General features: G+C 45.2%; 1 protein-coding gene across 2 annotated transcripts; it reads left to right on the top strand.

Annotated features, from left to right (window-relative positions):
• Positions 1–24,767: 24,767 nt before the first annotated feature.
• LOC120918431 (proton channel OTOP2-like) lies at positions 24,768–71,575 on the top strand. Of its 2 annotated transcripts, XM_040329994.1 has the most exons (7): positions 24,768–25,108; positions 25,145–25,442; positions 41,108–41,244; positions 45,069–45,127; positions 53,479–53,621; positions 62,471–63,333; positions 70,532–71,575. In XM_040329994.1, the coding sequence occupies exons 1-7, from the start codon at positions 25,076–25,078 to the stop codon at positions 70,700–70,702; spliced, it is 1,704 nt and encodes a 567-aa protein (XP_040185928.1). In that variant the 5' UTR covers positions 24,768–25,075; the 3' UTR covers positions 70,703–71,575. The 2 variants fall into 2 exon arrangements, with proteins under 2 accessions (XP_040185928.1, XP_040185927.1); XM_040329993.1 differs by having other exon boundaries at positions 24,768–25,442.
• Positions 71,576–114,404: the final 42,829 nt, after the last annotated feature.

The following is a 114,404-nucleotide window of genomic DNA, read 5'->3' as shown; positions in this document are numbered from 1 at the left end:
TTCCGAAAACTGGGCAAGCTCATAGGGCCAGATTTACGTAGAATCGAGGCGGCGTAACGTATCGTAGATACGTTACACCGCCGCAATTTTTCATCGCAAGTGCCTGATTCACCAAACACTTGCGTGAAAAATTACGCCGGCGGCCTCCGGCGTAAGCCCGCGTAATTTAAAGGGGCGTGTGCAATTTAACTAAGGCGCGCTCCCGCGCCGGACCTACTGCGCATGCTCCGTTTCGAAATTCCCGCTGTGCTTTGCGCGAAGTGACGTCATTTTTTCGAACGGCGACGTGCGTAGCGTACTTCCGTATTCCCGGACGTCTTGTGCAAACTACGTTGATTTTTAAATTTCGACGCGGGAACAACGGCCATACTTTATACAGCACATACGTGTGCTGTGTAAAGTTAAGGCACCAAAAACGACGACTAACTTGGCCCATAGAGACTTATCCAAAGTGACTTGGAGCTGTGATAGCTGCAAAAAGTGGCTCTACAAAGTATTGACTTCAGGGGGGTGAATTGTTATGCACATTTACTTTTTCGGCTATTGTGTACTATTTGTTGTTTGCTTCACAATAAAAAAAAACATCTTCAAAGTTGTGGGCATGTTCTGTAATTGAAATGATGCAAAGCCTCAAACAATCTGTGTTAATTCCAGGTTGTGAGGCAACAAAACACAAAAAATGCCAAGGGGGTGAGTACTTTTGCAAGTTACTGTATATTACATTTTTATTTTTGGGTTTAGGGACACTTTAGTTAAGGGGTGTGAAACTCAATTTCATTGCGGGCTGCATCAGCATTATGGAGGCCCTCAAAGGGCCAGTTGTATCTGTAAGACTAGATGTCCAGAGCAACCCACTCCCCCTTGTCAAGGGCCCCCCCACCTCTATCAGAAGCCAAGAATCCCCCATCATCCCTTACATCTCAGTGCACCCCTTTACCTTGTGCTGCTGCCAGGAAGAAGCTGGGGGTGGAGCTGGGAAGCAGAAAGTGCAGAGTCTGGAGGAGGACTGGAGTCACCTGCTGGAGTCTGCTGAATGCTGAGACCAGGGGAGGTGGAGATGAGGGGGTGCTGCACAGAAAAGCACAGTATCTGGTGAAGGGGTGTTGTCCTCCTCTTTGCTGCCGACTGCTAAGACAAGGTGTGGATGGAGATGAGGAGGATGCCACAGCTGCAGGTGAGATGTGAGGGCCACATGAAATTGCGGCTAAATTCAGCCTGCGGGCCTTGTATTTGACACATGTGGTCTAGTTCTGTAATATTCATTGGCTGAATGTTAGAAACATTATCGCAAGGTGGCCGAAACATCCTTGTATTTTTTTTCTACAATATGTATGTAAAGCACTGCATAAATTGTTGGCGCTATAATAGTACCTGTAATAAATAAAACATAAATACATTTCTATACCATCAGCTCTATCTGGTGGCCAAAATTTTGTATAGGGTTTTAAAACACCTCAAATCGAAATTATACTGTATTTTGGCCACTAGATGGAGCTGACGATACAAGAAACAATTTATTAACCACTTCCATACCGGGCACTTACGACCCTTCCTGCCCAAGCCAATTTTTAGCTTTCAGCACTGTCGCACTTTGAATGACAATTGCGCGGTCGTGCTACACTGTACCTAAACAATTTTTTTATCATTTTGTTCCCACAAATAGAGCTTTCTTTTGGTGGTATTTGATCACATCTGCGGTTTTTATTTTTTGCGCTATAAACAAAAGAAGAGTGACAATTTAAAAAAAAAAACACAATTTTTTACTTTTTTATTTAATAAATATCACAATTTAAAAAAAAAAAAAAACGTTTTTTTTTCCTCAGTTTAGGCCGATATGTATTCTTCTACATATTTTTGGTAAAAAAAATCGCAATGATCATATATTGATTGGTTTGCGCAAAAGTTATAGCGTTTACAAAATAGCTGATAGATTTATGGCATTTTTAGTTTATTAATTTTTTTTACTAGTATTGGCGGCTATTTGCGATTTTTTTACTGTCACCGTGACATTGCGGCGAACACATCGGACACTTTTGACACGTTTTTGGCGCCATTCACATTTATACAGCGATTAATGCGATAAAAATGCACTAATTACTGTATAAATGTGACTGGCATTCAAGGGGTTAACACTAGGGGGTGAGGGAGGGGTTAATATGTATACCTAAACTGTGTTCTAACTGTGGGGGAAGGGGGGTGACTGGGGGAGGTGACCGATCTGTGTCCCTATGTACAAGGGACACAGATCGGTCTCCTCTCTCCCCTGACAGGACGTGGAGCTCTGTGTTTACACACAGAGCTCCACGTCTTGTCCCTGTAGCCGCCGATCGCGAGTGCCTGGCGGACATCGCGACTGCCAGGCACGCGCATCGGCATCTCTGGGACGCGCCGGGCGCGCGCGCGCCCCCCAGTGGCCGCAAGAATACAGGACGTCAATTGACGTCCTGTTGAATTTTCAGAGTCACCATGGAGCCGTCATTTGACGATGGCCCGGTGCTCTAGTGGTTAAAAGAAGTATGTGGAAATTTTGGCCCGCTTGCATGAATGTTTCAGACATTTGGCCAAAGAATATTTTTATTTTATAAATAGACCCCTTAAGGTGTTCTTACTTATTGGGTGTTGTCGGTGTATTTTCATATATGTTAATAAAGATGTCATGACTTTCATGTGTCTTATGGCTATTGATTCATTATAGGGTATTCTGTTTTTTTACCCTAAAGATAATATGAGTTGAAATGCCAGGACACATTTGTGCACTTTCTTCCTCATCATGTTACATTGGATTCCAATAGAGACTACAGATGGTCCTTTCAACATACCTTACACAGGCATCGTCCATAGTTGCTACTAGAGGTGAGCTTGGGCTTCCTCTACCTGAAAATGAAAGTTGTGTTTTTTTTTTTTTTTGTTCCTAATCAGCTGTGGGCCAGGTCATTCTCTACCCAACAACAAAGGGGAAGGATGCTGTTTGTTGTTTGTGTCCTTGTATGGACATACAGTGGGTACGGAAAGTATTCAGACCCCCTTAAATTTTTCACTCTGTTATATTGCAGACATTTGCTAAAATCATTTAAGTACATTTTTTTCCTCATTAACCACTCGCCGCCTGCCAATGACAAATTGACTTAGGCAAAGTGGTTTCAATATCCTGAGTGGACGTCATAAGACGTCCTCAGGATATTGAGCCGCTGCACGCCCCCGGGGGAGCGCATCGCGGCGATCGTTGCTGCAGGGTGTCAGTCTGACACCCCGCAACACCGATCTAGGTAAAGAGTCTCTCACGGAGACTCTTTACCACGTGATCAGCCGTGTCCAATCACGGCTGATCACGATGTAAACAGGAAAAGCCGGTAATCGATTATCAGCACAGCCCCCCCCGAGGATGCCCACTGGACCACCAGGAATGCCCACTGGACCACCAGGGATGCCCACTGGACCACCAGGGATGCAAAAAAAAAAGGTATGCCACCCTAGACCACCAGGGATGACAATGACACAAAAAATGGATGCCAATCAGTGCCCGCAATGGATGCCAATCAGTGCCCACAATGGGCATCACTGATTGGCAGGCATTGTTTGGCACTGTTGGCATCCATTAGTACAGCACATATGATAGTGCCACCTATCAGTGCCCATCTATGCCCATCCGTGCCACCTATCAGTGCCCATCCATGCTGCCTATCTGTGCCCATCCATGCTGCCTATCTGTGCCCATCCATGCCGCCTATCTGTGCCCATCGATGCCGCCTATCTGTGCCCATCCATGCCGCCTATCCATGCCCATCCATGCCGCCTATCCGTGCCGCCTATCAGTGCCCATCAGTGCCGCCTTATCAGTGCAGTACCATCAGTGAAGGAGAAAACGTACTTATTTACAATGTTTTATAACAGAAACAAAAAAAATACATTTTTTTCCCTAAATTTTTGGTCATTTTTTTTGAAGAAAATAAAAATCCCAGAGGTGATCAAATACCACCAGAAGAAAGCTCTATTTGTGGGTACAAAATTATAAATATTTTGTTTGGGTACAGTGTAGCATGACCGCGCAATTGTCATTCAAAGTGCAACAGCGCTGAAAGCTAAAAATTGGTCTGGGTGGGAAGGTGTATAAGTGCCCGGTATGGAAGTGGTTAATGTACATACAGCAGCCCATATTGACAGAAAAACACAGCATTGTTGATTTTTGCAAATTTAATAAAAAAGAAAAACTGAAATATCACACGGTCCTAAGTATTCAGACCCTTTGCTCAGTATTTAGTAGAAGCCCCTTTGATCTAATACAGCCATGAGGAGAAAGATGCAACAAGTTTTTCACACCTGGATTTGGGGATCCTCTGCCATTCCTCCTTGCAGATCCTCTCCAGTTCTGTCAGGTTGGATGGTAAACGTTGGTGGACGTCCATTTTTAGGTCTCTCCATAGATGCTTCATTTGGGTTTAAAGCGGAGGTTCCGCGACCAATCGTTTTTTTTCTCTTTGTGTTTAATCAGTGGTGTTATTTATCTGAATTGAGTACTCACTTTTTCAGTGTCTTGCAACATCACCCATCCGTTTTGATAGTAAAGATAAACTTATATTTTTCGTTCTCGGCATTTGCCATTTTGCTTGTGGGCATTGTGAACCCCACAAGCAATTACTTCCTGGAAGTGGTGAATCGGCTCCCGGCATCCACCGTTCTTTCCCAGGCATGTCCACTCTTTACGGCCACCTGCGCCGCAAACATCCTGGTTGTCATCACAACGGGCGGCGTCATTGAAAGTACACGCCCCTGTTGTGATGCCATTCACAGCTTGAGAAACATGAGCCTGCGCTCCCAGTATACACTGCGGTGCGGCGGAGACGCCTATTCCCGTGGGAGTGAGATTAATGAAAACGATAATTCTAAAAAAGGTATCTACATAAAAAAAATAAAACCGGCCAATTTTATATCCTACATCTCCACTGATGCGGTGGAGACAGTGTTTTGCTTTAGGTGAACCTCTGCTTTAAGTCAGGGCTCTGGCTGGGCCATTCAAGAACAGTCACGGAGTTGTTGTGAAGCCACTCCTTCATTATTTTAGCTGTGTGCTTAGGGTCATTGTCTTGTTGGAAGGAAAACCTTCGGCCCAGTCTGAGGTCCTGAGCACTCTGGAGAAGGTTTTTGTCCAGGATATCCCTGTACTTGGCCGCATTCATCTTTCCCTCGATTGCAACCAGTTGTCCTGTCCCTGCAGCTGAAAAACACCCCACAGCATGATGCTGCCACCACCATGCTTCACTGTTGGGACTGTATTGGACAGGTGATGAGCAGTGCCTGGTTTTCTCCATACATACCGCTTAGAATTAAGGCTAAAAAGTTCTATCTTGGTCTCATCAGACCAGAGAATCTTATTTCTCACCATCTTGGAGTCCTTCAGGTGTTTTTTTTTAGCAAACTCCATGCAGGCTTTCATGTGTCCTTCACTGAGGAGAGGCTTCCATCGGGCCACTCTGCCATAAAGCCCCGACTGGTGGAGGGCTGCAGTGATGGTTGACTTTCTACAACTATCTCCCATCTCCCGACTGCATCTCTGGAGCTCAGCCACAGTGATCTTTGGGTTCTTCTTTACCTCTCTCACCAAGGCTCTTCTACCCCGATAGCTCAGTTTGGCCAGACGGCCAGCTTTAGGAAGGGTTCTGTTCGTCCCAAACGTCTTCTATTTAAGGATTATGGAGGCCACTGTGCTCTTAGGAACCTTAAGTGCAGCAGAAATGTTTTTGTACCCTTGGCCAGATCTGTGCCTTGCCACAATTCTGTCTCTGAGCTCCTCAGGCAGTTCCTTTGACCTTATGAATCTCATTTGCTCCGACATGCACTGTGAGCTGTAAGGTCTTATATAGACAGGTGTGTGGCTTTCCTAATCAAGTCCAATCAGTGTAATCAAACACAGCTGGACTCCAATGAAGGTGTAGAACCATCTCAGGGATGATCAGAAGAAATGGACAGCACCTGAGTTATATGAGAGTCCCAGCAAAGGGTCTGAATACTTAGGACCGTGTGAGATTTCAGTTTTTCTTTTTTAACCACTTAAGACCCGGACCAAAATGCAGGTAAAGGACCTGGCCAGTTTTTGCGATTCGGAACTGCGTCAATTTAACTGACAATTGCGCGGTCGTGCGACGTGGCTCCCAAACAAAATTGGCGTCCTTTTTTTCCCACAAATAGAGCTTTCTTTTGGTGGTATTTGATCACCTCTGCGGTTCTTATTTTTTGCGCTATAAACAAAAATTAGCGACAATTTTGAAAAAAATTCAATATTTTTTTCCTTTTTGCTATAATAAATATCCCCCAAAAATATATAAAAAATCTATTTTTTTTCCTCAGTTTAGGCCGATACGTATTCTTCTACCTATTTTTAGTAAAAAAAAATCGCAATAGGCGTTTATCGATTGGTTTGCACAACATTTATAGTGTTTACAAAATAGGGGATAGTTTTATTGCATTTTTATTAATAATTTTTTTTTACTACTAATGGTGGCGATCAGCGATTTTTTTCGTGACCGCGACATTATGGCGGACACATCGGACAATTTTGACACATTTTTGGGACAATTGTCATTTTCTCAGCAAAAAATGCATTGTTTACTGTGAAAATGACAATTGCAGTTTGGGAGCTAACCACTAGGGGGCTCTGAAGGCGTTAAGTGTGACCTCATATGTGTTTCTAACTGTAGGGGGGCAGGGCTGAACGTGTGACGTCATTGATCGTGCTTCCCTATATCAGGGAACACACGATCAATGACAGCGCCACAGTGAAGAACTGGGAAGCTGTGTTTACACACAGCTCTTCTCGTTCTTCAGCTCTGGGTACCGATCGCGGGACTCCAGCGCCGATCGGGTCCGCGGGTCTCTGCGGCCGCGGTCATGGAACTTCGGCCCGCGACCCACGGCTGGGAACTTACAGGTACGTGCTTGTGCCCAGCCTTGCCATTCTGCCGACGTATATGTGCAGGAGGCGGTCCTTAAAGCGGTGGTTCACCCTACTTAACAACATTATAGCATTACATTCGGCATCGTAGCGCGAGCTACAGTATGCCGGTCTTACATTTTTTATCCCCGTACTCACTGTGCTATTGATCATTGAAGATTCCGACTCCCGCGGGGAATGGGCGTGCCTATGGAGAGGGAGGATGATTGACGGCCGGCTCTGGCACGTCACGCTCCCCGAAGACAGCCGGAGTAGGTCTCGGCTCTTCACGGCGCCTGTGCACAGGCTATGCGCAGGCGCCGTGAAGAGCCAAGCCTATTTCGGCTATTTCCGGAGAAGCGTGACGTGCCAGGGCCGGCCGTCAATCACCTTCTCTCACCATAGGAACGCCCATTCCCCGGAATCTTCAATGTGGAATAGCACAGTGAGTACGGGGATAAAAAATGTAAGACCGGCATACTGTAGCTCGCGCTACGATGCCGAATGTAATGGTAAAATAAAAACATTTTTTTTTTTTTTTTTTAATAGGGTGAACCCCCGCTTTAAGTGGTTATTAAATCTGCAAAAATTTCAACAATTCTGTGTTTTCTGTCAATATGGGGTGCTGTGTGTGCATTAATGAGGAAAAAATTAACTTAAATGATCTTAACAAATGGCTGCAGAGTGAAAGAGTGAAAAATTTAAGGAGGTATGAATACTTTCCGTACCCACTGTATGTCCTATTTAGTGAATGCCATTGGCTAAATATGGGCATTTGTCCATAGAAGGGCACTAATGTCACCAGTATTCCCTTTCTTTGTTACGTGTGCTGCAGACCATGTACCAGTAATGATCTGTCCTGCTGCAGCTGATTGAAATAAAAAAAAAGATTGTGAGTAGGATGTTGGGAGAGAGATGAGCTCAGAAGATGCCCAAGATCATCTCTAGTTGGCCTCTTTCAGGAACCCTGTCCTGATAAATGTTTAAGGCCTGAATCACACTAGTGCGTTGCGTTTTGGAGCTCCGTTGTCTTTGCGAATTTCTCTATAAGGTGTTCTGCAGATCAACTGCGTTTTAGCTGCGGATCAGGTGCGAATTTGGAGACCTGGGAGAGGGGAGGGGGAGGGGGGTAGTGTATTGAGTTGAATGAGACAAATACTGAAGAGAAATGAACACATCTGCGAATTCAGCTGCGTACCCATAGAAGATAATGGGACTGAATTCGCACCTGAGCCGCACCGCAAGACATAAAAAACGCACACGGTTTGGAGGCAATGCGCAGTGCGAATGCATCGCACATATGTGAACCAGCCTCATTGAAAACAATGTATTTTTAAATGTCCTGCGAATTGGATGCGGTTTAAGCCGCACTTAATTCGCATAGGTGTGAACCTGGCCTAAATGTTATGCTCTCCGTTCTGTGGGCTGTGTGCAGGTGCTGTGAATTTTCTTATCAGACTGCTGCTGGGATGTAGGCTACAAGTTCCTATGAAGTGTAAAGCCTCATACACACGATTGGATTTTTATCAGGCGTAGGATTTTTGTCCGAAAGGCGTTGGCCATGAACTTGTATTGCATACAAATGGCAAAGAATTATCAGCCAACAAACACAAAACGATGTGGGTTTTTCAGCTCTTTAGCGCCACCCTTTGGGCAATTTCTGTGAATGTTGTGTTATGATGAGCATTGCTTCTGAGCATGCGTGTTTGTACTTTGGAATTTTTTCCGATAGACTTCTGTACACACGATCGGATAATCCGACACGACACATTTGTTGTCTGAATTTTTTTTTAATGCATGCTATCCAACATTTGTTGTCGGAAATCCGACAATTGTCCGATGAAGCATACAAGCGGTTGGAATTTCTGACAACAGCCTTCCATCACACAATTCCTGACGGAAAATCCGATCGCGTGTACGAGGGACCCGGTGCGCGTGCCCGGCGGCCGCGATGTTCGCCGGGCACCCGCGATTGCCCGCAAACACGGCAGGACCATGGATCTGTGTGTGTATACACACAAATCCATGTCCTGTCAGCGGTGAGGAGACAGATGTGTGTTCCCAGTATAGAGAAACACACATCGATCTCCTCCCCTTCTGAGTCCCCCTCCCCCTACAGTTAGAACACACTTTAGGGAACATATTTAACCCCTTTAGCACCCCCTAGTGTTAACCCCTTCCCTGCCAGTCACATTTACACAGTAATCAGTGCAGTTTTATAGCACTAATCGCTGTGTAAATGTGAATGGTCCCAAAAATGTGTCAAAAGTGTCCGATATGTCCGCCGCAATGTCACGGTCACTATAAAAATCGCAGATCGCCGCCATTATTAGTAAAAAAATTGAAATAAATACAAATTCCATAATTCTATTCCCTATAGAATACATATTGGTCTAAACTGAGGAAACATAAAAAAAATAAAAAAATTATGATATTTAATAAATCAAAAAGTAAAAAGATATTGGCCCAGATTCACGTAGAGCGGCGCATCTTTAGACCGGCGTAGCGCATCTCATCTGCGCTACGCCAACATAAATCAGTGAGGCAAGAACAGTATTCACAAAGCACTCGCTCCCAACGTTGCGCCGGCGTAACGTAAATTGGCCGGTGTAAGCCCGCCTAATTCAAAGTAGGAAGGAAGTGGGCGTGATCTATTTAAATGAAGCTTGACCCCATGCAAATGATGGGCCGAACGAACGGCGCATGCGCGCGCATGCTCAGAATCACGTTGAATTTACTCCCTAAGATACTACGGCTCAATGCCTACGACATGAATGTAACCTACGCCCAGCCCCATTCACGTACGACTTACGTAAACAACGTAAAATACAACGGCTGTTCCGAACTCCATACCTTTGCATGGGATGCGCCTCCTTATATGTGGAATAACTTTACGTCGGACGTACGCCTTGCGTAAACAGCGTAGATTACTGCGACGGGCGCAAGTACGTTTGTGAATCGGTGTATCTAGGTAATTTACATATTTGATGCGTAAATCAATGGAAGCGCCCCTTGCGGCCAGCGTAAATATGCGCCCAAGATACGACGGCGTAGGAAACCTACGTCGGTCGGAGGAAGCCAAATTTCAGGCGTATCTTACTTGCAGAATCAGGCGTAGAGATACAACGGCGCATCCGTGCACTTACGCGGCGTATCAGTAGATACGTCGGCGTAAGTCTTTTTGAATCCGGGCCATTGTGTTTTTTTCAAAATTGTCGCTCTTCTTTTGTTTATAGCGCAAAAAATAAAAACCTGCAGAGGTGATCAAATACCACCAAAAGAAAGCTCTATTTGTGAGGGAAAAAAAGAACGTAAATTTTGTTTGGGAGCCACGTCGCACGACCGCGCAATTGTCATTCAAAGTGCGACAGCGCTGAAAACTAAAAATTGGTCTGGGCAGGAAGGGGCAGAAAATGCCCTGTATGGAAGTGGTTAAACAAAAAATAAAAAAACTGCAAGTTTTCTCTCCTACAACATGAATCAATAGTGAACAAAATCATTGACTGTATAAAGGATATAAAAACAATGTAATTCTCTGTTAAACCTTTTGAGAAGGAAGAAATAATATCTTTTGACATTATGTCATGAGTGGAAGGTGGTGTAAGGGTCACAATGAATCATTTGTTTCCCAACTTTTAATGAATCACATATATCCTGAAATACTATAAACCAACTATTTCCAAAGCAAGAACCATAGATATGCACATTTTTGGGTTGTTAAGACCTGATAACACCAAGATGAGTCACACGATAAACAGTTGAATAATTGTTCTCCAGATGAAACCTGTCTGTGAATAGAACCTATTGTGAAGACTTGTTTATCCAGCTCAACTCTAAAATATAATCTAAATATTAATGGAGTCTGTCCAAAGTTCATTTCAATCACTTAAAGCAAACCTATAAACTCATTCTACCCAGTAGTATTTCAGAAAATATATGACATTCAAATAATATAAATTATATTCCATCTCACAGATATAATCGTGATCTCAATATCTACTAGTGCAATAGTTATTCTGTAGAACATAAAAATATATTTAGGTAGATTCAGGTAGAGTTAGGCCGGCGTATCAGTAGATACGCCGACCTAACTCAGAATCTTCACCGACCTATGTTTAAGTGTATTCTCAAACAGAGATACGCTTAAACATATCTAAGATACGACGGCTTGCGCCGTCCTATCTTAGGTTGCAATATTTCTGCTGGCCGCTAGGTGGTGCTTCCATTGCGGTCGGCGTAGAATATGCAAATCACTAGATACGCCTATTCATGAACGTACGCCCGGCCGCCGCAGTACATTTACGCCGTTTACGTAAGAGATAGGCCGCCTAAAGTTAAAGCTGGGCCCTAGGTGGCCTAGCCAATGTTAAAGTATGGCCGCCGTTCCCGCGTCGAAATTCGAAATTTTTACGTCATTTGCGTAAGTCGTCCGTGAATAGGGATTTACGTCGTTTACGTCCACGTCGAAATCAATAGGCCCGTGCGGCGTACTTAGCCGCAATGCACACTGGGAAATGTAGGCGCCCGGCGCATGCGCAGTTGAAGAAAAACGTCAAAAACGTCAGGTCAAGCTCCATTAACATAAAACACGCCCCCTTAGACAAATTTGAATTAGGCGCCCTTACGCCCGCCCACTTTAGGCTACGCCGCCGTAACTTAGCAGGCAAGTATATTGTGAATCATGTACTTGCCTCGCTAACTTACGGCGGCGTAGCTTAAATGCCTTAAGCTACGCCGCCTTAAAGCTGCGGCCAGGTATGTGAATCTACCTAATATTATTTAGACTTGGAGCATATTGGAAGTAAGAATTGTTTGTAGTATACCTATCATGTTTGTGAATGACATATATACAGTATATCGTGACCATGTCTACAAAAAAATAATATATATATAAGCATTTGTTTTTACCTAGATAAATCTCGGTAAGATAGATAGATAGATACTCATAGTACATATATACAAGAGTAATACATTTATTCATATACAATAATTAAATGTTATCCCGTACACATGTGCAGGATTTCCGACGGGAAAAGTCAGAAATCCTGAGGGGAAAGCCGAGAACCTGCTCAGTCAGTCTTTCCCCCTACACACGGCCAGTTTTCCCGACAAGAAAACTGCGATGGAGCTTTGGTCGGGAATCCCGGCCGTGTGTATGCTCCATGGCAGTTTTTCCCATAGGACCTGATTTCTTTTTATGAAGAGGTAAGTAAAACCTTGGACAGAGGCCTGGCTGTGGACGTGGTATACTTGGATTTTGCAAAAGCGTTTGATACAGTTCCGCACACACGGCTCATGTGTAAGGTAAAGTCTACAGGATTGGAAATATCAGTTTGTAAATGGATAGAAAACTGGCTGAAAGACAGAATTCAGAGAGTCGTGGTTAATGATTCTTACTCTGAATGGTCTAAGGCAGTGGTCCCCAACCTTTTTGGCACCGGGGACCAGCTGCTTGGAAGATAATTTTTCCAATGCCCGGTTGGGGATGGCATGCGGGGGGTAAGCGATTTTTCGCAGGCAATTTGTCAGCACATTATTTCTATTTATTACATTGTAGTAATAAATAAAGTTAAACCCACCATAATGCAGAATCAGTGGGAGCTTTGAGCGTGTCACTTGCCACGCTGCCTTCCACCAGATGCGGATTGTCACTTGCCATGCTGCCTGCCACCAGATGCGGATTGTCACTTGCCATGCTGCCTGCCACCAGATGTGGATTGTCACTTGCCATGCTGCCTGCCACCAGATGCGGATTGTCACTTGCCATGCTGCCTGCCACCAGATGTGGTAAGGCCCCAACAGATGAAGCTAGTGCCCCCACTAAGCCCTGATCACACTCACCCTGTCACTGGTAGGGTTGTCATACTCTGGGCTCCCCCATTAACCTCCCTGGCGGTATGATTCTTTCAGAAAAAACATGCTGAAAGCGGTACCATTATTTGCAAGGAAATTTGGCGTTTTATATTGTAGGCCTGTAATTTTTAGAAATAACTCACTTAAATCTGACCAAACAAGATTCTAATAGGCATCCCTGGTATGACATTTTTTTAAAAACAAAATTATAAATTATAATATAATAAATAACTATAAATAATTATAACAAATAATATAATTATAATAAAAATTATTCAATAATGTAATCAAATCAAAATCACTGAAATTTGCTCAGTTGCAGAATTGTCGTTGTCATTATTTTTTTTTTTTATGACGAATTTCCCCACAAATCGCTATCGCACAATTCTGCAAGTGATTATAATTTATTATCGCTGTTTTCTAGCTGATCTAAAACTATTTTTGACATAAAGGGACACTTTTGGTTGCTATGGACAATCTACAGTTTGCAGGGAGAAAAAAAGGTTTTTATTATATAAAATGACATGCAGGACACTGGGCAGACCACTAGGGACAAGGGGGGTGTGTTTTTTTTTTACATACAGTACTGTAATCTATAAGATTACAGTATACTGTATGTAATGTGTTTGTTTACTTTTTTGAATTTGGCGCCGTTCTCCGTCCCCGTGCGTCGTAACGTCGCAGGGAACGGAGATCGGCGGCACAGGAGGACGCTGTGTGAATCGAGCGAGGTCCCGCTCGCTCACACAGCGCGGTGGCATCGCTGGATCCAGGGACAAGGTAAGTAAACACTCCCTGTACATCCAGCGAGGCGAGCCCGAGTCTGACTCGGGGTTACCGATCCTAGCACAAAAATCGAACCCCGAGTCAGACTCGGGAACACCGCTCAGGAGGTTAACAGTACTGTCGTCTGCCCCTATTTATATCATAACCCCACATTACAGTCCTCAGTCCCCCCCACACATTACAGTCCTCAGTCTTCCCCCCCCCACACACATTACAGTCCTCAGCCTCCCCCCCCCCAAACATTACAGTCCTCAGTCCCCCCCACACATTACAGTCCTCAGCCTTCCCCCCCAAACATTACAGTCCTCAGTCTTCCCCCACACACATTACAGTCCTCAGCCTCCCCCCCCCCCCCACACATTACAGTCCTCAGCTTTCCCCCTCACACATTACAGTCCTCAGCCTTCCCCCCCACACATTACAGTCCTCAGCCTTCCCCCCCCACACATTACAGTGCTCAGCCTTCCCTCCCCCACACATTACAGTCCTCAGCCTCCCCCCCCCACACATTACAGTCCTCAGTTCCGTCCCCCACACATTACAGTCCTCAGTTCCGTCCCCCACACATTACAGTCCTCAGTTCCGTCCCCCACACTCAGAGACAGATCGGAGGGAGGCACAGCATGAGTAGAAAAGTTGCAGGGAGGGAGACGGGACAATTCTGGATGGAGGGCCGAGTTAACAAACAGGTGATTGGCTGCTAGGATGAAGGACAGTCCTAGCAGCCAATCGCCTGTTTGATAACCTCGGGCAGCTCTGCCCTCCACCCAGAATTGTTCCGCCTTCCGCTGTCGGCTCTATGAGGATTACAGAGCGACGCAGGAGGAAGAAAAGTCTCCTCGCGGTCCGAATGGCAGAGTGCCGCGGTCCGCATGTGGGGCTCTCTCATGCCGCCTGGTCGCGGCCCGGCTGCAGAAGTGCCGCGGCCAAGTAGTGGGCCGCGGACCGGGGGTTGACAACCCCTGGTCTAAGGTTATCAGTGGTTCACCCCAAGGTTCAGTGCTGGGACCCTTACTTTTTAATATCTTCATAAATGATATTGGGTCTGAGATCAAAAAGTAACATTTCTGTCTTTGCAGATGACACCAAGCTATGCAGTGAAATATCGTCTTTACAGGATGTCGCCAATTTACAAGCCGACCTCAATGCTCTAATTGGGCGACTAAGTGGCAGATGAGGTTTAATGTTGATAAATGTAAAGTTATGCACTTGGGGGCTAAGAATATGCATGCATCATAACAGTGGCGGCTGGTGCTGCAAATTTTTGGGTGGGCGGGGCCTTAAGGACTGGACCAATATGCTGCTAAATGACCCAAGGGGTTTTTACAATTCGGCACTGCGTCGCTTTAACAGACAATTGCACGGTCGTGCGACGTGGCTCCCAAACAAAATTGGCGTCCTTTTTTCCCCACAAATAGAGCTTTCTTTTGGTGGTATTTGATCACCTCTGCTGTTTTTATTTTTTGCGCTATAAGCAAAAATAGAGCGACAATTTTGAAAAAAAAATCAATATTTTTTACTTTTTGCTATAATAAATATCCCCCAAAAACATATATACATTTTTTTTCCCTCAGTTTAGGCCGATACGTATTCTTCTACCTATTTTTGGTAAAAAAAATCGCAATAAGCGTTTATCGATTGGTTTGCGCAAAATTTATAGCGTTTACAAAATAGGGGATAGTTTTATTATTTTTTTTTTTTACTACTAATGGCGGCGATCAGTGATTTTTTTCGTGACTGCGACATTATGGCGGACAATTTTGACACATTTTTGGGACCATTGTCATTTTCACAGCCAAAAATGCATTTAAATTGCATTGTTTATTGTGAAAATGACAGTTGCAGTTTGGGAGTTAACCACAGGGGGCGCTGTAGGAGTTAGGGTTTACCTAGTGTGTGTTTACAACTGTAGGGGGGTGTGGCTGTAGGACTGACGTCATCGATCGAGTCTCCCTATAAAAGGGATCACTCGATCGATGCAGCTGCCACAGTGAAGCACGGGGAAGCCGTGTTTACATACGGCTCTTCCCGTTCTTCAGCTCCAGGGAGCGATCGCGACGGCGCGGCTATAAACGGATAGCCGCGCCGTCTTCCCGGATCGCTCCCCGCGGGAATCCGACTGCCGCATGTAGCGGGGGGGGGTCCCGATCGGACCCCCGACCCACGTCTAGGCAGGGACGTACAGGTACGCCCATGTGCCTGTACGTGCCATTCTGCCGACGTATATCTACATGCGGCGGTCGGGAAGTGGTTAAGAGAGGTATGGACTCCAGAGAGAGAGAGAGAGAGATCATTTTGCCCCTGTACAAATCATTAGTAAGACCTCATCTGGAATATGCAGTTCAGTTTTGGGCACCAGTTCTCAAAAAGCATATCGGGGAACTGGAGAAAGTGCAGAGAAGGGCAACCAAACTGATAAGAGGCATGGAGGAGCTCAGCTATGAAGAAAGATTAGAGGAACTGAATTTATTAACTCTTAAGAGGAGAATAAGGGGAGATATGATCCACGTGTACAAATATATAAAGGGTCCATATAGTGAACTTGGTGTTGTTGTTCACTTTACGGTCAACACTGAGGACAAGGGGGCACTCTTTACATCTAGAAGAAAGGAGATTTCATCTTCAAATATGGAAAGGTTTCTTCACAGTAAGAGCTGTGAAAATGTGGAACAGACTCCCTCCAGAGGTGGTTCTGGCCAGCTCAGTAGATTGCTTTAAAAAAGGCCTGGATTCTTTCATAAATTTACATAATATAACTGAGTACTAAGATTTGTAGGTAAAGTTGATCCAGGGTAAATCCATGGCCTCACAATCTCCTGACCTCAACATAATTGAAAATCTATGGATAGACCTTAAAAGAGCAGTGCGTGACAGACAGCCCAAAAATCTCAAAGAACTGGAAGACTTTTGTAAGGAAGAATGGGCAAAGATGCCTCAAACAAGAATTGAAAGACTCTTGGCTGGCTACAAAAAGCATTTACAAGCTATGATACTTGCCAAAGGGGGCAGTACAAGATATTAACTCTGCAGAGTGCCCAAACTTTTGCAGACGCCATTTTTTTGTTTTCTGTCATTTTGAAAGTGTAAATGATGGAAATAAAATCTAACTTTTTTTGACATATAAGAATGTCTAATCTGTAATTTGATGCCTTTTGGAGATTTTTCCATCTTTCCTTGGCTTCGTTATGCACATTAATATTTTTTTTTTACCTGGGGTGCCCAAACTTTCGATCCCCACTGTATATGCCGAAGCATGGGGGCATCCTCCCGCAAAAACATTATGCCACATACACACGGTCTGACTTTTCCACAGGCAAGCCTCCGTCGGAATGTCTACCGTATGTACGCGGCATTAGGAGCAAAATCGCTCCTCCGCCCCTAATGCCCCCATGCTTCGGCATATATGCTCTTTTTTTTAACTGTGGTGGTGAAATCACCTCCTACAGCACTGGAGTCACGGCTTTAGATATCGTGGGAGCAAACGCTGTTGCTGTCAAGATAAATAAATCCGTGCAACAGCTGAAAGTCGTACCTGAAAACAGTAAAGTAAATTACATACCTGAAAAGCAAGCATGATAAAACATAATAACAATAAAACATTGCAGAATAGAATACAGTAAAAAAAGAGCACAACAATAGAGAGAGAATAGAGAGGGAGAGAACAATAAAACAACTATTTTTTTATTTTTTTTTATATATTTTTTTGTGTTTTTATTTTTTACTTTTTTTTTACACTTTTTTTTGTAACTGTTCAACATTTCGGTTCCAGGTTTGGGTCTCTGTGAGGGGTTAGCTCGGTAGCGGGGTGTGTGACCCCTTGGATGGGTTCACCACACACTGAATTTTTTACAGACTGGCAGTCGAAGGCGGTTGAAAACAACGTTTCTGGTTTATTTTTCCACTGCTGGGTAGACAGTGCTGGTCATACAGCACAAAACAATAGTCTTTTGATTTTTGATTTTTATCACACAGAAAAATCAATCCTCTTCACAGAAGACTTTCTGGCACTGCTCTCCTACTCACACAAACTCAGGATGTTGCAGCCAATTAGTGGTAATCCTCTAGGCTACTTTATAGAGGCCTTTAATTGCCTCACTCTGAACAGCTGGAGCCTTCCAACGGCCCTTAGCCTTCCTGGCCACATTTGTAGCCGACGCCCGATAACCATCTGTGTATCGTCTAAACAAGGCAGAAATGTATGTCCCGTTTGTGACAACACCCACAGATTTACCTGATTTCCTGTCACAGTCTCTCAAAATGCTATGGCATCTTGGGAGACCCTGTGTAAGTGTGCCTAGCCTGTGAAATGCTGTACCCTACGCTAAAACTTCACTCGTGTGTGTAAGCGTAAAAAACACATGCCAATGCAGAGACCAGGATTGCCAGGACAGGCGGGACAATAATGGGTGTCACACCTATATCCCTGCTTGCTACAGACACAACATCTTCTTTGGGGGGCTCGTTGGGTAGGGGTACTCTCGAGGACAAAAGGAAAATGCCTCTCATGCAGTCGGCTTACTGCATTTGGTTGGGAATGGTGAGGTGCAGAACCGCCTGCATACAGGAGTTCTAAGATGATCTCATCCTGGAATTTAAGAAAGGATCCAGTCTGTCCTGAAGCTATATGACATGAGCATTCAGTAATGCCAATTGAAATAAGTACAGAGACACTTTTTTGTACCAGCGACTCGCCTTACGGGCAATATGATACAGCGCCAACAACTGGTCGTTGTGGTCCACCCCTCCCATATTTTTGGTATATTGGTGGACACAGAGGGGTTTCTTCACAACACCAGCCGCTGTACGAATTTGTACTGTCGTGTCTGCGTGAAGGGTGGTAAGAACAAAAACATTCTTATTGTCCCGCCACTTCACAGCGAGCAAATTTTTACACCTTGAGCAGGCTCTCTCCCCCAGCCTAAGACGGGAATCTACAAGCCACTGGGAAAAGCCCCGGCAAATAGGTCGCACGGTGCCACATGCTCCAATCTGATGATCAAATAAGTGAATAAAAGTGGCACGCTCGTGTAATAATTGTCCACATACAAGTGGTACCCCTTTCCGAATAAGGGTGACACCAAGTCCCAAACAATCTTGCCAGTGCTCCCTATGTAATCTGGGCAGTCCTCCGGCTCTACCTGACTATCTTTTCCCTCATAAACCATAAAGCTTCATGTATAGCCTGTTGCCCTGTCACAGAGCTTATAGAGCTTGACCCCGTATCTGGCAGGCTTGCTGGGAAGGTACTGCTTGAAAGACAAGCGCCCAGAAAATTTAATTAGGGACTCATCAACACAGACAACTTGATGGGGAGTATTCAAGGCTGCAAAATGTTTGTTGAAGTGGTTTATGAGGGACCGAATTTTGTAGAGTCGGTCGTACTCAGGGTCTATTGAAATGCAAGAACCGCAGGATCGCCTCGTATCGTTTCCTGGACATGGAAGCAGAGACCACAGGCATATGGTCATGTGGACTTGTGGACCAATAAGTCCGCAACTTAGGAAATTGGTGTATGCCCATGTTGAGGCAAAGGCCCAGAAAGGTTTTAAATTCGAAAACCGTAAGTGGTTTCCATTCTCTGGCAAGGACGGACTGGGGATTAACGGCAATGTAATTTTTTAAATCAGAAAAGGTGTTTATTGAAAAAAGAACGATACAATATTACAAACATACACGTAACATTGTGCAGCAGAAAGAATACCGGGTACAGGCTTTATCCTAACACATTTCTCTTCTCATACAAAAGGTTACTGAACAAGGTATTCTGTACCCATACAAAATTATTGACATTGTCATACATAGTGATGTACCATATCACAACCAATTCTTTCTCCCTTTTCCTCAACTCAGGGGAGCTTATTGAGAAGAAACTAAGTAAAAAAAATACAAAACAGAAAGTCGGAACATATAAGAAATAAAAAAAGGAACATGAAAAAAGGAAAAAACTTATACTGCAGGGAAAATAGAAAAGAGGGAAGTTTCACAGCTCCTATACAGGTCACACATGCAGTCAGTCAACGCAATCTGCATTGCAAGAGGGATACAGTGTCAGTACTGCTAGCACCTATCACCACATAGAAAACAAAAATTCAGGTCTCACTTTTACCGGGGATATTCATTGCATAAGCCCGCACCACAATAAGTCACATACACCACAAGAAGGTCACCTTCTCTGCTCACCCAGTGCTTACATCACTCACCCACCCTCTACCTCAACAGTCGATCCATTACCAGATCAACCGGGGACAGGCCGGGGGTATCTAGCCAAGGTGCCCACAGTCTGTCAAACTTCCCCGACCGACCCCTATGCTGATATATACATTTCACCAAGCGAATGGTGTCACCCATTTGGGTAATCCATTCCCTCACCGTTGATGGCTCCGTAGCCTTCCAATGCCTCAGAATAAGCTTGCGGGCCTGAAACAGGGCCCTAGTTATGGCCTGTTTAGAATTATCGTCCATGGGGATGTCATCCAAGATTCCTAATATGCATGGTTTCGGGTCTGTAGGTATGGTAGTCTGAAACACTCTGTTAACTGTGGCTAAAACCCCTGTCCAGTATAGGTGTAACTTGGGGCACCTCCACAACAGATGGATTAGGTCCCCATGATCTCTCGCGCATCAGGGGCAATTAGAATCCGATCTCACCCCTATTTTAAACAACCTATTGGGCGTATAATGTACTCTAAGAATAATGTAGAGTTGTGAGAGCCGCTGGGCCACATTTAAGGAACAAAGTTTTACCCCCTGGAGCGCCTCCTCCCACTGCTCATCCTCAAACACTCCTACATAGACATGTGCAATTCGTTTAGTTTCTAATTCGTTTTTTAACGAAAATTCGGAAATTCGTTAATTTCGAATTTTCGTTTTAACAAATTTTTTATTTTCGGACTTCTTAAAATTTTTAATTTTCGGATTTCCGAATATTCTGAATTTCCGAATTTTCGTATTTCCGAATTTTTCAATTTCCGAATTTTCGGACTTCCGAAATTTCGAATTTCCGAATTTTTTAATTTCCGAATTTCTGAATTTTTAATTTTCCGAATTTTCGTATTTCTGAATTTTTAAATTTCCGAATTTATGTATTTCGGAAATTCGGATTTTCGGAAATACGAACATTTTTAGATTTTTTTTATTTTAAAAATCCTGAATTTTCAGAAATACGAAAATTTTCGAAATTTCGAATTTTTCAATTTTTTTTAATTTTCGAATTTTTCATTTTCTATTTTCAAAATTTTGAATTTTCGAATTTTTCATTTTCAAATTTTGAATTTTTCAATTTTCGAAATTTCGAATTTTCGATTTTTTTTCTCGAATTTTCGAATTTTTCAATTTCGAATTTTCGAATTTTTCAAATTCGAAATAAAAAAAAACGAATAAAACGGAAAAAAAATGTTTTTGATTTTCCCGAATTTACGAAAAAATAAAAAAAACGAATGAAACATAAACTACATTTTTTTTTCTGATTTTCCCGAATTTCTGAAAAAATAAAAAAAACGAAAATAACATAAACGAAAAAAAGTTTTTTTGGGCAGTGCACATGTCTACTTCTACAGTACATCTCTCTCCCACCTACTTGAAGCCACAAGGGGGAATCCCTCCAGGTATATAGTAAGAATCATGGAATAAGCTCTAGAAATGAATCCCCCAAACTGGCATACTCCAGCCATATATTTAAATATTGGCGTCTGTGAGAGAATCCAATGGTCCCCCCCTGACTGCGCCCTCATTGCATGTTGCAACGGTCTATAATAGAAGAGCATTGACTGCGGGAGGTGAAATCGCTCTCTCAGCTCCGGGAAGGGAATGAGTCTACCCGCCATAAATATGTGTCTCAAGTGTGACTCCGCACCTCCTCCACCGCGCACCGCAATCCAACGAGAGCAACTCCTCGTAATACCCATTGAACCAGATCGGACTGTACTCAGTGAATCCTTCCTGTAGTTGTCTAAGTTTATTCCAATTTTTTTGCATTAGAACATAAGTGGGGAAACGGCTATTGGATTTCGCATACGCCAGAGCTTCCATACCCGTGGACACACTATCGAGGCCGGTGACATGGCACATTAGGGCCCTAATGGGGTCTGACTGCACTCCACCCTACCCCAGTCCCAATCCCTCCAGTATCGCCCGGGCAATATGCTGTGGGAGGGCACGGCCCCCCTCTGACTTCGGTTTCTGTAGCTGCTCCAGTCTAACCCTGGGGGTTTATTCAGCCAAATAAAGGACCTAAAAAGAGAGTTGATAATCCTGAACATTTTTAGAGGGATAACCATGGGTGTATTGTGAAGAAAATATAAGACCTGAGGCATAAAAATCTTTTTTATGAGATTAACCCTGCCTACCAGGGACATCTTAAGATGCGACCATACTTTGACTCTATCTCTAATTCTATTTAAAAATGGGGTCAGGTTGAGCATCAAAAAATCTCGTGGCTCCGGAGTAATCTGGACCACTAGATATTTGATACAAGTAGACACTGGCACCCTGTGTATCGACCGCTCCCCGCCGCTCTGAGCCGCATCTAACAGCAGAAGTGAGGACTTAGTCCAGGTAATGACGAGACCTGAGTAGGTCCCAAACCTGCCGACCACTGCCATCGCCTCCTTCAGGGAGTCTTCTGTGTCTCCCAGAAGCAGCATGGTGTCATCAGCGTAGAGCATAAGCTTCTCCTGAATCCCATAGTTGAAACCCCTCACACTTTGGTTTGCCCTAATCAAGGCCGTCATAGGCTCAATGGTGATGGCGAAAAGGAGCGGGGACAGCGGGCACCCTTGGCGAGTGCCCCTATGCAGGGCAAAAGATTCAGAAATGTGTCCCGCCTCTCTAATGACCGCCCTGGGCGAACAGTATAGCAGCCGCACCCATGACAGAAACTTTTCGCCAAAGCCAAATATGCCCATGACAGCCCAGAGGTACCCCCATTCTATACTGTCAAATGCTTTGTGGGCATCTAGAGACAGTAAGGCCCTATTCCCCCATGGTTTCCGACTGCATCTGGAGATTTAAGGCCGTGGACTTTTGGGGCGTAAAGCCTGACTGATCTGAGTGAATAATAGAGGAGATTACCCTGTTGAGTCGCAGAGCCAGGACCTTTGCTAGGATTTTAATATCGCCCTGTAAGAGCGATATCGGTCTGTAGGAACCTGGGTCCAGTGGATCCATACCAGGTTTTAAAAGGAGTACGATACTAGCTCTAGTCATAGAGTCAGGCATTGGTGTTTTCTAGCATAGTTATGGACCTTCAGCAGGTCTTTTTACGTTTTTTAACGAAAATTCTTTATTTCCGAATTTTCGTATTAACAATTTTTTTTCTGGAATTTTCGAATTTCCGAAAATGTTGAATTTCTGAATATTCAAATTTTCAAATTTTCGTATTTCCGAATTTTCGTATTTCCGAATTTTCGGACTTCCGTAATGTCGATTTCCGAATTTTTTAATTTTCGAATTTCCGAATTTTCGTATTTTCAAATTTTTTAATTTTCGTATTTCTGAATTTCGGAAATTCTGATTTTTGGAAATTTGGAAATATGAAAATCTTTCGTTTTTTTTATTTTCAAATTTTAGAAATTCAGAATTTTAGAAATTTCGAATTTTTCTTTTTTTTCGAATATTCAAATTTTCAAATTTCGAATATTCAAATTTTCAAATTTAGAATTTTCAAATTTCGAATATTCAAATTTTTTATTTTTCGAATTTTTTATTTTTCGAATTTTTCAATTTTCGAATTTTTCATTTTCGAATTGTCGAATTTCGAATATTCGAAATTGAAAAATTCTAAAATTCGAATTTGCGAAAGTTCGAAATTTCGAAAATGAAAAATTCGAAAATACAAATTTTTTATTTTTCTAATATATGAATTTTTCATTTTCGAATGTTCCAAAATGACAAATTCTAAAATTGGAAAAATTCTAAAATTGGAAAAATAAAGAATTCTAAAATTCGAAATTTTCGAAAATTCAAAAATTCAAAAATTCGAAAATTATAAAAACCTGAATTTTTTAAATTCGGAATTTAAGAAATTCAAAAATCTAAAGTTCGAAAATCTAAAATTCTAAAATGTGAAATTTCCGAATTTTTAGAATTTCCGAATTTGCGAAAAAAAATATTCATTTGTTTCATTTATTTTTTTCTGAAATTTTTTCCCTTTTATTTGTTTTTTGCTTTTTCGGAAATCCGAAAATTCGGAATTCCGAATTTTTGAATTTCCGTATTCCGAATTTACGAATTTATGAATTTACGAATTTATGAATTTCCGAAAAAAGCAAAAAAACGAAAACGATCAGAAAAACGATCGCTTAGTGACACTGGCGATAGGGGGTGAAAGGGTTAACTGGGGGGGGGGGGGGGCGATCAAGGTGTTAAACCTTTATTAGGGGGGTAGGGGGGCTACCCTGGACCTAAAAGGGCCTAAAGCTAATGTCCCTAACACTTTTTACAGTCACAAATGACACTAAATGCAGTGATCAGTATATAAATGACACTGTGACTGGGGGCTGGGGGGGGGGGGTGATCGGTGGTTGATCTGGCGGTGACTGGGGGGTAAAAAGTGTGTCTATGTGTACTGTGTCAGTGTGCTGTTTGGTGCAACTCGCGTTAGATGTCTTCTCTCCACGAGCTCTGGTCAAAAAGACCGCCTTGTGGAGCGTGACATCACTTCCTCTGCCTGTGTTTACATTACATAGGAAGAGGAAGCATCTGATTCGCTGGGAGCGATCGTGAGGGGGTGGCCAGAAACCAATGGCCGCCCCCTCATCTCGGATCTCTCTTACAGCAAACCGGACCCCCGACCCGCGGGAAGGCAGCCACGTACAGGTACGTGATTGTGCCTGTACGTGCCATTCTGCCGATGTATATGTACATTCAACGGTCCCTAAGTGGTCGAGACAATAAAGGGCATATTTATAAAGTACTGAATATGACATTCAACCAATATTCACTGCAGGTTATTATTCCTGTAACGTGTTAAAAAAAAAATCCCCAAAAAATGCGCTTTTAAGACCACTGTGCAAATACAGTGTGACAAAAAGTATTGCAACGGCCGCCATTTTATTCTCTAGGGTGTTAGAAAAAAAATATGAAATACAAAAAAACATCTGGAACAACTTAACCAGATTAAGGGAATGAAAGTCCCCGGGAATCAGTGGTTAAAAAATACGTACCTAGGTGGATATTGGAGCATAAATGGACCACACCTAGGCCTCACTCAAGCTCTGTCATCTGGTTGCACAGATGCTTTATAGTTTGCCTCCTCCTTTCTCCTTTGTGGAAATTCCTGTCACACTGCCTTGTGATGTTAAAAATGGTATAGAACGACCAATTTTACTATGATGTCAAATTAACACGGACCAGAGCAAGTCGAGACAGAGGAAGAGCAAATGAACAGCAGCCCAAGGAAAGGACTTTACATTCCTGCTTTGTAGGAATGTGGTTTCTCTGTACCATGAGTTTTTAGTGATTGTGATCAATTAGATTGCGCACACTTGAAGATTGACTCCTCTTGAAGCTATAATGGAGGATACTCTTGAGTTGAATACCACCGATGATCCACTACAGAACAGAACACCGGTAATACCGGAGGATCCACTACAGAACAGAACACCGGTAATACCGGAGGAAGAAGAGAAGAGGGACTGGAAGAAAGGAAGTCGTCTACTCTCTGGATTGGTGGGCTGCAATGTCTTGTTCTTCAGCTGTGCTTTGCTAACCTGTGTGTTCACTGAGGACGTTGACATCTTCGAGAAAGATTTTTTTATATTCCTCACTCTCATGATGGTCCTCTGCATCTCCTGGATGCTTTTCCAAATGTTCTTCACCTGGAGGAACAAGAATGCAGTTCTGTATAAAGATTGCCAGGCAGGTCCAATATGGATGAGAGGTGAGTTAATTTCTCCTGCTAATCAACCTAATATTAATTGCTAATTACTTTGCTTTCTTGCTTAAAATTGTGTCTAAAAGTTTTACTTCAAATACTACATCTATCAGCTAAATTGCCAGTTTTTTTTTAAATGTATGCATTTTTATTATTCTATGTACTAATGTGAAAAGATATATTTAAGATGACATGGATGTCTACACAGGCATCCAATACTGGTTAACAGATCAGTGGGCTGCACTAAGGAAAATAGGCACAGAGATAAGTGAAAAAAAATCTGTATCTATTTAAGATTAAGGCACACGTGTAAAACAGAAAACCCACAAGACAAGCAAGCATACTATAAACACAGCAACCGTCAACGCCACCTTAACTAACAAATATATACAAGAAATAAGAGCATATATAGCAAGTCAGGCAGGGATGTGAGACAAGGGGGAAACAGAGTCCAGGACAGGGCAGGGAGCATATCAGGAACAAACTGGCTACAGGTATCTGGTCAGGCAGGAATAAGGCTGACAGGAAAATACTGAAGCCCTGAACTGCAGAGAAGGGCGGGCTTATACACCTGTAGCAGTTCACTTAAGTGAACCTTAATTAGAGAGGTGTCCATCCCATGGGAGACACCAGCTGGTGGATACTAGAACTGCACCCCTGTTACTGGGAGGAACAGTGCCACCAGCAGGTGACCAAAGCCATAACACAGATCATGACAGCAGAGGTGTAATTCACAACATTTTGAACATTTGAGTTGCTAACCCCATTTCATCCATGTTTATTAGCTTATTCTAAATAAAAAAATTGATCTAAAGCCATCATATTTTTTTTTTTTAATAAAGTATTGGAAGTTTTCGAACCCCTGTCAGGATGTTTCTATTGGTAGATGTGTTGCCATTGGGAAAAGCAGGAAAATCTTTCAATTTGATCTAATGACATCTAAGGCCTGATTCACACCTATGCGGTTTGCATATTCCAGGTGTATTTTGATCCATTGAAGTCTATGGAACCAAAAACCAGGAAAAAGTTCCTGGCCCTTTCCATAAAATGCATAGATGTGAACGTGACCCATAAGAAACCATGATAAATGGACTGTATTGTGTTTCTACAAAAATGCATAGATTTGAAACGGGTCAAAGGCTCGGTTCACACCAATGCGTTTTTTCATGCTCTTTTCAGAAACGCAGGACATTATTTTAACATGGGCTCCTAATGAAACACATTCATATCAATGCATTTTTGTGCCTCTGCGTTTTTGGAATGGGTCAGGGACTTTTTTTTCCCCGCAGAAAGCAGCGTTTTGCATGTAAAAGACTTCAATGGACCCGCATCCAAAGCGCAAGTGCTACGTTTTTGCCACAATTTGCTATTTGTTTTTTGGGCTTTACATTCACTGTATATAGCTGGTTGCTAAGGAGTGGGCTGGGAAGCCAGCCGCCAGTGCCTTAACAACCGATGAGTCATCAGCTGTCAACAGGGTTCCCCACTGTCAGCTAAATGTAAAAAAAAATAGGATTTGCAGACAAAAAAATATATGGTGTTGGGGCCCTCACCAAAATCCATACCAGACCCTTATCTGAGCACGCAGCCTGGCAGGCAAGGTAAGTGGTCCCAGGTCCTGTCCCCCCCATTTGAAGAGAATAGGGAAACATTGTACCCCTACCCATTCACCCCCAAAAAAATGTATACACAAAGAATACATTTTTAATACAGGACTTGTCAAAAACTGTCCCTTGTATTTTGTCACACTACACTACTTTGTTTTGCTGAATGGGTGGGGGTACAATGTACCCATACTCTTTCACATAAGAGGGGCTGGAATCTGGGGGCAGCCTTGTCAAAGGGGGCTTTCAAATTCTGATAAGCCCCCCGCCTGCAGACCCCCACAACCTTCGGGCAGGGTTGTGGGGAAGAGGAACATATCCCCCTGGTTGAGGGCATGTGGCCTGGTATGGATAGATGACTCGTCGGTTTCCCAGCCCACTCCTTAGCAACCAGCTATACAGTGAATGTAAAGCAAAAGAAAGGCCCACGCAAAGCACAAATTGCAGCAAAATCACAGTAAAAAAAACAGCAAAAAGCACTGCAGAAACGCTCAAAAGCAACATGCATAGATGTGGATCGAGCCTAAAAGAGGATATCCCCTTCCATAAAGTTAAAGGAGAAGTCCTGCCTGAGCTCGTTTGGCTGAGCTTCTCCTAAGGGTCACAGGAGTGCAATTCGTTTTTGCACTCCTGTGACCCGTTTTCAGCAAAGAGCGGTCTGAAATCCTCTCTGCTGACATCACAGGAATCAGTCCAGGTGAGTCACTGAGAGCCAGAGACGGCAGTTCCCGCCCCTCCACAGCTCAGCTCTCCAGTGAGCATGGAGGAGCAGAGAGGAGAGCTGTTTACTGACAGGCAGCAGCTCTCCGCTTGGATCTGTGAGAACCAAGCCATCGGCCGTGTTTGATCACTCGGTTCTCAGTGCAGAGACACCGGGGTGACTGCTGCAGCATCGGGCCGATGCATCCACCTAGGTAAGTATGAATGGACGAAAAAAAACATATTTTTCTCTTAAAGAAAACCTTGATGGGTTTTACTTCCTCTTTGTTCCCTGCAAAGTAAAAGCATAATGGGCTAGTATGCATCACAAACTAGCCCATTATGTGCCACTTACCTGCAGAAGGAGCCTGTGATGTCATCGATGTCCCCTCTCTCTAATCGCGTCCATCTTCAACCCCTCTTTCTTCCGGGGCTGTGGACTCCAGCTCTGCTATTGGCCGGAGTCATGTGATGTCACTCCCGCAAATGTGCGTGGGAGTCGATGGTCACGGCACGGGCACTATAGAAACGTCACGGATCATGCCCTTTCTTTAGTGCGCATGCGCTGATTATGTCGGCCCCGGCTTCTATGGTGCATATCTCCTAAACCGTAGAGGTTTAGGAGATACTTCTAGTACCTACAGGTAACCCTTATTATAGGCTTACCTGTACGGAAAGGTGGTTGTACAAGGTGTACAACCACTTTAAGCTATGCTTTTCAATTGGGTGCTGACAACACCAACCACTAGCTGACATGAACTACAACGTGTAATTAAACAATACCTTCAACTATGAACACAACACAAATTTTTGGCAAAACTTTATAGAGTTGAGGCCACCAGCATGGATGAAGTCTCCCCAACAGGGATACAGACAGCAATAAAAACACAAGAGGTCATAACCCTTAGCCACTCTATCCAAAGCTGAAAATAATTCCATAGTCCAGTTTACGGATGCTGCAATCAACCTATCCCTAGCTTCAAATATCCACTTATGTAAAATAAGAGAATACACTTAGTTACACTGACAACAATTGCCTTGGTTCATATTGCATTATTCTTTTTAAATGAGATAGTTCTGCATTAACATATTTAGGAAAGTGATTATTCTTTTTGAATGTCCCTAGTCGGGATGGGCAAATGGTTTGGCCCAAGCAGTTTGGGCCAAACATTTGGCTGTTCGGCTGTTAGCCAAACTCCCACCAAACTGATCACTGCAGTGCATTCTGTTCCCTGGTTGAGCAAAGCTTTGTCGAGTCGGGGCGCAGTCTAAGCTGGTTGCTAAGGAGTGGGCCGGGAAGCTGGCCATGGCATCCTTAACAATTGATGAGTCATCAGCTGTCAATGGGTTTCCTCGCTGACAGCTGAATAAACAAAAGTGCAGGTGAAAAAATAAACAAAAACGGCATGGGGTCCCCCCCAAAATCTATACCAGGCCCTTTGGGTCTGGTATGGATTTTAAGGGGAACCCCATGCCAAAATGTAAAAAAAAAAATTGCCGCGCCCCCCCCCCCAAATCCATACCAGACTCTTATCTGAGCATGCAGCCCGGCAGGTGGGAAAAGGGGAGGGGACGAGCAAGCACCCCACCTCCTAAAACCATACCAGGACACATGTCCTCAACATGGGGGGGGGGGGATGTGTGGCTCTTCCCCCCCTGCCCCAAAACATCTTGTCCCTGTGTTGATGTCCCTGGGCTGTGGTCGTCTCTTATCATAATCTGGAAGCCACCTTTAACTAATCACATCACGGCAGAAGGAGGCAGTGCCACCGGGTGACATAGCTGGGTGGCCCAACCCCTTGTCTATATAAGAACTGTCAAAGAGCAGAGCGGTCAGTCGGTGAGAAGCCTCTCAGGAGCCGGAGTATTTTTTTCATTTTTTTGGGGTCCGGTGGGCTTCGTGATTGACAATGGATTTACATAAAGGGACACAATTTTTTTTTATGTTTTAATAAAGGAGTTGTCAATAACCACAAGAAAATAATCATTTCTTGTGGTTATTTCTTTTTTATACTTTTTTTTGGTGAATGGGTAGGGGTACGATGTACTCAATACCCATTCACATAGGGGGGGGCAGGATCTGGGGGCCTGCTTGTTACCCTTGTTAAAGGGGGCTTCCAGATTTCGATTAGCCCCCTCATCCACAGACTCCAACAACCACAGCCAAGGGTTGCGGAAAGAGGCCCTTGTCCCCATCAATATGGGGACAAGGTGCTTTGGGGTGGGGAAAACCCCCGTCCCAAATCACCCACCCCCCCATGTTGAGAGCACATGGGCTGGTATGTTTCAGGAGGTGGGGGGCAATCTCTTGCCCACCCTTTCCTGAACTGCTGGGCTGCATGTTCGGATAGGGGTCTGGTATGGATTTGGGGGGGGGGGGGGCCATGCCGTGTGTGTATTTTTTGTTTTTGTTTTCCTTATTCTTTCAATAGCCATGTGCCAGCAATTGTAACTACGAGTTATTTTAAATGGGATTTTACTTTTTTTTCTCTTTAGAAATGTAATTTTTGCAGTAGCATGTTCTACAGATGTGCCACTTTACAGGCACATTAAGGGGACCCCCCAGGCACGATATTATTTTGTTGCACTGTAAGCATAATTAAAATCACTGCTCCTAAAAAAAATGATTGTCTAAAAAAAATATATAAAATTGATGCATGTCCCTCAGGGCAGTACCCTGACCCCCATACCCCTTTTATGGCCAATTACTTTCATATACGCCTTCAAAATGAGCACTTTTGTTTTTACCTGTTCTGCTCCCATAGACTTCAATGGAGTTCGCCGTTCAGGTTAGAATATTTCCCCTGTTGGGGGGTGTTTTTCCCATCCCTAGTCCCTAGTTGCCACATAACTCTACGAAATGTCCCCTGGGGCAGTACCGGGTCCCCATATACTTTTTATGGCAATAACTTGCATATAAGCCTTTAAAATTAGGACTTTTGACTTTTAATGTTCGTGTGCCATAGGACGTAATTGAGTTTGCATGTTCAGAACAGATAATTTTTTTGACCTTCAGCTCTTGCTGAATGGGCTAAAAGTTTGTCCTTCAGACAAATGCTTGTACAAGCAATGTTTGGTTTGAACCTGTGTTTGGACCGATTCCAAAAAGCTCATCCCCAGATGGGAAAAACAATAATTAGGAAATTAGGACAGGGCGGAAATTGGGACAGTGGGGGACATTTATTAATTCTGTTCCACCGCAAAGAAATGCTAAACCGGGCCATTGAAACTGATTATGGGGCAAATGTATTATCAGTTTATGACTTGGCTGCTTGAAAGTAGCATTGTAATACAAAAACACCTGCGACACTGCAAAAAGATTTTAAAAATGATTTGAGGTACATGATGAGTAATGGATGGGCTTGGGGTTTTCGGATCGTATCCACCAGGAAGCCGTCACTGCACACCGCCAATCATAGGCAGTGAGAAATTTCCCGGCCCGCAGCTGTACATACATACGATGCCTGTGATTGGCGGTGTGCAGTGACGGCTTCCTGGTGGGTACCATCCGAACATGCCCGAGCCCATCATTTAATGAGTTTAAGGTGTTGATTTGGCCTAAAGCTGGCCATACATGATATCATTTTCTTATTCAATTTCCTTTAGATTTACATTCAGCTATGTAGTGCAAGGGCCTGCTTGATTGCATAAAAATGGAAAGTGTTTAGGTTTGACCTCAATATTATATGGTTTTAGTAAATCCAAGCAAGAAAATTGTATCAAGTATGCCAGCCTTAGAATTCTCCAGATGTCAATCCACTTGAGATCTATGAAGGCCCTCACCTCGCAATTTACAGGCCTTGCTATAGACAACTTGAATCCAAATGTCACAGCATACCTTCAGAGGCCTAGTGGAGTCCATGCCTCGACAGTTCTGGGCCAATTTGGTAGAAAAAAAGTGACTCTACCAAAATTAGGTGGGTAGTCCTAAAGTTCTGGCTGATTGTCTGTGTGAGTCAAAGGCTAATGCCGCGTACACACGATCGGAAATTCCGACAACAAAACCGTGGATTTTTTTTTTTTTCAACGGAATGTTGGCTCAAGCTTGTGTTGCATACACACGGTCACACAAATGTTGTCGAAAATTCTGAACGTCAAGAAAGTGGTCACGTACAAATGAAGTTCAATGATTCCAAGCATGCGTCAAATTGATTGAATTGCATACAGATGATTGGAATTTCCAACAATGTCGGAAAATTTGAGAACCAGCTCTCAACTTTTTGTTGTCGGAAAATCCGACAGCAAATGTCCAATATGGAGCCTACACACGGTCGGAATTTCCACCAAAAAGCTCACATCGAACATTTGTTATCGGAATTTCCGATCGTGTGTACGCGGCATCAGTCCGCCTAAAAAAGAAAAAAAAAGTGCCTTTTCCTCCACCTTTTTACAGAGCTGGAGGAGGTATCAATAGACAATGAATTGCCACACTTGTGTTGAGTACTACGAGTCCATCTGCAGTGGTGGCAGATGGGACTTTAGTTTGCTCATTCACAGATCTCAGTGAATGACGCGACCGTGCGTGCAGAACCCTGCACAGACTCATCAATTTCAAATCTGACAGCTGCTGTGGGGGGAGAAGAACCATGTCAAAGGGCGGGTGGAGGTCTGCTTGGCACCATGTTACACCCTAAATATGGGTGTAACATGGTTTTAAAGATTGATTTAGCCAAAAATGGTCCACTGAATGTGGATTAAAGTAATCCTGAGTGATTGGCTCGAATGCAGTTGTCTACGTAATATCAGAGAAACTCAGGTAAATCAGGTTTATACAGCTGCACACCTAATGAGTCACATTTCATCACAGAATTGGGTCAATGTAATCCTGAGTAAATCCCACACAACTTCAAGTCCTGTTGCGGTATCCTGTTCCCTGTATGGGAGAGACTCCTATAAGCCAGGCTAATATAATTTGGCTTGCCCCTTGAGCTACAGTTCATTACATGTGTAAAATACGGATGACCCCTGTACATACATTTTCTGAGGATTAATTGCACTTTTTATTGTGAAATAATCACAATTTATAGGATGGCCTATATTTACTTATTAAAGTGGTTGTAAACCCTTAAGCCGCACCCTTATCGTACACACGATCAGTCCATCCGATGAGAACGAACCGATGGACCGTTTTCATCGGTTAACCGATGAAGCTGACTGATGGTCCGTAGCGCCCACACACCATCAGTTAAAAAAACGATTGTGTCATAACGCGGTGACGTAAAACACAACGTTGTGCTGAAAAAAACGAAGTTTAATGCTTCCAAGCATGCGTTGACTTGATTCTGAGCATGCGTGAATTTTTAACCGATGGTTGGGCCTACTAACGATAGTTTTTTTTATATCGGTTAGGTATCCATCGGTTAAATTTAAAACAAGATTGCTTTTTTTTAACCTATGGATAAATAACCGATGGTGCCCACACACGATTGGTTTTGACCGATGAAAACGGTCCATCAGACCGTTGTCCTCTGTTTAACCTATCGTGTGTACGAGGCCTTACAGACCACTTTAACCCACATATAAACCTAGATTAAGGCTTACATGTAGGTGTAACAAATATCTCCTAAACCTACACGTTTAGGAGATATTTGCAAAAGAAAGGCACTGATGTCTACGGCGCACTGAGTGTGCTACTTCAAACGGTGATCATGCTGGCATGCGCGGGAGTGACATCATCGCGACTCCAGCCAGTCATAGCACAGAATATGCGGAAGTCACTCTTGAAGAGATGGCACCGACGGAGGAGGGCAACGAGCACCAATTCAGGGGCTTCGATCTCAGGTAAGTACTTCATAATGAGCTAGTATGCTATGCATTTCATCGGTCAAAACCGATCGTGTGTGGGCCCCATCGGTTATTTATCCATAGGTTAAAAAAAAGCAATCTTGTTTTAAATTTAACCGATGGATACCTAACCGATAGAAAAAAAAGGTTAAAAATTCACGCATGCTCAGAATCAAGTCGACGCATGCTTGGAAGCATTGAACTTTGTTTTTTTCAGCACGACGTTGTGTTTTACGTCACCCCGTTATGACACGATCGTTTTTTTAACTGATGGTGTGTGGGCGCTACGGACCATCAGTCAGCTTCACAAATCCCAGCAATAGTACATTATATACAACGCAATGCAGAATACCAGCAGTTACAGAGGGCTAAAAATCCCAGCAATAGTACATTATACAGCGCAATGCAGAATAACGATATCTATGCTATCTTTCTCTGTAAAAGATAAATAAGTTAAACGATCACTTTAAGCATCATAGCCATTAAAGCTTAATGGAGCACAGATATAGGCCCGGATTCACAAAGTACTTACGCTGACGTATCTTTAGATACGCCGCGTAAGTGTAAGTATGCGCCAGTGTATCTATGCGCCAGGCCCATAAACTGAGATACGCCTGAAAATAGGCTTCATCCGACCAACGTAACTTTCCTACGCCGGCGTATTGTGGTCGCATATTTACGCTGGGCCGATTCACGAATGTAGTTGCGCCCGGCGCATAATATACGCGGTTTGCGTAAGTTGTATGTCCGGCGTAAAGTTATTCCCCATATAGGAGGCGCAACTCAAAGGTATGGACCTGGGAACACAAGCCGTAGTATCTTTTGTCGTTTACGTAGTACGTGAATAGGGCTGGGTGTAGGTTACGTTCACGTCGTAGGCAGTGATCCGTCGTAACTTAGGGAGTAGTTCCGACGTGATTCTGCGCATGCGCACTGGGATGCGTCCACGGGACGGCGCATGGGCCGTACGTTTTTCGTATCTTTATGACGCTCAATCCATCATTTGCATGGGGTCACGCCTAATTAGCATGGCTCACGCCCACTTCCACCTACGCTGGCTTACGCCGAGGAAACCCAGCGTATCTTTAAGAGCGAGTGGGAGCGAGTGCTTTGTGAATCCAGTACTTGCCTCTGTGCGCTGCGTCGGCGTAGTGTATATTAGATACGCTACGCCCGCATAAATATGTATGTGAATCCGGGCCATAATGTATGGTGTGTGTGCGCGCCGGGCGACAAAATGCACCTTCGCCTTAGTTGGCAAAAATCCTTGCACCAGCCCTGACTACCAAGGTATGCAGATAACCATCTCTGAACACACAACACATCGAACCTTGAAGTGGATGGGCTACAGCAGCAGAAGACAACACCATGTGCCGTTCTTGCCAGCTAAGAACAGGAAACTGATGATACAATTTGCACAGGTTTACTAAAATTGAACAATAGAAGGTTGGAAAAACGTTGCCTGGTCTGATGAGTCTCGATTTCAGCTGCGACATTCAGATGGTAGAATCAGAGTTTTTCGTAAACATGAAAGCATCAATCCATCCTGCCTTGTATTAACGTTTTAGGCTGGTTGTGGTGTAATGTTGTGGGGAATATTTTCTTGGCACACTTTGGGCCCCTTCGTACCAATTGAGCATTGTTCAAACACCACGGCCTACCTGAGTTTTGTTGCTGACCATGTCCTTCCCTTTATAACTACCGTGTACCCATCTTCTGATGGCTCCTTCCAGCAGGATAATGCCCCATGTCACAAAGATCAAATTATCTCACCACTGATTTCTTGAACATGACAATGAGGTCACTGTACTCCAATGGCCTCCACAGTCATCAGATCTCAATCCAATAGAGCACCTTTGGTAAGTGGTGGAATGGAAGATTTGCATCATGAATGTTCAGTCGACAAATCTGCAGCAACTGTGTGATGCTATCATGTCACTATGAACCCAAACCTCTGAGGAATGTTTTCTAATTAGAATTTATGTATTTAGGCAGTTCTGGAGGCAAAAGAGGGTCCAACCCAGTGTACCTAAAAAAAAGTGGCCGGTGAGTGTACATTGGTGACAATCTGGATTTTACACACACTCCCAGCAGTTGCAGCCACCAGGAAGTTGACTGTCAGGTGGAATCAACCCAGCAGCTGTGCACTGCTTCCAAACACCTCCTTTAACGCCCTTTGTCCCATATGTGATGGCAAAAAGTTATGTAAAAAATATGAAAAAATTGAAAAAATTAGGGCACTTTCACACTGGGGCCGCACCACGTTAGTGCTAAAGCAGCGCTAGTTTTAGCGGCACTTTACCATTGTTTTAGCAGTGCTTTTCGGCCACTAGAGGGGTGCTTTTAACCCCGCTAGTGACCGAAGAAAGGGTTAAAAATGCCCGTGTTGCGGTTCTCAGGGGCAGATCCAGAGTCTAGTCTCGGGAGGGGCACTACCAGAAAATTTGTTTTGTTTTTTACGGGCATTTTTTCTGGGAAATGGCTGGTGTTGGAACTTCAATCATCCCGGCACCATGGTTGTTATGGTGTTAGAATGTTTGAAGCGCATTATTTCTATTATTACATTGTAATATAAAATTAAATGGTTCAACTCACCATAATGCAGAATCAGTGGGAGCCCCGAGTGTGTCACTTGCCACACGTTGCGGATTGTCACTTGCCATAAATTGCAGATTGTCACTTGCTACATCACCTGTCACACATTGCAAATTGTCACTTGCAATTGTCACCTGTCATACGTTGGATTGTCACTTGCCACGTCACCTGCCACATGTTGCAGATTGTCACTTGCCTGCTCCAATTGTCCCTTGCTGTATCCCAGAGTCAGGCAGCAGAGAGATGATGTAATCTCTCTGCTGCCCGTGGCTGCCTGCACAGTGAGGGAGGAACTGCAGGGATGCAGAATGGTCCCCTGCTCACTCTCTGATTGGCCAGCCGCTCATTCAGACACAGACATTTACTAAGCTGCCCAGCTGCCTGGCCCGAACACTCTCTCACTCACCAGCATAACTGCCGCTCTCTAAGCTGCCCGCACGCTCATGGAGTCATCTGCTGACCCGCCCGCTGAGCGATCTCTCACCAGCCCACTCACTTAACACCAAATCTCAGGGGGGGGGGGGAAATTGCCCCGTTGTCCCCCCTGACTCTTCTAAAGCACTTTTGAGGTGCTTCGGAAGTGCTGCCCGTGCATTCCAATAAACAGGGGCAGTGCAGGAGCGGTGTATACAGCGCTCCCGAACCGCCCCAAAGATGCTGTTTGCAGGACTTAATAAAACGTCCCATAAGCGCACCACCCCGGTGTGAAAGCACTCAGGCTTTCACATAGGAGGCTTTTTTTTAGATGCTTTACAGGAGCTATTTTAAGCACTAAAACGCCTGAAAAACGCCTTCAGTGTGAAAGTAGCCTTAAATTATCACGACTTTTTGGAAATCAGTCCATGATCTCATTGTGTCCATTACCACCTACACCCCGGACTTTACAGCTGGACAGTACCTATTACACCTCTCCTCTCTACCCAATTCAGTCTACAAGAAATCTATTATTGTGTTTCTTATCAACGCGGCAAAGCTGTGTATTCCGGTTAAATGGTCGCAAGCAACCCCTCCAAAAATTTCAGAGTGGATACGCAAAGTGGATCACATTGCATATATGGAGGAATTGATATCCCATTCTAGAGATTCTTCTAGGAATTTCCGAGATAAATGGGCATGCTGGCACCACTTTGCGGATTCTTCTGAATACCGTACTTTGTTGGATTCCTGATGAGTCCCGGAATCTGATTAATCTCCTCTGTTGTTCCTATTTTCAATAACTTTGTCAATTTGAATCACACCGCTTATAATAGGACGGTTTCCTCAACCCTCCCTCTACCTTGCCTTCCCCTACCCCTTCCTTTCCCCCCTAAATACTCTAATTTTATCTTGTATGCTTTGTTGTGACTATGATGGATCACTAACTTTAAATATTGATCCTTGTTTTATGTTCTTGAATGTAATGTCACTTATTCGACTTATTGCATACATTGTAACAAGATCGCTTTGTATACTCTTACATGTTTTAAAAACCCAATAAACATATTTGAAAAAAAAAAGAAAGTAGCCTTAAATTTACATCCATACACTTAGCCTGCCCTGCAAAAAATCTTTGAGGCACCCACATGCATGTATGAATGAAGATGCACATGTCAGGGATATTTACACATGAAAACCTTGTTGCATATCGCTGCACATGCCAGATTGAGAGCAATATTTCTAGCACCAAAGCTCATGGGTAACACTAAACTGCTGAGCTGTTTTTTTTTTAACCTCCTTACACCTGCACTATAGCTGAAAGATGAAAAGCCGAATTACGGCCCCTTACCACGTGATCAGCTGTCAATGAATGACAAAGTTATTTTTTATTTAACTTTCTAAAATAATTTATTTTTTTCAGTTTTTACATGCTTAAAGGGGTTGTAAAGGAAAAAAAAATTCCCTAAATATCTTCATTTACCTTAGTGCAGTCCTCCTTCACTTACCTCATCCTTCCATTTTGCTTTTAAATGTCCTTATTTCTTCTGAGAAATGCTCACTTCCTGTTCTTCTGTCTGTAACTCAACACCGTAATGCAAGGCTTTCTTCCTGGTGTGGAGAAAGCCTCATGAGGGTGGAAGGGGCAAGCAGGCAAGTCAGAACACTCTCTACTTTGCAGATAGAGAAAAGAGCTGTGTGTTAGTGGGCATCCTGACACTCCCTCTCGCCCCCTCCCCCATCAAGAGGCTTTCTCCACACCAGGGAGAAAGCCTTGCATTACGGTGTTGAGTTACAGACAGAAGAGCAGGAAGTGAGGATTTATCAGAAGAAATAAGGACATTTAAAAGCAAAATCGAAAGATGAGGTAGGTGAAGGAGGACTGTACTAAGGTAAAGGAAGCTATTTAGGGAAAAAAAATGTTTCCTTTACAACCCCTTTAATTTTTGTGATGTAGGGGGCTGGGGCAGTGGACAGTGCCATTTGTTTTTTATTTGTATTTTTTTACAATGTTATTTTTTTTTACAAATTATTTTATATTTATTTTTACAATGCTTTTTTTTTGGGGGGGGGGGGGGGGAGTCAGAATTTGTTTTTTTTTCTTCATTTTACAATAATTTTTGATAGTATTTTTTTATTTTTTACTTTTTTTAACAGTGCTTCTGATAGAGTGTCAGTAGAGCAGTGGATGGTGTCAGTGTGGTGCCACATTATTTTTTTTTTGGGGGGGGGGTGTCAGTATGAGGACACAGATTCCCCAGTCTTTTTCTCTGTAGCCTCAGATGTGCGATGCTCAGTTATGACTGGACAGTCAGTGATCAGTGACTCTGCTCATTCAGAAAGGCAAGGGGCCAGTAAATGACTTGTTTTCCGGCCCATCCTCTGCTCTCCGGGCCAGTTCACACCATAGAAACGCAGCCCGGATGCGTATTGGATGCTTTTCTGCATGCGCATTTTTGACAAGTTTTTGTTGCGTTTTTGGCTTTCCAGTTCCAGAAAAAAAGTAGAACATGCTGCATTTTTCCTGCACTGGACTGTACTGGAATGCAGTAAAACGCATCTGAAATGCACTGGAACACCTCAAAAACGCATCACAAACGCACTGGACCCTAGTATAAGTGAAAAAAAATCAGGAAAAAAAGAAAGAAAAAAGCACCTGAAATGCATGTACATTCTTTTTTTTTCTGAACTGGAATGCACTGGAACTACAAGCACTGGTGTGAACTATGCCATTGAAAACCATATAGCCTATTATCCCAGAAGCGATTCAGTTTGCATGCGCCGCGCTTTATAAGTTTTTCATTCATTCATTCATCCATGCGTTTTTGATGCAGAAAACGCACTAGAATGCATGTGGTGTGAACTGGCCGTCCATCCTGATGCACCCCCCCCCCCCCCCCCACAGCAGCCGGTGGGAGAGGAGAGGAAGGAAGCACTGCAGGGGGACCAGGGGGGCTGGAGCAGTACATGGGGGAAATGCTTTGGGGGGGGGGGAATGAACAGTGTCAGTAAAGCTGTGGATAGTTTGAGTAGTCTTTTGTTTTTATTTTATTTTTTTATAATTTTTTACAATTTAATTTTTATTACAATTTTTGTTTTTATATTTAAATAATTTTTTGGGGGATTTTTTTACAGTCATTTTTTTTTATTTGTTTCACGATGCTTTGGGGGGGGGGGGTGTCAATGAACAGTGTCAGTAGGGCAGTAAACAGGGTTATTTTCTATTATTTTTTTACAATTTTATTTTTATAATTAGCTATTTTTTTCCCCTCATGCTGACAGCGTTAGGAGGAAAAAAAAAAAAAGCAGATTACTGGCTTCTGTCAGGGGGACTTTAGTCCTGCACACTGACATCCACTGATTTTAAGCAGTGCCCACCAGTACCACCCATCATTGCCACCTCATCAGCGCACATCAATGAAGGAGGAAAAAATTACGTGTTTGCAAAATTTAAAAACAAACTATGAAACTGTTTTTTTTTTTTTTTTTAATAAAAGTTTAAAAACCAAGTGGTGAATTAATACCACCAAAAGAAAGCTTTATTTGTGTGGAATTTTTTTAATATAAAAATTTCAAATGGGTACAGCGCTGAAAATTGGCCTGGGCAGAAAGGGGGTTTAAGTGCCCAGTAAGAAAATATATCGTAATTAAGTTTTTCACCATTTCACATGTTGGTTACCCATTTGTTTGATGCAACCTCACCGTTTTATGTTTTTATAAAAATAAAAAAAGTTGGTTAATTTATTGCTTTTGTGCGCCCTAAAATTAACTTGAGTGTATTTTTTTACTAACATTTTGCGTTTCATAAACCGTTACACCAATATTTGTAAATAATAATAAGAACTACCACTATTTTATGATATACTCTAGGGTGTCTGCTTTTAGAAAATATATAATTTTGGGGTGCTTTTATGCAATCTTTAGGCCTAAAAATACTTTAATTATCAAAAAAAGCAAAAACGGTGCTGGCAGCGAATGGGTTAGTGCACCTAAGGCCCCTTTCAGACTGGGGCGGGAGCTGCGGTGGTGCTATAACGCCGCTAAAAATAGCGGCGCTATACCGCCGGAATTGCCGCGGGTATCAGCCGCTAGCGGTGCGGTATTAACCCCCGCTAGCGGCCGATAAAGAGTTAATACCGCCCGCAATGCGCCTCTATAGAGGCGCATTGCGGGCGGTATTGCCGCGGTTCCCATTGTTTTCAATGGGAAGGAGCGGTGAAGGAGCGGTATACATGCCGCTCCTCTCACCGCTCCAAAGATGCTGCTGACAGGAGATTTTTTTGTCTCCCGCCAGCGCATCGCCTCAGTGTGAAAGCCCTCGGGCTTATACATTGAGTCTGCAGTGCAGGAGTTTTTCAGGCGGGATAGCAGCGCTATTTTTAGCGCTTTACCGCCTGAAAAACTCCTCAATGTGAAAGGGGCCTTAATAAATTTAAAAATATAAATTGCACCATATGCATTTTGAACTTTTCATATGATGAATACTTCAAGGAATATTAAATCTATACTGTGTGTAATATAAATACATTTCTTTGCACATAAAATTTGTTTATTAAAGATTCATTATCCTTGCAGCTGGAATCATTCTCTTTGGCATTGGTTCACTTATTATGACCTCTTTAAAGATTGCATACACAGCTGAGTCCACAGATTGCATCACGCCCATGAAAATTACGCAACCTGTCATACAAGCCCTCTTCGTCATTGTTCAGGTATGAGAAATGCATAAAAAAAACTCTGTTTTCACTTTGCTGAATCAGTTCAATTTGCAAAAGCATGACTAATGTAGTTTCATTGCCCAGACTAGTTTAAACTATCAAAATTTCATAAATAAAAAGCATTATAAAGTATCTATAGCCCAATCCTATTTTTTTGGGCAATGCATAAAGTAGAGAATAGTCAGAATCCATTTTTACATTTTTTTTTTTTTTTTTTGCTGTCTGTATCCAATTTTCATTCAGCTCGTATCTTAAAAACATAGCAGGCCATGTTTGGAAAGTTCTTCAAAATATGAGACATCTCCCTCCATAGACAGTTGTCACCAGATAAGTGTCCCCAATGGAATTTTGGATAATGAGCAGATTTCACCAAATTTGCCCTCCAATTGATTGCAGCGCATTTCACTAAAAAGATAAAATAAGCAGTAATTTGGCAAAATTAAGTTTGCTAAAATGTTCACCAATTTGCATTGGAAATAATAGGAAAGTCAATTTTGGTAACATTTTTTCAATCTTCACTGCTCATTGGGAATGAGGTTTACTGCTACCATGGGTTCCTGGTGGATCTTGCAGGTTCGAAACTCAAGGTCCCAGCAAATTAATGTAGAAAGAAGACTGTGTAACCATGGTTTATAATTCTTGAATGATCAATTACGTTCAAAATTGTTTTGGCAGCATCATCCCTTTATAAGCAAAATTAATAAGAGTCCTCATAAGGATAGTGGTGGGACTATGTGGATGCTAATGATATATCAAACTACAAATATTCTATAAAAATATATTTTATTATACATACAATAAAATCATCAAGTAATTTTGATGATGATTTTGTATGTATAATAAAATATATTTTTTATTGAATATTTGCCTGTCAAAGTTGCGGAGGCGTAGCGTAAATAGGATACGCTACGCCCGCACAGAGTTACGCGCTCCCTTATTAAATCTGTGTAACCATGATGCACTGCCTGGCCTTTGAATTTGAATCGGCTGGAGTAAAAGGACCAATAAAAGGGCTTTTTAGATAAGTCAGCCTCCTAGGGGGTTCGATCACAGCAGCCAAATTGACATGTGCTTTATCTCTGATCGGAAAAGCAATGAGAAGATTTTATTGTAGGGCTTTTATAGGCACTGCCAGGACTGATAGATGTGTAGCGACCCCTTACTTTCAGTATGGGCACTACGCTAAAGTTAGTGGGGAATGGGAAAGTTACTTTGCTCCCATTCACAATTTGTTTACATTTTAGGACTTCTGTCATACCAGAAATGTCCACTGGGTCAGTCTGTGGTCCGGGGATGCAATGCCATCCCTGACCAGCAGTTGGCGCCAGAGGGGTTCTGGCAGAGTAAGTTTCTCCAGCGGCCAATCAGAGGAGCTTTTTCCCTTGTGGAGTGTGCTGGAGAGGAGTATATCTGTGACAGGTGTCATGTGTTCTAAAATCTTCGCGGGGTCCCCGTTCCAGGTGCGGCATCCACCTTTAGGGTGCGCACATCCATGAACCCCGCCGGCGCGGCCCACCTGGCCAAAATTGCAGACTACTTGGAACCTCACCTGGAGGTACAAGGGGACCCCAGTGACTTACTGGGTTCCTGGTTCTATTGAGAGGATCCCAGGCTGGGTGCCGCTCGATTGGGGAGTCGGTTTGAGGTGGACCCGGAGGCAGGTTGTCCAACAGAGCCTGAACAAACCAATTGGGGATCTGTTGACCAGAGTACTGACAGGTATGTTTGCTGTCATCTGGTGACCAATGCAGAAATCTACTGGGAGGATTCGCTCCATTTATTCATCTAGCTCAGTTATTGTTATTGGCCTGTGGCATAGGCTCTAGAGCCAGGCCTGTGAGATAGGCCTATTCCTCCCAGAAATCCTAAGTGACATCTCGGCTGCCAGGCTTGTGAAAAAGGGTCTGTCCGGGGGCACTTTACCCACTCAGTTGGAGTGGCGACGAGTTACAAATTGGTACTATACAGAGCAGTACTGACTGCTCCATTTAATATCCAGGCCTGATACTGCAAGGTTCTCTCTCTCTTCATCAACCTTGTTCTTCCCAATTTATGTTGATGTTGACTGTGTTGGCCTGGAAAATAAAGCATTGGAAAAAACCTTTATTCACTGTCTGAACCTTCGCTCACTGTCTGTTTCTATCACTGCACCCCTGGGCCATATCAAGGTAACTCAATATGCCGATCCCAAAACAAACCAGCGGCCCCTGCGGGGGCGCTACACGTGGGGGCTCGTCCAGGATTCGGCTGTTACCATTAGCAACAACCAAAGTGGGGGATTATTTATTAAAGAGCGGAAAGTGTCCGGTGTTGTGTACTTGAGCTGTCCATCAACGAGGGAGTTAACCTCGCATCACTAAGCTTGGGCGTACGTGCGGCCTAGCACGTGTCTGCAACGTGTCCGGACAAGTTCTTACAAGTGGGCGGAGCCACCCTCCCCTGCGTGAGACGTGCAGGGAAATTCGCGATAAACGACAAAGCACCACCTATCTATCAGGAAGGAGAACCGCATGGTGATGTCTGCCTTCCGACAGCCGGGCGTTGCTGCCCCGAGACTGAGGCCTCCAGCCACTTCACCAGGGAGTTTCAGCGCATTTGCACTGTCTGGAGTGCCTGTGACGGATACAGGCGTCCGTTTGTCTACCAAGGGACAGTTCGTCCTCCTGTCTAGTGGCAAAATGGAGATGCTGGACCTGACCTGTCCCCGTTGCGGGGACCTATCTGTGAAGATCCAGCCCTTTGCCCGATGCCAGCGATGCCGGGCATACTTGTTCATGGCCATTTCACCCACGCAGGCTCCGAAAGAGTATAGGGTGAATTCCATCACTGCCACCCTTACCGCGGAGTAGGAGGCAGTGTGGCCGGAACCCTCCCCGTCGGTGATAATCGTGGAACCAGAAGTCCGGGACACCAAAGTGATTTCAGTATTGTCCACTCTGACCCTACCTTCGGCTACCTCATCACCTTCCTCATTGGAGGTAAGCCTTGGGGAAAACCCGGACTTAGAAAGTGTTCTATCCAGTGTGACAAGCTCATAGGACTCAGGGCGAGAAGATCCCACAAAGGGTATAAACGTTGTGAAGGCGGTGATTGCAGCATTGCAGGATATAGGAAAGTATGAATTGGAGGGGTGGGTTTGGTTAGTTGGGTCAGGAGGAAGGAGGAAAAAGGATTGGTGTACTGTGAAAGTATACTTATCCTTTAAAGCGGTGGTTCCCCCTTAAAAACAACTTTTTTTTATTCCACTGCCCCCCCACATTCCATCACGATTAATGCTCTTAATATTTTTTTCCTGCTGTACATACCTTAGTACAGCATATTCAACCGTCCATCCGGGTTGCGAGTCCCGCGGGAGTGGGCGTTCCTCACAGGCTGTTGATTGACGTTTTCCCCAAAAACGAGCTCTCCCCCCGTTGCGTAAGCCGCGTCACGATTGGCAAAAGGAGCCGAACGGCGATGCGCAGTATAGCGCCGACTCGCCGTTCGGCTCCTTTCGCCAACCGTGACGCGGCTTACGCGACGGGGGGAGAGCTTGTTTTTGGGGAAAACGTCAATCAACAGCCTGTGAGGAACGCCCACTCCCGCGGGACTCGCAACCCGGATGCACGGGTGAATATGCTGTACTAAGGTATGTACAGCAGGAAAAAAATATTAAGAGCATTAATCGTGATGGAATGTGGGGGGGCAGTGGAATAAAAAATGTTGTTTTTAAGGGGGAACCACCGCTTTAAGTGGAAATGATTTCATTTTTTTACTTTGTAAAACTTTTTTAAGTAATGATGCAGTATTCCTTCAAATGTGTCCTTTTTTTCTTGTAGACATGTTTTCTTTGGATCTCTTGCAAACATTGTGTCCAGATCCATTTAATTACTACCAGGTAAGCAAATCCAATTCTTGTCATTTGTCGAATGAAATGTGTGACCAGTCTTTTGATGACCCCTTTTAAGGCTAATTCTTCAATTCTAGTGTAGCAAAGTCCCGGGGCCCCTGACGCCCCCAATGGTGACTTCCAGAGTTGGGGACAGCTGGCATCCTTCAGTGTAGAGTAGACATGTGCGTTCCCGTTCGTAACGAATGGATTTTCGTACGAATTTGTTAGTATTCGTACATTCGGATCAATTTGAACGTCTGAGGCCGCGTACACACGACCGGTCCAAACTGATGAAAATGGACTGAAGTTCAGTTTCATTGGTCCAAACCGTGTGTACGGCCCATCGGTCTGTTGTCCTTCGGACAAAAATTAGAGAACTTGCTTTAAAATCGAACCGATGGACGGCTGACCGATAGGTCCAAACCGATGGTTAGTACACAAAAGCATCGGTTCAAAACCCGCGCATGCTCAGAATCAATGAGAACAAGAAGAAACTGAGTAGGTGTTAAGACCGCATCAGTAATATAGGACTTTGTGGTGTGTCGTGTCAGGGGTAGGTGAGCTAATGATTCAAAGTATAACGTTGTATAGAAAAATATCACAATTTATTTTAAATACATAAAAAACAATTAGAATACAATGAATAAAATCATTGGTTGCCCTGTTACAGACGAGATGCAAATGATAGTTAGATGAATTAGATGCTAGTCGCCGACATGTTTCGCAAGGAGCGTCTTCTGGGCGCCGCAATCATCTACAATACATTCTCATCAGCAACTGTAGAATACCAAACCCTATCAGCAGAGACATATGAGACACAACATAGGGGAGATGGATATGGTCACAGGGTGGAAGCTTGCCCGAGCTGCAACTTAAACCCCCTGCGGGAGTCAGATCCGCAGGGTTTTGAGTGAAGCCGTTCCCCTGGTCAGTTTCAGATAGTAATGGGTAGAACAACGAAATCTACTATTGCGATTTAAACCACCTAGATTCTCATAGGGGCAAAATGGTGGAGGCAATATCCTAGGGTGACAGATCCCATAAAGAGCCGTAATACACAGGTCGGTATAGTGCTGGTAATACCAAACCTCCGCTTGTATTGGCTCTGAGCGTCCTCCCCCTGGATGTCTGTGTGCCTCCGTGGCCCCGGCCGGAATTCTAATTGTTTTTTATGTATTTAAAATAAATTGTGATATTTTTCTATACAACGTTATACTTTGAATCATTAGCTCACCTACCCCTGACACTACACACCACAAAGTCCTATATTACTGATGCGGTCTTAACACCTACTCAGTTTCTTCTTGTTCTCATTTTTTTAATTGTCAAGGACTGGTGCAGTACTGTCTGTGTTGGAAACCAACCACACAAACCTTCTCAAATATACATGCTCAGAATCAAGTCGACGCATGCTTGGAAGCATTGAAATTCACTTTTCTCTGCACGTCGTTGTGTTTTACGTCACCGCATTGGACTCGATCGTTTTTTTAACTGATGGTGTGTACGCACATCAGACCATCAGTCTGCCTCAGCGGTGAACCGATGAAAACGGTCCGTCGGACCATTCTCATCGGATGGATCGACCGTGTGTACGCGGCCTGAAAGAACCAAAATACGAAAATTACGGAATTACGAATAAGCAAAATAACGAACGAGAGAAAATTTGAACGTATGATTGGACAACTTACACCTAGAATATGTAAATCAGCTAGATACGCCTATTCACGAATGTATGCCCGGCCGTCACAGTACAGATACGCCGTTTACGTAAGGCTTTTTCCGGCGTAAAGTTACCCCTGCTATATGAGGCTCAGCCAATGTTAAGTATGGACGTCGGGCCAGCGTCAAATTTTCCGTTGATTACGTTGTTTGCGTAAGTCGTTCGCGAATAGGGCTGTGCGTAATTTACGTTCACGTCGAAAGCATTGACTTTTGGGGGTTAATTTGGAGCATGCGCACTGGGATATGTTCACGGACGGCGCATGCGCCGTTCGTAAAAAGCGTCATTTATGTGGGGTCACAATGATTTTACATAAAACACGCCCACATCTTACACATTTGAATTAGGTGGGCTTACGCCGGCCAATTTACGCTACGCCGCCGCAACTTACAGAGCAAGTGCTTTGTGAATAATGCACTTGCCTGTCAAAGTTGCGGAGGCGTAGCGTAAATAGGATACGCTACGCCTGCACAGAGTTACGCGCTCCCTACGTGAATCTGGCCCAAAGAGATTTATTGTCTATTAAATGGAACTGTGGGAGAGAGTGTTAGGGCCAGGACACAGGCGATTGGGCACCACATGCTTGACCAGACATATGACGACCTCCCATGCAGTCCGCTGGCAACAGCACTTAACTACTTAACCCCCGGACCATATTGCTGCCCAAAGACCAGAGGACTTTTTGCGATTCGGGACTGCGCCGCTTTAACTGACAATTGCGCGGTCGTGCGACGTGGCTCCCAAACAAAATTGGCGTCCTTTTTTTCCCACAAATAGAGCTTTCTTTTGGTGGTATTTGATCACCTCTGCGGTTTTTATTTTTTGCGCTATAAACAAAAATAGAGCGACAATTTAAAAAAAAAATAATATTTTTTACTTTTTGCTGTAATAAATATCCCCCAAAAATATATAAAAAAACATTTTTTTTCCTCAGTTTAGGCCGATACGTATTCGTCTACATATTTTTCGTAAAAAAAATCGCAATAAGCGTTTATTGATTGGTTTGCGCAAAAGTTATAGCGTTTACAAAATAGGGGGTATTTTTATGATATTTTAATTAATATATTTTTTTTACTAGTAATGGCGGCGATCAGCGATTTTTTTTCGGTACTGTGACATTATGGCGGACACTTCGGACACTTTTGACACATTTTTGGGACCATTGGCATTTTTATAGCGATCCGTGCTATAAAAATGCATTGGATTACTATAAAAATGCCACTGGCAGTGAAGGGGTTAACACTAGGGGGCGGGGAAGGGGTTAAGTATGCCTGGGTGTGTTCTTACTGTGGGGGGGGGGGTGGCCTCACTAGGGGAAACACTGATCTTCTGTTCATACATTGTATGAACAGAAAATCAGCATTTCCCCCGCTGACAGGAACGAGAGCTGTGTGTTTACACACACAGCTCCCGTTCCCCGCTCTGTAACGAGCGATCGCGTGTGCCCGGCGGCGATCGCGCCCGCCGGGCACACGCACGGGAGTCGGGGGCGAGCGGGGGCGCGCGTGCGCGCCTCCGGCGGCGCGCACGCGCCCCCTAGTGGCGGCTCAAAGAGCCGCCGTATAGCTACGGGCTCTCGTCCAGGAGAGCCGACCTGCCGCCGTATAATGACGGTGCGCGGTCGGCTAGTGGTTAAAGAGGAAGTAATCTCTACCCCTCAGATGCTGTTTTTAAAATAAACCAGTATAATAAAGTATTACAATATAATCTACAGTATAATAACCCCAATTCACACGTTTCTTACTTTTTTCCAGCAGTTTTAAAATCTGCGCTTCCTGGTATAAGCCAGCATCCATTTTAAGTATGGTTTTCCGAGTCTGCATTGTAATATTCTTCCGCCCTCTCTTCTATTCCTAGCTGTAATCTCGCAGATGCTCAGTGCTTCCTTAGAAAAGTTTTGTTCTAGCTCTGGGATTGGTATGGCAACCGTGTCCCGCCTATCACAGCAGGCCTGTTCTGACTATCTAGGTCACATGGGTATCAGACAGGTCTGAATGGGGTTAAAATCTTGCGGTATCTCGGCGCAGTGCCGCAGAGAAGGGAAATTAAGAAGACAGATTCATATTTATGGACTAACTGCACAAAGAGCATGCCGTTAATCAGAGAGAATATGCGCAAGCGTGAGTGACGTCAGTAAATAGAAGGGGACAAATTACAAGCAAACGGAGGAGGTATAGTGACATCTACACACAGCGATTTGCAGTTTATTCACTGATGATTTATATGGGCTAAAGTTATGTGGAAGGGTTTACAAAAACTTTAAAAGACCCACGTCAAAGAACAAGGCAGACCTCTCCTTGCTCCTCATCAGCTGGGATCTCCAACCACACTATACCTCCAGTCCTCTCAGAAACCTGCACTGAGAGCAATGAAGGTATAGAAATGGGTGTCCCAAGTACTTGCGGCCACTCTCCTAGCGGTACAACAACATCCGATTTTAGCAGGCAAATTTCCCTACCCCAATTGCTAAACCATTGAAAGAAATTCGTGAATTTGTGGAATGTGCAGCACCTCAGTGGCAGGTTCCTAAACGCCATTTATTTTCATGGAAGGCCATTCTGGCTCTCTACCAACACGTGGAAGGCAATGTCTTGGCCTTGTTGGACAGGGAGCATATTACCGCTGACTCCTGGTCCAGCAGGCATGGACATGGACGTTACCTTTCTTTCACAGCACATTGGGTAACTCTGCTGGTAGGGTTCAGTATTGTTGGAACTTGTTCCGCCACCATGCCTCAAATGTTAGTGTTGATTCTGCCCCAGCTCTCCACTCCACCCCTCCTCTTCTGTCTCTATGGCCTCTTCCTCTGCAGATTTGTCCTCTGAACCAGAGGTGCTCCGTAGGCATTCAAGGGGCTATGTAAGCACTCAGGCAAAAAGATGCCATGCAGTGCTTGAGTTGGTCTGTTTAGGGGATAGGAGCCACACTGGGGCATAGATTCTGTCAGCTCTGCAGGGGCAGAATCAGAGGTGGTTGACGTCATTCCAGCTTCAGCCAGGAATGGTTGAATGCGACAATGGCACCAACCTCCGCCCTTCAACAGGGACACTTGACCCATGTTCCCTGTTTGGCTCACATCATGAATTTGGTGGTGCAGCGGTTCTTGAGCAGGTACCCGGGTTTACAGGATCTCCTAAGGCATGCCAGGAAAGTCTGTGGTCATTTCCGACGGTCATATACAGTACATGTTGCTGAGAATGTGTTTCTAGCACGACAGCATCGTGCTGATTCTCGGCGACAGGGTGCCGACATCTCGCACCCGCTGGAATAGACAAAGCACATTCCAGCGAGCGCGTCATAGAAGCGATGGGAGATCCGACTTGGATTCCCACCAATTCTAGCTGCGGCGTTTGGTATGCATCCTGAGAGGGAGAACTCCACGCCAAATTTTAAATAAAAAAACCGACATGGGTTTCCCCCCCCCCAGGAGCATACCAGGCCCTTAGGTCTGGTATGGGTTGTAAGGAGACCCCCCCCACGCTGAAAAAACGACGTGAGGGGGTCCCCCACAATCCATACCAGACCCGTATCCAAAGCACGCTACCCGGCCGGCCAGGAAAGGAGTGGGGACGAGCGAGCGCCCCCCTTCCTGAGCCGTACCAGGCCGCATGCCCTCAACATGGGAGGGTTGGGTGCTCTGGGGCAGGGGGGCGCACTGCAGGCCCCCCCCCCACCCCAGAGCACCCTGTCCCCATGTTGATAAGGACAGGGTCTCTTCCCGACAACCCTGGCCGTTGGTTGTCGGGGTCTGCAGGCGGGGGGAATGAAACCTGCTCAAGAACCGCCTTATTTGTGACATGCCCACCAGGTGGAACTCAACGTTGGCAATGCTGCAGCGGCTGCACACGCAGCAGAGGGCCATCAATGCGTACCTGTGTGAGTATGGCTCCAGGACAGGGTCAGGGGAGCTTGGCTTTTTTTTGCCACGCCAGTGGCTACTGATCAAGGATGCATGCACTGTCCTGTGACCATTTGAGGAGGCCACGAGGATGGTGAGCAGTGACAGTGCATGCATCAGTGATACTGTCCCTCTTGTCTTCCTGTTGGAGCATGCGCTCCGTGGAATAATGGACAGGGCACTTGAGGCAAAACAGTGGGAGGAAAAGGAGGACTTCCTTACCTCTCAAGGCCCCCTTTATCCAGATAGTATTCCTGTGAGCCGATCACACAGGAAGAAGATTTGGAGGAGGAGGATTGTGTCAGCATGGAGGTGGAGGATAACACTCGTGCATCAGCAGTAGTCTTCAAGGGATCTTTTTTAGTCCCCAGAAGCCCATGGAGTTGTATGTGGCTGGGAGAAGGTGGTTGCAGATCATGTGATCCTTGGTGACCCAGAGGACTCAGGATCGAATGCCTCTGCAAACTTACGCTGCATGGCCTCCCTGATCCTGCAAAGCCTGCGAAAGGACCCTAGGATTCGTGGTATCAAGGAGAGGGATCATTATTGGCTGGCAACCCTTTTTGATCCACGTTACAAGGGTAAGGTTGCAGAACTTATCCAGCCTTCACAGAGGGAGCAGAGGATGAAACATCTTTAGGAGGCCTTGCAGAAATGTTTATGCAATGCGTTTCCAGAGCCTGGGAGGTTACAATTTCCTGGTGCTGGACAATGTGTTGCTGAGGCTTCATTCAGTCACAGAAAAAGTGGTGGAGAAGGTGGCCGGCTGACTGATGCCTTCAGACAATTCTTCAGTCCTCAGCGCCAAGGTCTGATCGGTTGCAGCAACCATCACCAGCGTCTGATGATGGTGCAGGAATATCTAGGGGCAAGATCAGACTTGGAGACCTTTCCAACAGAACATCCACTGGGTTACTGGGTCTTGAGGATGGACCACTGGCCAGAGCTTTCTCAATATTCAATTGAGCTACTGGCCTGTCCTGCATCCAGTGTTCTTTCTGAACACACATTCAGTGCTCCTGAAGGCTTTGTAACCGATCAGAGTGCACCTGTCCACAGACTCTATTGATCGGCTCACATTCATAAAAATGAATCGGTCTTGGATCACCACCAGCTACCAAGCACCTGATGCTGATGTAACCGATTGATTTTTCTTTAGAAGTGGGATCCCTTGAAGACTGCCTATGCTGAGTGACTATCCTATTCCTCCTCAATATTCATGATGATAGCTTCTAAGAATATTTTAGGTTCAGGGCACCACCACCACTGCCTAAGGCCCAATTTTTCTGCCCCTTTTAAACAGGGGCGTGTAATTACAATTTTTGATCTAATATTTCACAGCAGGGCTCGTTCCTGCACTCAACAAGAGAATCTGTGAGTGGTTACAGTGTTGTGGCACCCACCACCAAAGGCCCCATTTTCTGCCACTGTTTAACAGGGGCATATAATTACAATTTTTGATATATTTCACAGCAGAGCCCATTTCAGCGCCCACCAAGATTAACTATGAGGGCTTACAGTGTTCTGTTACCACCAACACCTAAGGCCCAATTTTCCACAGATAATATAGGGCAGTATAGTATATACAGGCGGTCCCCTACTTTCAAACATCCTACTTACAAATGGAGGGAGACAACAGGAAGTGAGAGGAAATCTACCCCTAGAAAGGGAAATGCTCTCCTGTAAGAGTTAATATGTCTCCACTGATGCTTTATCACCAATCCTCGTTTCCCTAATAACCCAAAATGTTCAAAATGTTCAAAATCCAATTGTCATTGGGACAGAAAGTGAGGTGAAATCTTCTGAACAGTGGCACAGACAGCAAAACAGGGGTGTTTCCCTATGTTATCCAAAAAGCTTAACAATAGGTTTTTTGGCTGGAGCTACACTTAAAAAATGTACCTGTTCCAAATTACAAACAGATTCAACTTAAGAACAAACCTACAGTCCCTATCTTGTTTGTGACCCGGGGACCGCCTGTATACTGCTGTTCTGTTTTTTTAGGGGGGGGAGGTGGAGGGTTTCCCTTAATATCCATACCAGACCCTAATGCCGCGTACAGACGGTCGTTTTTTGTGATGAGAAAAAACGACGTTTTTGAAAACGTCATTTAAAATGACCGTGTGTGGGGAAAACGTTGTTTTATGTCTTCTGAAAAACGACAAAAAAAAATTCAAACATGCTCGAATTTTTTGTGTCGTTTTTCAAAACGTCGTTTTTTGTGTCAATGAAAATGATAGTATGTGGGCAAAACGACGTTTCAAAACGACGTTTTTAAACCCGCGCATGCTCAGAAGCAAGTTATGAAGCTAGCTTCAATGGAAAAGAATGCCGTCGTACGTGCTGAACGTAACCACGCTTTGCTAGAGCATTTTAAAAAACGATGGTGTGTAGGCAACGTCGTTTTTGAAAATGAAGTTTCAAAAACGTCGTTTTATTTCATGATTCAAAACGTCGTTTTTTTTTCATCACAAAAAACGACCGTCTGTACGCGGCATAAGGGCCTGGTAATGGGCTGGGGTGTTCGCATTAACTTTTTGACAGTTCGCATGTTCTGTCACGAACCGAACCGGGGGATGTTCGGCTCATCCCTAAATACCTCCAATAATACCCTCAACATCAGGTACTTTAGCCAAGGATGGGCAAGAATGGTATTGTGGCTTTGCCTACAAAACAGTTTCTGAGCTTTATGATATTTAGAAATGTCCCTCTATATCATTGTACTATTTATCTTCTCAGGTGCTTTCTGATGATGCTGTTGATGGTAAATCTCACTATCTGGATTATCACGGTTACTGAAGAATCCAGACATCACACCACTGAATTGGAGTTGTTCTTTAGAAGAAAGGCTTCAGAAACGAATAGCACTGAAAATAATAAAGGTACAAGCTTTTTTATGTAATAAAACTTGTGGTGAGGAAAGTAAATGTAGCGCCCCTTTACCTTCAGAAAGGACGCTATGTTCAATTTAGTTTGGGAATGCGAGAGTTATGTTGCTCTCATTCTTGATTTTGTTAAATTTGGCTGTCGCCAAATCTGGATTGTTCTGTGGGTCAGTATGCGTTCCGGGGATGTTGTCTCATCTCTGGGCGGCAGGTGGCGCCAGAGGGATCCAGGCGGAGCCTCTTCTTCCCAGCAGCCAATGAGAGGAGGTTTTCCCTCGCAAGGCATGCTGGGGAGGGGTATTTCTGTGGCGGAGGCCGTTGTTCTGGGTTCTTCGCGGGTTCCTGGTTCCGGGTGTGGCACCCACCTTCAAGGTGCGTGCGCACATCACGGGCCCCACCACTATGGCCTGGGGTCGCGTGTTACGCAGAGTTCCTGATTTTGGGCCCTCCTGGCCTGGAGCAACTGATGCTACCAAGGGGCCCCAGTGACTTACTGGGTCCCCATTTCTACTGAGGAGATCCCAGGCTGTATGCTGTTCGGTGGGGGATCGGCTTGAGGAGAACCCGGAGGCAGGTGATCCAAAAGGGCTTGAACGAACCATCGGGGATCTGGTAACCGGACATAGACAGATACATTTACACTCGGTGACACTAGCATGATTTACTGGGAGGATTCGCTCTATCATTCAACTTAACCTTGCACTAGGCCTGTGGCAGAGGCCTCAACATCCAATCAGAGTGAAGTCTGTGGCAGAGACTTGTTCCTCCCAGAAACCTCAAGTGACGCTCTGGCTGCCAGGCCTGTGGCAGGGGTCTGTCCAGGGGCACTTTACCCACTCTGGCTAGAGTGGCGACGTATTGATACAATTACAGGAGGCAGGACTGCTTCCCTTATCCAAAGTCTGATACTGCAGAATTATTATATTTTCATCAACCTATCCTGTCTACCTCAATTCGATGTGTTGGTCCTGTTGGACCAGGAAAATAAAGCATTCAGAAAACCTTATCTACAGATTGGACATTCGATTACTGCTCTACTCACTACCTTCAACCCTAGACACTATATAGAGGTAACTTAATACGCCGAAATTCAATCAGCGGTTCCTTCGGGGGTAGCGCTACCTAAAGTTAAAGGAAGAAAGGAGAATAGCAAATTCAGGCATAATGATAGGGAAACTGTCCTGCTCCCAAGCGTAACACTTCTCTGAGCCACTTCTGCTTGAGTTGGATTAGTGTACCCGGACAGGCCTCTCTCACTGACCTGGCATCTGGAGTATCACTCAAACATTTGTAGGATAAAGTCTCTGCCACAGACCCTCCTTGGTGAACTTGAACTTGAGGAAAAGTCTCTGCCACAGACCCTCCTTGGTGAACGTCAGGGAGACACCTCTGCCACAGGCCCTCTCTGATTGTAGTTAGGGAGGAGATCCTCCTTGGGTGAATTAAGCCTGGATCTCCTTCGACTTGTCGCTCAGGTACCGACTGACAGGTGATCAATCCTTCAGTGTCCGGCTAACTTGATCCCCGGTGGTTTGTCGAGGCCCTTTTGGACCGCCAGCCTCTCAATGGCGCTCCTCAGATGGACTCCCCACCGAACAGTACTACCACTTGGGATCCTCAAAAGTGGGAACCCAGTCACCCAGTCACTCACTGAGTCCCCGTCGCTGCTCAAATGTTCCAGGCCAACGTGGCCCCGAAACCAGGAACACCGCGTGGCACGCACGCCCCGGCCAGGTAGGCCATAATGCCGGGGCGCCGTGATGTGACCACCCTAAAGGTGGGTGCCACACTGGACGAAGGAGAACCAGAACCAATGGCGTCTGCCCCATAAATACCCTCCCCCAGCATGCACAGCGAGGCCAAACCCTCCTGATGGCTGCTAGGGAAGAGCACCCAAACCTTGACTCCACTGCTGCCACCTATCGCACAGGGGTGGGAAGAACACCCCAGCACAACAGAATAAGCCCACAGCACATCCAAGCTGAGACAGAGACCCACTTTTGCACATAACAATTTGGATCAGAGTTTAACTACACTTTGATCTCCCTCTAAATTTAAATAGCACCGGTACCTAAAGTAACCAGGCTCTACACACATAATTTTAACATGAGTTACAATGTTCACACCTAAAAGTTTTCCTGAATCTAAGCTAGGATGTCTTGCTTACCCCTAATGCAGGTGGCCAGACATTATAGCTGGCTACTGTGTTCTTCACCTATAGCAGCCCTCTTTCCCATTAGGCAAGTAGGATTACCGGTAATCAGTTGCCCCAGGTCTTATATAGTGCCTGGCCACCACACCAGAGCAGGTACTTGCTGTTGACAGACAGACAAGATTCAGAATAGACAGGTTCAATCATACCTCCCAACTTTCAGAGATGGGAACGAGGGACCCCTATTAGAAAAAGTATGTAGGCATAGGACACACACCCTGCCACGCCCCTTAAAAGAAAAATTATACAAAAAATTGTTAAATACACAAGTGCTTTTTTACCACTACTATTCCTTTATATTTTAAAATGTACAAATGCAGCAATTTAGAAATTGATGAAAGGTTTATCACTGGAAAACACTTTTTGAAAGATAAAACGTGCATTTTATATACAGCTATATAGATCAGACCAAAATGAGGGACAAATGAGGAGGAAAGCGGGACTTTGTTCCAAATCATGGACAGTCGGGCGCTATGGGTTCAATGTCCAAAGTCAAAAGGCAGGAAGAGTTTAGGGAATAGTGGATATCCATTCCGAAGTCATCAACGAGGTAATCCAATCTAGCAGAGCAGGGCAGATGGGGAGCCCGATCAGGTATTGCACACTCTATCACAAGCATGAGACTGCAAGAGTCTGGCCACATCAATCATTTTGTAGGTGGACAAACAGACAAGGAAAGTGCCACAGCCAAAACCAGGATTCTAGAATGAGGAGCAGGAGTGCTAGATGCTCCTGAAATAATAGTTACAAACAGGGAAGGATTATAACTAGACATGTGCAATTTGTTTAGTTCCAAATTCTTTTAACAAATTTTGACAAATTGGTTCTGAAATTTCTGAATTTCCGAAATTCGAGATTTTTAGAAATTCGAGATTTTTAGAAATTCGAGATTTGAGAAATTCAAAATTTCAGAAATTCAAAATTTCAGAAATTCAAAATGTCAGAAATTCAAAATTTCGAACATTTGGAAATTCAAAATGTCGGTAATTCAAAAATTTGGTAATTCTAAAATTCGGAAATTCGAAAATTGAAAATTCGAAAATCCTAAAAATTACACATTTTGACAAATTGGTTAATTCTGAATTTTCAAATTCTGAATTTTTGAATTTACGAAATTTGGAATTTCCAAAAATTCAGAAATTCGCAATTTCAGAAATTTGGCATTTCGAAATTAGGCAATTCAAAATTTAATTCAATTAATTCTTCAATTACCGTGTTTTATACCATTCCTTTTCATACATTATTTCCCAAATGATAGAATTGGTGATAAATTTATCATGCTCATTAAGAAGCTACGACCACCCCTCCCTTTTTCCTCCCTACTAACCTATCCCACCCCTTCACACTACTCTCCTTCCCCATCCCAACCCCCCTTCTAAGACACTTTTTTTTTTTTTTTTTTTTTTATTAAAGTATAAGTACGTTTTCTGGTCAAGCTTTGATTGTAAGAATTCCTTTGTTACACTTGCATAACTTGTTAATGCAATAAGCTTCAATAAAACCTTTGATTGTGAAAAAAAAAAAAAATTCAAAATTTAAGGAAATTCTGAAATTCGAAAAGTCAAAAATTCCAAATTCGAACATTTTGAAAACCGAAAATTTGAAAATTAGGAAATTCTAAATTCCAAAAATTCCAAATTCGGAAATTCAGAAATTTGAAAAGCGGAAATTCTAAAATTCAAATCTCTAGTTTTTGGAAATTTTGATAACTCATATTTGGAATATCGAAATTTGGCTGTTAGTGAAATTTGTAACTTCAGATAACAGCCAAAATTCTAATACCTGTAATTTAATAGTTATTATTAGTTTCAAATTTTACTGATTTTCTTTTTTTCATATTTTCGAAATCGGAAATTCGATAATCGGAAATTCAATAATCGGAATTTCGAAATTACAAAATTCTAAAATTCAGAATTAAAAAATGAGAAAATCTGAAAATGTGTATTTTCCAATTTTTGAATTCCGAATTTTCAAATTTTCCAAATTCCTGAATTTCAGAAAAAAGCAAAAAAAAACGAATGAATCAAACAATTTATTTGGCAGTGCACATGTCTAATTATAACCCCCTAACGTATTTTATTTTTTTAATTCACCCTTTCTATTTTTCCTAATGAGGTAAAATCTTCTGTATAACCACTTAAGACCCGGACCTTTATGCAGGTAAAGGACCTGGCCAGTTTTTGCGATTCGGTACTGCGTCGCTTTAACTGACAATTGCACGGTCGTGCGATGTGGCTCCCAAACAAAATTGGGGTCCTTTTTTTCCCACAGATAGAGCTTTCTTTTGGTGGTATTTGATCACCTCTGCGGTTTTTATTTTTTGCGCTATAAACAAAAGTAGAGCGACAATTTTGAAAAAAATTCAATATTTTTTACTTTTTGCTATAATAAATATCCCCCAACAAGATATATAAAAAAATTGTTTCCCTCAGTTTATACCGATACGTATTCTTCTACCTATTTTTGGTAAAAAAAATCGCAATAAGCGTTTATCGATTGGTCTGCGCAAAATTTGGTGGATGGGTGTGGATTGCATGCACCTGATCCCCAGGAGAAGATGGGGAACTACAAGTCCCATCAGGTTATAATATAAGGCTACGAGGTGGATGGGTGTCCAGACATCCATCCACCTCGGAGCCTTATATTATAACCTGCTGGGGCTCAGGTGCATGCAATCCACCATCTTTGTCCAGTTTTGCTCTCACTGCTGGGACTTGTAGTTCTCCATCTTCTCCAGGGGCTCAGGTGCATGCAATCCACACCCATCCACCTCAGAGCCTTATTGTATGTATAGCCTGCTGGGACTTTTAGTTCTCATCTTCTCCAGGGGCTCAGGTGCATGCAATCCACCATCTATGGGACTACAAGTCCCAGCAGTGAGAGAAAAACTGGACAAAGATGGTGGATTGCATGCACCTGAGCCCCAGGAGAAGATGGAGAACTACAAGTCCCAGCAGCAGTGTAAGTACAATAAGGCTCCGAGGTGGATGGGTGGGGATCATGTTAATGCACTTCCACTCCAGTGCACTGCTGATGCTGACTGACAAGTAATTGGGGACGGTGGGATCAGGAGTCAGACAGGATGATTGTGGCATACAGGGTCAGGAGGTATGGCATGGCTGGCAGCAGCTCTTCTTACCTTCTTCGCAGCTCCGCTCAGGCCGTCCAAAGAACGGAGCTGCCGACGTGACATCACTTCCGGTTTTCGTCTGTAAGACGAAACCCGGAAGTAACATCTAAAGCAATGCTGCCTCCCGGCGCCCATAGTGTATCCAGGGACGGGAAGCTAATCGGCGCTTTGCAATGCCCCGGAAGGCGGGTTAAAAGCACGCAAATGAAGCGCCACGTCTGCAATCTCATGATTGCATTGACGTGGCGCTTCCTAGGGCACTGGTGTTCGGCGCCTAAGTTTAGTTTTTTTTTTCTTAAAGGGGCCATTTTAAAATTATATATATATATATATATATTTTTTTGTGACTACAGGAGGGGGGGTGTGGCGCCCGGGTGCCCCCTATGGACGGCCCGCCACTGCTTCCAGCCTGTCCTGCTGTCACATCTGTCTGCTGCTCCATCTCCTGGCATTTTTCCAGTGAGGTATCGGCTACTTCCAATGCTGAATACTAGACTGATCATAGGCACTGCTCTTGCGGTTACTGATCCACGATCAGTGGCCCCCGAGCCGGAGCTGTATGAGAGGCCTTCCTCTGCACGTCAGGCTCACTAACCAGGTATGTGACACTGCCCAGGGGCCCCAGCTACATGGGGGGCCTCTGCACTTTCCACAAAGCAGCTGATCCACGCTGCCCTGAAATTAGGGGCCCCATAATGGCACTGAGAGTGATGGATACACAGGGGAGGCAGGCTGGCAGCAGTGCGCCATGCTGTACAGAACAATACCTATTATTTCACAGCTAGCAGGGAGGGGCAGGGCCGGAGGGCCAGTGATGCTCTGACCCCGCCCCATGCAGCTTGAATGCTCATGACTCGTAGGAGCTGGAGTGGGATCTGCTGAGTTGCCAGCACTGAGAGCCCACCTGCGGAAGTAACATTGTGGATGGTGTCATGGTGAGCCCAGATGTCCAGCACTGTTTGCACCAAATGGCTTGGAATGCTGGGAGGGATGCTCCCTCCTCTGCCCCTCCTTCTGCCTGCTTGATTGGTATAGGTGAGTCCAGTGCTGGAGGTGGACACATAGCCAAAAGTTTACATGCACTGTATCTCCACTGGAAAAGGGGGTACTACATGGATGCAATAATAGTGCTGCGTGATATCAAGGGTGTATGGGGAAAACAATGCTAAGGGGGATCTGGGGTGTAAAGGGGTAGCAATGCTTGGGGTAGCTTGGGTGTCTATAGTGCTAGAGGTATCAGGGATATAGAAAGGCCACAGTGTAGGGGTATCAGGGATGTAGTGGGGTCACAAGGGGTATCTTATAGTATATGGTAACAGTGCTGGGGGGATATCTGGGGTGTAGAGGGGTCAGAGTGCTGGGGGGATATCTGGGGTGTAGAGGGGTCAAAAGTTTACATGCACTGTATTTCCACTGGAAAAGGGGGTACTACATGGATGCAATAATAGTGCTGCGTGATATCAAGGGTGTATGGGGAAAACAATGCTAAGGGGGATCTGGGGTGTATAGGGGTAGCAATGCTTGGGGTAGCTTGGGTGTCTATAGTTCTAGAGGTATCAGGGATATAGAAAGGCCACAGTGTAGGGGTATCAGGGATGTAGTGGGGTCACAAGGGGTATCTTATAGTATATGGTAACAGTGCTGGGGGGATATCTGGGGTGTAGAGGGGTCAGAGTGCTGGGGGGATATCTGGGGTGTAGAGGGGTCAGAGTGCTGGGGGGATATCTGGGGTGTAGAGGGGTCAGAGTGCGGGGGGATATCTGTATGTAGTATTTTCCCACTTTTTCTTTGCTGTACAGAATGATTGTTCATGTAGTTAATGAGGAGCTCCAACCAAAAGGGGAAGCTCCGCTTGTCTTCCTCCTACCTACGTAATGTCTGTTTACCTGTGCTGTCTCCATTGTAGGGGCCCCAGAGCATTACTTTGCCCAGGGGCCCATGATGCTATTAAGATGGCCCTGCTGCTAAGGCTCGATCACTATGGGGAGTAGTGTGGGTGATGCTGCAACCACTGCAGGAGTGCCAGCAAGGGATGGAGCTTGTCCCAGCTCCAGTAGTTACTAGAGGGAAGAGAGAAAGGTCCCTGGAGCCGCACTTCAATGAGCCCAGGGAGCCCAGGCTGAGGTTGTCTCTCTTATATCACCATAGGACTCCGTGGATATGTGGCACCAGGGATCTTTCCTCTCTTCCTTCCAGGTATGTGAGGCCTCGTACACACGACCGAACATGTCTGCTAAAACTGGTCTGCGGGACCAGTTTCCGCGGACATGTCTGACCGTGTGTAGGGTCGACCGGACAGTTTTCCGGCCTAGCGGACAGGTTTCCAGCGGACAAACGTTTCTTAGCATGCTAAGAAACTTGTCCGCTGGAAGCCTATCCGTCGGACATGTCCGATGGTCAGTACGACTCATCGGACATGTCCGCTGGCCCGAAATCCTGCGCATGCGTCGAATTGATTTGACGCATGCGTGGAAGCATTGACCTTCCGTGTCAGAGAACATCGGTGTCATCTAAGTCACCGCATTCTCTGTCCGCGGGGATTTTGGTCTGATGGTGTGTACACACATCAGACCAAAACATCCCAGCAGACATGTCCGATGAAAATGGTCCGCGGACCGTTTTCATCGGACGTGTCTGCTCGTCTGTACAAGGCCTAACAGGTAGTCAGGTGCATATGCTCCTTGAAAACCCAAATCTCACACACGTGGTATCCCATACTCTGGAGAAGGAGTAAAATGTGTTTTGGGATATAATTATAAGTGTGTCTCTGCTGTGTGTGTGTGTGTGTGAGGAATAACTAAAATGACAACTTTGAAAAAAAGTGTCAAAATTACATCTTCAAAAAACTCACCATGCCTCTTAATAAATACCTTGGACAGTCTACTGTAATTAAGGGGGTATTTTATTACCCTGGCATTTTAGGGCCTTAAGAATTAAAGTAGGCAGACAGGACATCAGGATTGATTATATATACATAGCCAATCAGCGTGTCTGGCGGAATCCCAGCAATCGCTCGGAGAGAGGCAGAACGACGGTCTGCCTATGTAAACAAGGCAGATTGCTGTTCTGATAGTGGGAAAGGCAGAGATCGTGTGTTTCTGCTAAGCAGAAACCCGGATCTCTGTCTTCCTTTAGTTAAGCCATTCCCCACACAGTGAGAAAACACACCCAGGTAACACAGTTGACCCTTTGATCGCAGCTGATGTTAACCCCCTCTGCTACTGTCATTTATATAGTGACTGTGCACTTTTTTTTAGCACTGATCACTGTATTGGTGTCACTGGTCCCCAAAAAGTGTCACGCAGAGTCAGATTTACCCGCCGCAATTTATGATTATTTCTGTCTAACTGTCTTGTCCTAGAGACAACCACTTATTCATTTCTGTCATGGGGTTAGGAAGGAAAGTACATTTTCTATAGGTTAATTTTGCCTAACTCTTAAACTGTTTTCAATATGAAAATGAACTTCTATTGTCTTACAGTTTCATATTACTTTTCTCTACAGGTGGCGATGAAGATGAGAACAGCTGTGGATGCTCATACAAATGTGGCATTAACAAAAGAGTTTTTCTTTATTTGTACCCCTTTAATGTTGAGTACAATCTTTTTGCTGCAGCAATGATCTATATCATGTGGAAGAATGTCGGACGCAAGATTGACGAAAATGCTTTTTTCCACCATGGACTGGGGCCAGGGGTTCGTAAACACATTCCACTTCTGGGCCTTTTTTCAGGTTTGGCCATTGTAATTACAGGCCTAGTAATGTTTATCTTGTATGAAGTGGGTAGAGAGAATGCTCAAAAACTTTGGGTATCTTTGACAGCTTTCTACTTCTTTCATTTGATCAGTCTTTCTCTTATGTGTCTGGCCAACGTGGTGGGAATTGTCATTTTCCAGCTGGATAAGAGGAACATGTGCAATCAGAAGAACCCAAGTCGGACCTTAGATACTGTTCTACTTGTGTTGGCAACATTGGGCCAATATGGAATATCTTATTATTCTATTATAGCCATGGCATTCACGGTTCCCTTTGGCCTCATGTGTGGTTTAACATTTTCCTATTCTGTACTGATGATTATTCAACACTCCCTTCAAAATGCTTTTATAATAGAAGGCCTGCACCGTCTTCCCCCCGCCAACTTGCTTAAAGATCATCCAAAAAAGACTTCCCCCATGCCTGTGGAACAACATGATTCTTTAAGACGTATAAGTGTGCAAGAGGACGAAAACAGATTGTCCCTAACAAGCCCTCAAAGAAATCGAAGACTGTCAAGAAGGGAGACTCTGGCACGAAACATTAAGAGCCATCTGAAGAAAAGAAAAACTATGAAGGACTTTTACTTGTTTCTCTTCCTCTGTAATATTATAGTAAGTAATTATCATTTCCTTCAGTAATGCAAACATGATTTGAAATTATTTCCTGCTGATTTACTAAAGGTTAAAGGGTCACTAAAGGAATTTTTTTTTTAGCTAAATAGCTTCCTTTACCTTACTGCAGTACTGGTTTCATGTCCTCATTGCTCGTTTTTGCTTTGATGTTGCTGTAAAACTGCTCTGATCTCCACACTTCCTGCTTGTCTGGCTCCTTATAACCATCATACTGGGAGCTTTTCACGGTGGTCCAAGCTGTCATTACTGTGTGTCTAAAACTCCTCAGAACCAATCAGATTAATTTTAAAAACAAAACACTGCCCTGGATTTGTTTGTTTTTGTTCTGTGTGTCTCTCTAGTTCACAGGAACATGAAATCAGTTTAAAAACGAAAGTGAAACTACAGGCACATTATATGATTGAATTTAATCTATGTTTAATCATTTTTAAAAGGAATCAGTTAACTTTTATGTCTCTATACCCTGTAAACAGTCATTTCAGCAAAAAAATGTTTTTCCTTTAGTGATCCTTTAAGAACTTCCACTTTACAAAGAATGTTTTCACTTTTCATTAAGATGAAGCTTCAATAGTCAATCACGTGCAATGCAATATTGCCATTTTCCTTGTATGATTGGGTTTTCAGTATCAACTTTACTAAGTGAACGTTCTGTATTCCTTTAGGAAAGACCAGATTTATACTTTCTGCACCCCCAGGCCAAATGTCTTTTGCTACTACTCTTACCCAAGTTCCCCAACTAGTCTTCTTATCACACTAATTCGATATTCATATAGAATGAACTCAAATTTGAATAGAAAAATATTAGAAGAGTAGAATAATAAAATATATATAAATATATTTTATTCAACTCTATTCTAATATTTTTCTATTCATATAGAATAAACTCAAATTCGAATAGAAAAATATTAGAATAGAGCAGAAAAATATATATTTATTTATATATATATTTTATTTTTCTACTCTTCTAATATTTTTCTATTCGAATTTGAGTTCATTCTATATGAATTACGAATTTCAGAAAATGGAAGATAGATAGAAGATAGATACAAGAAGCCAGGTCATATTCTATTGTATTTGATTACATTCTATTAGATTCCATTCTGTTCTTTACTATTCTTTGATTTTCATTCTATTGTTTTATTATTTTATATTCTATTTTATTGTATTCTTTTTTAGAAATCGATTTATATAATATTACAATTTGGGAATTCGTATGCATACGAATGTCCGAATAATGAAAAATTTGTCCGAATTTCGATTCAGAACGAAACGAAATGCACATGCCTACTGGGGACAGAGACCACAAAATAAACCATTTGCCCACTCTATCCGCTTAGGAACCGCTCCAAGTACATCTACTGTGGCAGGGAGGCTGTGCGCTGGATCACGTATCTGGTACGTGATCAGTGCTTCGGATAAGGCACGTGCTAGCCGCCCCAGCTGTGCCGTGATTTGTAACAGCACAAACCAATCAGTGGGTCCCAGCCAATGATTGATCGCCAGGACCCACTGATCGGCTCCATCATTCATGGAAAAGAGCTCTGTGTTGTAAACAACACAGAGCTCTGTACACTGACAGATTTTTTTTCCCTGCAAAGGGACAATTACACATTGTTAGGCACAAGGTTAACCCCTTGATCACTCCTTTCCAGCCAGTGTCATTAGTACAGTGACCATGTATAATATTAGCACTGGTCACTGTATTAGAGTCACTATTGATGTCAGTGTCAGACAACTGGTGTACCCCCCAGCCTGCATAAGCTAGTGCCAGATTTCCCACCACTCTATCACAGTCTCATTATATGTCATTGATCACCACTGTTACTAATATAGTAAATAAATAAATATTCCAGTGTATATATACTATAGTTTGTAGACACTATGGCCCGGATTCACAGAGAGCGGGCGCACATTACGCCACCGTAGCGCAAATAATATACGCTACGCCGACGCAGCGCAGAGAGGCAAGCATGGAATTCACAAAGCCAGTTCTCCCAAAACTGCGCTGGGTTTCGATGGCGTAAGTCAGCGTAGGTGGAAGTGGGCGTGAGACATGCAAATGAGGCGTGACCCCATGCAAATGATGGTCCGAGCGCTAGACAGATACGTATCATGAACTGCGCATGCGCCGGAACGATGACGCATCCCTCTGCGCATGCTCACAACCACGTCGAAACAACTGCCTAATCTACGCCAGATCAATGCCAACGGCGTGAACGTAACCTACGCTCAGCCACACACACATCCAATGTAAACTCCGTAAAATACGCCGGCTTGTATTCCCTGGTGCACACCTTTGCATGTCTGCTGCTGGGTTACACCTCCTTTATGGGGCTTAACTTTACGCCGGACGTACAACTTACGCTCAAATCGCGTAGCCTGCGTCGGGCGCACGTACATTCGTGAATCGCCGTATTTTCCTCATTTGCATATTTAAATAGAAAATCAATGGGAGCGCCACATGCGTCCAGCCTAAATGTGAACCCACGCTACGCCGGCGTAGGCAAGTTACGTCGGCGGGATGACGCCTATTTTTAGGCGCATCTTAGTTTGTGGGTCCGGCGCACAGATACGATGGCGCACATTTGCACTTACGTGGCGTATCTTGAGATACGTTGGCGTAAGTGCTTTGTGAATCCGGGCATATAACTTTCACGCAAACCAATTAATATACACTTATTGGGATTTGTAGCAGAATATATTTTTGCCTAAATTCATGAAGAAATTATTTTTACATTTTTTTTATTGAATAGGTTCTATAACAGAAAGTAAAAAAAAAAAAACTCCCCAATACATTTGATGGTCTACTTTCCACCAAGGGGTCATTTTGAGGGTATTTGGCATTTTAGGGCCTCAAGAATTTAAAAAGGCAGTCAGTACATCAGGATTGATCAATTCCCAAATTGATATACCATAGTTTGTAGACTTTATAAGTTTTACACAGACTAAATAATATACATCAATTTTGTTTTTCACCAAAGAAATGCAGCAACATAAATTTTTAGAACAGAATTAATATTTTTTTCACAATTCAGTCTTTTTTATTTATATAATAATATATAAAAAAAAAGTGTTGATCAAATACCACCAAAGGAAAGCTCTATTTCAGTGGAAAACAATATTATACAAAATTTAGTGAATGTGTGGTAGGTAGGGGGCGCTAGTGTCAAATTTGATTAAAGGTAATAGCAATTACAAAATACATGTGATATCAATTAATTGATATCACATGTATTTTGTAATTGCTATTACCTTTAATCAAATTTGACACTAGCGCCCCCTACCTACTACACATTCACTAAATTTAATGAGGTATTGTCCTCTTATATTTTTAGGGGAGCAGCTTTCCAATATATATTTATATATATATTTTTTCATTTTATTTAATAAGTTTATATGTTCCACACACATTTTATTGGCGCGAAAATCAACTCTCAAACATTATACAAAATTTGCATATAGTGATTGTGCAATTATGAGTTAACCGCTTGCCAGCCGTGTAATGTACTTGTACTGCGCAAACTCATGTACTTGTATGTCATGTTGTGCAACAGCCTCTAAAGGGCATGCGTGCGCCGCCAGAGCGCACACCAAAATAAAATAAAATAAAAAAAACAGTTGTGGGGTCCCCCCCAAAATCCATACCAAACCCTTATCAGTAGACCACAAAATGTTACTGATGCGACTGGCCGAGGTAGCCAGAATCGCAGAGGGTGATTTACCATGGTTTTCCTCCTTTCTTGAAAACCGATCACAAACAGTGAAACTGGGATCTTTCACGTCGGAAAAACGCACGGTGCCATGTGGAGTCCCCCAAGGATCCCCCCTGTCACCGGTGCTGTTCAACATCTATCTTCGCCCTCTCTTTGATATTATCAGTAGCCAAGAACTACTTTATCACTCTTATGCAGACGATACGCAACTGTATTTTCGCATCTGCAACAAAAAGGATCATCATCTCAGTTTAGAGAAATGTCTCTCTTCGATAGAAAACTGGATGACTAAGAGTTATCTTAAACTCAATAGTTCCAAAACAGAACTTCTTATGTTTCACGCCAGCCGAAAGAGTCAACTGGCAACAACCTGGACACCGCCGCCCATTCTGGGCCAAATCATCACCCCTAGCTCCAAAGTCAAAAGTCTAGGAGTCATTTTTGACACCTTCATGACAATGGACGCACAAATAGGGTCAGTAGTCAGCGGATCGCACCATTTGTTGCGCCTACTACGCAGACTTATTCCATTTATCCCCAAAGAAGACGTAGCAGTCGTGGTGGGAACAATCGTGAATTCCAGACTGGACTATGCAAATGCCCTCTACCTCGGGCTCCCAAAGTACCAAATCGCTCGTCTGCAAGTCGTACAGAATACGGCCGCCAGACTGGTGACTGGGAAAAGGACATGGGAATCAATCTCACCTTCGCTGAGAACCCTTCACTGGTTGCCAGTAAAAGACAGAATTGTATTTAAAGCACTCTGCCTGACACATAAGTGCATCCATGGGAAGGCTCCACAATATCTTTGCGACAAGATAGAACCTCACAATTCTAATCGCGTTCTGCGATCCACTGACCAAAATCTGGTCAAGGTTCCAAAAACCAAATACAAGTCCAAAGGAGAAAGAAGGTTTGCTTTTCAAGGTCCGAGACTATGGAACGCTTTACCAATCAGCGTTCGGTTGGAGGAAAACCACCTGACTTTCAGAAGACGGATTAAAACTCTGCTCTTTTGATGTCATGAGACACGAAACATCAAGCGCCCAGAGGCGATTCAGTTCGCATGTGCCGCGCTATATAAGTTTTTCATTCATTCATTCATTCATTATCCAAGCATGCAGCCTGGCAGTTCAGGAAAGGGAAGGGGAGGAGAGAGCGCCCTCCCTGAATCATACCAGACCACATGCCCTCAACATGGGGGGGGTGGGTGCCAAAGCCCCTTGTCCCCATTTAGATGAGGAACAAGGGCCTCTTCCCGACAACCCTGGCCTGTGGTTGTCGGGTTCTGCTGATCCCGTACCCATTCACCAAAAAGTGTCAAAAAGTAATAAACACAGGGAACAGTTTTTGACAAATCCTTTATTAAAAAAATAAAAATACAAAATCGTGAATTGAGTTTGGTGGTCTCAGCCCGGCTCCGGTGGGTGTGCTATGCAAGGTAAGCCTGTGCTTAGTACGCCCACCCCCCTCCCACAAAAACCACCACACCTACACACGCACTCTAAATTGGGTTAACACACGCACTTTGACCACGCGGTCTCTAAAAGAGAGGCGAAGGACTAATGGGGCTGGCTGAGCGGGCTAATCCTCTCACTCCCTTATAGGGAGTCCCTCTGCCCCGTTGGGCTTCAAAGCGGAGCAGGTAGGGCGGGCTCTGTGGGAGGACCCCCTCACACACCCGCCATTGCCACCCGGGGCATGGAGAAAGGTGGCAGATTGCCTCTGGGGGAGGCCTGCCTACTCCCAACTCCTGCAGTCCGGCTCCTCTCTCGAGTACACGCACAAAATACACTTATAAAAAAAAAAAAAAAAAAATACAAAATCGTGTCTATTTACTAGATACTTCCTGTCATGAGATACAGCGGGTAAAATAAGTTTTAACCCGTCACCAATTTTCTAGGTAAATATATTTCTAAAGGTCCTATTGACATGAGATTTTCACCACATGTTGGTAACAACCCATGCAATCCATACATACAATGAAACCAAAACAAATACGTTCAGAAATGAAGTCATGTGTAATAAAATGGGACGACACAGGGAAAAGTATTGAACACCTGAAAAATGGCAGGTGTAAAAAGGCATGGAAAGCCAAGACACCAGCTGAAATCTATGATTAATTTAAAAGCAATCCTGCCCATTGTCAGTGCAAATTAATATCAGCTGGTTCAGTCTCAACTGATGGCCTGATATCTGTGCGCCGGACCCACAAACTAAGATGTGCCTAAAAATAGGCTTCATCCCGCCGACGTAACTTACCGGCGTAGCGTGGGCGTACATTTAGGCTGGACGCATGTGGCGCTCCCATTGATTTTCTATTCAATAATGCAAATGAGGAAAATACGGCGATTCACGAACGTACGTGCGCCCGACGCAGGCTACGCGATGTGCGCGTGAGTTGTACGTCCGGCGTAAAGTTAAGCCCCATAAAGGAGGTGTAACCCAGCAGCAGACATGCAAAGGTGTGCACCAGGGAATACAAGCCGGCATATTTTACGGAGTTTACGTTGGACGTGTGTGATGGGTGTGGGATGGGTCCAGGCCAGGGTTACTTGGGCTGAGAGAGAGAGGCTTGAATGATGCTGGTCATCAGGACATCTAGTGACAGAAGAAAAGTACTGCTTAGGAAATCCGTGGATTGAATCTGAATTCATGGATTGAATACCAAATCTGGAATTTTATCTTTTTATAGCCTATACATTTTTTTCTTATTTTTGTCTGGAGTTCTGCTTTAAAGCCTTTTCTGTCTGTATCTCTATTAGAGAGAGATCCCCTCACTTTCTATCAGGGCACATGGTAATAAAAAACCTCTCCAATAAGAACTGTGACAAAAACACACTGTTGGAAGGATTAGAACTTCTAACAATGTTTTTATTGGAGATATGCTGCAGAAGACATTACAAGACTGAGAATGTTACATGAAGCTAGTAGAGATCAGTGGTATTATCCTAGTCAATGTTCCTGTTACAGACTGCTGGGTCTGAGGGTCGCACATCATATACCAAAGGGCTACAGATTGGGCACCAGGGATATACAGTATTGGTTATAAATTAGTAGTACTTTATTTTTGTATTCACCTAGTTTACGTTAAAGTAAAATTACTAACTAGAACTAACTAGCAGACCTGCCATCATGCTAAAATTACCATATACAACTTTTTATAGCAGTCATTTATTGACATAATCCTTCTAACTGCTCCACCATCATCACCACCATCCGAAAAGATGGAAGACCATTCCCTTCAAGAGAAGAATGTTAATGAGATAAGAATACATTAGTTCTTAATTAGAAATAGTTTTTTTTTTTCCATTCACCTAGTTTATGTTAAAGTGGTAATATTCTTTGAGAACAAACGTGTAGACTTGCCATCATGGTAATAATACCATATATGACTTTTTTTAGCAGCAATTTCCTATAGAGTTGAGTTATTTATTGACATGCCTATTATTATTTTCCTACAGTTCTGGATTATGCCAGCCTTTGGAGCTCGGATCAGATTTGACACTGGATTGGAGGTGCATTTTTATGGATTTTCCATGTGGGCTATAATTACCAATATTTGCCTTCCCTTTGGAATTTTTTACCGGATGCACGCTGCTGCCAGTCTGCTGGAACTATATAGCATGGCCTAGAAGGTCTACAATATGTTCTGCTGGTTGGAATACAACTTTTTCGTACCAACAACAACTTGAATGGCCAACACTTCAAAAGACTTTACTGAGGTTTGAAGTATTTTAGAGTCACAGGTTGAGTCATCATGGATCTAGAACAAATTGTTCTTTTTTAGCAAACACTTTGCACACTTTTTTATTTTTTATATTTTTATTTTTTTTGAAACACCATAGTCTCAGCTGGCTATTCTTATAATAGGCCTTACCAGTTCTTTTAGAGGGATTGGTCTAAAGCAGAGGAGTGTTTTAAAGTGCAATACTCTACAAATGTTTTGCCTAACTACTCAGTATCGTACCCATAAACTGTGAAGATATTTAGAGTAGTCCTACTAAATTTAGACTTTTTGTTGTAATGTATCAATAGGATCAATGAATAATAGTTAGAAGGTTTGATTTCTAATATATTCCACAACAATTACTCAAATGTTAACTAACATCAATTTCAGTGCCTAGATAATTTAACACTGGAATATTGGGGAAAAAAATATAGATTTTTTTGTGCATACTTTATGCAATCCACATAACTCAAGTTTTAATAAAGTAATGTGTACTGAAGTTAAAGGTTTTTATACAGTATAGTTAGTTTATTTTTTTTTGAGGGGTGGGAGGGTTTATATATAATATATTGGTCATTAAGTTTAATATAGTATATATTTAATAGAGGGCACCCTACCCTCACTAATTTATTACAAAAACAATTCTTGCACTATGTTAGATTATGTACATATTTGAGATAACAGTCCTTGCTGTTTAAAAATATCTGTCATGGTTTACATTTTTATTGAGTATATGTACTGAAAAACCTTGAAATAAAGAATTTTATTCAAAAGAGAAGTATGGGTCTTCTTCTTCTTCTTTTTTTTTCCATAAACAATTTTATTGAGAAATAATAAGGCAGTACAATACAGTACAATATACAGATCTGGAAAGTACATGGAAGTAGATTGATGCATGGTAACATTGCATATACAGCTAATAACAGGGTGTCAAGGTAAGCATGTCTGAACTGAGCACTATCCCATCTTCTGGGATTGAAAAGTTTTGGAAAAATGGCCTATAATAAAACCATGATTTTCTAAGAAAATGGTGGAGAGAAAGAGGGGAGAAGGGAGTGAGAGAGATAGAAGAAGAGGGAATGGAGAGGAGAAGAAGAAACAAAGCAAAACAAAACAAAACACAACAACTAAGAAAAAAAAAAAGGTGGGGAATGGTCTATAGTGGAAGGTCATCAGTGTCGGCAGTCCTCCGCCAGGGAGGCCACAGGCCGAAGGGCACAGTAATATTCACTCAGTAGGGATAAGCTCCTAATGGTGGCGGAAACGCTGAATTGTTTTAAAGTGGGTCCAACATGCCCAGGTGTTTCTACATTTTTCAATGCGTTCTTGAGATATATGAACCAGTTCTTCCATTTCTTCGATCTTAGAGATCCTGTTAAACCACTCCTTAATTGTCGGGGTGTGTGTGGAGCGCCAATGTACCGGTATGCAGAGCCTCGCTGCATTCACCATGTGCATGCCAGGGACTTAAAGTATTCAGATCTGGTCAAATGCGTGTGATGTAGGAGATATTGTGCCGGAGAGTAGGTAGTAGTAGGTAGAGTGTAGGTAGTAACGTGTGTAATGAGCTCATGTACTTCTTTCCAGAATGGTTGGAGGGAATCACAGTTCCACCATATGTGGAGCATGGTCCCCCTCTCCTTACCACATCTCCAGCACGTTTCCGAGATCGCTGGGGAACATTTGTGCAGGAGAGCCGGGGTTCTATACCAGCGTGTTTTGATTTTGTAGCAGGTTTCCTGAGTAGCAACATTAAGAGACCCCTTGTGTATATATTCATCGATACGGGTCCAGTCTTCTTCATCCAGGGAGACCCGAAGTTCAGATTCTCAGGCAATACGCGCGGGATCTGGAGGTTTGGGGGCATTATCCGAGAGGATCTGATATATACTGGAGATCAAGTGTCTCTGTTGAGAGGTCTGTGAACATAGGTTTTCAAAGGGCGTCAGTTGCCTCGTCCAAGTTTCGGAAGTCGGTTGTGAAGAGAGGAAGTGTCTTAGCTGTCTATAGGACCAGAAGGGGAAGGAGTTGGACGGGGATTTAGAGACCAGACCTGAGTAGGGGCGAAGGGATCCGCGTAAGAAAAAGTGGCGTGCTTGGACCCGGCCTTGTGGCCAATCTCGAATCAGGAATGAGGAGGATAGACCTGGCAGGAATTCAGGGTTGCCTCTTAATGAGGTCATCGGCCCCGGAACTGAGGAAAATGTCTGAGTTTTCGTCACTCGTTCGAAAGCTTTAAGAGAAGGGTGAATCAGCGGATGCGCCTTGATTCCTGGGGGCCAGTGTCGAGGTGGTATCCAAGGGAGCGAATCAAGGGGGAGTTGCGTGAGGGACTTTTCCAGCACAACCCACCCCTTTTTAGTTTCATGGACGTTCCAATCCACTATTCGCATAAGGTGGCCTGACAGGTAGTATTGGAGGAGGTCTGGGAGACTGATACCCCCTTGGCTTTTGGGCGAGTGAGTCGCGAATATCTAATACGGGGGGGCGAATTCTTCCAGATAAATGCTGAAGAGGCCTTCTTGTACGTTGCAAAAAAGGAGGGAGGTAAGGCAATCGGGATACATTGCATGAGTTACAGTAGGCGTGGTAGAATTATCATTTTCAGGAGAGCGGAGCGGCCGAACCATGAAACATTAAGGGCCCCCCAGTCTCTTAGGTCCTGTTGCGCCTTTCTAAGGGCGGTTAAAAAATTATCGTTAAAAGGTGAGCCAAATCTGCTGTAATTTGAATGCCCAGATACGTAATAGCTCTTTCGTTCCAAAGGAACGGGAAGGAACTCCGGCAGCTGTCTACGTCACACTTCGGGAGTGACACATTCAGGGCATGAGATTTAGAGTAATTGATCTTAAAATGGGACAAGTCCCCAAAGCTCTCTATGTCTTTCAGCAAGTTCGGTAGTGATATCCTTGGCAGCGATAGAGAAAGGAGGACGTCATCAGCGAAAGCCGCTACTTTATACTCCCTACCTGCCACCGTCAGGCCTTTAATATCGGGATTACAACGTATTTTGTTAAGAAAAGGTTCCAGGATTAGAACAAAAATCAGGGGAGATAGGGGGCAGCCCTGACGGGTTCCATTGCTTATGGAGAAGGCGTCCGACAGGCATCCATTCACTCGGACACAAGCACTGGGAGTGGAATACAATGCAGAGATATGTGGCAGCATGTGTCATGATCTGTGTCATGACTCTGGTCACCTGCTGGTGGCACTGTTCTCTTCAGTAACAGGGGTGCAGTTCTGGTGGCCTCCAGCAGGTGTCGCCCAATACAGATTTGCACAGGTATTTAAGCCCGCCCTAAACTGGAGTTCAGGGCTTCAGTATTTTGCTTGTCAGCCTGTTCCCTGCCTGATCTGTTAGCTGTTGCCCATCTGTTCCTGCTTCGCTCCCTGCCCTGGACCCTGTCGCTTATTGACCCCGGCTTGTATTTTGGACTTTGCTGCTCTCTCCTATCCTTGACCCCTGGCTTGGACCTCGGACTTGCTTATGTCTTATCCCTGCATTACCTGCTTAGTGGTTTTTGGTTGCTGTGTCACGCTTGCTTTCATTGATTGTTTTTCACGTGTGCTTTAACTTAATAAACATATATTTTTTCACTATCTTGGTGCCTGTTTCCATTAGTGCAGCCCATTGACCTGTTACTCAGTACTCGGATGCCTGCGTGGGCATCCCCTGACATAATACTGAAGCCATATAAACAGGTCGGCTGCACTTGGGAAATTGGCTCTGGGCATTTGCTTTTATAAAAATGCATCTAGAAGATATTGTGTACCTGTCACTCTTGGCAACAGATGACAGAGATTTCTGCTATCAGGAACTAAGTGAATACACTAGTGAGCAGTTGTTGGAATGTATCCGTATGGCTCATGTTTTTATTGATCATGGCAGTGTTTTGTTTGATGATGTGCAGCCATTGATTCGGATCTGCACAGTTGGCTCAGTCTGATTCTGCTAATGGATGTGATGATTACACACCTCCTTTTAGTGCAGCTCAGGTAGAGTCTTTGGTGTGGCTGTTGGAGGATGATTCAGCCTTTTTTCATGAGCAGTACTCAGCTTGTCCTCAACAGGTGATTGCAGCATGCATTAATTCTGTGCAGTCTCTGGTCAGACAAGCCGTGTGCAAATCTGATTTTGTACAGCCATTATTACAAGCCTGGTCCAGTTTGTTGTACTCAGCCCCTGTCAGCTCCCAACCATCCATTTCTAGTTACCAACCTGCTGGGATGTCTTTTTCTTTACCCCCAATTCCCACTTTTGCTGAACAATACACCCTGCTAACAACAAAGTACCAGTCCTCTGTTTCCTCCTGCTGCACCTACCCTGCCTTTAACCCTTCTGCTGCTTCTCAACTGCCTCCATTTGTTCCACCAAAATCCTCTTCAAGGTCGGAACCTTCTGTTTCACCACCCCTCCGCTCTTCACCCCTACCAACTGTATCCATTACCTCCAACCCTATACCCATATGCAAACCCTCAGTGGTGAAACCAAAGAAGAAGAAGAAAAAGTTTTTTCCAACCCACTCGATCCTGCCACTAACCCAATCTGCATCCACTTCAGCCAACCTGCTTCAGTCTGTTCCAGTGCCACCTGCCCAGCCTGTTCCAGTGCCATCTGTTCAGCCTGTTCCAGTGCCATCTGTTCAGCTTGTTCCAGTGCCGTCTGTTCAGCCTGTTCCAGTGCCATCTGTTCAGCCTGTTCCAGTGCCGTCTGTTCAGCCTGTTCCAGTGCCGTCTGTTCAGCCTGTTCCAGTGCCGTCTGCTCAGCCTGTTCCAGTGCCGTCTGCTCAGCCTGTTTCAGTGCCAGCTGCCCAGCCTGTTTCAGTACCAGCTGCCCAGCCTGTTTCAGTACCAGCTGCCCAGCCTGTTGTTCCAGTGCCAGCGGTCCAGCCTGACATGCCAGTAGCCCAGCCTGATGTGCCAGTAGCCCAGCCTGATGTGCCAGTTGCCCAGCCTGATGTGCCAGTTGCCCAGCCTGATGTGCCAGTTGCCCAGCCTGATGTGCCAGTTGCCCAGCCTGTTGTGCCAGTTGCCCAGTTTGTTTTGCCAGTCGCCCAGCCTGACGTGTCAGTTGCCCAGTCTGACGTGTCAGTTGCCCAGTCTGACGTGCCAGTTGCCCAGTCTGACGTGCCAGTTGCCCAGCCTGACGTGCCAGTTGCCCAGTTTGACGTGCCAGTTGCCCAGCCTGACGTGCCAGTTGCCCAGCCTGACGTGCCAGTTGCCCAGCCTGACGTGCCAGTTGCCCAGCCTGACGTGCCAGTTGCCCAGTTTGTCGTGCCAGTTGCCCAGCCTGACGTGCCAGTTGCCCAGCCTGACGTGCCAGTTGCCCAGTTTGACGTGCCAGTTGCCCAGCCTGACGTGCCAGTTGCCCAGTTTGACGTGCCAGTTACCCAGTTTGTCGTGCCAGTTGCCCAGTTTGTCGTGCCAGTTGCCCAGCCTGACGTGCCAGTTGCCCAGCCTGACGTGCCAGTTGCCCAGTTTGTTGTGCCAGTTGCCCAGTTTGTTGTGCCAGTTGCCCAGCCTGACGTGCCAGTTGCCCAGCCTGACGTGCCAGTTGCCCAGCCTGACGTGCCAGTTGCCAAGTTTGTTGTGCCAGTTGCCCAGCCTGACGTGCCAGTTGCCCAGCCTGATGTGCCAGTTGCCCAGCCTGATGTGCCAGTTGCCCAGCCTGACGTGCCAGTTGCCCAGCCTGACGTGCCAGTTGCCAAGCCTGACGTGCCAGTTGCCAAGTTTGTTGTGCCAGTTGCCCAGCCTGACGTGCCAGTTGCCCAGCCTGACGTGCCAGTTGCCCAGCCTGACGTGCCAGTTGCCCAGCCTGACGTTGCAATGCCAACATACCAACTTGTTGAGCCCCTGTCTGCAGCCCAGCCGGAGGTGTTCCTGTCTGCTGCCCAGCCGGAGGTGTTCCTGTCTGCTGCCCAGCCGGAGGTGTTCCTGTTTTCTGCCCAGCCGGAGGTGTTCCTGTCTGCTGCCCAGCCGGAGGTGTTCCTGTCTGCTGCCCAGCCGGAGGTGTTCCTGTCTGCTGCCCAGCCGGAGGTGTTCCTGTCTGCTGCCCAGCCGGAGGTGTTCCTGTCTGCTGCCCAGCCGGAGGTGTTCCTGTCTGCTGCCCAGCCGGAGGTGTTCCTGTCTGCTGCCCAGCCGGAGGTGTTCCTGTCTGCTGCCCAGCCGGAGGTGTTCCTGTCTGCTGCCCAGCCGGAGGTGTTCCTGTCTGCTGCCCAGCCGGAGGTGTTCCTGTCTGCTGCCCAGCCGGAGGTGTTCCTGTCTGCTGCCCAGCCCGAGGTGTTCCTGTCTACTGCCCAGCCCAAGGGGTTCCTGTCTACTGCCCAGCCCAAGGGGTTCCTGTCTACTGCCCAGCCCAAGGGGTTCCTGTCCGCTGCCCAGATCGGTGGCCCGGAGCCTGCTGCCCAGCCTGATTTGCCACCGTCTGCTGATCTGCCACCATCTGCGGCCCAGTCTGGCGGCCTGGTTTCTGTTGTCCACCCCGACGTCCTGGGTACGGGCTCCCAGCCTGACGTGCCTGACTTTCAGTTCGATGTGTCACTTTCCCAGCCTAATGACCCTAAATTCGCTGCCTGGCCTGTTTCCACCTCTAGATACCAACTTCCAGACCCTGGTGGTGGTAGGATGCAGGTTCCGTTTCCGGACTTGGGGGGCTGGTCTCCCAATGGGTTAAAGGGCTGGGACCGAAGGACTATTTGGGACTCTTCTGCATCCACATGCACTACCAGGGCAAGGGCAGAATGGGGTGTCCAGAGGCCACCCCTTGGGGGGGGGGGGGGACTGTCATGATCTGTGTCATGACTCTGGTCACCTGCTGGTGGCACTGTTCTCTTCAGTAACAGGGGTGCAGTTCTGGTGGCCTCCAGCAGGTGTCGCCCAATACAGATTTGCACAGGTATTTAAGCCCGCCCTAAACTGGAGTTCAGGGCTTCAGTATTTTGCTTGTCAGCCTGTTCCCTGCCTGACCTGTTAGCTGTTGCCCATCTGTTCCTGCTTCGCTCCCTGCCCTGGACCCTGTCGCTTATTGACCCCGGCTTGTATTTTGGACTTTGCTGCTCTCTCCTATCCTTGACCCCTGGCTTGGACCTCGGACTTGCTTATGTCTTATCCCTGCATTACCTGCTTAGTGGTTTTTGGTTGCTGTGTCACGCTTGCTTTCATTGATTGTTTTTCACGTGTGCTTTAACTTAATAAACATATATATTTTTTCACTATCTTGGTGCCTGTTTCCATTAGTGCAGCCCATTGACATGTTACTCAGTACTCGGATGCCTGCGTGGGCATCCCCTGACAGCATGCGAGGGTGAAGGCCAATCATTTTCAGAACCTCCCGCATGTAGTCCCAGGCCACCCTGTCGAACGCCTTCTCCGCGTCAAGGGATAAGAAGAAGCCCTGCGTCCCGGATACTGTGAGCCAATGGTGTAAGTTCAATGCCCTGGTAGTGTTGTCCCTGGCCTCTCTTCCAGGGACAAACCCCACCTGGTCTTGGGAGACCAAGCCAGGGAAGAACGGGGACAACCTATTTGCTAGTATCTTGGCGTACAGCTTAATGTCCACATTGAGGAGTGATATTGGTCTGTAGCTCTGGACTTGTGTGGTATCTTTACCTTCTTTCTGTATAACCGTTATGTGCGCCTCTAACAAACGACCCACTGGGACGGAGGGGGATGCCAGAGCGTTGAAGGTATCCAGCATCTTAGAAGATAAGATAGTCAAGAAGGACTTATAATACTGCAGCGTGAACCCGTCAGGCCCCGGGCTCTTTCCCGGTTTCATTTGTTTCACCGCATTTTGGAGTTCCTCAGTAGAGAGGGGCAGGTCTAATTCCACCGCATGTGCCACTGGTATTTGCCTGGGGCAGTACTGGGTTAGGAAATCCCTAATGGCCTCTGCTCTCCGTTCCTCCCGGGCCGGAATTTGGTTGGAGGGTCTTAGATTGTAAAGTTTTGTGTAGTATTGTTCGAAACATTTCGCTCTGTCCTCGTTTTTAGACAGGACTCCACCTCTGTGGTCATGGATCTGGTGAATTGTATTGGAGGGTCTGGAAGCTCGTACCGCCCTTGCTAAGAGTCTCCTGGACTTATTGCCCTGTTCATAAAACACTCTCTGGTGGAGAACATAGCGTCGTCTGGCTCGCTTACCTAGCTCTTCTAAAAGCAGGGAGCGGGTGTGCGTGAGCTCCTGCAAGGTGCGTTGCGAGGGGTCTTCTTCTTCTTTATTCTTCTTCCCCAGTCCCCCACCCTCTAAAAGATAGAGAAACAAGTGATCAAACACTGCTGATGGCTTGGTTCTCAAGGCTCCCCGAGCAGAGAGGTGGTGACTGACAGTTACCAGCTCTCTGCTCTGCCCCCCCCCCTATGTGCGTTCACTGGATCGCTAGGCTGTGGAGGGGCATGAGTGGCTGGCTTGGGCTCTCAGCGGCTCACTTCATTGTTGCGTTCTTGCCCCAGCCTGGACCATCTCTGTGATGTCAGCAGACAGCGGACTTCAGCCCCTGTCTGCTGAAAACAGGTCATACATTTTTAGAAAGAACTGCACTCCTGTGATCCACAGGTGAACTCCAGCTAAATGAGCTTTGGCTGTACTTCTCCTTAAAAAAAATATAAATAAAGAAACCCAAGGACCTATAAAATAAAAAACTAGGGCTAATATTTTTCTCAAAAACACATCTTTAAATTGGATTCATGGATGAATATGCTTAAGATGAATTGCTGTAAAGGGAAGAGGACTTGATTTATTCAATAGGAAACCTTTATAGGCAGATTATTTCTCAGGAGAGGATGGGTTGCATTTAGCCTTTATGTCAGAAAATTAATTTGAGCCTTTCAAAAGTAGTAATAATAAATTTGACATTGTATAACTTCAAAAGTATGTAGCACTACCCCCGTAAGAGCTGCTGGTTTCGTTTTGGGTCTTGCACGTTACCTCGCTCTTCGTTGTCTAGGGGATGAGATGAGAGTCTAAGAAACGTCAATGTCCACACAAGTTGTAAATCACTTTTCCATCAGGTTTTTTTTTTCACACAAACTTTTATAGGTAGAGGGACGGAGGGTTAGGTGAAGGTTCAGGCACACAATGCAGATCACTGGGGAACTTCTATGGTTTCAAAAGTCAACTCACCACTTTCCTCAGAGTGGGTATTGCTCACCCGCATAGGCCTCTCTCACTGGCCTAGCAGCCGGGATGATGCACGGACAAAAAGAATACAGTCTCTGCCACAGACCTTTCTTTGGAATTAGAAATAAACTGTTCCAGAATCCTCTGCCACAGGATCTAGTACCCGGGATCTCCAGCCGTGGAGTTTAGAGCCTTTAAGCCGACCCAACAAAACACTGCAAGGCATCATAGAATATGGTGCAACCTCCAATAAAGTTACCAGGCCTCTCCCGAGATACCAGCCTTCCGCTTGGTCCTCTCTAGGACAGGTTCTCCCCTGGTTTCCTCCATTAAGTGGCTTCCTCCCGCAGGACAGACAGCACAGGATCACCTTCAAAGTGCAGGCCCCAGTCAAGACGACTGGGCCTACCTGGCGGAATTGCAGCCTCGGGCCAATGTGGCTGAAAATGGACCATCACATACCTCGAGCCAGGAGGGCCACAAGGCAAAAGGCCCTATGAAAATGGCGTCTGCCCCTAAAGTATCCTTCCCCAGCATGCCCAGTGGGTAGACCACTCTCACTGGGCTGTTCCTGGGGAAAGACACCCAATACACCCTGCCTGTGTTTCAACATTGGCCTGTGGTGGCAACGCCACCCACAGGCAAACAATGGTAAAACCCTCCGAGCACAGCCATAGCCAGAACAGAGGCTGATTTAGCCTTAATTATCAGAGTCTGAGCTAACTACCAGCTCAGACACCCACTAAATGTGAACATAGCGTCTGGTCATCAGGAGCAGGGCGCTACATACTCCCCCCACTATAACAAGACACTGTCCCCAGTGTCTGGGGGAAAAAAATATGGCCCTCAGTCCTGAGGGCCAGTACCTGACCCTAAACAAAAAAATCCTGGATGGGAAGGGAAAAGGGGAGGGAGCTATAGATATAAAACATTAACACGAACTTACAATAAAAATCACAACAGCATAAACATCACAACCTCTGGCTAGCTGTCTAGACCACCCACTCTCCAGCAGTCTTGACAGAAGATCCAGCTCACCTAAAAAAGAAAACAGAGACACACAGACAAAACACATAACAGTATCAAGGCACTTCAAAAGAAGCAAAGCTGCATCTCCTAAGAGATTGAACTTCCCTTCTTACTTTTAAAGATGTGTGACTAAACTTAAAATGTCCAATCCCTTTCTAAAGGAAAACTTCCACCACCTAGTGGCAGGAGCTATACCATAACAAACGTCCTTTAGTGCAGGAAGAGCATAATGGAGCAGATGAAGAATCTTGTTCTCGACGTCTTCAGCAACCCTAATCCTAACTGACTAATTTCCCCAGAGTCCAGTTAGCACAGCAAGGGAGGAGAAGAAACAGAAAAAAAAATCCTCTCACTTGAATTTTTTTCCCCTAATCGTCTTTCAGGACAGCCACCTGAGAGACCTTGGCTCCTCCCCTCTGTTGGAAACACCGCGCCAGCCCATAAATTTCCTCCTCCCCTGCTGGTCCTCAGTTATTTGTGTTTCCTCCAGAGGGGAGACACCATAGGAACAAGCCAGGAGAGCCCAGGGAGGCTCAGGCAAGACGGTCCTGAAAGGGAGCAGGGGCTCTCTGGACAAAAGAGACAGGTACTAACCTGAAAGACAGCCACCCTCACATCCCTGAGCGCAGGTGTAAGTCGGGGGGGCTCCGGTTTTTGTATGCACCGAGTGCGGTGTGAGGAGGTACAGCCAGCGTCCTAGACCAGCGTGTGTGGCTGCCGGAGGAATGGGGATTCCAGACGCGCAAGCCACGCTGTGTACTAGGACCGCTCGGAGCCGATGGCGGGTGACGTCATTCAGGCACGGGGGCGGGTACTTCCGGGTTCGCGGCTTCCGGTTCCGGGCGCGAAACTCAAAAACGGAGCCAGGCAATGGCTGGAGGGAGCTGCATAGACGCTGTAGAGACAGCACACACGGCGCTGGTGACACAGACATGTCGGAAGCAGAGGGGAAAGATGTTGCTCCAGCAGAGACCAGCTCCAGCCACAGCAAGGTAAGGGGAACCTAGGGTGGATTTCCCCTCTCCTAAAAAATAGCCTACCATCCCTCTACACCCCCAAGGGTAATAGGGAGGGGGAGGTGGGTTAACCCCTCAGTGTCAGAGGGTGATTCATAGGGCCCCTAGTGTGGTAAGCCCATATGAAGACACTGCGCACCTGCTGTGAGCAGGGGGAAGGCTACGGTACTAATCATGGGGTATATATTTTCGCTTGTGTCTTTCAGAAAACTGACAAAGACAAGAATACCCACAGTACAAAGAAAAGATGTCCATCCTGTAAAGTCACACTTAGGGAGTCATGGAAAAAGGCTATTTGTAGCGACTGTATTGATAAGTTAGTACAGGAGCACACTGCGGAACAAAGTGATTTGGCATCATCAGTTAAAGAACTTTCTAATACCTTTGGGACATTCAAAACATTTTTTGAAAACTTCCAGATCCCGCAGCTTCAGTCAGCTCCTCCTGTACAGGCAACAACATTAGTCCCGGGAGTAAGACCTTCCACTAGTGCAGGCCCTTCAAGAGTTCCTAGTGAGGAGCTAGAAGAGGAACCTGACAGCGCAGTGTCCGGTTCACAGGAATCAGAGGAGGAGGCTCGGGAAGGTGATTCCAGGAAGCCCTCCCGCTACAAGCTCTCCTTGGAGGATGTAGACCACTTATTGGAAGCTATTTATGCCACTCTGGGTATTCAAACAGAGAAAAAACCATTATCATTGCATGACCAAATGTATGAGGGTTTAGGCGACCAGGAAAGTAAAAATTTCCCAGTCCATGATGTCTTGATCGAAGCAATTAAAAAAGAATGGCAGGAACCAGAAAGGAAACCATTCTTTTCCAAAGCTTTGAAAAGACGATTTCCATTTTCGGATGACCCATCCTCAATTTGGAATAAAACGCCAAAGCTGGATGCTGCCTTTTCTCAAGTTTCAAGGCACACAGACCTAGCTTTTGAGGACATGGGCATTCTATCCGAACCAATGGATAAGAAAATGGATTCATTACTAAAAAGGTCCTGGGACTCCACGCTGGGTAGTTTAAAACCAGCAATGGCAGTCACCGTGGTAGCCAGGAACATGGAATTTTGGCTGAACCAGATTCAGGAGCACATTGAGGAGGAGATGGCAAAAGACCAAATCCTAGCCTCATTTCCCACATTGTTGAGAGGCATAGCTTATATTGCAGACGCCTCAGCTGAACTGGTACGGATGGCAGCTAGATCGTCTGCATTAGCTAACTCAACCAGGAGGGCCTTATGGTTAAAGACGTGGCAGGGGGACTGCGCGTCTAAAACCAAATTATGCGGCATCCCATTCACAGGGGACCTGCTCTTTGGGCCGGGATTAGAAAAAGTGCTGGACCGTACAGCGGACAAGAAAAAAGCGTTTCCGCTGAAACGCAAAGCACCCTGGAGTCAGCCACAGCAGACCAAAAAGAGACAGAACAAATTTAATTGGGTACCTAAGGGCCCCCGCTTCACACCCAAGGTAGACAATCAGAAAAGACCCTGGGCCCAGAGAGGGAAAGGCAAAGCAGGAGCTATTTTTCGTGCTCCTGAACAAGCCTATGATAAGAAATGACAGATTGCTCACAGTGGGAGGAAGACTGGGGGACTTCCTCCCTCAGTGGGAAAAGGTGACTTCCAATCGATTCATATTGAGGATCATAAAGGAAGGTTATCATCTAGAATTCTCCAGAACACCCCCAAAAAAGTTTTATTTAACAAAACTTCCGAAGGACAGAAGAAAGGCCGAAGGGTTAATGAGAGCCCTGGAGGATCTCAAGAAACAAGAGGTAGTAGTGGAGGTCCCCAAAAAAGAAAGGGGACTTGGGTTCTACTCCCACATTTTTGGAGTACTAAAACCCACGGGGAAGGTCAGACCAATCTTAAACCTAAAACCCCTCAACCTATCCATAACCTACAAGAGGTTCAGAATGGACTCAATTTACTCAGTGAAAGCCCTACTACCTCCAAACTGTTTCCTGGTCTCCTTAGATCTAAAGGACGCCTACTTACACGTTCCAATACACAGGGACCACCAACAGTTCCTGAGATTGGCGATAGAGACGGGAAACAGAACCTTACATTTACAATTCCAGGCCTTACCCTTCGGCCTCTCTTCCTCACCCAGAATCTTCACCAAGATTCTGGCGGAAGCCCTGGCACCCTTGCGAGTCCAAGGCATTTCCATCATTGCATATCTGGACGATCTGCTGCTGTTCGCAGAAACCCCAGAGAGGTTGCAAAAGAACCTCGAGACCACACAGATCTTTTTGAAAGATCTAGGGTGGTTAATAAATGTGGAAAAGTCAAATCTAAAGCCCACACAACAGATAACATACTTGGGGTACGTGATAGACTCTGTACAGCAAAGGATTTTTCTACCCAAAGAGAAGATAGAAAAGATCCAAAAAGAAACAAAGGCAATTCAGGTGAATTCACCATGTACCATCAGACAGATCATGTCAACACTGGGGCTGCTAACATCGGCAATCCCAGCTGTTCAATGGGCAGCCTTACATTTCCGACCACTGCAAATGTTCCTTCTAGAGGTTTGGGACCACAGGCAGGAGTCCTTAGACACCCAGGTTCGAATACCGACACAGGTAAAAAGAACCCTTTGGTGGTGGAGGACGATGGAAAACTTGACCATAGGTCGGCTGTGGACACTTCCCATTTCCCAAATCCTTACCACGGACGCAAGTGGGATAGGATGGGGAGCACATCTAGGCTCCCAAGTAACCCAAGGGATTTGGAAAGGGGAAGAGAGGAGGAGATCCTCCAATTGGAAAGAGTTGAAGGCAGTGGGGCTTGCACTTCAATTCTTCCAGGGACAACTGAAGGGACATCATGTTCAAATAAGATCCGACAACGCTTCAGTTATTGCCTATGTAAACAAGCAGGGTGGAACAAGGAGCGGAACCCTGTGGGCATTAGCGAAAGAAATCCTGACATGGGGAGAAAGGAATATTCTCTCGCTATCAGCAATCCACCTAAAAGGGGATTTAAACACAGTAGCGGATTTCCTCAGCAGAATTCAGCTGAAGGAAAGCGACTGGGAACTAAATCAGGAGGTGTTCAGGCAGATCACACTAAAATGGGGAACACCTCAAGTGGATTTATTCGCATCCAAGAAGAACAAAAAGGTCAAGACCTTCTTCTCACTAAACAGAGAGGACGGAGCAATAGGAGTGGATGCTTTAGCACAAAGGTGGACTTTCAGGACATGTTATGCCTTTCCTCCACCTGTATTAATTCCACAAGTGTTACGGAAACTGCGTGCAGAGAACACCAACCTGATTCTCATAGCACCTCACTGGCCCAGGAGACCATGGTTCTCTATACTGAAAGAGCTAGCTATAGAACCCCCCTGGTTGTTGCCAGTCCAGGAGGATCTACTCTCCCAAGGCCCAGTATACTGCCCCCAAGTGGAAAAGTGGAACTTGGCCGCGTGGTTTCTGAGGAGCAACTGCTGAAAGCAAAGGGTTTCTCAAACCACTTAATTGCGACTCTACTGAAAAGTAGAAAGTTAGAGACACGCAAAATTTATGAAAAGGTATGGAAGTGCTTTGGCAAATGGTGCACAGAAAACTCCTTTAATACACAGAGTTCAGTGGCCGTCCTAGAGTTTTTACAGAAGGGAGTAGAAAAAGGACTAAGCCTTAGTACGCTAAAAGGTCAAGTATCCGCACTGTCAGTGTTCCTAGAGGAAAGGCTAGCATCTGACCCATGGATAGTCAGATTCTTCAGATCCTTGAGCCGACAGAGACCTATTCAAACCTCGGTCTTCCCGAAATGGGACCTGTCCTTGGTACTACAAGCTTTGACAGCCAAACCTTTTGAGCCTTTGGAAGATTGCAATCTAAAGACGCTGACACTAAAAGCAGTCTTTTTGGTGGCAATCACCACTGCAAGACGGGTCTGTGAGTTAGAGGCCCTATCGATCAGACCCCCCTTTTTTCAGATCTTCGCAGATCGTATAATTTTTAAGTTGGATCCGGGATTCCTGCCTAAAGTAATCTCAAGGTTCCATAGAGAACAAGAAATTATATTACCTTCATTTTGTCCGAACCCTTCCAGAGAACAGGAAGTGAAATTCCATAGCTTAGACGTCAGGAGATGCGTCTTGCATTATTTAGAAGTGACTAAAACTTTAAGGAAAACGGACTCTTTATTTATTTTGCATTCTGGAGCTAGACAAGGACATAGAGCTACCAGGCGCACTATAGCTAGATGGTTAAAAGAAGCCATTGAAAAAGCTTACAGTTTAGGAGGCATACCGATCCCAGAGGGTATCAAAGCGCACTCCACAAGGTTTATGGCAGCCTCACAGGCAGAGAGAGCTGGAGCAACGCCGGAGCAGATCTGTAAAGCGGCGACATGGTCCAGTTTTGCCACCTTCGTAAGACACTATAGGGTGGATCTTTGGTCAGCTAAGGATCAGACCTTTGGACGTAAGGTCTTACAAGCTGTGGTCCCGCCCTAGGGTAAGTGCTCGGTTATCCTCTCAGGTGGCTGTCCTGAAAGACGATTAGGGGAAAAACGAAGTTACTTACTGGTAACGTTCTTTCCCGTAGTCTTTCAGGACAGCCGGGTAACCCACCCAAAGGTATGTATAAGATTTCCTTACAGGAATTGTGATATGGTTAACGATGTGTATCATGTTTTCTTGTGTCTCCCCAGCAACTGGAGGTGCTCTAAAAGAACTGAGGACCAGCAGGGGAGGAGGAAATTTATGGGCTGGCGCGGTGTTTCCAACAGAGGGGAGGAGCCAAGGTCTCTCAGGTGGCTGTCCTGAAAGACTACGGGAAAGAACGTTACCAGTAAGTAACTTCGTTTTTTCTTCTGAGTAAAACAGAAAAAGAACCATCGGTCACCTTGTGTTATCACAGGTAGAACCTGGGATTTGGCAGTCAGTGAGTTTCCTTGCTTGTCCAGGGTAGTGATAAAATACACAATGTTATCCTTTCCTGATCTGCAAATAACCACTCGATCAGCATGAATGTGCCGGCCGTAACTCCAGTGCAGCCAACATCCTTTAAACCGTTCAGCCATAATAAGAGTAGTCCAGTTTTCTAAACGGCTTTGGCATGAACAAATGGTCCCAAATGGCTTCACTGTACCACTGCTCTCTGTTGGCCTCAATCTCCTGCATTGCTTCTGTCGGGACGTAGTGGAATTCCAGGCCGTACCTCGTGGCGACCCTTTTTATGAGCACTCTCTGTAGACGGGGAAAGTCTGGGCAACGATCGGGAGCTTCCCATCCTGGGTAACACACACGAGTCTGGCGATTTCTTTACCGTAGACTTGACAAGTTTAGGTAAAGTCTCTATATCAGGTAAAGTCCCTTTATCAATGCCGGGGTTTCCACCCTGGGTGTTGTCACCCCAGAGTCCATAGCTGACCACTCCGAAAAGCTATGTGCCGAGGCAACACTCTTTCTGTTGCTCCATGACAACTCCTGAGACATGGTCTCAAACAGGTCATCATCTACAAAATCCGACAGGGAGTCTAACTCCGAGTCCCCCCCACCCTTCTGCCGGCAAACAGGTACGCACAGTTCAGAGTAACTTTTCCCCAGATGTCTTACCGGTTCCTGACGTGGACTTACCAGGGATATGACCTCTCTCGGGGTCCAGTTCCGGTAGTCTCTGGGGTAAACTTTGACCATGGCCGCGAGAAGCCTTCACATACTCCACCTTCCTCTTGGTGGGTGCATCGGGAACACTTGTAGCAAAAGTAGTGTCCAGAACGATGTCCGCTGATGGCTCCACAGCAACTACAGCAGCGGCATCCCCTCCAAGGTCACTCACGGCAGCAGGCATGATGAGTGCAGGTTTGGCCACAGGCCCGAGGGCAACATCCTCCAACGTAGCGATGCCACCAGTCACCCCGGTAGGCACGGGGCGACTCAGTAGGTTGGTCCACTGCGAATAAATACTCCCCGCAGTGTAAGCATCGGGCAAACGGACGTAGTTAAACAGCCAGTCCCTCACATTTAGGGCACAGCATGCCCAGCGCTTCCACATCTCTGCTGGTGTACAAGATGAGACACACATTACCAGAAGGGAAAGGCTTGGTCAGTGATGGCCAGATGTTTTGGAACTACATTTCCCATTATGATCAGCTACACTGCAGAGTGCATGAGCATCATGGGAAAGGTAGTTTCAAAACATCTGGAGTGCCAAGGTTCGCCATCACTGGGCTAGGCGAACAAAGGGACACAATTCGTGCTTCTCCCCAGAGCTTGGCCCCCTATGGTAATCTTGGTTTTATCCACTCTATATGTTGTAGCATGTGTTCTATGCGAGCTACAAAAAACAAAACAAAACAAAAAAAACATAAAAATAACAACCATAATTTTCCATACGTAGCGCACCCCCTAAAGAGCCACTTAGTTCCTTTCTTCAGATAGTGGGCCTCCGCCCTTACCACTCACACCCCCTCTATTGAATGAACAACAGCAGGTTAAGTAAACACTGTATTGATGGTAAACTGGTTACATGAAGCAGGGTAGTACAGACTGTGACCAAGATAAGATAACATACTCCTACACAGAGCACTTCTATATCAGAGTTGCGTTCAAGAAACACTACAAGTAACTAGGCCCAGATTTTTACCACTTGTAGATCGTGCTATAGCCAAAAGATGGCTATAGCGTGGTCAGTGGCGGAACTACCGCCATAGCGACCCACGCGGGCGCTATGGGGCCCGCAGCCGAGTGAGGATCAGGGGGGCCCGGTCTTACTCGCACACACACTGCTCCAGGCACGCTCTGCCAATGAGAGCACACTGCCGAGGGATCACCTAGACTCCACAGCTCTGACACAGCCGAAGGGAGACCGGGGATGCAGAAGATTTAATTTCCTGCCTCTGTGCCGTGCCGATTTCTGAAGATGAGGTCAGGTAGGTGGAGAAGCATGGCTTTCTATGTGGAGGAAGGAGGGGGTGAGTATTCCTGCCTGGGGGGGATTCTTTTGGTGGGGAGGTTAAGGAAAGGGGGTGGGTTTGGTTTTGGAGAAGGACCCCCCTCCCCCCTGTAAGTTTCTTGTAGAGAAGTTTACAGGGGGTGGTTGGCAGGGATTTGGTTCTGGGTGGGAAGTTTGTTGAATGAAGGGAGATATTATTTAGCATTAGAAATGAGGGAGATATTTTTGCCTTGAGGTGTGATCAGAGACAGGAGGGGTTAATATTGTGGAGATATATGAGGGAGGGTGGTGTTTTGCAGTGGGGAGTTTTGCTTGTGGGTGGGGGGTTCTTAAGTAAGTAAGTGCAGAGCCCGCCAGGAAGTCGGCACCCGCGCTGCGCTAATCACAGCCAGGGAGACATTGTCCGATGCTCGGCTCTGCACGGGCTCTGCACGGGCTCTGCACGTGTTGTATGCGAACACGCCGGAGCTCATCCTTATTCTTAAGCAGTAGAGGGGGGGGGGATTTTTTCCTTTAGTTCACACTGATGTGGCTCTGCAAGGTGCATTTTGTGTGGGCATGGCAGCCCATTTATACTGTGTGGGCTGCTGTGCCTCCTTAAATACAAAGAAAAGGTCAAAAGGACCCTCCACCATTTCTGGAGTCGCAGCCCGCACAGGAATCGCAAATGCAGAGCAGTTTCCAGTGTGGGTGTGATTTCTAGTGTGTGCAGCATGCCATTAGGATTAAAGGCCTTTTCATACTGCTGCAATGCGGGAACCCTGCAAATCCACTGGGGGTTCCCACATCGCATGTCTCCTGTCCGCAGTTCACACTGCAATATGCAGGAGCAAAGTATGACATGGTTCTGATTCTACTTAAGAAACCTACAGTCCTTATCTTGTTTGCAACGCCTGTATACTGTTGTTCAAAGTATATAGGGCCAAACGGTCTTGTCAGGGCCGATCCTCGCTATAGGCTCATTATGCAAGCCGCTTAGGGCCCGCAAAGCTACAAAGGGCCCCCCAAAGTACCAGAGGCCCCGCCTGGTGAGAAGTCATTTTCGCCCCCTCACCCCGAGTCATTTCCGACAGCAGAACACCCCCTCCCCCCCACTTCTCAACTTTCTTTAATGTGACATGTCACTGTCATCAGCCCCCCCCCCCTGCTTCTCATTTTTAATGTGCCATGTAATTTTGCTTAGGGCCCCAGGGAGGTTAGGATCGGCACTGAGTCTTGTAATGACATGGGGGGAGTGGTGGCGGGGAAACTCATGCTATTTTTTTCAATGATTTTTATCCATATTGCAGGGACCAAACATTACATTAAAGCCGCAGGCAGTATTAATTTTTTTTTTTTCTGAGAGTAATCTCATGTTGTGCATGGACATTTTTTTTTTCACTTTAAGCATCATTAAAATCGCTGCTCCAGAAAAAACTGCAGTTTTTAAAACTTTTTTTTTCCATTGATACATGTTCCCTGGGGCAAGACCCGGGTTCTCAAAGACGTTTTCCAACAACAACTTGAATATTGGGCTTTAAAATGAGCACTTTTGAATTCGAACGTTCGAGTCCCATAGACTTCAATGGGGTTCTAAATGTTCGCGCGAACGATCGGTCTGTTCGAACGTTCTTGTGCGAACTGAACGCGGGTATGTTCGGCTCATCCCTAGACACAGGTCACGCTGCATTGGGCACAGGTCACGCTGCATAGGGCACAGGTCACGCTGTATGGGGCACAGGTCATGCTGTATGGGGCACAGGTCACGCTGTATGGGGCACAGGTCACGCTGCATGGGGCACAGGTCACGCTGCATGGGGCACAGGTCACGCTGCATGGGGCACAGGTCACGCTGCATTGGGCACAGGTCACGCTGTATGGGGCACAGGTCACGCTGTATGGGGCACAGGTCACGCTGTATAGGGCACAGGTCACGCTGCATTGACAATAGGGCGGCTCTGGGGGGCCCCATACAACATTTTGCTATGGGGCCCTGTGATTTCTAGTTACGCCCCTGAGCGTGGTCATCCAGTTCTGAAAGGGTGTCTATTGATATCCTCCCAAAACCCTGCAGGCCCTTGGGGCACGCTTTGTGAGGTAAAGGGGTAATCACAGCGGCCTTTAACCATGTGATCAGCTGTGTCCAATCACAGCTCATCACATTAAGAAATGCAGGTTATGAAGCTTATCAGTGCCCATCAGTGCCCCCTTATCAGTGCAGCCTGATCCGTGCACATCAGTGAAGAAGAAAAATGACTTACAGTATTTGCTAAATTTTACAGAATCAAAGAAAACTTGTTGTTTTCAAAAATATTATTATTTTTTCTATTTGTTTAGCAAAAAAATAAAACACCCAGTGGTGATAAAATACCACCAAAAGAAAGTTCTATCTGTCTCAAAATTAATTTGGGTACAGTGTTGCATGACCGTGCAACTGACATTCAAAGTGTGACAGCTCTGAAAGCTAAAAATTTTGGTCAGGAAGGGGGTGAAAGTGTCTGGTAGGCAAGTGGTTAAACGGAGTCACCTAGAGTAATGTAAGGGTAGCCAGAAATATAACCCCCCCTCTAGGCTATGCTGCCTTAGATTCTGGAGTAACTATGCTAGGTCCAAGTCTGCCTGCAGGGCTTCAGTGTTCAGGAAGATAGAAAATTGCTAGGGTCTATGTAAATGCTATGAAACAGGGAGGGATAATCTCCAAAAAATTAGAAAGAAAGTTATTTCTGCCGACATGGTCGGGGCCCTTTCATTGGTGCACTAACAATGATGCTAAGCATAAGCATAAGGGACTGGATGGCAAACTTTGTTAGCTACAATTTCTGTTTTGTGGTGCAGAGTGTTTTGGTAGATTAGCAAACCAGCGCTTTAGCTGTGGGTACCAATGGCAGAGGGGACCCTCATGAATCGGTGCCTTGAGCTCTAATGAACCCGCCTTGTATTACTGTGTCTTTATCTCATTTTGCCCAAACGGGAATCCTTGTGCCAGACGTCTATACATAAAAACTGTATTGAAAACTGGAAGTAATGAGACAAAGAGATGTCTCCTGAAAGCAATCAGGGGGATGGTCAACCACGGTATAATTTTTTTTTTTTTTTAGCTTTATTGATGAAATACACAAAATGAATCTGCCATTCAAGTAATCAAATCACAACTGTCTATTGCATTGTACAGTATGGATAAAATATTTGCACAAGCCCTTTCTATGGACATAAAATACCAATAATTGAGGGTCGCAAAACAGTAGCACCACCTCTTATCCCTTCACTGGAGATGAGATTCATATGTATGGAGCTGCGGGGTTTGTGTGCTTTAGTGGTTTTTTAACCCCTTGCCGACCGTTGCACGACTATATACGTCGGCAGAATGGCACAGCTGGGCAGAACGATGTATATATACGTCGCCTTTAAGGCCCCCCGCAAGCTCTGTGAGTCTGACCACGGGTCCCACTGACTCAATGTCCGCCGGGAGTCCCGCAATCGTCTCACGGAGAGAAAGGACGGGGAAATGCTGATGTAAACAAGCATCTCCCCATTCTGCCTAGTGACAGGACACTGATCACAGCTCCCTGTGATCGGGAGCGGTGATCAGTGTCATGTCACACATTGCCCCGCCCCCACACAGTTATCCCTAGTTCACACTTCACCCCTTCAGCGCCCCCTACAGGTTAACCCCTTCACTGCCAGTCACATTTACACAGTAATCATTGCATTTTTATAGCACTGATCGCTGTATAAATGCGAATGGTCCCAAAATAGCGCCAAAAGCGTCCGATTTGTCCGCCATAATGTCGCAGTCGCGATAAAAATCGATGAGAAAGGGTTGGCCTAAACTAAGGAAAATATAATTTTTTATATATTTTTGGGGGATATTTATTATAGCAAAAAGTAAAAAATATTGCTTTTTTTTCAAAATTGTCGCTCTATTTTTGTTTATAGAGCAAAAAATAAAAACCGAAGAGGTGATCAAATACCACCAAAAGAAAGCTCTATTTGTGGGAAAAAAAGGATGTCAATTTTGTTTGGGTGCCACATCGCACGACCGTGCAACTGTCAGTTAAAACGACGCAGTGCCGTATAGCAAAAAGTGCTCTGGACTTTGGCCAGCCAAATGGTCCGGGGCTGAAGTGGTTAAATGACAACGTTGTCAATTTACTACAGTGTATCATTTATCTTTGAGCTGGGTATATTGAAGGAAGTGGTCCACCTGAGGGGTCATTGTGCCAACTCGGCTGGACTTAAATATATATTGTGTATTTCATCAATATGCTAAATTTTGTTAATTTATACTGTGGTTGACCCTCCCCCTGATTGCTTTCAGGAGACATCTCTTTGTCTCATTACCTTCAGTTTTCAATACAGTTCTTCTGCTACTGGGGAGGTATCCCGTCTGCAAGACGAACCGGTCATTTATAATTTCCATTAAACTTTGAGTAGTGTGGATTCGAGGATTTTTAATATAGTTCTAGCTATACATACTGTAAATGTACAGAGCAGAAGGAAAAGGGAGGAGCAAAAGAATTTGCTCCACCCACCTATGGGGTCGGGGCAGACTACAGGTTAAATGTCAGTTTTGATTTAAATATGTTTAAATATTATTGGTTGAAAACTAGTCACATGCCATTAGGGCATGAGCTAGCCCTTATATAAAGAATTAAAACTGCGTAGGTGAAGCAGACAGCAACGGATCAACAGAAGAAGAAGGAACATCCCGCCCTCCCTCCCATCGTCGAGGCCCTTATTATGTGGTTTGGTCCTTTCTCATGAAATGGGACAGTAATAGAGATATTGAACTGGTTACAGTATTAACTCGAGCTGTCAGGGCTGAGTTAAATTGAGTTAAAGTGATTGGTTATTATATATTGGAAGTTGGTAAATAAATACCAATAATAAAGGGCCCCGGCCATTCAAATCCATTGTTAAAGTTTTAAATAAATAACAATTTTAAAATATCAATATATTGGTTTATTATTGTAAATGTAATGGTTCTGCATACGATCCCATGTGTCCTCCTGTCTCTGCTTTATTATACTGTATGTGTGGCATGGATAGCACAATTGTACTTACATGTCTTATGAGGCGAGGATGCCTCCTTTACTTCATACATGTGTGTGAGCAACAGAAAAAAAACATAAAAACAACCATCATTTTGCATAGATGTACGCAGCAGAAGTTTCCTCTTGTCTCGGCTCTTTATATGGGTGACAGGACAGCACAATTGTTCTTATGTTGGTTCTGTGGCTGTGGGTCTCCATCTTGGCCAGGCTCCTCAGAGCCATCTCGGGCATCCTCTTGCTCTTCCACTTCTGAGGAAGAGGATACAGTTATCACATCTCTCCTCATTAGAAAAAAAACACACAAATAAAGCACTGGTGTAACGCTCAGCGCTGAAACGCCTGATTATGAAAAATATTGGGAGGACATGCATAAGTATGCTGGTTCATCAATAGCAACAATAAAAATATATTGTAGATGTAGAAAAAAATTAAAAAAATATAATGAATAAAAAACTAAAAACAAAAATTTAGGTAAAAAAAAAATAAAAATCTATCAAAGTCCTGAAATAAACTAGTTGAACATCTAGTGATCTAGGGGGTGCGTCCCTGTCAACTCTGAGTCTTTGAAACAAATGCTGCATAGAGAGCGGGGCTCCTTCAGGCTTGGGCTGGGGGACCCCGATCATTATGGGAAAGGGAAGGCAAAACGAGAAGTGCCAGACAAATCCTAGTGCAGCATTATTTTATTTGATTAAAATACAAATTGCTGACAGTATAAGGTGCACTTACATAGTGCTAGTGAGGGTAGGTACTTTTCAGATCCAGCATCACCGAAGAGCTGTCAGGGTGTCCCTGTGGAAGAGTCCAGGAAAGCCGTGTGTCACCGGGAAGTTGAAGCCTCAAGGGACCTGGGGAGGACGCCGGCTGTGTAACTCTGTGTGGGGGTGTTTCTGGAGCTTTCAGAGTAAGGATCCGCCTACCATTGTGTCTGGCCAATCAGAATGTGTTTCAAAGGCACTGCCAAGCCTCCTTCATCAGCTCTCCTCCACCACTACCTGAATAAGTGGATTATGGGGTGTGTCGAGCTAGAGATAATGGGGGTAATCCACAAAAGGGATACGCCGGCGTATCTACTGATACGCCGTCATATCCCTGTTTCTATCTTTGGAACTGATCCACAGAATCAGTTTCCAAGAGATAGACAGAAGATCCGACATGTGTAATTGAATTACACTGTCGGATCTTAAGGATGCAATTCTAAGCCGGCCGCTAGGTGGCGAGGCCATTGCGGCCGGCCTAGAATATGCAAATGAACACTTACGGCGATCCACGAACGCTACGTCGTTTACGTCGAGTTACGCCGTGTAAAAATAGGGCTGAGTTCTATTTGACTAAGCCCTATTAAGTATGGCCGTCGTTCCCGCGTCGAAAATTCAAACTCTACGTCATTTGCGTAAGACGTCTGTGAATGGCGCTGGACGCCATTTACGCTACCGTCTAAGCAAATGACGTCGGAGCGACGTCAGTTAGCGCAATGCACGTCGGGTAAGTTACCCGACAGAGCATGCGCAGTACGTCCGGCGCGGGAGCGCGCATAATTTAAATGGGACTCGCCCCATTAGATTCGGCACGCCTTGCGCCGGACGGATTTGAGTTACACCGCCGCAAATTTCCAGGTAAGTGTGTTGTGGATCGATACCTAACTTAGGAAATTTGCGGCAGTGTAACTTAAATCACTTAAGTTACGTTGCGCTGCGGGGCTGTGGATTTGGCCCAAGGTTCACAAAATGAAAACATTAACAATAAGTGTAAACAGCATTTTACAAATAAAAGATTCAGAATACACTTTAAAGTTTTCCCCCACCCCCAAACAGAACTATACCCCAACTATCAGACTGACTTACAAACAATTCTCCTGGTAGAAATCAGAATTCCTCCTCTTCAAGTCACTCCAGCAGTGCTGCATTTGTCAAAATTGTTCTGTAAGACAATGCCCTCCATGATGTCAAGTTTGGTATCAATAGAGCGCTGTTGATCATAGTGCAGTGATGGCGAACCTTGGCACCCCAGATGTTTTGGAACTAAATTTCCCATGATGCTCAACTACACTGCAGAGTGCATGAGCATCATGGGAAATGTAGTTCCAAAACATCTGGGATGCCAAGGTTCGCCATCACTGTCATAGTGGCAGCTGCAGAGTAGGATATGTGTGTAAAAAAATAAAATTATAAATTAGATGTTCTCTAAATTCAGGAAAACAGTCCAATATATGCCTATGCAGTTTGCTTTTGATATGTTTTTGCAGTGCTTTTTGCTGTGAGTTTTGATTTTTGTGCTCGTTATTTTGCTGCGATTTGTGTTTTTTCATTTTTTTATGCTTTTTTTCTTTGGCCAATTTGTTGTTGGGCAGATTAAAAAACACAAATTGCTCCAAAAACGCATTACATGTGTGACGGTATCGGTATGATATCCCCGTCAACGTTCCCTTCTTCCCATAACGAAAATCACCCCAATATTCCACGAGGAGGGATATCCCTGGAATCGCCCAGAAAGCCACACATGAGACCAGCTTACTGCTTGAACAACAGAGACTTTAATGTTATAACACACACAGCTTATATGTCATTTCCAAAACTGTTACAATGACAAATCTCCGCCCCCCTCACACTGGGGCTTCCATATAGATGAGTAGGTAGACACGACGGGGCCGATGCTGAAACACATTTTCTTTAGACAATGACATCAATGACGCTGAGCACTAGCTGTACTGAATACATCAACCAGACCGCTCGACCCCGCATATAGAGAGATAATTACCACAATGAAGCAATCAGAATAATTAACCCAAGCCACTTAAACCCAGCTCTCCTTCACACAACACAATAGATCAATTAACCTTTAGAAATAGTGAGGGGACATTAGCACATCAATAACCTGGCTAGCAGGGAGCAGTAAACTGAGACATATAGGCAAATGTATCACAATGGCCCCCCTTTTGCTCCCTGCTCCGGCAAACCCGGTTGGACCTTCCCTGGTCCAGTAGGGTTGACGGGTTCAGAGCTATTAGTCAGAGGTTAACTCCGTTTGGCATGACTGACCTCCCTTGGCAACTGCTTCAGACTCAGGTATGTCACCGGGTCGTCAGATCACACGCCGGTCAGTCCCCAAGTCTTTGTGCGATCTGCAAAGTCACCAGAAGTCAGTGTGAAGACAGCGAATGGGTCTGTGCGCCGCCGTCTAGGTGTCCCGCTATGGGAGGGGGCAGGTTATGGCTCTGAAGTGACAATCCCAGGAGATTCATAAAAAGAAAAAGTTATATTTGTTGAAATGCTGTAGCACTGGTGCTCAGAGTCCGGGGGGGGGGGGAGGGGAATCAGAGCCCCATAAGGTCAGCCACCCCCTGCTCCCTCCGCAGCCGCCGGTTCTCCTCTTGGAGCTTCTCCAGCTCCATCTCCAGTTCATGCTGCTGTGACCTCAGGTGGTTGTTCTCCTCCTCCATGCGGCTTATGCACTCCTCCAGCTCTATGTACTCACGGATCAGCTCCTGCTTGCTCATGTCCTGCAGGCTCTCCACGTGGTCCTTCATCATCAGGAACTGGGTGGTGGTGTAAGGGGCCACCGGTGGGCCCTTGGCGAACATCTCGGCACGCATCTGGGATGCCCGCTGCGACTCCCTCTCCTCCAGTCGCTTCTTCTCCTCCCAGGTCAGCTTATTATACGGCGTCCAGGACCTCTTCTTCTTGAAGGGTGGCCGGCGGTGCCTCTTTCTGCCCAGCTCCCTCCAGGGCCCCTCCGGCTCAGGGCTGTCGCCCATGACCAGCTGACAATGGTGTTCCCTGTTGTCCGTAATAACAGATTGTACCATAAGGGCTTCGTAAGGGGTGCCCAATGGTTCTTCCTGACCCAGCTCCTTTGGATCCCAAGCCGAGTCTACACAATGGGCTGCTGCTGGTGGGCGGTACCCAGGTTGAGACCAATTTGACCTGGTGTTGTCATTCATGGGGCAATTCTGCTTGAAGTGACCCAGCTGTTTGCACCGGAAGCAGCGTTGTTCGTTGCCCTCCTGGCGATGATAGCGAGGGCTAGATGTCACCGGTCTGTTAGGAGGTTGGTATCTAGCGGTTGGTGGGTGTGAGGGCACCGTTTGTGGTGGAGGTTGTTCCTGTGGTGTGACCTGGTTCGTCTTGCGAGTATCTGCATATTCATCCGCCAACTTCGCGGCCTCTGGTAGAGTCATGGGCCTGCGATCTCTCACCCAATCCTTGACGTCCGTCTGGATGTGATTGTAAAATTGCTCCAGGAGCATTAGTTGCAAAATGTCCTCTGCGGTGGTGGCCTGGCTGCTGTTAGCCCAGTTAGAGGCCGACCGGGACAATTGGCATGCCCATTCCGCATAAGAGTCTTTCGTGGTTTTGCGTGAGTCCCTGAACTTCTGTCGGTGGGACTCTGGGGTTACTGCATAACGAGCCAGGAGCACTTCTTTAACCCGGGCGTAGCTATGAATATCCTGATCTGGCACGGTCCGGAAAGCATCAGAAGCTTTGCCTGACAGTTTGCCTGACAATATTGCAACCCAGTCTCCTCTAGCTATTCGGTGCAGGTTACATTGTCGCTCAAAATCCACCAGGAAGTTATCAATCTCACAGTCCTTTTCATCAAAAGCTTTAAAAGCGCTAAACGGAATCTTCCTTGCGTCTGCTGTGCTGTACTCACTGTTCGTAGAAGGTGCGGCTGCTTGTTGGACTGCTGCCAGTTTTAACTGTAGCTCTGCGTCCCTTATTTGTTTATCCTTCTGTAGCTCTGTGTCCCTTATTTGTTTATCCTTCTGTAGTTCTGCGTCCCTTATTTGTTTATCCTCCTGTAGCTCTGCGTTTACTAACATGTCCATCACTTTCAGTACCACATCTGGCGTTGGGTTCGGGCCGAACCACGCTAGCTTCTCTCTCATTAGCTTGTTGGCTGGCGATTCCTCCTCCTGAATCACTGGTGTCTCCATCTCTTGTACTGCTGGCGTTGCTGCAATCCCGTCCTCCTGGTCTAGCTCCATTGATTCTGCTATGATGACCCGCTTGGTTTTGTTGCTAGCAATCCTTCCACGAACTTCCAGTAGTTCTTCCAGTGTCTGCTTGGAATCCGGGTGTGAAGGGGAATAGAAGGGAAAAATCCCACTGCTACCAACCAATTGTGACGGTATCGGTATGATATCCCCGTCAACGTTCCCTTCTTCCCATAACGAAAATCACCCCAATATTCCACGAGGAGGGATATCCCTGGAATCGCCCAGAAAGCCACACATGAGACCAGCTTACTGCTTGAACAACAGAGACTTTAATGTTATAACACACACAGCTTATATGTCATTTCCAAAACTGTTACAATGACAAATCTCCGCCCCCCTCACACTGGGGCTTCCATATAGATGAGTAGGTAGACACGACGGGGCCGATGCTGAAACACATTTTCTTTAGACAATGACATCAATGACGCTGAGCACTAGCTGTACTGAATACATCAACCAGACCGCTCGACCCCGCATATAGAGAGATAATTACCACAATGAAGCAATCAGAATAATTAACCCAAGCCACTTAAACCCAGCTCTCCTTCACACAACACAATAGATCAATTAACCTTTAGAAATAGTGAGGGGACATTAGCACATCAATAACCTGGCTAGCAGGGAGCAGTAAACTGAGACATATAGGCAAATGTATCACAACATGCTTTTCTGCAGCTTCTCCATTTAAGTATATTGAACCAAAAATTGTTTTGTGTCGAAAAGTCCTTGACCCTTTCCAAATAAGCAGCAGCTGAAAAAAGCATAGATGTGAACGTGTCCCATAGGACACCATGATAAATGAACTGTAGTGCGTTTCTGCAAAAAGCACCAAAAAACACATACTGTAGGTGTGAACCAGGCCTAAGCTAAGACGTTAACTAACATAATGGGGTTAAAATTTTTTTTTAAATTAGCTCTTTATAGTACAAAAAGAGCAAATATTCGTTACTGTAAGGGGTTCATGATGCTTGTGCTGTGAAATTTGGCCTTCTATCACCTGAAATACCGGGATGATCCTGCCTAGTTTGCCCCCCCCCCCCTGTAAACGGACCATGGTTTATCATGGCTGCTGAGCCCTGACTCTGTGGTCAGTTTATGTGCCTCCGCCAACCACAGCTCTCCTCTGTCCTCCCCTCCCCTCTCCCTTCCCTGCCTATCAGCTCGTGTCAGGGCCACCCCTTCTATTCCTGCTGCTGTCATAGCTTGGTTATATTGCTCCAATCGCCTCTGTTAAATAATGTTATGTGCCCACTCTATGTGCTATATAAAAAAAAAAGCCTATTTCTACCTGATTTCAGAGCGCCACTAGGCGCTCACCTGAACATCCACCTCTCTCCTCCTCCCAGCTGATGTCAGGAGTTCTCGGCCCCTCCCACTGTAGCTGTCAGACTGGGAGACTAGATAGACGGCCAGTCACATGAGCGCCGGGAGCAGTGGTGCCAACTGCCTGTATATTTACAGACAGCCCGTAAAAACAGGGCACATTTCTTCCTGCCCGTAAATGCCCATAGCAGGGGGAAAGTGCCAGTTAAAAATGGCTGTGATCGGCTCGGAACTGCGCATGCGCAGTTATGGAAATGCCTGAGATGATCCGATCCTTTTCTGTATTCAGCCGGCCCCGAGTGATGAATGTCACACCGCCAACAGCCTCTAAAAACACCAGGAGCGGAGCTGAGCGTGCGGAATAGTGGTGGATTCATGGTGGAGTGTGACGGCATCCATCCGCGATCACGGAGGGAGTTATGGACACCAGCCCAGGCACAGGTTGGTCAGACAAAATCTTTGCTGTTTTCAGAGAAGCTAGTGGACCAGACTGTGTGTCTGTATAGAGGAGTCCCTAACTATAGTCCCTAACTATAGACAATATGTACAATAATGTGCAATATGTACAATGATGGGAGATACCGTAATCGTAAACAGGCCAGGCCGAGGTCATACACAAGGAAATCAAAAGAAAGGTAAGGACGGGAGATCAACAGGAACATGGAGATGACGAATGGATGGGCTGCAGAGCAGGGATCCAGGTAATCAGGTAACAAGGGGACAGGTATCCAAGGCGATGGGGAAGCAGGAGGGACAGGTCCAGGATGGGCTCAGGATAGGGATCAGGTCAGGTCAGATCAGATATAGGCTCAGAAGTCAGAAGCGCCAAGTCAGGGAGAGAGATACCAAGGCAAGGTTTGTTTGCACTTGCCAGGTATTAATAGGAATGTCTGTAATTGGCTTCAAGTCGCACCTGAGCGCAGGAAGAGCAGTACGCTCCACACTGCTAGGATCCATCCGCTGGTGGAGACCAGTACTGCGTCCCAAAGGTGATATAATACCAGCAGGGAGAAGTTCTCCTGACAGTTCCAAACTGCCAGGAGACACCTACTGGTGTACCACAGTACTGCAAGCCAAATAATAATAAATATTACCAGCGGATGGAACCTTTCCTGACAGCTGTTCAGCTGCCTGTTAACACAATGCAGCAGATTGAAATATACATTAACCCGGATCCAGCTACACAAGATCAATCTGTAATTTTACTAAAACTAATGTTTGCTCTGGCAAATACAAATGTGAGAGCTGAAGACAATTTGTTGTATTAGAAAGTAGATTTTTAATAGGTACAACGTAAAACAATTTTTTCAGCAAACATTAGGCTTTTAAATTAGAGCCTTCTCTGGGCAATTCTCTGGGCAATCTTAAACCACCCTCCTAAATGCTCTTTTCCACTACTGTACCATTAATAATAATATGTAATAATATTTTTTACTTAAATCCATTGCCATACATCCCTCACTGGTGCCTCAACCAGGAGTGAAGACCAGTGACCCAGCACTGCTGTCTGTGCCCAGGCCAACTGGACCACTTGTAGTACTTTTTTTCTTCAGTAATTAGGTGCAGGTACCCACCCCCTTCCCTGGGTCACCCTTGTAATCCAGTACTGTATTCTGTCTGTGCCCAGGCCAACTGGACCACTTGCAGTACTTTTTTTCTTCAGTAATTAGGTGCAGGTACCCACCCCCCTTCCCTGGGTCACCCTTGTAATCCAGTACTGTATTCTGTCTGTGCCCAGGCCAACTGGACCACTTGCAGTATGTTTTTTTTCAAGAGAATATGTGCAGGTACCACACCCTTCTCTTCCCCAGGCCACATTAACCAGCAGGTAATTGGTTGCTAGGAAGCTGGGTGGTCCTAGCAACCAATCACCAGCTTTTTCATGTGAAAAGGTAATTCTGGCAGCTCCCACTCCTGCTCTCCATCCAGTACTATGCACTGTTGCCAACTCTTAATATACTGGCAGCCAGTAAATAACAGGGACTTTTCTCCTACTATAAAAGCGGGGGTCCACATAAAAAGTGAACCTCCGCTTTTCGGAACCGTCCCCCCCTCCGGTGTCACATTTGGCACCTTTCAGGGGGCAGGGGATGCAGATACCTGTATAATACAGGTATTTGCAACACTTCTGGGCATAGATATCCACAGATTCTGTGGGTATCTACGCCACTTCCCATCCCCCCCGCTGTGTTCTGGGAAACACAAAGTTCCCAGAACACAGCGGGGGCAAGTGAAGATGTGCAGCGCGACTCACGTAGAGAACCGGGCAGTGAAGCCGAAACGCTTCACTTCCTGGTTCCCTCACCGAGGATGGCGGCAGGGGCAGCCGAGAGACGAGCGATTGCTCGTCTTCGGCTGCCGACATCGCGGGCACCCTGGATAGGTAAGTGTCCGTTTATTAATTTGTAGCTGCTGACTTTTAACATTTTTTGTTTAGGTGGACCTCCACTTTAAATGCAAGTGACAGGAAAAAAGTTGCCAGTAAAAAATATGGCTGCGACGCTTGGCTTGGAACTGCGCATGTACATTTCCAGTCAGTAGCTGGCTTAAATGAGTGCCTGCTACAGAGTGTTCGGGCAGCACTGGCAGGGGTGGGTCGGTGTGGAGTCAGTGCCTGAGCGTGTGGTGTGATATCATGGGAGCCGAGCAGCCAGAACCTCGTGTGAAGGTCTGCGAGACAGCAGCAAGGCAAGCCGGTACCAGGACTGTCAGTACTGTTTGGACTGGAGTGGACTGAAGGGACCACCTGGCATGGAGAGAGACTGTGATTTAGGAGGGGACGTGTATATATTTTTTCCTAAATATCTATCTTAAATCACATTGCTAATTACATATTGTACTTGTTTGTAGCCTAAATACTGAAATGTGGCTGTGCCAGTAAATTTTGACTGTTGTGCCAGTAAATTTCAATCTGGTAGGTTGGCAACAATGGCCGAGAGGCGCTCTGAAATCAGGTAAAAATAGAAAAATTAATTAATACAGCACATACAGTGGGCACATAACATTATCTAACAGAGGTGATTGGAGCAATATAACCAAGCGACTTTACAACCACTTTAAGCCAGATTGTAATGTTATGTTCTGAACAAGTACCTTTCCTTTGCAAGCCTTGGCAAACTGCAGCTGCTGTAATTTAGTACAAAGCCAATGCAATCTGGCTCTTGGATACATTGCATGCCCAAAAGTTGGGACCACAGCTAGTGAGTGTCTCTCAAAGGGTTAATCCTAAAAATGACAGAGCAGCTTGTCTCAAGAGTCCTAGCTAATCTACAATCATTAGTCACTCCCATTCAGAATCAGTATCCACATAATATAGCAGAAGAAATACACCTTTTTTTCTCTAGGGAACAAACAATAGGAATGTTTGACCAAGTTATTTCAAAGCCCTGAAATGTACATAGTTCACCCAGAGGGGAAGGTTTCCTGTAGTTACTCTGTAAAATTATATACATACTACAGTATCTCACAAAAGTGAGAACACCCCTCACATTTTTGTAAATATTTTATTCTATTTTTTCATGTGACAAAGTGACAACATTTCACAACCTCTGGGCCGACCCATTGTATCAGGGATCGGTTCCCTGACTGATAATGCCAGTAAGTTTGTGGATCACTTCTTGATGCCACATGTGTTGAGTTTACCTTCCTATATCCGTGACGCACCTGACTTGCTCCGTCACATTGAGGGGATCCAGGTTCCTCAGGACTCCCTGCTCGTGGCTATTGATGTTGAGGCATTGTACTCGAGCATCCCCCACGAGCAGGGAGTACTGACGGCCAGATCCTTTCTAATGGAGCAAGAACGTACCTCTTGGCCACTTAATGAATTTATTTTGCAACTTTTGTCATTTATCCTCACTCGTAATTATTTTATTTTTGAGGACCAACACTTCCTACAATCCCAGGGCGTAGCAATGGGCACATCATGTGCCCCCTCATATGACAATTTGGTTAAGGAAGATTTTTGCCAATGAAGCATATGCACTCTACTTACAATCCGTATTGTGCTGGTATTGTTTTATCAACGATTTATTCATTGCGTGGACAGGCTCTCAGGCCATACTCAATGACTTTATTCGGGCATTGAATAGAAATTCAGAAAATCTTTTCTTTACTTTCACTTGTCGATGACACACAAATCTCATATCTAGATTTAATGATCATTAAGAACCCTGATGGGTCCTTAGGTACTGACTTGTACCGGAAGCCTACAGCGGGTAACACCCTGCTGCGCGCTTCAAGTGCACATCCTAAATCTCTTGCGCGCAGTATCCCCTTTGCGCAGTATCCGCGCTTACGCAGGAACTGCGCACGAGATGAGGATTTTCTTCTCCAGGCTGCTTCCCTGCGTGAATGCCTTCTTCTCGGGGGGTATGCTAAAACCACTCTGAGAAAGGCCTTCAATAGGGCCAATGCACGAACCAGAACCTCTTTACTCTACACCTCACCACGTACCACCGGTAACCCGACAACCAAGGTCATCACTAAATTCTCAGCACACCATGGCCAATTACGTAGCATTTTGGATAAACATTGGCACCTGTCATCAGATCACCACATTTTGAGTAAACATGTACGTACAACCCCGGAAATAGTATTCCGACGTGCTCAATCTCGAAAGGATCGCTTCACTAGCAGTCATTACAAGCCGGCTGGCTCTCCCCGTTCAGGTCCCCGAGGGACATCACGATGTGGGCAATGTCGCAGATGCTGCTGGATCCTGGCAGGGAATTCCTATAGACTCCCAAATGGAGAATTATTCTCCCCCCAATTTTCTGCCCAATGTGGCACTACAGGTGTAATTTACCTAATGTTGGGTACTTGTCATGCGTTCTACGTTGGCAAGACCATTAGAGAGCTAAGACAACGTATTGGTGACCATTTTTACTGTTCTACCAATGGTAAATTAACCACCATTGGCCGCCATATTGGTCTTCATCATAGATACAATTCCTTAGCGGTTCAATTTTTGGTTCTTGAAGTGCTAGCCATTCACCCTAGAGGTGGGGATAGAGATCGTGTGCTCCTACAATGGGAGGCATTGTGGATCGAAAGGCTTAGTGCCACTATCCCCCCTGGCCTCAATGAGGTTAACTCTTTCAAATCTTTCCTATAATTGGTTCCCACAGTCTATGGTAAACAATTAATAGGATGCCTTGGCTTCATGATCTCCTTCTACATTTTCCCCTCTCCCCTTTTTCCTTATCTATCATCTTCCCCTGTAGAAATTGATGTAATTTGATGTATTGTTCAAATTGTTGCCTGTCTCTTTAAGAAATGTTGCCTAAAACCACTACGGGCACCGCTATGCATTAAGTGCCTTTTTCTTTGTATGTGATATACAATATGTACTATTATCCATTGTAATTTAGTTATACTTTGATAATTATATGCTATGTGCCATTTTTTCCTAATCCCCTCAGCTCATTTGCATGCTACCTGTACTGTTTCTCCCATAGGCGTCCTTGTGCCCACCCTGGTTTGGCCTTGGCCCCTCCTCCCTCCCCTTTGGGGATTGGCCGAACTTGCCCTTTCACTGGCATGGTCACTGGCCGCAGCATTAGTGTGAAGTGTGCATGCGCGTGCATCGCCACAATCGCATCATGCGGCAGCTCTTGTCGTCCTGTCACAGCATTGGGGACATTTAAGCAGGCTCAGCCCTGCTGAGTTTGTGATGGACTTTGTGCCTCAGGACACTTGCTGCTTCACCAAACATCGTGGGCTAGATTCAGTAAGGGCAGCGTATCTTTGTGCGGGCGTAGCGTATGTTATTTACGCTACGCCTCTGCAACTTAGACGGGCAAGTGCATTATTCACAAAGCACTTGCTCCGTAAGTTGCGGCAGCGTATCGTAAATGGGCCGGCGTAAGCCCGCCTAATTCAAATGTGGAAGGGGGGCGTGTTTTATGTTAATGTATGATGACCTGACATGATTGACGTTTTTTACGAACGGCGCATCCCGTGTACATATCCCAGTGTGCATTGCTCCCAAGTCCCAAACGACGTAAAAAAAATAAAATCGAAGCGGGAACGACGTCCATACTTAACATTGCGTGCGCCTCATAGAGGCAGGAGCAACGTACGTTTGTGAATCGGCGTATCTAGGTCATTTGCATATTCTACGCCGAAAACGACGGAGGCGGCACCTAGCGGCCAGCGTATATATGCACCCTAAGATACGACGGCGTAAGAGACTTACGCCGCTCGTATCTTAGCCTAATTTAAGCGTATCTGGTTTCCAGAAAATGCTTAAATTTACGACGGTGTAAATTCAGAGTTACGACGGCGTATCGACTGATAAACCGGAGTAACTCTTACTGAATCTAGCCCCTAGTAAGTACATTTCCACACATGCTGCTGTGCTTCAGACTCTCCTGACGAAGCGATTCAATCGTGAAACTAGTTGAGAAATTCCCCTCCTCTACGTGATCCCAATTTTCACCGTAATCTTCCCCGTAAGGGGATATCTACTATCGGTGATCTGTATGGTCGACTCACGTTGTTCCTTGTATTGTGATGTATTGTTTTTGTTTTTTGAGGTTTTTTATTTTCTTAATACTATGTTAATAAATTTATATTTTTTTATAATAATTGCTCTTTTTGAATTCACTTGTTTATCCTGTACCGAGAGTACAGGGGGGCCTGATGAGCACTGGGGGGGGGGGGGGGTGGAGAGTACAGGGGTTGATGAACACAGGGGGGCTGGAGAGCATGGAGGGCTGGAGAGCACAGGGGAGGGCTGGAGAGCACTGGGGGGGCTGGAGAGTATGGAGGGCTGGAGAGCACTGGGGGGGCCTGAGAGCACTGGGGGGGGCTGGAGAGCACTGGGGGGGCTGGAGAGCACTGGGGGGCCAAAGAGTACAGGGGGGCTGATGAGCACTGGGGGTCAGAGAGTACAGGGGGGCTGATGAGCACTGGGGGGGCTGGAGAGCACTGGGGGGAGAGTACAGGGGGGCTGATGAGCACTGGGGGGGCCTGAGAGCACAGGGAGGAGGCTGGAGAGCACTGGGGGGCCTGAGAGCACTGGAGGGGGCTGGAGAGCACTGGGCACTGGAAAGTACAGCGGGGCTGATGAGCACTGGGAGGGGCGGGAGAGCTCTGGGGGGACCGGAGTGTACAGGGGCTGGAGATCACTGGGGGGGCTGGAGAGCTATGGGGGGACCAGAGTGTACAGGGGTTGGAGATCACTGGGGGGGGCTGGAGAGTTCTGGGGGGACTGGAGTGTATAGGGGCTTGAGATCACTGGGGGGGGCTGGAGAGCTCTGGGGGAACCGGAGTGTACAGGGGCTGGAGATCACTGGGGGGGCTGGAGAGCTCTGGGGGGACCGGAGTGTATAGGGGCTGGAGATCACTGGGGGGGGGCTGGAGTGCAGTGGGAGAGCCTGAAAGCAGGGGGTACACCTGAGAGCATGGTGGGGGGCAGTAGAAAGAGGCTGGATATGAGAAGCAGCTGCACACACAGAAGAATCCATCTCTTTATTTTTCTCCTACAGCCTCTGAATGCCCACGGAAGGGAGAGAGTGAGAAGCTGGCATTCAGAGGCTGTGGGAGAAAAATAAAGGCATGGATTCTTCTACTGTGTCTGCAGCGGCTTCTCCTATCCAGGCGCACAGATAGAGACTGAACTTGAACACCGCATACAGACACTCACTTGAACACCGGCAGCCGCGTCTCATGTAGATCCCCTCCCTCTTCGCGGTCAGAGGTAATGTGACCTGTAGGAATATAAGAAAGTCTCTCTCGAAGATAGGGATGTCCTCATTGAACACACAGGTTAGCAAAGACCATGGGGCCCGGCAGCCCGCGGCCCACCGGGCAAACGCCCGGTGTGCCCTACGGCCAGTCCAGGCCTGGATGGAATAAAACCTGATGGAGTCTGCAAAAGACCTGAGACTCGGACGGAGATTTGTCTTCCAACAAGACAATGATACAAAACATAAAGCAAAATCTACAATGGAATGGTTCACAAATAAACATATCCAGGTGTTAGAATGGCCAAGTCAAAGTCCAGACCTGAATCTAATCGAGAATCTGTGGAAAGAACTGAAAACTGCTGTTTACAAACGCTCTCCATCCAATTTCACTGAGCTTGAGCTGTTTTGCAAGGAGGAATGGGCATAAATTTCAGTCTCTTGATGTACAAAACTGATAGAGACATACCCCAAGCGACTTACAGCTGTAATCGCAGCAAAAGGTGGCGCTACAAAGTATTAACTTAAGGGGGCTGAATAATTTTGCACGCCCAATTTTTCAGTTTTTCTATTTGTTAAAAAAGTTTGAAATATCCAATACATTTCGTTCCACTTCATGATTGTGTCCCACTTGTTGTTGATTCTTCAAAAAAAAATTACAGTTTTATATCTTTATGTTTGAAGCCTGAAATGTGGCAAAAGGTCACAAAGTTCAAGGGGGCCGAATACTTTCGGAAGGCACTGTAAATGCTGCCAGCGTTGCTGCAGAGGTTGAAGGGAGTGGGGGGTCAGCCTGTCAGTGCTCAGGGTATTCAAGGGCGGGTCTTAAAAAACAGGGTGTGGCCTTAACAGGAAGGAGTGGGTCATATTTAAATTTGGAGGTGCAGAAGTGTAGTCAGGCCTAGGGCAGCACAAAACTTAAATACACTACTGCGTGGGGTACTACTTGGACTCCCGTATTGGTCAGTATCCGGCTCTGCAAGTCAGCTCGCTCTCCAGGCTTTCCACCACCATGTGTAACAGCCCCAGCGCTCCGGCTCACTCCGGAATCCACATCCTTGAAAAAGTATTTATACCCCTTGAAATTTTCCACATTTTGTCATGTTACAACCAAAAGCGTAAATGTATTTTATTGGGATTTTATGTGATAGACCAACACAAAGTGGCACATAATTGTGAAGTGGAAGGAAAATTATAAAAGGCTTTCAATTTTTTTTTACAAAAAAAAAATCTGAAAAGTGTGGGGTACATTTGTATTTAGCCCCCTTTACTTTGATACCCCTAACTAAAATCTAGAAGAACCAATTGCCTTTAGAAGTCACCTAATTAGTAAATAGAGTCCACCTGTGTGTAATGTAATCTCAGTATAAATACAGCTGTTCTGTGAAGCCCTCAGAGGTTTTTGTCAGAGAACCCTAGTGAACAAACAGCATCATGAAGGCCAAGGAACACACCAGGGATAAAGTTCTGGAGAAGTTTGAAGCAGGATTCGGTTATAAAAAAAATATCCCAAGCTTTGAACATCTCTGTTCAATCCATCATCTATAAATGGAAAGAGTATGGCGCAACTGAAAACCTACCAAGACTTGGCCGTCCACCTAAACTGACCGGGCTGGACAAGGAGAGCATTAATAAGAGAAGCAGCCAAGAGGCCCATGGTAAATCTGGAGGAGCTGCAGAGATCCACAGCTCAGGTGGGAGAATCTGTCCACAGGACAAATATTAGTCGTGCACTCCACAAATCTGGTCTTTATGGAAGAGTGGCAATAAGAAAGCCATTGTTGAAAGAAAGCCATAAGAAGTCCCATTTGCGAGAAGCCATGTGGGGGACACAGCAAACATGTGGAAGAAGGTGTTCTGGTCAGATGAGACCAAAATTTTACTTCTTGACCAAAAAAAGAGAACCGCTATGTGTAGCAGAAAACGAACATTGCACATCAACCCGAACACACCATTCAGCAGGGACAGGAAAGCTTGTGAGAGTTGATGGGAAGATGGATGGAGCCACATATAGGGCAATTTTAGAAGAAAACCTGTTAGGCCTTGTACACACGGTCGGTCCAAACCGATGGAAACGGACTGAAGCTCTGTTTCATCAGTCCAAACCGATGGTGTGTGGGCCCCATCGGTCCGTTATCCTTCGGTCGAAAAATTTAGTAATTGCTTAAAAATTCAACCGACGGTTAGTATGCAAAAGCATCGGTTAACAGCCCACGCATGCTCAGAATCAAGTCGACGCATGCTTGGAAGCATTGAACTTCATTTTTCTCAGCACGTTGTGTTTTACGTCACCGCGTTGGACTCGATCGTTTTTTTAACTGATGGTGTGTAGGCACATCAGACCATCAGTCAGCTTCATCAGTTAACCGATGAAACGGTCCTTCAGTCCGTTCTCATCGGATGGACCGACCATGTGTACAGGGCTTGAGAGTCTGCAAAAGACTTGAGACTGGGGTGGAGGTCCACTTTCCAGCAGGACAACAACCCTAAACATACAGCCAGAGCTTCAATGGAATGGTTTAGATCAAAACATATTCATGTGTTAGAATTGCCCAGTCAAAGTCCAGACCTAAATCCAATTGAGAATCTGTGGCAAGACTTGAAAATTGTTGTTCACAGACGCTCTCCATCCAATCTGACAGAGCTTGAGTTATTTTGGAAAGAAGAATGGGTAACATTTTACTCTCCTGGATGTGTAAAGCTGGTAGAGACATCCCCCAAAAGACTTAATTGCTGTAATTGCAGTGAAAGATGATTCTACAAAGTATTCATACAATTGTACCCCCCACTATTCACATATTTATTTGTAAAAAAAATTGAAAACCATTTATCATTTTCCTTCCACTTCACACTTATGTGCCACTGTAAATATATTTACGTTTTTGGTTGTAACATGACAAAATGTGGAAAATTTCAAGGGGTATGAATACTTTTTCATGTCACTGTAAATTTACCTAGCTGTCTCCCTATTAAGCAGAGAAACCGAAAACAATATACACTCACTCTAGCACCTACCTAGGAAGGCGCTACACTAGGATTCATCATTCTAGTGAAAAGAAAGGTGGCATTCAGCTTTAACTGGAATAACGGAGTAAAAGACAATGCAGTGGTTAAAAAAACACGTCTGGTGGATGGTGTAACATGAATACACCACACCTATGCCTCATGCCCTGTCACCTGCTGGCACAGACGCTTTGAAACTTATTTTCCCTCCTCCTTTCTCTGTGGGAATTCCTATCACACTGCCTTGTGCCATTGGAAATGGTATAGAAAGCCACAGAATACTGTGACTAAAAAACAACATACAACAGAGCGAGTTGGAACAGAAGAAGAGGGCCTTCATCCACCAACTAAGCAGCCCAAGAAAAGGACTTGACATATATGTAGGAACTGAATGTGTTTTGTCTATTCCTTGAACGTTGTAGTAGATGCACAGTGGATGATTCGCTCACACGTGAAGATTGACTCCTCTTGAAGCTATGATGGAGGATAATCTAGAGTTGGGCACCACCAATGATCTACTACAGAACAGAACACCGGTAATACAGGAGGAAGAAGAGAAGAGGGACTGGAAAAAAGGAAGTAGGCTACAATCTTCATTAGTGGGCTGCAATGTCCTTCTCTTGAGCTGTACTTTGCTAACCTGTGTGTTCAATGAGGACATCCCTATCTTCGAGAGAGACTTTCTTATATTCCTCACTTTCATGATGGTCCTCTGTATTTTGTGGATGCTTTGCCAAATGTTCTTCACCTGGGGGAACAAAAATGCAGTTCTGTATAAGGATTGCCAGGCAGGTCCAATATGGATGAGAGGTTAGTTAATTACTCCTGCTAGTCAACATTTTCCATTGCTAATTACTTTGCTTTCTTTGTTTTGAAATTGTTTCTTAAAGTTATATCTTATATCTGTAGCGGATGGTTGCAACAAGTTACTATCATCCACGCATATTCACCCTGCTGCCAGACCTCCATACATCACTCTCCGGTAGACATTGAACAGTCATTTGAGTTTGTTTTGTTTTTGTTTATTTGGGGATATAACTTGGTTGCGGAAAGGGTATAGGATGCCCATAGAACAGTTACATTTGCCATATTTACTTAAAGAATTGCTTAGAAAAAGAATGATGGACTCCAACCTTGACAGACTTGACTTTACTCTCCTCTTACGTCACTGTCACTGCATTAAAGTTTCCACCCCAACATCTTGAACTGCACCAGGGATCACTAAGAATAATCCCTGGCTATGGCTAGACTTGCAGAATTTTGATAGGCCAGGGGCCTGCAGTACCCCTTCTTGATGGCCTAGTTTCTTAGCAGCATTAAATAGTTGATGTAAAGAGAGGAAAAACAGAGGGCAGGCGCCACTTAGGTAAACTGTATAGTTTTAATGAACAAATGTATCAAAAACACTCACTTAGAGGTATCTGGAGTCTGGTATCCGGCATAATGGAGTTCGATGAAGTGTCTGTCTTTGCTCTAATCAGCTGTCTCACAGGATAGTCTCTGCAGTGCTTTGCTGTGTGAAAGGGAGCCGGTGTATTGTCACATTCTGCTGCCTATCGTAGAATGCTGCGGAAGTCACGTGGCGGCCAACTGCGCATGCGCGATGCGTTTTAAACGCAAGTGCGATGCGTTCCAATGGATTCACGACACTACACACAAATGAAACCTCGGTCGGCATCCAGGTTCTTTCCTTAACATCCCCGTGGATTGGAGGATGTTAAAAAAAGAGCCAGGAGGCCGAGGGAACAGTGATGGATGCTGCAGCGTAGCGTGATGCGGGATGCGAGATGACGTCACGGACCGTGATGCAATGCGTTTTGGCGCATGTGCAGTGATGGCAACATTGTTGCATATTCATATCAATCAAATGCATTTTGTAAGTCAAATACATTTCAAATTATTTTTTTTTAACTTTCAAAAACTTTGAAAAAACGTTGAAAAACAATAAAAACTGATTACAAAATAACAATAATAATTGGTTAAAAACTGAATCGCATAAAAGGACAGGCCTAAAATATATAACATACAATATACACTATATAAAATATATCATACATTACATAAAATACACCAAACACATAAAAAATACCAGTGTGAAAAGGGGGGGGGGGCTGGAAACCTGTAAAAAAATATCCATACATTTTTTTCTCTTTATAAAATATTTTTTTAGATATAAAGAATTAATAATTGGATGAGTACGTCCATACGGACAATCATAGGTACCTGTATGTAAGTGGGGGCAGTGGGTACTAGAAACACACATATGTGTATGTACCCAGGTGTATGTGTTGTGTTGAGCATACCCAACCGGACCGAACCATGCGACTTGCGCAAGTCCATGGCTTGTGGAGTGCATGGCGTGTATAACTGGGGCACGATTAAAAGGATTATATACTGTGGTATTTCTGGGTTGTTTAGCTCAAGTGTAGCACCCGCTAGCGAGAACAATCCATGCCAAAAGTTCAAATTTTATTAAGAAAAGTTCAAAACAAAATCAAAGGTTTTCCCTCGCAGGGTGTTTTCACTGTCCATACACAATAATGATAAATTCAGCCTCCTGGCTTATACATACAGCAGTGCTGCTCAGGCCTTCCACTTCAGGCCCTTGTCTGTCTCCTACAGACTATTCCCTTGCCAACACTGTCCATTTAGATAGCAGCCCCTCACTTAGGGTGACCACGTGTCCCGGATTGCCCGGGACATTCCCGCAATTAGCAGATCGATCCCGGGTCTCGGGCACCCCCATTGCGGGACAATACAGCGTCCCGGGCCGGATAGAAACTGATGCCAGTCAGCCGTTCGCGATTTTTCTACCGTCATCCGGCCGGGCCAGCCCAGTAGTGTAGCGTGGGGGTGGACAGCCAGTGCTCTTTCCCCTGCGAGTAAGCTCATTTCAAACCTGTCCTCTGCCTCTGTGCTGCTATGAATGTTATTGCTGTCCCATCCCAAGAGTGACTTCCTCCAGCAGCCCCTATTATCACTGTGCACGATCAATAAAGCAGACTACAGTCCTCAGCACCTGCACCTCCCCCCCCCCCCCCCCGCCCAGGGACTCCAGTGGTCTGGTCCAGTTTGTCCTGTCACCCATGATGAGAGATGTGTTCTGTATTTTTTCATATGTTGGTTCTATGAGCGCATCAAGGCCTGCTGGTAATGACTGCGCTCTCAATAAGCATTTAAATAAATAAATGATGCCTCAGGTGCTTGCCTTGTGTGAGTGGGAGGGGCGGTGCTCGGTGCAGACGAGCGTGTGGAGAGTGCTGGTGGAGTTCTTGGCCTGCAGGGGAGGAATTCTTCCTCTGAAGTGATCCATCTCACAGTGTCCCTTTCTCATGGCTCAGTTATGTCACCCTCAAGAAGGGACCCTGCGACTCTGCAATACAAAAAAAAATCATGTCCTGAGGAAGGGTTTCTGCGTGTAACTTCCTCTGGAGCGACTGGGAGATAACAGTCATCTATGGATTATCTTCATGGATGGAGGCCTGG

This window comes from Rana temporaria, chromosome 12, assembly GCF_905171775.1.
Source record: "Rana temporaria chromosome 12, aRanTem1.1, whole genome shotgun sequence".
Lineage (NCBI taxonomy): Eukaryota > Metazoa > Chordata > Amphibia > Anura > Ranidae > Rana > Rana temporaria.
Note: the sequence above shows the minus strand (reverse complement) of the source record. Positions and strands in the feature narration are given on the sequence as shown.

Excerpts from the sequence above, each read along its gene's own strand:
- LOC120918431 (XM_040329993.1), top strand. The coding sequence starts at position 25,076 with ATGGAGGATACTCTTGAGTTGAATACCACCGATGATCCACTACAGAAC. Across the intron at positions 41,245-45,068 it reads CCCTCTTCGTCATTGTTCAG|ACATGTTTTCTTTGGATCTC; the intron begins GTATGAGAAATG and ends TTTTTCTTGTAG. Across the intron at positions 45,128-53,478 it reads ATCCATTTAATTACTACCAG|GTGCTTTCTGATGATGCTGT; the intron begins GTAAGCAAATCC and ends TTATCTTCTCAG.